The sequence below is a fragment of the Phyllobates terribilis genome, unplaced genomic scaffold (assembly GCF_046119375.1).
Source record: "Phyllobates terribilis strain yellow unplaced genomic scaffold, ASM4611937v1 Scaffold_2__4_contigs__length_985480577, whole genome shotgun sequence".
In the NCBI taxonomy this organism is placed as follows: domain Eukaryota; kingdom Metazoa; phylum Chordata; class Amphibia; order Anura; family Dendrobatidae; genus Phyllobates; species Phyllobates terribilis.
This window is the reverse complement of record NW_027362762.1, coordinates 249,075,103-249,219,281: the sequence shown is the minus strand read 5'-3', so window position 1 is coordinate 249,219,281 and position 144,179 is coordinate 249,075,103.

Genomic DNA, 144,179 nt, shown 5'->3' with positions numbered 1-144,179 from the left:
GTTGCAGTGTGTCGGTCAAGCTATTCACACCAGGTGTCTGTGAAGGATAGTATTAAAAAATAAGAGGACGGCTATTTAAAACTGTGGTTCTCTCTCAGACATAACACCTATAAGAGTGTTACAAAATTAGACATTTCTTCCATTTTCATTATGTTGCATTGTGTCGGTCAAGCTATTCACACCAGGTGTCTGTGAAGGATAGTATTAAAATATAGTAGGACGGCTATTTAAAACTGTGGTTCTCTCTCAGACATAACACCTTTAAGAGTGTTACAAAATCAGACATTTCTTCCTTTTTCATTCCGTTGTGTAACATCCCTGGTGGTGTGCTGGCATGGCTTACCACCTCCCACCATGCAAGACCGCCATCTTACCTATCAATCCAGGCTGCACACTTTGCTCCAGTACCTGCTGTGCCTCTTGTCTGATTGCTTAGGGCGGCGGCGTGGCTCCTGCCTGATTCTTATAGTTACTATGTGTGCACTCCTAATGCCTCCCCAGCCTATTGCTGTGAGTCACTGGAAACTTAAACCCCCTCCACCCAGTAGGGGGTGCCTGAGCAATACTTTCATTCAGTGTGTTCTGCGCAACTGAGTTGCCAGGTCCTGTCCTGTATCTTGTCTGTTTCCGCCCCTGTGGGCCGTAAACCCAGGCCTGTGTCGGTGACTTCTAGTCTGTCTCCCCCAGCCTGGGGGCTGAGTTCCCAGGCTCATTCCTGTATCTTTTTCCTGCTTCAGTTCCTGTCTGAACTGTGTCCTAGCCCGTTACCTGTTTCTATCTATGTCCAAATCTTCCCTTTTCCTGCAGTGTATGAACCTGCACCTAACTCCAACTCGTTGTCTCTGAACTTCTGTTTGTGAGTTTTGTGTACACTCGCTACTACATTGTAAGTACCTTGTGTGTATCTGGTTCTGCTTGTTCACCGCACCTCCGGTTTTGCTCTGCCCTGCTTGTTCACCGCACCTGCGGTTTCGCTCTGCTCTGCTTGTTCACCGCACCTGGGGTCTTGCTCTGCTCTGCTTGTCCACCGCACTTGCAGTTTCACTCCGCTCTGCTTGTCCATCGCACCGGCGGTTTCGCTCTGCTAGTTCACCGCACCTGCCGTTTCGCTCTGCTCAGCTTGTTCACCGCACCTGCGGATTTTGCTCTGCTTGTTTACCGCACCTGCGGGTTTTGCTCTGCTCTGCTTATCTACCGCATCTGCGGGTTTAGCTCTGCTCTGCTTGTCTACCGCATCTGCGGGTTTTGCTCTGCTCTGCTTGTCAACCGCATCTGCGGGTTTTGCTCTGCTCTGCTTGTCAACCGCATCTGCGGGTTTTGCTCTGCTCTGCTTGTCTACCAAATCTGCAGGTTTTGCTCTGCTCTGCTTGTCTACCGCATCTGCGGGTTTTGCTCTGCTCTGCTTGTCTACCGCATCTGCGGGTTTTGCTCTGCTCTGCTTGTCTACCGCACCTGCGGGTTTTGCTCAGCTCTGCTTGTCTACTGCATCTGCGTATTTTGCTCTGCTCTGCATGTTTACCGCATCTGTGGGTTTTGCTCTGCTCTACTTGTTTACTGCACCTGCGGGTTTTGCTTTGCTCTGCTTGTCTACCGCACCTGCGGGTTTTGCTCTGCTCTGCTTGTCTACCGCACCTGCGGGTTTTACTCTGCTCTGCTTGTCTACCGCACGTGCGGGTTTTGCCCTGCTCTGCTTGTTTACTGCACCTGCGGCTCCGTTCCTGTATCCCAGTCTGCACTGGCTTCTATCCTGCCTGTGTTCCTACCTGCCAGTACCCGCCTGTCTGCATGACAGCCGTGCCTGCCAATACCCATCTGTCTGCATACCAGCCAAGCCTGCCAGTACCCACCTGTCTGTATGCCAGCCTAACCTGCCTTTTCCTGCATTCCCCAGTGTGGGTCAAAGGCTGTGACCGGGGTCTGACCTGGAGTAACTCCTGGTCCCTCTGCTTGGCTCCTCCCTGGTTCACGGAGTTGACTGAGCCGCCGTGTGACCTTGGTCAGACAGAGTTGATACTTAGTTACGCCCCTCCAGGCACTCCTCGGTTCATGGTCCAGTGGGATCACTAATCATGCTCACGCCAGTCAGTCTGGGCATGTGCGTAACACGTTGCAGTGTGTCGGTCAAGCTATTCACACTAGGTGTCTGTGAAGGATAGAATTAGCAACTTACAGGCCTGCTATTTAAAACCGTGGTTCTCTGTCAGACGTATCACATATAACTGCAGTTCAAATCCAGCCGTTTGTAGTGAACGTGGAAAATTTTGTCCTCCATTTACAGATTGTTGCATTGTGTCAGTGTACACCATTTTACTGCTCCATTTGCTTGTTCGCAGAATACAGCCAGATTTTTTTTGTTTTATTCATATTATTGCATTGTGGAATCAGAGGAACTTTTTTCAATGATCAGATGCACGTGATCCATATGACTGCCATAATAATGCAGAAATTTTGTGGAGCGTGCCAAATATTCCACTCCTTTTAAAGTCAGCCACCTGTGTTTTGTTGAACCAATTGACACTTGGTTGCTGACAAATACCATACTATTAGGCAACTGCCTGAAACCATGTTTCAGTTGGCCGCTGACAAATAGCTTATCTGGGAACAATGTTGTCTGAGTATTATGCCACTTTTGCGGACTGACAAAAAAAAAAACATACAAAAAACAAGCTAAAATGGAAAAAATGTTAAGAAACATTCTTTCCAGGGTAATGACTTGTATATAAGGCCAAAGAAATAAAAAAATATAAAGTTATGGACTGTGGAAGACATTTATGCCACCAGAATGAACACTCATGTGTAGATGGTGATGATACCACCTAGCAGCAGCACCTGTTTCTATTGTAAATGCATCTGACAGCGTTATCGATAGGAAATAGAATAGATTTTAAATTCTTTTGGGCAGCACCAGTAGCACGCAGAAAAGGCAATAATACCTGGCTGGATAGGAGTAATACGCTATCCATACTGAAATACCTCACCTGTAAAAGAATTCCAAATAATACTGTTAATATTCTAGAACATATAATATATTTGAATTGTCCTTCCCATTATAGTGTGTTTCCTATATTGTTATTGCATATGCAACAACTTCAAGGGCTGCCAAAAAATTAGGACGCACTCCAATACACATTTGAAAAGACGTAAAAAAAAATAAAAATAAAAACACAATAGGATCTTTCTTTAGTATAAAAACCATACTCGCCAATGTAACCTCAACGCAATCACATTGTTGAGCTTCTGAACCTCCTCCTCTGGTTTGGCCTCCATCTCCAAAATGACCACATCAGTCACAAGCTCGAAGCACTGAAGCACTGCCTTGGCCAGGCGGCAACAGGCTGTGCTAAAGATAATATGCTTAATGCTTAGGTGACAAACAGCCCACCACTGCAGAGTTGTTGAAAGCTGTAACACAGTAGCCTGATCTGTGGCTCTCACCACTGAACATACAGCCAGGCATGGTTGTGTGTGGCAATGGACGGAACCTGGTGGCGGAGAATTGACGGTCAGAGTAGATACAGTTTCTCTCTATGACAGTCCTTTCACTGAGCTAAAGAATATAGTTGTGATGAAATACAACTCTCACCGAGAAGCAGTGTCAGTGAAAAACATTGGGCCCACCAGAGGATTTGATTTTGAATGCCCACCTTTTTCCCCCGCTCAAGAGCCCCATAGCAGCTGCAAAGTTTGCGCTATCATGAATTCTCCTGATGGCAGGGTTTTACGGGCCCACCATAGAATCCTTGCATGGGCCCGTAAAACCCTGCCCTGAAGCAGCCCTGGCTAAGAAAAGTGTGTGGGAAGGTTCCTGGACACTCTGTGGATGCTTTTTTACTGTGCCATCTATAAGATTTAAATCTTTGACCCCTTCACTGGCTCCCCATTGGCCAGAGACTTCAGTTCAAAACCGTAACCATGACATTCAAAGCCATCCACAACCTGTCTGCTCCATATATCTGTGACCTAGTCTCCCGGTACATACCAGCATGCAACCTCCGATCCTCAGAAGATCTCTACTCCTGTCTTCTCTCCTCTTCCCACAATCGCATACAAGATTTTTCCTGTGCATCCCTTCTACTCTTGAACTGTGTACCCCAACATATCAGACTCTCGCCTACTGTTGAAACCATTAAAAGGAAACTGAAGACTCTGCTCTTCTGACAAGCCTACAAGCTACAGTAACCCTTGCTCCACCATACCGCAGCACAACCAGCTGTACCCTCCCCTACTGTATCCTCTCTCATCCCTAATAGACTGTTTGTGTGCCCTCATGGGCAGGGTCCTCTCTGCTCTTGTACCAGTCAGTGACTTCTTTTCACATGTAAAGCGCAATGGAATAAATGGTGCTATAATAATGAACAATAACAATTATACTACTTGTATTCTGGGTCAATTGATGATATTCAACAATTACATTGGCGAATATTGCAAAAACGGCGATTGTAATCCGAAACGAATATTGAAATATTTGCTTGACTATAATCAAAAACACCCTTAAAAAAATTATGTGGGTGCTGCATCACGGTCTCCCTGGTGATATGGTGGTGGAGGATGAGGAGAAGGAGGAGGGCGACATAAGATAGAACAATTCCTGAAGGGTATAACCATGTCTGGGTGTCAAGGGGTGCATGTAAATAGACCCCCCAAAAATTAATCACTGGATTTGAGTTTATGTTTGATGCTATCATCTGGTTTTATAAGAGTCAGCCTGTCAGCATTTTCAGTTGACAGGCGGATGCGCCTATCAGTTTTATCAGCTATAATGCCCCCAGCAGCACTAAAAACTATCTCTGACAAAAAGTTAGCAACCAGGACCTCCAAGGCATAGGAAGACAGTTCATGCCACGTGTCCAGCTTGCATCTTCCAAAACTTTTCCCTCCTTGTCAGAGTACCCCTTGTATCAGGGCCTGGGCGCTGGGCGGGTCTGAGAAAACTGTCCCAGACCTTTGACACCATTCTAATGTATCTGCCGCATCTGGTTTGTGTCCTCCTCGCTTGTACTCCTTGGTTGTCCAATGAACTGTCTGACTGTGACCTCTGCCTCCAGCATTGTGAGATGGGATTTTTTTTTTGTTATAATTCTTCAGCAAGAGCCTCATCTTAATATCTCCCAAAATGAACTCCTTCATTTTCCTCCCTCTACTAACCTAAATATACCTGACTTTGCAATTTCCTTTAGGTGCTGCCACCATAGCTCCCTCTTGGAACGCCTGCTATCTTGGAGACATATTTGACACACAACTTTCCTTTATTCAACTTGGAAAATTACTCACTCGCTCATATCACCTGCACCTTATAAACTTCTCCAGAAGTTGACCTTTTCTGACCTTTGATACTGCAAAAACTCTTACTGTCACTCTTATTCATTAATGCAACTCTCTTCTAATCAGTCTCCATCTAAAAAAACTGTCTCCTCTCCAATCCCTTCTGAATGCAGCAGCCAGGGTCATATTTCTATCAAGCTTCTTCACCGATGCCTCTGCCCTGTGCCAGTCATTGCATGGGTTAGGTTAAACAAACACTACAGAATACAATACAAACTCATCTCTCTCACCCACCAAGCTGTCCACAGTTCTGCACCGGCCTATATCTCTTCCCTCATTTCTGTTTATCACCCCTCCTGTGCCCTCCATTCTGCAACTGATCTAAGACAGACACCCTCCTTAATCAGAACCTCACACCTCCATCTCCAAGAAATCTTTTGTGCCATGCCAGTTTTCTGTAATGCCCAAAATGAGTACAATGATGGTCATGGTAAAGGCAGGGAAACATAAAGTCGGCCTTGTGTGCCAGACTGCCAACAGCCAAGACTTCCCTGTTCTCACCAAAAGTATTACTGTCTAAGTTCTCTTCCTTCTCCTCCTCAATATCACTCAATCTGCACTGAGATGAGGCTGGGCTGGGTAGCATCACCTTGTACAGTTCCTTGCTCCGCCTGCAATGCCTCCTCTTTATTTGTGAGCAGCGAACATTTCAGTAGACAGAGAAGTGGGATTTTGACGCTAATTATGGTATCATTGCCGCTCACAATGTTGGTGGAGTCCTCAAAGTTTTGAAGGAGGGCACAGATGTCAAACATCCATGCCCACTTATCAGCTCTTATGTGCGGAGGCTGACCTGAATGCCGACGGATGTCTTGAAGCTGGTATTCAACAACTGCTCTCTGCTGCTCAAAATCATTCCAAACATCTACAACGTTGATTTCTAATGTGTAGTCACATCGCACACCAGCCATTGAGCTGGAAGCTGCAAATGCTGCTGAAGCCCTGCAAGGGTGAGGGAAGCTGTAGCTGAATTTCTGAAATGGGCACACACGCATCGTACTTTCACATGCAGATCTGGCAGATCCGTGTAGATTTTAAGAAACTGCAGAACCACTAAGTTGAGCACATGGGCCAGGCATGGTACATGTGGAGCTTTCCTAGCTTCAGAGGTGACACCAGCTTCTCTGATACAGCTTTCAACAACTCTGCAACAGTGTGTGGCTTGTCGTCTAAGCATACAGTCCTGCTTATTGTTATTGCCACACACAAAGTTTCAGCAAATAATCTGGAATATGTCCTGAAAAAAATGAATCAAGTGATGGAGATTGAGGCTGAAGAGGAGGAGGTGGTGCAGGAGCTGTAGAATGTAGGGGTAACCCTGATTGACCCAGGGCACGCAATCCTCTGCATTCGGAGGACGTGTTCCGTCCCATGGTTCCACTGGGTCTTGGCTTCCACAATATTAACCGAGTGGAATGCATCAGTGAGATGAACCGTCCCAGGCCACATTCACTTGTCCACGTGTTTGTGGTTAGGCGATCCTTCCCAGTAAGAGCACTGGGGAGGGCATGGGTAATTTTCTGGGACCTGCACTTGTGAAAGGCGGAAAAGATACCAGGAGAAATAGGGGTGGCTGGGGACCGAGTATGGACACCTAGCCGCCACAGGCATGAGGTTGTGAAAAGCTTCCACCTCCACGAGCCTAGAAGGCAACATTTCAAGTGTAATCAAGCAGTCCAATGTAGCAGATTAGTATTGTGGCCTGTCAGTGGATGGTTGGCTGCTTACTTGTGCTTGCATTCCAAGTAACAAAAAGCTAAGGAGATGGATGATCCAACCATCAGGAATAATTTGGTCGCTGTCTAGGAGACCGAGCACAATATTAACCCAGTGACATGCGTCCGTGAGATGTACCGTCCCTTGTCACATTCACTTGTCTACTTGTTTGTGATTAGGCAGTCCTTCCCACTTACGTGCCATGGAAAGGGCATTGGTCATTTTCTGGGACCCGCCCTTGTTTAAGGCAGATGCTCATCGTGGTTGTATCACTACATGTGAGTGCTGTAAAGTGCAATGCAACCTCCTTACCTTCCTCTTCCTTCACCTACTTAGATGAGCTACTCAACTGCATTCCTCTGGGTTCACACCAAGTGAGATCTACAACCTCATCATCATCCAATGTGTTATCCCATTCCTCGCCCTGAGAGTCACCCTCCTCCTCTTCTTGCCCTGAAAGCACATTAGAGTCTCCGTGAGTCTCAGGTTTCTGAGTTTCACAAGGATCACCTCCACCCCTGGGGGTTTACGTCTAGTGACGAGTGTCAGGAAGCTACTTCGTACTGCCCCGAATTCAACCTAAAAAAAATTTAGCCATCAGTGCAGATGCTTTTCTCTTCTTCACACTGTGAATCTTTGGAGTACACTTCTGATGCTCATGGCAAATAATGTGTGAACAGTTCTGCAGACCCATCCATCTGTGTTTCCCTACAGTCAGTTGGGCAGTTTGATAGTTGTGATGTGGGGGGAAGCAAGAGTATTTGGGGTGCCACCTTTGTGGACTGTACTGTGTGTGATGTTGAGGTGGAGGAAGAGGAGGAGAGGCCACTTGAAGCAGTGCTTGCCATCCACTGCTCTTTCTGGCCCTCATCAACAAGGTGTACCGCTGTGCAGCTGACAACGAAAGGGAGTGCAGTAGCCTGTCCAGTAACAGAAGTTTTCAGTTGTCTTTGGAAAGGATTTGACAGTATTGATTCACTAGTGCTTTCACTAACTTTACCACCTACCCCACGTTACCTTGAACACCAAGCCTATTCCTTCTTCCACCACGACCTCTCTTTTTACCATTCATGTTGCTCAAATAGTGTGGTAGGAGCATGCTTTTAGCAACAAAAATGTAGATTTTTTTACTCTGCACCAGCTCTGCACACAGCTGAATTTCAGCAGCACTAAATGACAAGGTGAGATATGGCTTGCTGTATCATGTTAGTAACAGAAGAATGTATTTTTTTTTACTGTGGATGAGGACTGTTTAACATAAAATATATGCTCCAAACAATTTCAAACTGAGATCTCCCCTACTGTATGACGTTGGTAACAGAAGAAAGTATTTTTTTAGTGTGGCTGAGGCCTGTATAACATAGAACATATGCTCCAAACAATTTCAAACTGAGATCTCCCCTACTGCATCATGTTAGTAACAGAAGAAAGTATTTTTTTAGTGTGGCTGAGGCCTGTATAACATAGAAGATATGCTCCCATGAATTTCAAACTGAGATCTCCTCTACTGTACCACGTTAGTAACAGAAGAAAGTATTTTTTTATTGTGGATGAGGCATGTATAACATAGAAGATAAACTCCAAACAATTTTAAACTGAAATCTCCCCTACTGTATCACATTAGTAAAAGAAGAAAGTATTTTTTTTTTACTGTGGAGGAGTACTGTATAACATATAATATATGCTCCAAACAATTTCAATCTGAGATCTCCCCTACTGTATCACGTTAGTAACAGAAGAAAGTATTTTTTTAGTGTGGCTATGGCCTGTATAACATAGAACATATACTCCAAACAATTTCAAACTGAGATCTCCCCTACTGTATCACGTTAGTAACAGAAGAAAGTATTTTTTAGTGTGGATGATGCCTGTATAACATAGAAGATATGCTCCTATGAATTTCAAACTGAGATCTCTTCTACTGTACCACGTTAGTAACAGAAGAAAGTATTTTTTATTGTGGATGAGGCCTCTATAACATAGAAGATATGCTCCAAATAATTTCAAACTGAGATCTCCACTACTTTATCACGTTAGTAACAGAAGAAAGTATTTTTTCACTGTGGATGGGGCCTGTATAACATACAAGATATGCTCCAAACAATTACAAACTGAGATCTCCCCTACTGTATCACGTTAGTAACAGAAGAAAGTATTTTTTTAGTATGGATGAGGCCTGGATAATATAGAAGATATGCTCCATGAAATTTCAAAAAGACATATAGCCTGCTGTATGATGTTAGCAACAGAAGAACGTTTTTTTATTGTGGATGAAGCCTGTATAACATAGAAGATATGCTCCAAGGAATTTCAAACTGATATTTAGCCTGCTGTATCATGTTAGTAACAGAAGAAAGTATTTTTTACCGTGGATGAGGCCTGTATACAATAGAATATATGCTCCAAGAAATTTCAAACTCAGATCTAGCCTGCTGTATCACGTTTGTCACAGAAAAAAATAGATTTTTTTATTCTGCATGAGTTCTGCATACAGCTTAATTTCACCGCCACAAAATTATAAACTGAGATATGGCGTGCTGCATCATGTTAGCAAATGAAAAAAATAGATTTTTAAAGGTGTACTCATGCATGGAGCACAATAGAAGCAGTGCACAACAGACTTCTATGAAATGTGCCCTGCTGTCTTTGTCTGGACCCCATTAATGGCACATGAAAAAAAAATCTGTGGTAAGGTCGATTTCACAGCCACGCAATATACTAGCTATCTTACCTATCTGACTTAGAAGCAACCACCTAGCTAGCTAGCTAAAATCTCTAATGAATCCAGGAGCAGCATCAGGAGTAGCCTCTTTGACCTGTTATAATCACAAAATGGTGCTAAAACAACCTGTCCGCTCTTTATATAGAGAGGAACATGTGATTTCAGCAGCCAATGGCACAATCCCTTGTTTCTGCACATTATGGATGGTTCCTGCGCCCTGATTGGCTAGCCACAATTTGCACACATAAAGTTAGGGAAAAAAAATTACAAGCATGCCGCTCCTTTGAGCTCCTCTGAGCTCTTCCCAACCCCTCCCCTCATCAAACACGTCTCCTCGCTCATCATACACCACCACTATACTAGCCCAAGTGCTAAAAATACATTAATGGCAACGCAATCATTTCCCGCACTTTTACCGAATTTTACCGATTTTAAGAAAAAATGCTCGTGTCTTCGATCACTAATCCGAATGTGCCATATTCATGCCGAATTTAAAATTTGCAATCATTTTTCAAACATATTCGCTCATCTCTAGTCACCAGCTCCCTGTCTGTTCAATAGGGCAGAGTGAGGTGCGCCTACACAGGTCTCTGATTCTACTTCCTATTCCAGATAGGGAGGAAAACCTGACATATTTGGGCAATATTAACATGGCAACCTTGTATTGCATATTTAATTACATCTTAAAGAGGCTGCCCATAAGGACTGGTAAATAGGATCATCATATAAATTATACAAAGGGGAAAGAGAGCTAGGCTCAGGATAGATGATACCGTCACAAATTGTAATTAATAGCATAGATTTATTAGAACAATTATATAAAACGATACAAAAATGGGGGTGAAAGTACATACGTGAAAAACTCACAATGAATTAAAATAGCACGCGCAATGGGAAAAAAGGCTCGATATAAAGCATAGTAACCATGGTATATATAACCTCTTAGGGTAAATTGGAATGAAAATATCTAGTGTATATATATGGAGACCACATAGAGAGTGTAAATCAATTATAATCATTCTCAAAGGGAAGTTATTGCTTCCATAGCAATTAACTGAGATAGCTGACCACGTGCGTGCCAACCCCTATTCCAGATAGAAGAGGTGACGTTTGGGGGCCAGAGTGGCATTGAGCGTGATCTGGATTCACTCATCAGACTGGACAACACAATTTGCATGCAGGTGGAACATGATTAAAGCCCTTTTTTGGATGTATATAGGTCCACCTATGAGGATATAAAGGGGTTGTAAGAACCCCATTTACATGTTTTTTAAAGTGATGGGAATATTTTATAAGCAAAAAAAACTGGTGGCAATCAACTTACTAAATAATTAGGAAAAAATGTAAGCCAAACAAAATATTGAAAGCATTGGCAAAAATAAATTGGGATGGAATGTAACAGTATTTATCTGCCTGTTAATTCTCATATATAAAGGCAATAGGTTCTCTCATTTCGAGCATAAAAGACAGGTGATTCTGATAGTGATCAGTTCAAGAATATGGCTGTATTATGGATCAAAGACCCTAAAACGTCAAATGACATGGACATCGTATATGCAAAATGATCCTGTCCATGTGTTCATTTCACAACATTATGAGAAATATAATGAAACAGTCTCATCCAATCTTCAGTCTAATAGGGTCCTTAGGTATTGTTCAACACTTTATATGGCTCCCATCCTTTATAAAGCCATGGTCAACTTCTATCCCTAATTTTACCCTATGGGCAGTCTACAGCTATCCCTCCATACATTTGCTCAATATTTTGCCTTTGTGCTTTTCCATTGCATTATGTATAAGATTTTTAATGGCTGCAACTAATTTTAATCTATCTAATATTAAAAACTATGTTTTAACCATTACAGTTTTGATGTATATAACATATTTGGCATTTTCCTGTATTTTAGTACATAATATGGTAAAATTAATGGTGACATTCAAAATTACAACTTCTTCCACAAAAAAACCCACACATCTATGTTGATAAGATAAAAAAGTTATGGCTCTTGTATGAAGGTGGGGAAACAAGAAAAGCTCAAAAATCAAAATTCTCTGGTTCTTAAAGGGTCAATGCACCCCTGAATGCTTTGGCCCACTGAAAACAATATTCAAGTGACAGAGGAAACAAACAAACTGAGTAGTATAAGATTTGTATCTTCATACACTCTTAATGGGCTCTTTTTAATTTATATACTAAGGGACCTTGATAAATGCTTAGGAAGCCTTTGCAGGTGTTTTTTGTTAATTATTCTAATTTACTGAGATAATGACTTTTGTGTTTTCATTGGCTGTAAGCCATAATCGTCAACATTAACAGAAATAAACACTTGAAATAGATCACTCTGTTTGTAATCACTCTATATAATTTATGAGTTTAACTTTTTATATTGAAGAACTGAAGTAAATTAACTTTTTGATGATATTCTAATTTAGTGAGATGCACCTGTATCATCTTCCTATGTATATTTAGAAATATTACAAATAGTAATTAAAGAAGCTCAGGACCCAGGGTGGCAAGATGACAATTTGTTATCATAAAAAAATCAAAACAGCATCTGATGCAGGTAATAAACCTTACTTTACAAAGCGAGTCTCCAATATTCAACAGCAAACTTGCCAAAGTGCTGGAGACTCCAGTAAACTGCTAATAGAGGGAGCCTATCAATGTTATCTTTCTTCCCTTCATCATCCAGTAGAAAAAGCCCATTTTATGTGCATGTTCTGTATGTGTTTGTGTGTAGTAAAGGGGGTGTATAAGTAGCAGCTGAGGGGTACACAGGTTCATTTTTAATATAAAACTTAAATAATAGAAGTGCTTGAAGGCTACTCCCATAAATGCTGCCCTTCCTTGTCAGCATAAAACCACCTAAAAAATGCTAATAGAGTGTACAGAAATGCACAGCGACCATTGTACATCATGATTTTGTTTGCTATTCTAACCTCAAATCGCCATAAAAATTTATAACAAAACCACAACAGAAAATGATGCCTAGAAACAGATGTTGCAATAATTATTGAAGATATATCAGAAAATGTCAAATTAAATTGTGGTGCATGTATGCGTTGAGGTCTTTGAGAGACAGAATGGAGCAACTAGGCCACTCTAGGACCCTGATATGCTGCTTACAGAGCCACTCCTTAGTTTCCCTGGCTGAGTGTTTCAGGTCATTGTCATGCTGGAACACCCAACCGCGACCCATCTTTGATGCTCTTACAGAAAAGGAGGTTGTTGGCCTTAATCTCGCAATACATGACCCCATCTATCCTCCCTTCAATACAGTGCAGTCTAGGGGCAGACACTGACAGTGTGGGGCCCCTGTGCAAGAAATGTATGTGGCCCCCCCTCCTTTTTTGGTGACAAAGCTATATACAGTGCCTACAAGTAGTATTCCACCCCCTGCAGATTTAGCTGGTTGACACATGCGGAATTAACTTGGCATTGTGACATTTGTACTGTAGATCAGCCTGGAAGTGGGAAATGCACTGCAGCAATTTTTTTTTTTTTTTTAAACGTTAAAAGTTAATTCAGAGTGTCATTTATTATTCAACCCCTCAAACCACAAGAATTCTGTTTGGTCCCCCTAAAGTATTAAGAAGTAGTTCAGGCACCAAGAATAATGAGCTTCACATGTGTGGATTAAAGATCTCTTTTGCCAGCCTTTTCTGACTATTTAAGACCCTCCCCAAACTTGTGAACAGCACTCAGACATGGTCAACATGGGAAAGACAAAGGAGCATTCCAAGGCCATCAGAGACAAGATCGTGGAGGGTCACAAGGCTAGCAAAGGGTACAAAACCCTTTCCAAGGAGTTGGGCCTACCTGTCTCCACTGTTGGGAGCATCATCCATAAGTGGAAGGCTTATGGAACTACTGTTAGCCTTCCACGGCCTGGACAGCCTTTGAAAGTGTCCTCCCGTGCCGAGGCCAGGCTTGTCTGAAGAGTCAAGGCTAACCCAAGGACAACAAGGAAGGAGCTCCGGGAAGATCTCATGGCAGTGGGGACATTGGTTTCAGTCAATACCATAAGTAACGTACTCCACCGCAATGGTCTCCGTTCCAGACGAGCCCGTAAGGTACCTTTACTTTCAAAGCGTCATGTCAAGGCTCGTCTACAGTTTGCTCATGATCACTTGGAGGACTCTGAGACAGACTGGTTCAAGGTTCTATGGTCTGATGAGACCAAGATCGAGATCTTTGTTGCCAACCACACACGTGAGTTTGGAGACTGGATGGCACTGCATACGACCCCAAGAATACCATCCCTACAGTCAAGCATGGTGGTGGCAGCATCATGCTGTGGGGCTGTTTCTCAGCCAAGGGGCCTGGCCATCTGGTCCGCATCCATGGGAAGATGGATAGCACGGCCTACCTGGAGATTTTGGCCAAGAACCTCCGCTCCTCCATCAAGGATCTTAAGATGGGTCGTAATTTCATATTCCAACAAGACAACGACCCAAAGCACACAGCCAAGAAAACCAAGGCCTGGTTCAAGAGGGAAAAAGTCAAGGTGTTGGAGTGGCCTAGTCAGTCTCCTGACCTTAACCTAATTGAAAACTTGTGGAAGGAGCTCAAGAATAAAGTCCACATGAGACACCCAAAGAACCTAGATAACTTGGAGAAGATCTGCATGGAGGAGTGGGCCAAGATAACTCCACAGACCTGTGCCGGCCTGATCAGGTCTTATAAAAGACGATTATTAGCTGTAATTGCAAACAAGGGTTATTCCACAACATATTAAACATAGGGGTTGTATAATAATTGACCCACACTTTTATGTTTAAAATTTAATAAAATTCAACTGAGCAACATAACTTTTTGGTTTGTAAGATTTATGCTTCTGTTCATAAAACCTACTCTCATTTGCAGTTTGAAGGCTCTAACTTATTTGCATCTTATCAAACCAGCTAAATCTGCAGGGGGTTGAATACTACTTGTAGGCACTGTATATGTAATATAACGTTTCATAGCGCCCTCTCTTGTCCTCTACATATCGGATTCTCTTGTTATTTTTGTTACTTATAGTTCCCTGTTCTTTATTACATACCGTCCTCTCTTGTTAAATATAAACTGCAATGACGGCTCATGGAGCATGGGAAAGCTTATTTTCTACTGGAGAAGGCTGGTCAGATGCTGCTCCATCAGCAGTCATTTTATATCTAACAAGAGAGGACAATGTTGTAAAGGGAGGGCGCTGTGCATAACAAAAATAACTTGAATACGTTATGTAGGGGACGGCGCTATATATAACAAGACATGATAGTACGTAATAATGGGACAGCACTGCACATGACAGAGGACACTATATAATAAGGGACGGTGCCATAAATAAAAAGAGAGGATGCTACGTAATAAGAGATGGTGTTATATATAATAAAGGTGGAAACTATGTAATTAAAGGGATATTCCCATCTCCAAGATCCTATCCCAATATGTAGTAGGTGTAGTAATATTAGCAAATATCTCCAATTAGAAATGTAGTATAGTTCTCCTAATTAGCCATGTCACTTGCCTCATGTGCAGGCATTGCAGTAGCTTAGGTATTCACGGTTATGACCACTAACAGCTGACTAACTCTCTTTCACTGTGCGTGTGGCCATAACCATGAATACCTAAGCTGCACATGGGATAAGAAATATAGCTAATTAGGAGAACTATACTACATTTCTAATTGAAGGTATTTTCTAATATTAATACACCTACTACATATTGGGAAAGGGTCTTGGAGAAGGGAATACCCCTTTAAGGACTGTGCAATATATAATAAGTGAGTATACACTAAGGGACGGCGCTATATATAGTAATGCTGCATTTCTGTATCTGTGGGCTGCTCGATTTTATATTGTACGTATATTGTATATATGCATTTGCATCCCTCACATTGCACCCCTGACTACAGATATGTACCTCACCGTTTAGATACAATCAGCCAGCATCATTAAAAATATAAAGTGGTAACCTCGCTTTGTCTCCCATTAACTATAATTTCCAGTGCCCAATAAATATATATAATCAGTCTCTTAGTCCCATCCCAACCCTCCACCAACCCCCTCTCATCGTCCCCAGTGTATTGCTCCCCCACTGTTTTGCTCCACCAGTATAGTGTAGGAAAACAAAAAAAATTCTCCAGCGAAGAATCAAATAAGTAAAACTTCAGTATTTATTTGAACATCTTAAAACAGTAGCGGTTCCTCCAGTGGTATCCTTATTAGTGTTGAGCGAGTATGTTCTGATAACCCTTTCGCCGAGTATGCTTGGGCGAGCACCGAGTAGTTACAGCTGCTTGGTGTTATGTTTAAATCACTCCCGCGTGCATGATTTGTGACTGTTTGACAGCTTTATTACATGTGAGGAATGCAAAAGAAACAATCATTCCTCACATGTAATAAAGCTGTCAAACAGTCGCAAATCATGCACGCGGGAGTGATTTAAACATAACACCGAGCAGCTGTAACTACTCGGTGCTCGCCCAAGCATACTCGGCAAAAGGGTTAACAGAACATACTCGCTTAACAATAATCCTTATCAATTTGAATTGCCAAATTTTTCTTCTTTCTCTGATGCCCTTGAAGTGACCTTTAAAACTTTTAGATCTTTCATACAGTGTCCCCGGACAGAGAAAAGTTTTCCCACAGGTGTGTCCAGTTCATTCTTAATTGTGTGTCTGTGTAAATTCATTCTCGTTAGCAGTTTTTGCATCGTTTCTCCAATATAACCTCTTTCCGGGCACCTTGTACATTGTATCATGTACACCACTTTGGAGGATGTACATGAAAAGACATCCATGATTTTGTAGTCCTGATTTGTGTTAGGTATTCAGACTGTATTTGATGGTAATATGTGGGTACAAGTTTTGCATTTTTTGTTTTTACATGGGAATGTGCCTGTCACTGATGGTGAAACTCATTGGGACTTATGCACAGACTGCAAGCAAGCCAAATTCAAATGATGTTTGATTTTGATGCGTGAGTCTGATGTGTGACTTTCTTCAAATATCAGATTCAGAATCACAATGACTTTTAGTCACCCTGAGCATTTTCATGGTTGAAGACAAGAAAAGCTATCTGACAGTATCACTTGACTGGATAGCTTAATGGCAAGACAACAGCCTCTGAAGCTGCAATGTTAAGAGTTCAAATCCTGATAGGAATGAGATATTTTTTTTAATTATGACTATTTAGCACACTAACTACAGGGGTGTTTTACTTTTAATATCTGACACTCTGATTGTCATCCTGATGTGTTAAGAGTTTCAGACATGCTGTCTATTTGCATGGCAAATTACATAGCCAAAGAAAATTGGGGGGCACTAATTTACTACATATCTATTTCCAATTGACTTTATATTTGCATAATTTCATAAAGAGGTCTAATGATAAAATGTCTTTATTGTAAATTTTTATTTCCATCCACCCAAGTACTGGCTGCAAACTCCCAATTTACTTTTGCTATGCAATTTACCATGCAAATAGACAGCGTGTCGGAAACTCTTAACACATCAGGATGGCAATCAGAGTGTCAGATATTAAAAGTAAAACACCCCTGTAGTCTGTGTGCTAAATATTCATAATTTAAAAAAAAACATCTTATCCCTATCAGGATTTGAACTCTTAACACTGTAGTTTCAGAGGCTGATGCCTTACCATTAAGCTATACAATCAAGTGATACTAGCTGGTAGCTTTTCTTGTCTTATGAGATAAACCATGAAGATACTCAAGATGACTGAAAGTCATTGTGATTCTGATTCTGATTTTTGAAAAAAGTCACACATCAGACTCACACATCAAAATCAAACATCATTTGAATTTGGCTTGCTTGCAGTCTGTGCATAAGTCCCAATGAGTTTTAGACAAGTTTGCACGGAAAATCATATATCGAAATAGAACTTTTAGGTTTCTTCATCTGAGTTTATAGCTCAGTTGTTAGTGCACTGGCTTTGAAACTTGGGTTCAAGTCCCATCAGTGAACAGTTACTTTTTTTTATTATTACAGTTGTAAAAGTCACTTGTCAGAATCACTCATCAAAATCACTTGTCAGAATCACTTATCAAAAACACATGTCAGAATCACTCCTCAAAATCACTCGTCAGTATCACTCATCAGAATTACTCATCAGAATCACTCATCAAAATCACTCGTCAAAATCACTTATCAAGATCAGTTCTCAGACAGGGCATTTTGTCTCAAACTGACATCATTCGGATGTTTGATTGTGATATCTTATCATGTCCTAAAATGGACCCTGTACTGTTGTCGTCCTCCCTTTGTCTGTAATTCAGGAGTCTACTTCTTCGTATTCTTGTAGCTCTGTGAGTCTGTTCATCTATTACCAGTGGATGGTATCCTTGTTGTAGGAATGTATTCCTCAGTGATAGTAGCTGCAGTTTTCTGTCCTTGCTGTCTAAATAGATTCGAATGTACCTCAGAGCTTAACTGTATATGATGGATTTTTTTGTGTGTCGTGGGTGAAAGCTGTTCCATCTAAGAGTCATGTGGGCTTATGGTAAATTGATGTTTGTATGGTGTTGTCTTTGATGTATATGGTCGTGTCCAGAAAATGTATTTGGAATTTTGAGAAGTTGAGAAGTTGAGGGTGAGCTTGATGGTTGGGTGGAACCTGTTGAAGTTATCGCGGAAGGTGAGCAGATCATCTTTTGAACCTGTCCAGATTATTAGCAGATCATCAATGTCTTATGAATTTGCATGCAATAAAAAGCAATTTAAAGGGGTATTCCCATCTCCAAGATCCTATCCCAATAAGTAGTAGGTGAAATGATAATAATATTAGCAAATACCTCCAATTAGAAATGTAGTATATTTTTTCTGATTTGCTATCTCTTTCCTCATGTTCAGGCATCGCAGGACCTTAGGTATCCAAGGTTATGTCCACTGATAAAGTTAGTTAGCTAGTTGCTAGTGGTTGTAACCATGGATACCTAAGGTCCTGCGATGCCTGCACATGAGGTGAGAAAGATAGCGAATCAAAAATACTATACAACATTTCTAATTGGAGGAATTTGCTAATATTATTATTATTACACCTATTACACATTGGGATAGGATCTTGGAGATGGGAATACCCCTTTAATGATTTAAAAATCATTCAATGTGATTTTCTGGCTTTTATTTTTAGATTCTGTCTCTCACAGTTAAAGTGTACCTACGATAAAAATTACAGACCTCTCCATTCTTTGTAGGTGGAAAATCTTGCAAAATCTTGCAAAATCGGCAGTGTATGAAATACTTATTTTCCCTACTGCATGTGCATGCATGTATGTATATGCATGTGTCTGTATGCATGTGCATGCATGTCTCTATATGTATGTGTCTGAATTCATGTCTCTGTATGTATGTGCATTAGTGTTGAGCCACCCCCGTAGTGTTCGAGTTCGGTTCGGTTCGTCGAACACCTTCGAACACCGTTAAAACCAATGGCAGGCAAACAAAAACACATAGAAACACATAGAAAACACCTTCAAAGGTGTCCAAAAGCTGACAAACTGCTCAGAAGACATAACTAACACATGGAAAAGTGACAAGTACATATAGTCATGTGAAAATAAAAGAGGTGGAGGAGTAAAAGGAGGGGGAGACACAGATATAGGCATGTCATGCCCTACTAAAATCCAAAAAGTGAGAAGCCGACACGGCCAGTCCGCTCCTGCCCGTGCCACCTCCGTGTCGCCGGGTTTGTGCCAGAGCGCGGTGAACCCTGACGGCCAGCCCCCCTCTCCCAATACTGGTGCCTGTCCGCTGGTGGGTCGAGCGAGCCCCCCTGTGGTGGAGGCAGCTCTAAGCTTTTTAATTTAAATTGTCTCTCTAATTTGAATGAATACACTTTAAATCCATTTACAAGGATCTATTGGAGGGCAAGTCTCATGCCATCAGCCGCGGTAATTCCAGCTCCAGTAGCGTCCACTAAAGCTGCTGCAGTTAAAAAGCTTTTATAAGGATCGAGCTCGGCTGTCCACCGCAAGGCATCCTACTGCCAGTCCCAGCCCCTATGCCTTGGGGTGCCTCCTGATGCTCTTCACTAAGTATCCCATGGTCCCGAAGCATTTCCTTTGAAAAAATTAAGTGTCTAAACTACAGGTGGTGCAGCTTGCTTAACAGCCGGGATAATCCGCTCACTAGCAGACACTGCTACTAGGCACAAAGTATTTCCTGGGCTAGATGCAGTTAAAAATTTGTAATTAGATACTCTCGTTGGATGCTGAGAAAGCATTCCATAGAGTCTCCTGGCACGCCATATATGATTCTCTTAAAAAGCTTGGGGTAGGGGTCTAGGGGACCCTTTTATAGCCAAAATCACGGCCCTGTATCGCAATACATCACCTAGGCTGAAGATAAATGGAACTGTAGCACCCTGAGGGCTCGGTTGCTACAGACGTATTGCACCTCACCCAGAGGTGTGATATCTCACTCTCAGGTAAGGATGGAGTGTGGATCAGGACCCGACACCTGCATGCATTACACCACATTGCCGTGGGGCAGGGTGACCAATATGCCCCTGAGATGGGCACGACAGTCCCTGTCCCTGGCTGGAGTGGGGGGAGGGAACACTGAGGAAGGGGAACCCTGTAGTGCAGGAGCAGGGAGGAAGCAGTTCCTGGGTGCATTGAGAAGGGAGTATAAAAGGTGGGCACCATCTTAGTTCAGTGCAGAGAAGTCTGAGCAGAAGTGGCAGGGAGCAGGGGCTCTGCATGAGCTCTGCTCCGGAGGCGGGCCTAGTAACAGAGGCCCAGGCCTGGAAGAGGGAGAAGGAAGGAAGAGGAGCGGAGAAGGCTCCAGGAACGAGGAATGAAGGGATCCCAGGGGTGCGGACGGGCGAGTCGCCACCGCACGCCCGAATCCACCTGCGTGGAGGGGTCAGGCCAAAGGGGGAGACCGGTCCCCGAACTAGTGGAGGCAGGAAACGACCCTCAGCTAGAAACCGGAGGCTCTGACATTTTATGTGGCGCAGCCCCTCGCTACACCCGCTAGGAAGGCACCACATAGGGTCAGGGAAACTGGCGCCAAGTTTACCAAGAGGAGGCCCGAGGCAGCCGGACAGAAGTGTTGGTAAGAAAGGCCAGACAAAGGACACACAAAGGGGGTCCTGTGAAGTGCTCCAAAGTTATCTGGGAGTTGTCTGAGCCCCTCACCTGGTGAGCACAGTACGACGTGGGCAGCCGTTACCTGCAGACGTGGTCTGGATAATAAGAACTGTGAGTAAAGGCCCTGAACTGCATCACTGACTCCGTGTCGTTACTGCTGCTGCCCTGCACCATCACCCCCATCCTCCGCATACACTGCCCTGAGGCTATACTCCTCCCGTGGGGAGTTATGCTACGCTCTGCTGCACCCACAACACCAGCCTCAGTGGTCTGCCCTGTAGCGGCGGTTCACTCTGACCGCAATCCACGGGTGGCGTAGTCGGACATTTAAACATGAAAACCACATAAATAGTTCCGCCACTGGTTTGACCGCCCTGAGCCACGGAACTGGGTCGCCGCCACGAAGACTACAACCACCAGCATCCACCAAAAAGGGTCCGGCTCCGGGTGTCCCAAGGCCCAGGGGGTGCGTCAGAACATTTTCATCACCTTTCACAATCACCAATGGGACAAGGCAGTGATGTCCTCTGTCCCCTCTCTTATACATCCTAGTGACGGAGCAACTGCTCTCATCAATTCGCCATAACCCCAATATTAGGTGGATTGAGGTGGGAGGCACCGAGTACAAGTGCTCTCTATTTGCTGATGATGTCCTAGTATATATCACTCAATCACATATATCCATCCATGCTGTTATGGCTGAAATAGATCACTTTGTTACATGGTAAAATTTTAAAATCAATGCAGCGAAGTCTGAGGCCCTCGATGTCTTCCTCCCCAAATCCATATAGGATTCCATCCAGTCCAACTTTCCCTTTGCCTGGCCCTCACAGGGTATCAAATACTTAGGAATTCCTATTCATAGAGACCTCTCCCATCTATGTTATCTTAATTTTGGGCCCTTTATTGAACAACTCCATACAGACCACGGTTGGCAAGTTAGAACTGTAAGATTCACTACGTGAACCACTGGTGTTTTGTGGAAAAGCACATGTACACTGCGTTCCAAATTATTATACAAAAAGTGTTTAGGAGTGATAAGGGAAGAATTTGTTTGTTTGTCAGTTAAACTCATTGATGGTGATGTGTGTCAGGGCTCTTTATATCACTGTAAGCAATTGCAGACACCTGTGCTAATTAGTTTGGCAGGTGTGTCCAATGAAAGGCAAGACTACTTAAGAAGGCTCTCTCACATTATTAAGCAGCCTACATTTTCTGCCAAAATGGGAAAGAAAAAGGATGTGTCGGCTGCTGAGAAGCAACAAATTGTGGAGTGTTTAGGTCAAGGCATGACTACAATCAACATTGTGCGATGATCAGGATGAAGTGTCTTGGCAATCAAGAAGTATGTAGCTGATTCACAGTACACACGTGTGCGTGCTGATAAGGGCAAATTGAGGACTCTTTCCTACAGGCAATTACGTCAGGTTGAAAGAGCAGCGGCAAAAAAGCCTTGTCATAGCAGCAGACAAGTTTTTGAAGCTGCTTGTGCCTCCAACGTCCCCCGAACAACAAGATGCAGGGTCCTTCAGAGGTTTGCAGCTGTGCATGCGCCATCCTGTCGACCTCCTCTATCCACTTCACACAAGCAGAAACGGCTCCAGTGGGCCAAACATTACATGAAGACTGATTTCAAAACTGTTTTGTTCACGGATGAGTGCCGTGCAGCGCTCGATGGTCCAGATGAATGGAGTGGAGGATGGCTGGTTGATGGACACCCCACGCAAACACGGCTACAGCGCCAACAAGGAGGAGGTGGAGTAATGTTTTGGGCTGGAATCATGGGGAGAGAGATTGTCGGCCCCTTTAGGATCCCTGAAGGCGCTAAAGATGAACTCCATAATGTATGTGGATTTTCTCAAACAGCACTTCCTGCCATGGTTCCAGAAGAAGAACCGTGTATTTCACAGCAAGATCATTTTTCTGCATGATAATGCACCATCTCATGCTGCACATAAAACATCTGCATCTCTGGCTGATATGGGCATAAAAGGGGACAAACTTATGCTGTAACCCCCATGCTCCCCTGACCTCTACCCCATTCAGAACCTTTGGAGCATCATTAAAAGGAGTGTCTATGATGGCGGGAGGCAGTTCACATCTAAGCAACAGCTCTGGGAGGGTATTCTGTCCTCATGCAAAACAATTGAAGCAGAAACCATCCAAAACCTGACAAATTCAATGGACGAGAGAGTTCAGAAGCTCCTTTCGAACAAGGGGTCCTATGTGAAAATGTAACATCACCTAGAATAAAGTTTTGAGTTGAAAACTGTTTGATTTCAGTTTCTAACAACCTGCTAATGCTTATAATTTCAAAAATGACCATTTTTTTGGTCTTTATTAAAATGAAAAGGTTGATCGAAAAGTTTGTGGTATCTAAGAGTGTGGCAACCCAGTAGTCATGATTACTTCGAATTCTGACAATATGAGGGTCATGCTGCAGGTAGTGCAGCAAGAAGGCACTTATGTGCCTTGCGCATCTCGGAGCCCCAAAATTATTTTCCGGGCTAGATGCAGCTAAAAATTATTTTTAATTTTAAATCTGGTGAAGCTTTAGTATAGATGGCCTAATAGGATCAGTGCTGCACAATGCTACAAAGCCCAAATTATTTTCCAGTCAAGATACAGATAAACATGATTAGTAATTTGAAAGATTAAAACGGTTGGTAGGGTGATTTTAACCAATCATCAAGCTTTTACTCTCCCCAGGATGACACAGGGGTAGAAAAGTCATTTCGGATCCATGATTTGTTCATCTTTATGAACGTGAGTCTGTCTACATTATCAGTGGAGAGCCGCGTGCGCTTATCTGTCAGCACACCACCAGCAGCGCTGAACACACGTTCAGACAGAACTGTGTCACTGGACCCTTGCTCTTTTTGGGCTTCCAATCTGGATAAATGGCCGGAGCTAGCCACTTACGCCTTGGAGATCTTGTCATGGCTGCGGGGCATGACAAGATCTCCAAGGCGTAAGTGGCTAGCTCCGGCCATTTATCCAGATTGGAAGCCCAAAAAGAGCAAGGGTCCAGTGACACAGTCGTGGCTTCAATGTTTACTTGGAGATACTCCTGTACCATCGTCTCTAGGCGTTGACTATGTGTCAGACTTCTTGTCTCTTGTGGCCTTGCAAAGGATGGGCTAAAAAAGTGGTGAAATGATTCCGCAAAATTGATGTTACCAGCAGATACTGTGGTTCTGTTACGGTTTGAGTGCTGAACACTTGACGGTCCCACGGTTGGCAAGTTGGAACTGTGAGATTCACTACGTGCACCACTGGTATTTTGTGGAAAAGCACATGTAAGATTCTGCAACAGTCTCTGCTGATACTCCTGCATGCGTGCATCCCTTTCTATTGCAGGAATAATTTCTGCAAATTTACTTTTGTACCGGGGATCTAACAGTGTGGCAACCCAGTAGTCAGGATTATTTCTAATTCTCACAATTCGAGGGTCATGTTGCAGGTAGTGCAGCAAGAAGGCACTCATGTGTATTGCGCATCCAGGAGCACCAAGTCCCTGTTGTGTTGGTGGCGAGGTAACAAACATGCTTCCTTCCTCTGTCCTCTCCCCCCAACCTCGCACAACAGAAATGTGATCAAGGTCTCCCTCATCTGATGAGTCTTCCATCAGTTCGTCCTCCACTTCTTCCTGGGCTCCTGCACCTTCCTCACTAGTTTGGCTGCTACCATGCGCCCTGGTAAAACCATCTCCCCCACCCTCACATGCCTGCCGCCTTGGTGCTGCCGACCGTCTGGACCTTGCAGATGTTAGCCCTTCCGCATACAACTCCTCCTCCTCTACTTCCTCCACCTCCTCTTGTGCCACCACCTGACTCCGAATTCTGTTTAACATGTGCTCCAGCATGTAAATCACCGGAATAGTCATGCTGATAATGGCATCATCAGCACTAAACATCTTCGTCGCCATTTCAAAACTGTGCAGAAGGGTGCATAGGTCCCTGATCTGAGACCACTCCTCCAGCGTGATTTGCCCCACCTCTGAATCTCGTTGGCCCAGGCTATACGTCAGAACGTATTGCACCAGGGCTTGTCGGTGCTGCCACAGTCGCTGCAACATGTGCAGAGTTGAATTCCACCGGGTAGGCACATCGCATTTTAGCCAGTGAAGTGGCAGGCCCAACGACTTCTGTAGAGATGTAAGTCGCTGAGCTGCGGGATGCGAACGGCGGAAGTGAGCACACAGCGACCGTGCCCTCTGCAGAAGGCCATCTAGTCTGGGATAGTGCGCTAAAAATTGCTGGACAACCAGGTTCAACACGTGAGCCATACAAGGCACGTGTGTGACATTGCCCCGGCGAAGGGCCGCACCCAGGTTTGCAGCATTGTCGCACACGGCCTTCCCTGGTTTCAGGTCCAGTGGAGACAACCATTCATGAAATTGGTTCTCCAGAGCTGACCACAACTCCTCAGCTGTGTGACTCACATTTCCCAGACATTTCAATGTAAAAACCGCCTGATGACGTTGAGCCCTACTGCCAGCATAGTAAGGAGGTGTGCAGGATCCCTTCTGCGCAGTTAGAAAGCTTGTGGCATGACCAGACAGGCTTTGGGTGCAGGTGGAAGACCGAGAGGAGGTTGAGGAGGCAGAAGCAGTGGAGGAACTTTGACATAAAGAGGATTGACGCACAACTCGTGGGGACGGCAAGACTTGGACAGCAGCCCCTTGTCCTGCTGTCACCATAGTTACCCAGTGCCCAGTCAGCGACATGTAACGCCCCTGTCCATGCCTACTCGTCCAAGTGTCTGTGGTGAAATGCACCCTGTCACACACAGAGTTTCTCAAAGAAGCGGTGATGTTGTGTGCGACATGCTGGTGGAGCGCAGGCACACCTTTCTTTGAGAAGTAGTGCCGACTGGGCATCTGGTACTGGAGCTTCCCACTGCAACTTATGCTTCATGTCCATGTGCCGGTTCATGCATGAAGTACTCAAACTATGTATTTTTTGGCCTCTACTTAGCTTTTGCTGACAAATGTTACAGATAACACGAGTTGGGTCATCTTTATCGATCTGAAAAAATGCCCAGGCTATGCAAGGCTTAGCACCCATGCGACCTGAAGAGCCACCACGACTTTTGGTGAGAGGCAGAGTTGTGTTTGAGGATGCAGTTGTTGACGTGCTTCCAGTACTACGTCTCTGTCCAGGAAGGCGCAACCTGACCTCGTCGTCACTAGCATCTTCCTCCACCTCCTCTGCTGACCTCATCTCTTGGCTGACTGTGGGTTGACAGTAAGTTGGATCTCCGACCTCATCATCATCACCCTGTGCGTTATCACACCCGTCGTCCTCAGAGCCAACCTGTTCCTGCCCTGACAAAAAACTAAAGTTGTCGCTCCAATCAGGTATTTGAGTCTTATCATCGTCTTCCTCATTGTCTCCACCAACAGGAGTTACAGTTTGGGAATGAGGGTCTACATTATGGTCAGAACCTTCTGCGTCTGGTCCTGGATCCGACTCATAAAGATTCTGGGCATCAGTGCAGATCATTTCCTCGTCTGGATTCACAGAAGCGCTGGAGTCGACCTCTGATTCCCAGGCTATAGTATGAGTAAACAGCTCTGCAGACTCAACCATCTACCTCATACTCAGACGAGCAGCTGGAGATTTGGGAGCTGTGAGGAAGCAAGTGCGATTTGGGTGACACCTTTGAGAACTGGAGTATTTGTGATGTTGAAGTTGATGTGGAGGAGAGCCCACTTAAAGGAGCACTTGATATCCGTTGAAGCACCTGCTGTTTTTGTGCCTCATCTGGAATTTGTAGCGATTGGCGTGGCCGTAAGAAAGGGATCTTATCACATTGTCCGCTAAAAGAAGTAGACATTTTAGTTTGGCTGGAAGATGGTCTTTCTTCTGCAGATGTTACTGTTGCTTTAACACCTACCCCACGGACACAACCTTTTTTCCCCTTCCCAACACGCCTATTCCCCTTTCCACCAGCAGCAGGCCTTTTTCCACTCATTTTGGTGGTTAACTAATTCACAACTCTGGAGTTGTTTGCACAAAAAAACAATGGATGGTAACCGAGCAGATCTGAGTGGCCAAACTGTGGTATTAGGCCAAAACTATTGGCTGGGTTAGATGCAGAAAAAAATTATTTTGAATTTGCAACCTGATGGAGGTCATTATAGATGGACTAATAGACCAAGTCCCACACACCGCTAGAAGCCCAACTATTTTTTCAGAGCTAGATGCAGAAAAAAATTATATTCAATTTGCAACCTGCTGGAGGTCAGTATAGAAGGACTAATAGAACAAGTCCCACACATTGCTAGAAGCCCAAATATTTTTTCAGAGCTAGATGCAGAAAAAAATTATTTTTAATTTGCAACCTGATGGAGGTCAGTATAGATGGACTAATAGACCAAGTCCCACACACCGCTAGAAGCCCAACTATTTTTTCAGAGCTAGATGCAGAAAAAAATTATATTCAATTTGCAACCTGCTGTAGGTCAGTATAGAAGGACTAATAGAACAAGTCCCACACACTGCTAGAAGCCCAAATATTTTTTCAGAGCTAAATGAAGAAAAAAATTATTTTTAATTTGCAACCTGATGGAGGTCAGTATAGATGGACTAATAGACCAAGTCCCACACACTGCTAGAAGCCCAAATATTTTTTCAGAACTAGATGCAGAAAAAAATTATTTTTAATTTGCAACCTGATGGAGGTCAGTATAGATGGACTAATAGACCAAGTCCCACACACCGCTAGAAGTCCAAATATTTTTTCAGAGCTAGATGCAGAAAAAAATTATTTTTAATTTGCAACCTGATGGAGGTCAGTATAGATGGACTAATAGACCAAGTCCCACACACCGCTAGAAGCCCAAATATTTTTTCAGAGCTAGATGCAGAAAAAAATTATTTTTAATTTGCAACCTGATGGAGGTCAGTATATATGGACTAATAGACCAAGTCCCACACACCGCTAGAAGCCCAACTATTTTTTCAGAGCTAGATGCAGAAAAAAATTATATTCAATTTGCAACCTGCTGGAGGTCAGTATAGAAGGACTAATAGAACAAGTCCCACACACTGCTAGAAGCCCAAATATTTTTTCAGAGCTAGATGCAGAAAAAAATTATTTTTAATTTGCAACCTGATTGAGGTCAGTATAGATGGACTAATAGACCAAGTCCCACACACCGCTAGAAGCCCAACTATTTTTTCAGAGCTAGATGCAGAAAAAAATTATATTCAATTTGCAACCTGCTGGAGGTCAGTATAGAAGGACTAATAGAACAAGTCCCACACACTGCTAGAAGCCCAAATATTTTTTCAGAGCTAAATGAAGAAAAAAATTATTTTTAATTTGCAACCTGATGGAGGTCAGTATAGATGGACTAATAGACCAAGTCCCACACACTGCTAGAAGCCCAAATATTTTTTCAGAGCTAGATGCAGAAAAAAATTATTTTTAATTTGCAACCTGATGGAGGTCAGTATAGATGGACTAATAGACCAAGTCCCACACACTGCTAGAAGCCCAAATATTTTTTCAGAGCTAGATGCAGAAAAAAATTATTTTTAATTTGCAACCTGATGGAGGTCAGTATAGATGGACTAATAGACCAAGTCCCACACACTGCTAGAAGCCCAAATATTTTTTCAGAGCTAGATGCAGAAAAAAATTATTTTTAATTTGCAACCTGATGGAGGTTAGTATAGATGGACTAATAGACCAAGTCCCACACACCGCTAGAAGCCCAACTATTTTTTCAGAGCTAGATGCAGAAAAAAATTATATTCAATTTGCAACCTGCTGGAGGTCAGTATAGAAGGACTAATAGAACAAGTCCCACACACTGCTAGAAGCCCAAATATTTTTTTCAGAGCTAAATGAAGAAAAAAATTATTTTTAATTTGCAACCTGATGGAGGTCAGTATAGATGGACTAATAGACCAAGTCCCACACACTGCTAGAAGCCCAAATATTTTTTCAGAGCTAGATGCAGAAAAAAATTATATTCAGTTTGCAACCTGATGGAGGTCAGTATAGATGGACTAATAGAATGATGCTATGCCCAAAAGATTTTACTTCACTAGGTGCAGTAAAAAAATTGGTATTCTATACACAGGTGTTATATCTTGCAACACAGATAGGCTACTCCACTGACTAACACACTCTGCAATAGGCCAAAAAGGATTAGCTTTGCTAGATTCAGCCAAATGCTGTGAAAAAAACTTGCACAGCACTGGCACAGACCTGCCTGGCAAAAACTGATAGGAACTCATGTAACCTAGTCCTGAAAAGGACTCCAATTACAATTAGCCTTTTCTCCCACAACCTATCTATTTAAGAGCACAGACCTCCCTGATAAAAGTGGTAGGAAATGCTGTAACCTAGTCCTTAAAAGGACTGCAATCACAACTATTCCCTACTCCCAAGCTATCTGTATATTTGTGCGAAAATTGGCTTGAAATTAACAAGGTATAGCGCACACAGCAACAGCGGTGCCGTCTAACACGCAGCTGCAGCAGTGAGAAAATGGTGGCGACGGGGAAAATGGCTTGGTCTTATAGGGCAAGGACATGTGACATACACTGCCAATGACACATGCCCTTGCTTGTGTGAAAAAAAGCACTTCGCTCCGTGTGTGCGCTGCTGATAGGCTGACAGATTGCACCTCCCCACTGCAAATGCGGGAAAGAGAAAAAAAAAATGGAGATCTTCATTGTTCCTGCAGAGATCCATCCCCTGCCCCTCCCCCCACCCCGCTGTACACTCAAACTGCGTATTAACATTAATTTTCATCATTACTGAGAAAAAATCCAGTTATGATTTTGGTGCACGAACAGTTATCGAACATAACCTCGAACAGCCGAATTTTTCTCAAATTGTTCGTGTTCGCCGAACGGCTCGAACACCGCCCAAAACAGCTCGAATTTGAGATTGGCGAACAGTTCGAGTAGAACAACGCTCATCTCTAATGTGCATGCTAGTCTATGTATGTATGTGCCTGTGAATGCATGCCTCTGTATGTACAAGTGCTTCCCACTAAATTAGAATATCATCTATAAGTCAATTTTTTATTCAGTTTTTCAGTGTTTCACAAAAGAGAAACTCATATATTATATAGAGTCATTGCAAACAGAGTGATCTATTTCAAGTGTTTATTTCTGTTATTGTTGATGATTATGGCTTACAATGAAAACACAAACGTCATTATCTCAGTAAATTAGAACACTTTATAACAACAGCTTGAAAAATGTTTTTAACCCCTTAGTAGCCCAAGGCATACTTATACTTATCTGTGCCCTGGGACTTAAGAGCCAGATACGTATTAGTACACCTTGGCGATTTCGCCCACACACAGGCTGTGTGGGCGAGATCGCCGCCGGATGTCAGCTGCTGATTGTCACAGCTGACACACAGGGCTATGTGTAGGGAGTGGTCCTGCACCGCTCACAGCACATTAACCCCCGAAATCAATTGCAGCATTCCAGTGGCAAGGGGAGGTAAGCTCGATACTTACCTCCTCTCTCACGTCCAGCGCCGTCTGAGTCCGGTCCTGGATGTTGTCATGGTGACTCAATATCATCATGGCAACATCCGGGTCACCAGGAAGCAGGAAGTTACTGTGGTCATGCGCAGTGTGCGACCAAAGTAACTTCTCCCTGTGAAGCACTGACAGGCTGCATAGCATAGGGAGCTGCAGCTCTCTATGCTATACAGCCAATCAGGCTGCAAAAAGTGAAAGTCCCATAGTTGGACAATGTGTAGAAGATCAAAAAATGTCAGAAAGTGAAAAAAAAAATGTAAAAATATATATAAAAAAAGAAAATAAATAAATAAAAATATATTTTGCCCATAAACAAATAATCTTATAAAAAAATCAAATCTAAAAAAGCACAATAAAAGTACACATATTTGGCATCTCCACTTTTGGAACGACCTAACCTATAAAACTGTCCCACTAGTTAACTCCTTTAGTGGACACAGTAAAAAAATAAAATAAAAAACGAAGCAAAAAACGATGCTTTATCATCATACCGCCAAACAAAAAATAGAATAAAACGTGATCAAAAAGACGAATGTAAATAAAAATGGTACTGCTGAAAACATCATCTTGTCCCTCAAAAAACAAGCTGCCATACAGCTCCAACTTCCAAAAAATAAAAAAGTTATAGCTCTCAGAATAAAGCGATGCAAAAACAATTTTTTTTCTATAAAATAGTTTTCATTGTGTAAAAGCGATAAAACATAAAAAAAAATAAGTGACCCGAAGAATCAAGCTGCCTTACCAATTTTTCCACAGGCATAAAAAAAAAAATTCCTGAATTGTTGTTTTTCGTTTATTCTGCATCTCAAGAATTGGAATAGAAAGCGATTAAAAAATGTCACATGCCCGAAAATGGTACCAATAAAAACGTCAACTTGTACCACAAAAAACAAGCCATCACATGACTCTGTCGTCCGAAATATGGAAAAATCATAGCTCTCAAAATATGGAGATGCAAAAACTAGTCTTTGTAAAAAAAAGCGTCTTTTAGTTTGTGACAGCTGTCAATCATAAAAACCTGATATGAATCTAGTATCGTTGTAATTGCACCGACCCGAAGAATAAAGTCATCTAATCACTTATACCACACGAGGAATGGCATAAAAAATAAACTCTAGGGTTATGGTTAGGGTTGTGCTAGGGTTAGGGTTAGGGTTGTGCTAGAGTTAGGGTTGTGATAGGTTTAGGGTTGTGCTAGGGTTAGGGTTATGCTAGAGTTAGGGTTGGGCTAGGGTTACGGTTGGTCTAGGGTTAGGGCTGGGCTAGGTTTAGGGTTGGGTTAGGGTTAAGGTTAGGCTAGGGTTTGGGCTAGGCTAGGGTTAGGGTTAGGGTAGGGCTAGGTTTAAGGTTGGGCTAGGGTTTAGGATGGGCTAGGGTTAGGGATGGGCTAGGATTAGGGTTGGGCTAGGGTTGTGGTTGGGCTAGGAATAGGGTTGGGTTAGGGTTAGGGTTGGGATAGGGTTTGGGTTGAGCTAGGGTTAGGGTTGAGCTAGGGTTAAGGTTGGGCTAGGGATGGGCTCGAGTATGCACTGAGTATAGCAAGTGCTCCAGTGACATGCTCGAGTCTCCGCCCCATATTTTTTACAGCTGTTATACAGCCCAAAAAAACTTGTGGGGTTTGCCTGGCATGCACTAGCAATCCCCGCATGTTTTTTAGGGGGTCTAATAACCTTCCATTGAGCACATGTGATATTTGGTGCATACCTGAGCACCCAATGCAAACTCAAGTAGCGAGCACTTGCACTCAAGACTAATGACAACTTATTTAATATGATGACCTAATGTTATCAAATTCTGTGTCGTACCTCTGGGTTCAAAATGTTCACTATATCCCTTGATAAAATACTTGAGGGGTGTAGTTTCCAAAATGGAGTCACTTTTGGGGGGTTTCCACTGGCACATCAGGGGCTCTCCAAACGCAGCATGGCATCAGCTAATTATTCAAGCAAATTTTGCATTCAAAAAGTCAAATGGCTCTCCTTCCCTTCCGAACCCTGCCGTGCACCCAAACAGTGGTTTTCCCTCACATATGGGGTATCGGCTTACTCAGGAGAACTTGCACAACAAATTGCATGGTGCAATTTCTCCTTTTATTCTTATGAAAATGCAAAATTGGAGGCTGAGAAACATTTTTGCTGGAAAAATGTGAAAATTTTATTTTTACAGTTCAATGTTATAAACTTCTGTGAAGCACCTGGGGGTTCAGGATGCTCACCACACATCTATATAAGTTCAATGAGGGGTCTAGTTTCCAAAATGGGGTCACTTGTGAGGGGTTTCTACTGTTTAGGCACATCAGGGGCTCCCCAAACGCAACATTGTGTCCGCTAACTATTTAAGCAAATTTTACATTCAAAAAGTCAAATGGCGCTCCTTCCCTTCCGAACCCTGCCGTGCGCTCAAACAGTGTTTTTTCCCCACATATGGGGTATGAGCGTGCTCAAGAGGAATTGCACAACAAATTTTGTGGTTCATTTTTTAATGATACCCTTGCAAAAATAAAAAAACTGACTGCCTTCTGGACATCTGTCAAGTCATCAATCTTCCTCATGATTGTGGAGCCTTCTGAAACAGAATAAGGGACCTTTTTAAACAGTTAGGAAGCCTTTTCAGGTGTTTTTTTGTTAATTATTCTAATTTACTTAGATAATGACTTTTGTGTTTTCATTGGCTGCAAGCCAGAATCATCAACATTAGCAGAAAAAAACACTTGAAATAGATCACTCTGTTTGTAATGACTCTCTATAATATATGAGTTTCACTTTTTGAATTAAAGAACTGAAATAAATTAACTTTTTGATGATATTCTAATTTAGTGAGAAGCACCTATATATGCTGCATGTATGCATGTACAGTGGGGCAAAAAGTATTTAGTCAGTCACCAATTGTGCAAGTTCTCCCACTTAAAAAGATGAGAGAGACCTGTAATTGACATCATAGGTAGACCTCAACTATGAGAGACAAAATGAGAAAACACATCTTGAAAATCACATTGCGTGATTTGGAATGAAATTTTTTAACATTTTGGTAAAAAATAAGTATTTGGTCAATTACAAAAGTTCATATCAATACTTTGTTATAAATTCTTTGCTGGCAATGACAGAGGTCAAAAGTTTACTGTAAGTCTTCACAAGGTTGTCACACACTGTTGCTGGTATGTTGGCCCATTCCCCAATGCAGATCTCCTCTAGAGCAGTGATGTTTTTGGGCTGTCGCTGGGCAACACGGACTTTCAACTTCCTCCAAAGGTTTTCTATAGGGTTTAGATCTGGAGACTGGCTAGGCCACTTCAGGAACTTGAAGTGCTTCTTAAGAAGCCACTCCTTCATTGCCCTGGCTGTGTGCTTTGGATTATTGTCAAGCTGGAAGACCCAGCCACATTTCATATTCCATGCCCTTGCTGATGGAAGGAGGTTTGCACTCAAAATCTCAAGATACATGCCACCATTCATTCTTTCATGTACATGGATCAGTCGTCCTGGTCCCTTGGCAGAGAAACAGCCCCAAAGCATGATGTTGCCACCCCCATGCTTCACAGTAGGTATGGTGTTCTTTGGATGCAACTCAGCATTCTTTATCCTCCAAACACGACAAGTTGTGTTTCTACCAAACAGTTCTACTTTGGTATCATCTGACCATATGACATTCTCCCAATACTCTTCTGGATTAGAGATGAGCGCTGTTCGACTCGAACTGTTTGCCAATCTCAAATTCGAGCTGTTTTGGGCGGTGTTCGAGCCGTTCGGCGAACACGAACAATTTGAAAAAAATTCGGCTGTTCGAGGTTATGTTCGATAACTATTCGTGCACCAAAATCATAACTGGATTTTTTCTCAGTAATGCTGAAAATTAATATTAATACGCAGTTTGAGTGTTCAGCGGGGCGGGGTGATTGGCAGGGGATGGATCTCTGCAGGAATAATGAAGATCTCCAATTTTTTTTTCTCTTTCCCGCATTTACAGTGGGGAGGTGCAATCTGTCAGCCTATCAGCAGAGCACAAACGGAGCGAACTGCTTTTTTTCACACAAGGAAGGGCATGTGTCATTGGCAGTGTATGTCACATGTCCTTGCCCTATAAGACCCAGCCATTTTCCCCGTCGCCACCATTTTCTCACTTCTGCAGCAGCGTGTTAGATGGCACCGTTGTTGCTGTGTGAGCTATACCTTGTTAATTTAAAGCCAATTTTTTGCACAAATCTACACATAGCTTGGGAGTAGGGAAGAGTTGTGATTGCAGTACTTTTAAGGTTACAGCATTTCCTATGACTTTTATCAGGCAGGTCTGTGCTCTTAAATAGATAGGTTGGGAGTAAAGACTAATTGTAATTGCAGTCCTTTTCAGGACTAAGTTACATCAGTTCCTATCAGTTTTTGCCAGGAAGGTCTGTGCCAGTGCTGTGCAAGTTTTTTTCACTGCATTTGGCTAAATCTAGCAAAGCTAATCCTTTTTGGCCTATTACAGAGTGTGTTAGTCAGTGGAGTAGCCTATCTGTGTTGCAAGCTACACCACCTGTGTATAGAATACCAATTTTTTTACTGCACCTAGTGAAGTAAAACCTTTTAGGCATAGCATTATTCTATTAGTCCATTTATACTGACCTCCATAAGGTTGCAAAGTGAATATAATTTTTTTCTGCATCTAGCTCTGAAAAAATATTTAGGCTTCTAGCAGTGTGTGGGATTTGTTCTATTAGTCCATCTATACTGACCTCCATCAGGTTGCAAATTGAATATATTTTTTTTCTGAATCTAGCTCTGAAAAAATATTTGGGCTTCTAGCAGTGTGTGCGACTTGTTCTATTAGTCCATCTATACTGACCTCCATCAGGTTGCAAATTGAATATAATTTTTTTCTGCCTCTATCCCAGCCAATAGTTTTGGCCTAATGCCACAGTTTGGCCACTCAGATCTGCTCGGTTCCCATCCATTGTTTTTTTTGTGCAAACAACTCCAAAGTTGTGAATTAGTTAACCACCAAAATGAGTGGAAAAAGGCCTGCTGCTGGTGGAAAGGGGAATAGGCATGTTGGGAAGGGGAAAAAAGGATGTGTCCGTGGGGTAGGTGTTAAAGCAACAGTAACATCTGCAGAAGAAAGACCATCTTGCAGCCAAACTAAAATGTCTTCTTCTTTTAGCGGACAATGTGATAAGATCCCTTTCTTACGGCCACGCCAATCGCTACAAATTCCAGATGAGGCACAAAAACAGCAGGTGCTTCAATGGATATCAAGTGCTTCTTTAAGTGGGCTCTCTCAACTTCAACATCACAAATACTCCAGTCCTCAAAGGTGTCACCCCAATCACACTTGCTTCCTCACAGCTCCCAAATCTCCAGCTGCCCGTCTGAGTATGAGGTAGAACAGATGGTTGAGTCTGCAGAGCTGTTTACTCATACTATTGCCTGGGAATCAGAGGTCGGCTCCAGTGCTTCTGTGAATCCAGACGAGGAAATGAACTGCACTGATGCCGAGAATCTTTATGAGTCGGATCCAGGACCAGACGCTGAAGGTTCTGACCATAATGTAGACCATCATTCCCAAACTGTAACTCATGTTGGTGGAGACAATGAGGAAGACGATGATGTGACTCAAATACCTGATTGGAGCGACAACTTTAGTTTTTTGTCAGGGCAGGAACAGGTTGGCTCTGAGCACGATGGGTGTGACAACGCACAGGGTGATGATGTCGAGGTTGGAGATCCCACTTACTGTCAACCCACAGTCAGCCAAGAGATGAGGTCAGCAGAGGAGGTGGAGGAGGATGCTAGTGACGACGAGGTCAGGTTGCACCTTCCTGGACAGAGACGTAGTACTGGAAGCACGTCAACAACTGCATCCTCAAACACAACTCTGCCTCTCACCACAAGACGTGGTGGCTCTTCAGGTCGCATGGGTGCTAAGCCTTGCATAGCCTGGGCATTTTTTCAGATCGATAAAGATCACCCAACTCATGATATCTGTAACATTTGTCAGCAAAAGCTAAGTAGAGGCCAAAAAATACATAGTTTGAGTACTTCATGCATGAACGGGCACATGGGCATGAAGCATAAGTTGCAGTGGGAAGCTCACTGTGCTACAATGCGGCCTAGCCGGCCTTGCCAACCACCGTCTGCCATATCTTGTGCTTCCACGGCCTCTTCATCCTCTGTGACTGGGGAAACAGCAGTCACACCAGTTTTGGGACGCAGACCTGCCACCTCTTTACCCGCAACAGCCAGCGTGATTGGCAGGTCATCATTTTCTTTGGAGGTGGTAACACCAGCTGCTGTTGAGCGCTGTCCGACATCGATAGCACCACCTTTGGATCAAGGCAACCTAACATGTCTGCCTGCATCTTCCTCACAGGCCGGCAGTTTGCCGGGGACACCCTTATCAACCCCGTCTAAGCACAATAGCCAGCCCTCGGTCCCTCAGATGTGGACAAGTAAAAGACCATTTCCTCCTAGCCATGAGAAAGCTAAGAAGTTGAATTTCACCATCTGCAAGCTCTTGGCTACAGAAATGCTGCCTTTCCACCTGGTGGACACAGAGGATTTTCGAGACCTTATGTCCGTCACAGTTCCCCAGTACCTGATGCCCAGTCGGCACTACTTCTCAAAGAAAGGTGTGCCTGCGCTCCACCAGCATGTAGCACACAACATCACCGCTTCTTTGAGAAACTCTGTGTTTGACAGGATGCATTTCACCACAGACACTTGGACGAGTAGGCATGGACAGGGGCGTTACATGTCGCTGACTGGGCACTGGGTAACTATGGTGACAGCAGGACAAGGGGTTGCTTCCCAAGTCTTGCCGTCCCCACGAGTTGTGCGTCAATCCTCTTTATCTCAAAGTTCATCCACTGCTTCTGCCTCCTCAACCTCCTCTCGGTCCTCCACCTGCACCCAAAGCCTGTCTGGTCATGCCACAAGCTTTCTAACTGCGCAGAAGGGATCCTGCACACCTCCTTACTATGCTGGCAGTAGGGCTCAACGTCATCAGGTGGTTTTTACTTTGAAATGTCTGGGAAATGTGAGTCACACAGCTGAGGAGTTGTGGTCAGCTCTGGAGAACCAATTTCATGAATGGTTGTCTCCACTGGACCTGAAACCAGGGAAGGCCGTGTGCGACAATGCTACAATCCTTGGTGCGGCCCTTCGCCGGGGCAATGTCACACACGTGCCTTGTATGGCTCACGTGTTGAACCTGGTTGTCCAGCAATTTTTAGCCCACTATCCGGGACTAGATGGCCTTCTGCAGAGGGCACGGTCGCTGTGTGCTCACTTCCGCCGTTCGCATCCCTCAGCTCAGCGACTTACATCTCTACAGAAGTCGTTGGGCCTGCCACTTCACCGGCTAAAATGCGATGTGCCTACCCGGTGGAATTCAACTCTGCACATGTTGCAGCGACTGTGGCAGCACCAACAAGCCCTGGTGCAATATGTTCTGACGTATAGACTGGGCCAACGAGATCCAGAGGTGGGGAAAATCACGCTGGAGGAGTGGTCTCAGATCAGGGACCTATGCACCCTTCTGCACAGTTTTGAAATGGCGAAGAAGATGTTTAGTGCTGACGATGCCATTATCAGCATGACTATTCCGGTGATTTACATGCTGGAGCACATGTTAAACAGAATTCGGAGTCAGGTGGTGGCACAAGAGGAGGTGGAGGAAGTAGAGGAGGAGGAGTTGTATGCGGAAGGGCTAACATCTGCAAGGTCTAGACCGTCGGCAGCACCAAGGCGGCAGGCATGTGAGGGTGGGGGAGATGGTTTTACCATGGCGCATGGTAGCAGTGAATCTAGTGAGGAAGGTGCAGGAGCCCAGGAAGAAGTGGAGGACGAACTGATGGAAGACTCATCAGATGAGGGAGACCTTGATCACATTTCTGTTGTGCGAGGTTGGGGGGAGAGGACAGAGGAAGGAAGCATGATTGTTACCTCACCACCAACACAACAGGGACTTGGTGCTCCTTGATGCCCAAGACACATGAGTGCCTTCTTGCTGCACTACCTGCAACATGACCCTCGAATTGTGAGAATTAGAAATAATCCTGACTACTGGGTTGCCACACTGTTAGATCCTCGGTACAAAAGTAAATTTGCAGAAATTATTCCTGCCATAGAAAGGGATGCACACATGCAGGAGTATCAGCAGAGACTGTTGCAGAATCTTACATGTGCTTTTCCACAAAACACCAGTGGTGCACGTAGTGAATATCACAGTTCCAACCTGCCAACCATGGGATCTTTGTGTGTTCAGCACTCAAACCATAACAGAAACACAGTATCTGCTGATAACATCAATTTTGCGGAATCATTTCACCACTTTTTTAGCCCATCCTTTGCAAGGCCACAGGAGACAAGAAGTCTGACACATAGTCAACGCCTAGAGACGATGGTACAGGAGTATCTCCAAGTAAACATTGAAGCCATGACTGTGTCACTGGACCCTTGCTCTTTTTGGGCTTCCAATCTGGATAAATGGCCAGAGCTAGCCACTTACGCCTTGGAGTTCTTGTCATGCCCCGCAGCCAGCGTTCTGTCTGAACGTGTGTTCAGCGCTGCTGGTTGGTGTGCTGACAGATAAGCGCACGCGGCTCTCCACTGATAATGTAGACAGACTCACGTTCATAAAGATGAACAAATCATGGATCCGAAACGACTTTTCTACCCCTGTGTCATCCTGGGGAGAGTAAAAGCTTGATGATTGGTTAAAATCACCCTACCAACAGTTTTAAGCTTTCAAATTACTAATCATGTTTATCTGTATCTTGGATGGAAAATAATTTGGGCTTTGTAACAGTGTGCGGCACTGATTCTAATAGGCCATCTATACTAAGCTCCACCAGATTTAAAATTACTTATCATGTTTATCTGTATCTTGGCTGGAAAATAATTTGGGTTTTGTAGCAGTGTGCAGCATTGATTCTATTAGGCCATCTATACTAAGCTCCACCAGATTTAAAATTAAAAATAATTTTTAGCTGCATCTAGCCCGGAAAATAATTTTGGGGCTCCGAGATACGCAAGACACATAAGTGCCTTCTTGCTGCACTACCTGCAGCATGACCCTCATATTGTCAGAATTCGAAGTAATCATGACTACTGGGTTGCCACACTCTTAGATCCCCCAAACTTTTCGATCAACCTTTTCATTTTAATAAAGACCAAAAAAATGGTCATTTTTGAAATTATAAGCATTAGCAGGTTGTTAGAAACTGAAATCAAACAGTTTTCAACTCAAAACTTTATTCTAGGTGATGTTGCATTTTCACATAGGACCCCTTGTTCGAATGGAGCTTCTGAACTCTCGTTCATTGAATTTGTCAGGTTTTGGATGGTTTCTGCTTCAATTGTTTTGCATGAGGACAGAATACCCTCCCAGAGCTGTTGCTTAGATGTGAACTGCCTCCCGCCATCATAGACACTCCTTTTAATGATGCTCCAAAGGTTCTGAATGGGGTAGAGGTCAGGGGAGCATGGGGGTCACACCATAAGTTTGTCCCCTTTTATGCCCATATCAGCCAGAGATGCAGATGTTTTATGTGCAGCATGAGATGGTGCATTATCATGCAAAAAAATGATCTTGCTGTGAAATACACGGTTCTTCTTCTTGAACCATGGCAGGAAGTGCTGTTTGAGAAAATCCACATACATTATGGAGTTCATCTTTAGCGCCTTCAGGGAACCTAAAGGGGCCGACAATCTCTCTCCCCATGTTTCCAGCCCAAAACATTACTCCACCTCCTCCTTGTTGGCGCTGTAGCCGTGTTTTGGTGGGGTGTCCATCAACCAGCCATCCTCCACTCCATCCATCTGGACCATCGAGCGCTGCACGGCACTCATCCGTGAACAAAACAGTTTTGAAATCAGTCTTCATGTAATGTTTGGCCCACTGGAGCCGTTTCTGCTTGTGTGAAGTGGATAGAGTAGGTCGACAGGATGGCGTATGCACAGCTGCAAACCTCTGAAGGACCCTGCATCTTGTTGTTCGGGGGACGTTGGAGGCACCATCAGCTTCAAAAACTTGTCTGCTGCTATGACAAGGCTTTTTTGCCGCTGCTCTTTCAACCTGACGTAATTGCCTGTAGGAAAGAGTCCTCAATTTGCCCTTATCAGCATGCACACGTGTGTACTGTGAATCAGCTACATACTTCTTGATTGCCAAGACACTTCATCCTGATCATCGCACAATGTTGATTGTAGTCATGCCTTGACCTAAACACTCCACAATTTGTTGCTTCTCAGCAGCCGACACATCCTTTTTCTTTCCCATTTTGGCAGAAAATGTAGGCTGCTTAATAATGTGAGACAGCCTTCTTAAGTAGTCTTGCGTTTCATTATACACACCTGCCAAACTAATTAGCACAGGTGTCTGCAATTGCTTACAGTGATATAAAGAGCCCTGACACACATCACCATCAATGAGTTTAACTGACAAACAAACAAATTCTTCCCTTATCACTCCTAAACACTTTTTGCATAATAATTTGGAACACAGTGTACATGTGCTTTTCCACAAAACACCAGTGGTTCACGTAGTGAATCTTACAGTTCTAACTTGCCAACCGTGGTCTGTATGGAGTTGTTCAATAAAGGGCCCAAAATTAAGATAACATAGATGGGAGAGGTCTCTATGAATAGGAATTCCTAAGTATTTGATACCCTGTGAGGGCCAGGCAAAGGGAAAGTTGGACTGGATGGAATCCTATATGGATTTGGGGAGGGAGACATCGAGGGCCTCAGACTTCGCTGCATTGATTTTAAAATTTGACCATGTAACAAAGTGATCTATTTCAGCCATAACAGCATGGATGGATATATGTAATTGAGTGATATATACTAGGACATCATCAGCAAATAGAGAGCACTTGTACTCGGTGCCTTCCACCTCAATCCACCTAATATTGGGGTTATGGCGAATTGATGAGAGCAGGTGCTCCGTCAATAGGATGCATAAGAGAGGGGACAGAGAACATCCCTGCCTTGTCCCATTGGTGATTGTGAAAGGTGATGAAAATGTTCTGACGCGCCCCCTGGGCCTTGGGACACCCGGAGCCGGACCCTTTTTGGTGGATGCTGGTGGTTGTAGTCTCCGTGGCGGCGACCCGGTTCCGTGGCTCAGGGCGGTCAAACCAGTGGCGGAACTATTTATGTGGTTTTGATGTTTAAATGTCCGACTACGCCACCTGTGGATTACGGTCAGAGTGAACCGCCGCTCCAGGGCAGACCGCTGAGGCTGGTTTTGTGGGTGCAGCAGAGCGTAGCATAACTCCCCACGGGAGGAGTATAGCCTCAGGGCAGTGTATGCGGAGGATGGGGGTGATGGTGCAGGGCAGCAGCAGTAACGACACGGAGTCAGTGATGCAGTCCAGGGCCTTTACTCACAGTTCTTATTATCCAGACGACGTCTGCAGGTAACGGCTGCCCACGTCGTACTGTGCTCACCAGGTGAGGGGCTCAGACAACTCCCAGATAACTTTGGAGCGCTTCACAGGACCCCCTTTGTGTGTCCTTTGTCTGGCCTTTCTTACCAACCCTTCTGTCCGGCTGCCTCGGGCCTCCTCTTGGTAAACTTGGCGCCAGTTTCCCTGACCCTATGTGGTGCCTTCCTAGCGGGTGTAGCGAGGGGCTGCGCCACATAAAATGTCACAGCCTCCTGTTTCTAACTGAGGGTCGTTTCCTGCCTCCACTAGTTTCGGGGACCGGTCTCCCCCTTTGGCCTGACCCCTCCACGCAGGTGGATTCGGGCGTGCGGTGGCGATTCGCCCGTCCGCACCCCTGGGATCCCTTTGTTCCTCGTTCCTGGAGCCTTCTCCGCTCCTCTTCCTTCCTTCTCCCTCTTCCAGGCCTGGGCCTCTGTTACTAGGCCCGCTTCCGGAGCAGAGCTCATGCAGAGCCCCTGCTCCCTGCCACTTCTGCTCAGACTTCTCTGCACTGAACTAAGATGGTGCCCACCTTTTATACTCCCTTCTCAATGCACCCAGGAACTGCTTCCTCCCTGCTCCTGCACTACAGGGTTCCCCTTCCTCAGTGTTCCCTCCCCCCACTCCAGCCAGGGACAGGGACTGTCGTGCCCATCTCAGGGGCATATTGGTCGCCCTGCCCCACGGCAATGTGGTGTAATGCATGCAGGTGTCGGGTCCTGATCCACACTACATCCTTACCTGAGAGTGAGATATCACACCTCTGGGTGAGGTGCAATACCTCTGTAGCAACCGAGCCCTCAGGGTGCTACAGTTCCATTTATCTTCAGCCTAGGTGACGTATTGCGATACAGGGCCATGATTTTGGCTATAAAAGGGTCCCCTAGACCCCTACCCCAAGCTTTTTAAGAGAATCATATATGGCGTGCCAGGAGACTCTATGGAATGCTTTCTCAGCATCCAACGAGAGTATCTAATTACAAATTTTTAACTGCATCTAGCCCAGTGTTGGTGTTGCGGGGAACGGTTGCCTGCCTTCTGTCTGCAGCCACCACACTGCTTCTTCCTGCCTGTTGGGGTACTCTGCCCCCCTCCCCCTGTGTCCTGCTGGCCTCACTCTGCATGTCCTCCTTCGACGTTGGGTCAGTTACTAGATCATCCACCACCTCCTCCTCTTCCACTTGCGCACCACGATCCTCCTCCTCACTTCCTGGCAATTGTGTCTCGTCATCGTCCTCCTCTTGTGACAGATTGCCAACGTCGACTTCCTGTGGCCGTGGCTGTTCAAATATTTGGGCATCGCAACATGGGATCTCCTCTTCCACCAATTCAAGCGCATCAGGCGAGGGGCCCAAATATGGAAATGGACCAGTGAACAGCTCTTCAGAGTGTCCAAGTGTGGGATCACTTGCTGTCTGACGACACTCGGCATGGTGGGAGTAAGGAGCATCAGGGTGAGGAGGAATATGCGGTCGAGACTCACGGCTACTAAGAGTTGACCGTGTGGAAGACAGACCGGAGGTGGTGGTGCCCAGGTAACTGGAAGTATTGTCTGCTATCCAATTTATAACCTGTTCACACTGATCAGTTCTCAATACTGGTGTTGTTCTGTGCTTCCCTAGTAATTCAGTCAAGAAGTGGGAGCGAGAAGATGTGGCTGTTGGTTGTGGCACATTTTCACCTTGGCCACGGCCCCGTCCTCTGCATGAACCATCACCAGAACGTCCACTTCCACGTCCCTTGCCACGCGCCATGCCGATTGTAAATGAAGTAAAATAGCTTACACTTGCACTATCAATGGAAAAAGGGTAATAAAGAGTAGATTAGAACTGTGGAAAAGGAAAACCACAGTTATTGTTTACTGGGGTATACCACACTTTTTTAAATAGAGATATTTGGGGCTGAACAGTGAACGACACACTCAAACTGCTTTTTTTTTTTTAGATACCAAAGGCCCAAAACTGTATAGTACAGCGATTTGACCCGTGGAACTGCGAAACCACACTGGGATGTCGGGCCTACACAAGACTATTTTCAACAGATATATTTTTGTGTCACAACAGTCAGGAGACACTACTGTTTTTCTTTACGGAAAAAACTACCAAAACCTGAATAATAGAGATTTTTTACCGTGGGATGGCAAAACCACAGTTATTGTTTACTAGGGTATACCACACTTTTTTAAATAGAGATATTTGCGGCTGAACAGTGAGCAACACACACAAACTGTTTTTTTTAGATACAAATGGCCCAAAACTGGATAATACAGAGGTTTGAACCGTGAAACTGCAAAGCCACACTTGTATTTCTCTGGCCTACACCAGACTATTTTCAACAGATATATTTGTGTCTGAACAATCAGGAGACACTATTTATTTTTTACGGCAAAAAATGCCAAAAGCAGGATAATAGAGATGTTTTACCGTGGAACAGCAAAACCACAGTTATAATTTACTGGTGTATACCAGACTTTTTTGAATATATATATATTTGCCGCTGAACAGTGAGCGACACACTCAAACTGTTTTTTTTAGATACAAATGGCCCAAAAGTGGATAATACAGAGGTTTGAACCGTGAAACTGCAAAGCCACACTTGTATTTCTCGGGCCTACACCAGACTATTTTCAACACATATATTTGTGTCTGAACAATCAGGAGACACTATTTATTTTTTACGGCAAAAAATGCCAAAAGCAGGATAATAGAAATGTTTTACCGTGGAACAGCAAAACCACAGTAATAATTTACTGGTGTATACCAGACTTTTTTGAATATATATATATTTGCGGCTGAACAGTGAGCGACACACTCAAACTGTTTTTTTTAGATACAAATGGCCCAAAAGTGGATAATACAGAGGTTTGAACCGTGGAACTGCAAAACCACACTTGTATTTCTCGGGCCTACACCAGACTATTTTCAACAGATATATTTGTGTCTGAACAATCAGGAGACACTATTTATTTTTTACGGCAAAAAATGCCAAAAGCAGTATAATAGTGATTTTTTACTGTGGAACAGCAAAAGCAAACTTCTGTCTCTCTGGCCTACACCAGACTATTTTCAACAGATATATTTGTGTCTGAAAAATCAGAGGCACACTTTTTTTTTGGGGGGGGGCATCAAAAGGTTAATAAGATGGGTATTTGTACATTGTGAAGGAGGAAAAAAAAAAGAGGATTTAGATAAAAAAAAAAGGATTTTTCCTGGCTCCCGGGACCTGGAGCTAAGTCCAGCAATTTCAGCAACAGGAGCAGCACACAGGACTGTAATGCAGCGTTTGCTGGTATAACCACTGCGTCTCCTATACAGCCTGCCTGCCTTCCTTATATACCTGGGATGGATATTAGTCCTGAGAAGGACTGTTTGTTTGATCTGGCAGCCTTTACAGACCTTACACTAACTACTTTGCAGGATATATCTCTCCCTAAATCAGCAGCGCTGTCCCTACACTGTCTGATCCGGAGCGATTGTGTCCAAGATGGCGGCGCCCGGTTTTAAATACTCGAGGTGACGCTGTGCGGCAAGCCAATCACTGTAATGCCCACAAACAACATGGCTGCGGCATTACAGTGACTGGCTGGCAATCCCTGCATGTTCATTGGCTCTGTAAAGAGCGCCAAACATGCAGGGCGGAGACCCGAGCTCCCGCCCGAGTAACCCGGAAATGCTCGGTGCTCGCCGAACATCCCGAGTAGCGTGATGCTCGGGCGAGTACCGAGCAGTGTCGAGCATGTTCGCTCAACACTAGATAGGATAGAATCCTAGAAGACCTCAGAGTGTTATATATATCTTTTTGAGACACTTGAATTACATGCAACTCACGGAAAATCGGATTTAAAAAGATTTTATCATTTCTATGGTATTATCCTAAGAATCTATTCTTACCTTGTTAATATGAATGCTGCATAGTATTACTCACTTTATCCAGACTATATGAGAACTGTACAGTACCATTTTTCCTATTCTGTAAACATTGACTCTGCACAGCACCACTCATCTTATCCTGCATACACAAGTACTGGGTAGTACCAGTTCTCTTATCTCATATGCATGAATATCTTATCTTGTTTATATGGACATTGAAGAGCACAATTTATTTTATACTGGATATATGTGCAAAGTTCAGTATCTTCTCTTATCTTATCATGTATACATGACCACTATACAGTTCTAGTTCTTTTATCTTTTTATAGTTGCTATCAAAATTATTCAACCTCATTGAAAATAGGTTTATTTGTAAAATTTACAAACTTTCTGCTATTTGCAATAAATAATTCAAACAAGAACAATTTTAAAAAGGTCAATGCAACTACTATAACAAAATTTTTATTCCAAATTTAAAATGAACACTTCTACTTATTTCTGCAGTCTCAGATTTATTCAACCCCTTTGTGATAAGTTTGTTTAGTACTTAATAAATAACCTTTTGGCTGTTATAACCTGATGCAAATTTGATGAATAGACAGACACCAGCCTCTGGCAGCATTACTGAAGAATCTTAGCCCATTTCTAATGGGTAATGGCTTATGGTTCACTCATTTTCTCTTGGATGCCTTAAATGCCTTCTTCAAAGCCAACTAAAAAATTTTAGTTTGTGATTTTTTGTGCTGCTACTGCAGACTCGTGAAGAAATTTGTCTGAAACCAAGTGATGGTAGATGTTCAGGTGTGTTTGGGATCATTACACTGTTGAAAGACCCATTGTCCAAGCTTTACCTTCCTCAAAGAAGGTATGTTTTCTCCTAGAAGTTTCTAATACTTGTAAATTCCATCTGTGAACAAGCTACTGCCGTATCTGCCCTGAGTATCATGATGGTGTGGAGTTAAATCTGTGGTTGCACTTGGGCAGCGCAAGTGTGGCTCAATTAAACCTTAGGACGAATGAGACTTACAGAGGAGAAAAAAAGTATTTAGTCAGCCACCAATTGTGCAAGTTCTTCTACTTGAAAAGATGAGAGAGGCCTGTAATTTACATCATAGGTAGAGCTCAACTATGAGAGACAAAATGAGAAAACAAATCCTGAAAATCAGGATTTTCAGGATTTGGAAATTTGAAAATAATTTTTTTTTAAATATTGGTGGAAAATAAGTACTTGGTCAATTACAAATAAGCAAGATTTCTGGCTCTCACCGACCTGTAACTTCTTCTTTAAGAGGCTCCTCTGTCCTCCACTCATTACCTGTAGTACTGGCACCTGTTTGAAATTGTTACCAGTATAAAAGACACCTGTCTGCAACCTCAAACAGTCACACTCCAAACTCCACTATGGTGAAGGCCAAAGAGCTGTCGAAGGACACCAGAAACAAAATTGTAGCCCTGCACCAGGCTTGGAATACTGAATCTGCAATAGGCAAGCAGCTTGGTGTGAAGAAATCAACTGTGGGAGCATTTAGAAAATGGAAGACATACAAGACGACTGATTATCTCCCTTGATTTGGGGCTTCACACAAGATCTCACCCTGTGGGGTCAAAATGATCTAAAAATTAGTGTACTTAAATCCCAGAACCCCACGGGGGGACCTAGTGAATGACCTGCAGAGAGCTGGGACCAACATTACACAGGCTACCATCAGTAACACAGGATTCAGATCTTGCAGTGAGCCATTACATGTCTGGACCCATCTGAACTTTGCTAGAGAGCATTTGGATGATCCAGAAGAGTATTGGAAGAATGTCATATGGTCAGATGAAACCAAAGTAGAACTTTTAGGTAGAAACACAACTCGTCGTGTTTGGAGGAGAACGAATGCTAAGTTGCATCCAAAGAACACCACACCTACTGCGAAGCATGGGGGTGGCAACATAATGTTTTGGGACTGTTTCTCTGCCAAGGAACCAGGATGACTGATCCGTGTACATGAAAGAATGAATGGGGCCATGTATCGTGAGATTTTGAGTGCAAACCTCCTTCCATCAGCAAGGGCATTGAAGATGAAACGTGGCTGGGTCTTTCAGCATGACAATGATCCAAAGCACTCCACCAGGGCAATGAAGGAGTGGCTTCGTAAAATTCATTTCAAGGTCCTGGAGTGCCCTAGCCAGTCTCCAAATCTAAACCCTATAGAAAACCTTTGGAGGGAGTTGAAAGTCCGTGTTGCCCAGCGATAACCCCAAAACATCACTGCTCTACAGGAGATCTGCATGGAGGAATGGGCCAACATACCAGTAACAGTGTGTGCCAACCTTGTGAAGACTTACAGAAAACGTTTGACCTCTGTCATTGCCAACAAAGGATATATAACAAGTATTGAGAATAACTTTTGTAATTGACCAAATGCTTATTTTCCAGCAAAATTTGAACAAAAATTTCTTTCCATATCACACAATGTGATTTTCAGGATTTGTTTTCTAATTTTGTTTTTTCATAGTTGAGGTCTATGATGTCAATTACAGGTCTCTTTCATCTTTTTAAGTGGGAGAAGTTGCTCAATTGGAGGCTGCCGAAACACTTTTTTCCCCACTGTATGTAATTTCAGGCATTTTGTATTGTTTCATACTGGCAGTTTCTTAGTTAATTGCAATTAGTTCTCAGTTGAAGCCTATGGGTGGGCTACTTCCTATTTAAACCTCCAGCAGTCAGTCCATAGCTGCCAGTTAATGCCTTGCTAGTCAGGTTCTTATTCATTATCCTTTTGAACCACTTTCTTGACAAACCAAGAAGAAGCAAAAAGGTACTCTACTATGCACTAAAGACACTTGTCATAAAAGGGTTGAATGAATCTAGGTCTGCAATAATCATTTTGTTTTGAATGTGGAGAAATCACTTTTTTATCAGTTATGCTGAGGTATTTAAATAGTTTTAGTTTGATTGGTTTATTGCAAAAAGGAGAATGTTTGAAAATGTTGCTACTAAATTTAATTTGCAATAGCTTTGATAGCAATTCTATATGAGCACTATACAGTTCCATTTCCCTTAATCTACATTCATATTGTCACTGTACAGCACCACTTTTTGTATTCTGTATTTTTTTTAAACTGTTTATTTTGAAAGATTTTCCTTTTTCTCATATAAATAACAACTTTATCACATGAATAGTTATAACAGAATTAAGCAAAACATTTTAGATGCTTCTTCTAGTGGTGAAGTCCTCAACACTACTATTCTTCCTAGAATTAGCTCAGACATCCTATGTATCATCTTAGGATGGGTAGGGTACGGGGAGGAGATAGGAAAAAAGTCAGGGAGGGGAAAAGACAGAGAAAGAAAGAAAGAAGGCAAGTATCATCAGTTGGTTATCTTGGTTACATAGTCATCCCATGGGGCCCAGATGCGATTGAACAAGTCAAGTTGATTATTAATACAGGTCGTAAGATTCTCCATATGTCTCGTTTCTTTAATCTTCATCCTGAGTAATACATTGACATTGGAGTGGCTATAACAGTGGATATAACAGGTGAGACAACTAAACAATGTCATTTATTTTGGGATCTTAAAGGGAATCAGTCCCCAAATTTGACCTATCTAAATTATTAATATGTGTATACAGATTACAGGCTGCTGAAAAAAGTCCTTTCTGTATGCCTGATATCCGATGCCTTGCTGTTGATAAATCATCTTTTATCACTTTATGTAAATGACTAGTGATCAGCGAGCACTAAAATGCTCGGGTACTCATTGCTCGGGTCAAGCAAATTGAAATACTCGAGTGCTCGGTCTGAGTAGTGAGCCCGATGTAAGTCTATGGGAAATAAGCATTTTTCCGCCACCCCCCCGGTGGTCTGTAGAGGGCCAAAATCGATGACAACAGTGCTCAAATGGATATGAATAGCGGTACCAGAGCGCCAATAACAGGGCAAAAATATTAAAAGGACTGATTTATTAATATACACACAACGCGTTTCGGTGGACACAGCCCTATTCTAGGGATAATCCATCATCCCCTATTCTAAGCAATGATCCTGATAACCATACAAAACAAGTGAATAGTTTTCAAAAACAGTTTTTTATGAATAAAAAACAACAAGCAATATATGAGACTCATAAAAAGAAGTTATCCATTAACAATAATTACAAGAAAAATACTGCATTTAATTCTAATTTGGAAAAAAATAATGACCTTATAATAGAGGGAATGTGTATGGAAATTACTCCTCCCTCCATACTGATTACTGATCCACCTATTTTATCCACACAAGCAGCAGATGTAGAATTTATTGCTAATCCGTCTACTATTTCCACACAAGTAGCAGATATTGATGAACTGAACTTCACATTACATATTAACACACAGGAGATATCCCATAGTGGATCTAATATCTCAGAGCTTTCTAGTGCAATACAGATTCCTATTGCTGGGGAGTCATCTGGTCAGATCCCGATAGCGGATACACTGAATATTTTTAATCAAGGGAGACCTTCTGATAAAACAAATGGTATAAACCACATAAAACCCCCTATAAACAGAATGACATCCTTGGAATTATCTCCGATTTTGAATGAAAATAGTATCTTGATAAATCCTCAAACACAGAATGCAGTTGCATCTCAAACTAATAAAACGAAAATTACACATTTTTTTCACGTGGTCCCCGGACGTTGTCCAAAACGAAAAAGAAATTTAGGGGATGTAGAGGGAGTGGAAAAACCCGAGGCCTCAATAACAAAAATAGTCCAAATGCCGAAATTGAGACACAATCCAAATATAAAGAAAATGAAATCTTGCCAATGAACCAGAATACAAATTCCCTGCAGATAGAAACCCCTATCGGTTGTGGGGGCATTTTTAATATTTCTAGCTATGTGCTATCTGAAGCTGAACGATCCTTGTTAGGTCGAGGATTATCTTTCTGTCCAGCTGTCCCATTTAATAATTTCACTTTGTTCTGTGATTTAAATGAATTTATAAGGAAATTGACACTAAAAAGACATTTTCTATTGGCAGATAAGAGAAAATCACATCCTATTAGTTCATGCTCAACAGTATCCCCCTCCATTCAAGAATCTAATATACCAGGCCCCCCATTACTGGACCCTTTCACTCATGTAAATGTGAAGGGGAAAAATAATTTTTATCCATTACATCACAAAGGTTCACACCTTGAAACTTTCCAACAATTAATTTTGAGGGACCTTAGGACATTCCCCCCAATTTCTAAAAAAGTGAATAACTTGAGCTACCAGGAGAAATGTGCATTAAAAACCCTTCAGGATAATAAAGAAATAATTATAAAGAGAGCAGATAAGGGAGGGGGGACTGTGATAATGAACAGAGGCTGGTACATCAAGGAGGGCCTCAGAATCTTAGACGACTCAAACTACTACGTGAAATTAGAAGCAGACCCATCTGTAACCATTTTTTTGGAGTACAAAGGACTTGTAGCAGGGGCCTCTACAGCTGGCTTCCTCAATAAAAAAGAAAAATCCTTTTTAGACATTAAAAAATTCAAAGTCCCTTATTTTTATTTTTTACCCAAAATTCATAAAGATAAATTTAATCCCCCTGGACGTCCTATTATTTCTGGTATTAATTCTATCACATCCAACTTATCCCACTATATTGATCTTTTTTTACAGAAGTACGTTTTATCCCTAGATTCTCATTTAAAGGATTCCACACATTTAATTAGACTATTGAGAGAATTACCCCCTCTTCCAGGCTGTCTTCTTATTACACTCGATATAAGCTCTCTTTATTCCAATATCACACATGTATTGGGTTTACAGGCAATTAAAAAATTCCTAGATGAGGACCCTAACTTACAAGATCCTCAAAAAAACTTTTTATTGAGGGGTATAACTTTCATTCTTGAGAACAATGTATTTTCTTTTGAGGGGGTGATGTATCGGCAGCTGAGGGGCTGCGCGATGGGGACGAGGTTTGCCCCCAGTTATGCAAATCTATATATGGGGGCATTCGAGTCTATCCACATCGCGCAATCCCTCGGCGCCGATAAATCCATCGTTATGTACCGCCGCTTTATAGACGATCTGTTTATTATATGGAGGGGAAATACTGTGGAGGCTGCCAAATTTATTGATGAATTAAACTCTAACGACTGGGGTCTTTCCTTTACCTCTACCATATCTGAGAGTAATATTCAATATCTTGACCTTCAGATAAATATAGACAATTCGGGTAAAATATCCACATCTACCCACTTTAAGGAAGTAGATGTAAATAGCTATCTTGAATTTGACAGTGGCCATCTACCCAGCTGGATTAGAAATATTCCATACGGTCAATATTGGCGTGTCAGAAAAAATTGTACACATGATTCGGATTTTTTTCTGGAATCTAAGGTTTTACAAAAACGTTTTAGAGCTAAGGGATACCCCCGGAAATTATTAGAGGATGCTTTCTCCAAAACTAGATCCCTATCACAGAACCTGTGTATCAACAAATCCAAGAATACCAGCCAAGAGCCATACAGCGATTTCAGTTTAAATCTGATTACTACCTATGGTAAACCTACGCAAGTGTTATCCAGTTTATTAAAAAAATACTGGTTCATTTTAAGTAATGATCCAATATTAACTGGTCATTTACCGGAATTTCCTCATGTCATATATCGGAGGAGTAAAAATCTAGGAAACTATATAGCCCCTAGCAATACAACAATTGGTAGAAGACCGAACCATTCAGTTCCTATTAGCAATAATGGATGTTATAAATGTAATGTCCCTAAATGCTTATGCTGTCAATCCATTGATAACGGAGCCAAAACATTCGTCTCTGCGGTCACTGGAGAGATATATCCCATTCGCTTTAGACTTACATGTCAGTCCTCATATGTGATCTATCTGCTCCAGTGCACCTGCGGCCTGCAATACATTGGCCGCACTATCCAGGAAATGCACTCCAGATTAAATAAACATCGCCAAAATATTAGAAACGGCTTTCCCCTACATAGTGTTTCTAATCATTTCTTAAAAGAACATCAAAAAAATCCTAATAACCTAAAACTAACTATCATTGATCACATAGTTGATACACACCCTGATAGACTAAATCGTCTCATTACACGTGAAAATTATTGGATTTTCAAAATGGGAACCTTGTCTCCTGAAGGTTTGAACCTTAATATAGAGAAGACAACTTTTTAAATAATTGTTTTCATATTTTAGCAAATTTATTATATATATCTTTTATATGGAGGAGGAGGGGGGAGGAGAGAGAGAAGGAGGGAAGAGGGGAAAGGAGAGAGGGAGGGGAGGAGGGAGGAGAGAGAGAGAAGGGAGAAAGAATTTAAAGAAAAAAAATGTTTTATTTTTTTATTTTTTTTTTTTTTATTATTATTATTTTTTTTTTTTTTTTTCTCTTTTTTTTCTCTTTCCTTTCTTCGTCTACTTTTCCTAATTATAATGATAGAAACTGATTGTAATTTTATACTTTATATTTATGCATTGTTTTATGTTGTATGTAAAAATTATTATTATTTTTTTATATAATCTAAAATATAGGGTGGTAGATGACAATATATCCTATGAAGTATTAAGATTATAGGATTCACAAGTTGTTGTTTTTTTACAGCGAATCCTTTTTATAAGAACCCTATATGCTTCATTAGGCATTATTTTATAACAATCCTTTTTACTCTATTGAGCATATATGAACTCAAGGGGTTAATATAGAGGTATTACTCTGTATCTGGCCCCGCCCCTTTTAAGTAATTGTATACCTAGTCAAATGTATATAAGGATCAATTGTTTGCTGCTTGTCACACCTGATGAAGGTGGCTGTGTCCACCGAAACGCGTTGTGTGTATATTAATAAATCAGTCCTTTTAATATTTTTGCCCTGTTATTGGCGCTCTGGTACCGCTATTCATATCCATTTATTGTCCCTTTCCCCCTGTTGGGGTGCGGTAGAGCTGCCTTTAACTTATTGTTCTTTCACCTGTGGGAGGAATTTAATTAGAATCACTACCCTGGTTTTCCAAGCTGCGCTGCCCTAACCCCTCCGGAACGCTGCCGGGGGTGTTGGTGAAGCTGGGCGTCCATCTCGGCGTTACATGCAACTAACCTGACCACGTGATCCACCACCGAGAGATCAGGATCTGTGAACGCCGCTGGAAATAGATGACAGCCACCAACAGAGCGGAGCTTGTGGAGCTTTACACTGGGGTTGTGCAGAGGTGCACAACTTCATAAGGTTAGTAGCCATCCTCACACCCCTCTAACAATTGCAATACTGAGTCACCCATTGCGCCTTGTTCTCTCCTCTCTTTACAACAGTGCTCAAATGACATCTTAACAGCATGGGAAATACCCCTGGAAGCATCTCTGACTCCCAAGTCACTGCTGTGAACAATGTTGTCAGAGGTATTATGACACTTTTACGGACTCACAATAAAACATACAAAAATAAAGCCAAAATGGATTTTCCTGGGAAAAATGTTAAGGAACATCCTTTCCAGGGTAATGACTTGTATATAAGGCAAATTAAATAACCAAAAGCAGACATGCTCCTTCACACCTTGGGCTATGTTCACTAGAGTTGAGCCACCCCCGTAGTGTTCGGGTTCGGTTCGTCGAACACCGGTGTGTTCGCCGAACTATTCGTCGAACTGTTCGTCGAACACCATCGAACACCGTTAAACCAATGGCAGGCTAAAAAAAACTTATAGAAACACATAGAAAACACCTTCAAAGGTGTCCAAAAGCTGACAAACTGCTCAGAAGACACAACTAACACATGGAAAAGTGACAAGTACATATAGTCATGCGAAAAGAAAAGAGGTGGAAGAGTAAAAGGAGGGGGAGGCACAGATATAGGCATGTCATGCCCTTCTAAAATCAAGAAAGGCTGGAGTAAAAATCTAAAATCAGCCTACCAACACCCAGATGTCGTGACAAGAAAATTAAAAAAATTAATATCTTTAGGTAGAATGGCGGTTCCATTCAGAAGACTTTCCTTACAAGACATAGTGGTATCCCCGTTGTGAGTTGTGCCAAAAACGGAACCCAATACATTCGGACTAATCCACCATTTGTCACATCCAAGGGGCAGGTCAGTAAACGACAACATCGACGCAGAACCAAGTACAGTAGTATATACTGTACATCCTTTGACAAGGCAATCAGTTTGATCAAGAAGTTGGGAAGGGCCACCCTAATGGCCAAAACAGACATTGATGCGGCGTTCTGGTTACTTACTACCTGTGCCTCCGAATAGTGTCCATCTATTGGGCTGCTTCTGGGAAGGAGCATAATATATAGATCGCTGTTTGCCCATGGGGTGGTCCAGATCCTGCTTACTATTTGAGGTGTTTAGTTGCTTCCTCGAATGGATTGTAATGGGCGTTTCTAAGGGGGCACATATTATCCATTACCTCGACAACTTCTTATGCCTGCGCCCAAAAGATTCGCCACAGTGTGAATACACGCGGTAGACCACCTGTGAGAAGGAGAGAGCTGGAGGGAGAGCGGACACCACAGAGCCGAGGGGTTAGATGGAGAACGGAAGAAGGAAAGAGAGCGAGGGAGGTAAGGGAGTACAGTGGAAGGCTGACCTGAGCTCCCCCACATTCTTGCTGGGCGGGGAACAGCCCTGGGAAGAAAAGCCGCTTGCGCATCCCTTTGAGGTTACTGGCGTGAGCGGGCAGAGGGACTACGCTGGAGTGCGAAGCCAGCACGTCCAGTCCGTTCCTGCCCGTGCGACCTCCGTGTCACCGGGTTTGTGCCAGAGCCACGGTGGACCCTGACGGACAGCCCCCATCTCCCATTACTGGTGGCTGTCTGCGGGTGGGTCGAGAACCCCCGCGGTGGAGGCAGGTCTAAGCTCTGTAATTTAAATTGGCTCTGTAATTTGAATGAGTACACTTTAAATCCTTTTACAATGAGCTATTGGAGGGTAAGTCTGATGCCAGCAGCCAAGGTTGCAGGAGGAGGAAGAGGCGGAGCCTGCCGTGTGCTGCTGTGTTTGGTGAGTAGAGAGAGCTCCTTGGAAGGGAGGTTTTGCCTTTACCATCTGGGACTTTTTGTCTGCCCCCTTCCCAGGAAAGGAGACTTGCTGTGGGATTGGCCTCCGGGGCTGGAGGAATACCATCGTGGCTGGGATGACCAGGTCCGGAAAAGGCAAGGGGTCCGGCATGAAGACCAGAGGGACCCCTGAGGCCACGGCCGCGGCAGCTCCTCCCCCCGGAGGTAGGCCGAGTACGTGCAGGGGTGCTGCAGCGGTGCCCCCCGATTGGGGCACCAAGGTGGCGAAGGAGTCCACTGTCATCTATGGCTCCCGCATCCATGCACACCTCTGCGAGTATGAGGATGCCTCTAGGAAGCTAAAATCCCTCTGGGGGGAGTTGAGGGTAGCTCAGGAGAGGTCCGACAGGGCCTCTAGCAGCAAGAAGCCTGAGCTATCTGCCGCGGTCAGGAGGATTAAGAAGGCCATCCAGGAGGTGGAGAACCGGCGGTGTACCCTCCTGGCCGGCAGCGGGCCATTCAGAGAAAAATTGGAGAACGACGACCGGTTCAGAGCCATGGCCGGTGGATCTCTGGAGGGGTCACGGAGCTCCAGCCAGGTGGTAGCGGTGGAGGATGAGGAGGAAGAGGACTGTGAGGATGAGGTTGCGCCCTGCCCGCCATCTGGTGGCCTGGTAAGTGATCTCCAGGCATCGCATAGCGGGATAGCCCCTCAGCAGATGGCTCTCCCGTCTAACTCTAGCCCTTCAGAGGGCAGCGGGAGCGAAGGGGAGGATGAGGATGGTGGTAGTACTAGTGAGGGGGGCTGCCTCGTCATGAAGCAGATCAGGCAGATTGAGTCCCCAGTACGTTTTAACCAGCTGATGTTCGAGGACGAGATCTGCGAGGACGAGGCAACCGGGAGGGGGATGAAGAGGAAAGCGAAGAGAGCTATGAAAAAAAAAACATCGGTAACACATAAATTTGTGTATGTCCCCCTTTCTGGGGCCCCCCGGTCCCATTGTGCGGCACCCGCCACCCACCCCGGCTCGGGCCCTGATGTGGGTCCGCAGCGAGGGGGCAGGGAGACTATAGGCCATGGCATGCAGAGCGCCGCCTGTTTGAAGTAATGAAGGTGGTATGTCGGATGTGTCTGACATGGAGCATGGCACGGAGGGCGGCCCGGCGGCGGGCAAAAACCATGGTGGTGCTCAGGCTGGGTCCCCTGTGAGAGAGGGGGCTGGCCTGGCACGTGGTGTGCCTGCTGGCATGTGGGGGGCGGCGAGCGTAACTGCCGCTGCCACCTGCACTGCTGGTGGCACACCGGCAGCCGGGGCCGCATCTCCGGCGGCGTGTGCTGGGAAAGTGTCTGGGTCCCTCACTCACGGATCCGTTAAATCTGGATCACTTTTGGGGACCCAGACACCCGGAAAGGCATCTGGCGGGGCAAAAATTGCGGGGCCTGAAGCTCCGGCAGAGCCGGTTCGTAAAAGGAAGGTGGTGGGGCCTGCTCCCCCGGCGGGGTCCGTGGTGAAGTCGGGGCCCCCGGCGCAGGGGCCCAGTAAGGGGTTGGCGCTGAGGGCTCTGCCGCCGGTGGACGCCGAGGGGGAGTGGCCTAGCCTGGGGCCGGCCGCCGGAGTTGCTGTGGCCAAGCTCTTTGTGGCTAAGGGAGTGACGGTGGGGGGTGCTGTGCCTCCGGGAATTGGTGCCGCTGGACCGGGGACCCCCGAGAGTAGACCCGGCTCCAGGCCGGCTTTGGGGGTTCCGTCGCGGCCATTTTCGGGGGGCGTGGCCTCCCTGGCGTCCCCCACCCATGTGGGAGTGGCCACGGAGGGCCGCACTGTGCTGCCGGGTGCAGGGGGTGTGGCTTCCCGGGCTTGGGCCGCCCATGTAGGAGTGGCCACAGTAAGCAGTACTGTGCTGCCGGGTGCTGGGGGCGTGGCTTCCCGAGCCGGGTCCGCCCATGTGGGCGTGGCCACGCCCGGGGGCGGCTTAGCGCCGGCGCCGGTGGCTGCTCCTGGAGCAACAGAGACCACAGCTGCGGCCAGTGCCAGTGTGGGGGCTGCTGCTGTGGCTGATGCGGGTGTCTGTGTGCCGGGATTCGCTGTGTCTGGGGGCTTACCTGCGGCAGGGGCTCCGGCACTGCGGGTATCCAGGAAAGCTGCAGCAGGGCTGGATGGTGCAGTGGGAGGAGCTACACCTGGCTCTCTTCCTGCCAGTAAAGCAGGAAGCTCCAGGTAAGCTGGGAGCAGTGGTGCTGCACTGCTTAAGTCCTGCAGCGTGGTGCTTGATATGCCAGCAGCATTAAAAGTGAACCCCCCGGCAGGGAAGACTCCACCAGCAGGCGGCAGTACCGGCAACACAAGTAATATGGACGGTGGTAGTGAAACTGTGCCCAGAAAGTGTACACAAAAAAAGAAAAACATTGACCCCGGTGCACATTGGAGTGGGAGCGGGGCGAGTGTGGTGATTGTGGACACAAATGGGGATGGTGTGGGTATGAATGTGTCTGTGGCTGGGGATGCAAATGGTGGGGAGTCTGCGGTAGGGTGCGTGAATGGAGTGTCTGTTGGTAGCGGGGAGCATGGGGGGGGGACTGGTCCATCTGCTCCCCCGGCCGTGAGCCCCCAGAGTTTTGCGGGGGTAGTGGCCGGGGCCTCGGGGTCCTCTCGGGGGGTTTCCTCGCCTCTGGACCTCAGGGACGGTGACTTGCGACGACGTTTTCTGGATGCCCTCAAGAAGGGAGAACGGACGATCACGGTAGAGGGAAGAGAGGTGGATCTGGCCTTTTGGCTGGACAGGCATGGCCAGGCTGCCTTCCAAGATAAAAGGGAGGGGGAAACAGTGTGGTCCCTCCCGACAGCCGGGCAGGGGGTGGCCAGGAGGAATGTGGTCCGTCTTCGGTGGAGGGGCAGTGAAGCGTGCCCGCCTAGAGCGAGGGTCGTGGAGCTCCTCCTGAAGATGAACTTCAGGGCAATTGACATCTTTGCCCTGATCCATCCTTTTGGTACCTCCATCTTTGACATCAGTTTTGTTCGGCCGGATGGCTTAGAGCTTTTCTGGACGAATTTTGAACTGGTGAAGGGGGAGCCCGGCTGGCGAGACTTTGCCGTACAGTTGGTGTCTCGCCAAAATGGCGTAAAGAGGGTGACCGTTCTAACAAATAACGAGTCACTCTCAGGGATCGATATTATGACGTGGCTTTCTCGTTATGGGGAAGTCACAGAGGTCCCAAAGAAGAACTGGGACAAGTTCGGCATTTGGTCAGGGGGCTGGACCTTCATGATGAAATTGAAGGTTTCAGGTGGTACTGTCACTCACATCCCCTCCTCGGCATTCCTGGGGAGGGACAGGATCCTGATCTTCTACCAGGGGCAGCCGAAGGTCTGCCCCAGGTGCGGTGACCCCCGCCACTTCAGCGCGGGCTGCAAGGTGCAGAAATGTGCCTTGTGTGGCGGGGTAGGTCACCTGGCCGCGGCCTGTGGTGACATTAGGTGTCACCTGTGTGGTGATCTAGGTCACCCGTATAGCCGCTGCCCACATTCCTTTTCCAACACCATCTCTGGTCAGGCAGAGGAGGGCCACGGGGGGGTCCCCAGTGGTTCATCTTCTGCTGGAACTGGAGGTGGGGGCGGGAGGGGAGTTGAGGGGTCAGGAAGGAAAGGCGAGGCGAATACACCTGCCCACCAGTGGCAACAGGTGAGGCGCCGAAGGGACAGGGGGCAGGATAAGCCCCAGGCGACTAGGGTGATGACTGTCCCCTCCCCGGAGTTTGCAGCCGGAGCCTCTGAGGCCCTTGGGGAAAAGGCGGTGAGCGAGGAGATCAGGAGGATGGAGAGGGAGGAGGCGGCTGCTTCCGATAACTCCTCCCAGTATGAAAGTCTGGATGAGGAGGTGGTGGAGCAGCCAAAAAAATCAGGTGACAAAAGTACCAGTAGTCGGAGGAAAAAGAACAGGAAAAGGGTAAAAAAACCTAAAGCCCCCCCCCCTGACCGCTACGGTGCCTATGGAAGGGCTCACCGGCTTCCCTCTGATCCCCCTCTCCAATCGGTTCCAAGCCCTCGATGACTCTGCTGTATCGGAGGTCGGGGGTAAGGAGCCGGAGACAACATCTGGGGTGCCTTCAGGGGGCGGCGGGGTCTGTTCCCCGGGGAACTCGGCTGCCCCTGGGGGGGGACTGCCCCGAGGTCCGGAGGCGAGGAAACCTGTGCTAGGAAGGAGGTGTCCGATGCTGGAGGGGCGGGCATGGACACCTCGGTATCCCTAAAGAGGAGGGGTGATTCGGGCTCCTCCTCAGAAGGCGAGAGGAAAAAGGGGGGTACGGGGAAAAAGAAGGCCATCTAACTCAATCACCCATGATGGCGGAACCTACTCCGTTGACTCTGGCGTCGATTAATGTCGCCAGTATAAAGTCAGATGCGGCCAGATTTACGGCCTTTGATTTTTTCACCCGAGTTGAGGCTGACATTTTATTTTTGCAGGAGACCAGACTAACGGACACGGGGGCCATTTATAAAGCAAAGAGGGAGTGGAGGTGTGGGCCCTCATACTGGTCTCTTGCGGCCGAGCCGTATAGCGGGGTAGCGGTCCTTTTTAAGGCCGCTTCGGTGGAATGCAGACGGGTGATTGAGGTAGTAATGGGGAGGTGCTTGGTTCTTGACATCTTCATTAGGGAACAGGAGCTCCGGCTCATTAATATCTACGGCCGGCAGTCTAAGTGGGACCGTAATTGTCTCTTCCTGAAGGTCAAGCCCTATCTTTTTACAAGCCGGCAGGTGGTCTTCGGTGGGGATTTTAACACTGTAACTAGATCCCGTGATAGGGGAGGCCCCAGAGACCGGCTGGCTTATGATAGCATAGCCCTGAATAGCATAGCAAGTGAAGCTCGCCTGGTGGATGTCCACATCCGGCACACCCCAGGTCACGGGGGTTTCACCTTTCATAGGGGTAGCAGTAGGTCTAGGATAGATAGGTTTTATTTAAAGGAGGAGGCCGTCTCTTCTGCAGTGTCCGCTGTTGAGGTGGAATTCTCCAATCACTGTTTCATTTTCTTTTCCTTGAATGTTGCAGAGACCCCCCGGATGGGGAGAGGCCTGTGGAAGCTGAATTCGTCCCTGTTGGAAGAAGCTGATGTAAGACAATCCTTTGAGGAATTTCTTCAGAGCCAGGTACCTCTCTTGGGTCTCTGTAGTACCAAGTCTGAGTGGTGGGAGATCTTCAAAAGAAGGGTTGCAAGGTTCTTCCGTCAGCTCTCGAGCCTTAGGGGCCTGAACAGGCACCGCCTGTATCGGGATCTGGGGAGGAAACTCGAGCAGCTCGTCTCGACTGGAGGGGACCATTAGGAAATCTCTAGGGTGAAGGCCTTGCTCAAGGGGTGCCAGTATGATAGGCACACATCCTTGGTTTTTGAGAGGGATTTCGGGAGGTACCGCTCGCCCGACCCTTACAGGAACTGCTGGATGTCAGTGAGTTGTAAGGTGGTAACAGGACTGATATTCACCCGTTGAAGCCAATTTTTTGGTAGAAAATTTGGGAAATTTGGGACATTTGGGTCATTTATATACTTATGTATATCATGTCTTTGCCTACTCTTTGTCCCTCTCTCCCGCTTTTTTAGGCTCCCCATTTGTGGTGGTCAATAATGGTCATGTTACATTTGATGTATATGGAATGGTTATTTACTGACCCCTTTGGATAATTGGATAATAAAATATATCTATCCGCTAAAGTTTTTTTTTTTTTTTTTTTTTTTTTTTCAGAAAATTTGGGTAACCATCTCCTTATTTTATAAGGAGCACTTTAAATGAATAATTTAGATATATAATGGCGTTTACACAAACTACTAATTGAGGTGCAAATATCTTGCGCCTCGATAATGCTATAGAATGACTAATATTTATGGATCTGACTATTGTATGTATTCCTGTTTTATTGATTAGATAAATATCAATTTACTACTCATGGTGATTTGACAAACTGTGCATACTCTCAGGTGCCCTACCTTGATCAAACTCAGCACTTATGCTTCCCTGATCATATGTAGGTGAAGAGTTTTTCATTCATTCATCTATTGTCCTCTCCATCTGATTGAGACAGCACTCCCTCTGTAAATAATATTGTAGACGTTTCTGATGAAGTGGCACATGCGCAAATGCATGGTCTATGTGCATGGTCTCCCTGACAACTCAGGATGCACATCACGCTGGCTGTATCCGCTCTGCTTATGCCGGCGTGACCACTTCCGGTTCAAACGTAGATACTTCCGCTCCGCGGTGTCCGGGGCTCCGGCGTCTCCCAGGACAACAGCTGTTTCTTAGGTAAATTATTGATTGCTTTAGGCTTTATATATATCGACACATGGTATAGGACTATACATGCCCCTGATGAAGCCACCTTGTGTGGCGACACGCGTTGGGCACTGAGGTCCCAGCTTCACCTTCCAGAGCGCATGTTGATTTAAGTATATTTATTTGGGTCATGTTGTGGGTCCAGATTGCCATACTATGCGGGGAGCTATTTTCTCTGCCTCTATAGTTATGGTGACTTACTAATTGCTTGCAGATATTTACTCTCAGGCACACTGTTGGTTTATTGGAACACTTACTGTTCGTATCCTGACTACTTCAACTATATATAGTTGCGTATTATATCATGTGGGGAGAGAGCCAGAAATCTTTTTTTATAAATAGTGTGCTATTTACCACTCTCCGTCTTGGATATCTGCAATAGAGGGCTTGTGCAATTGGTGTCCATCTCAGACACATTTTGTGTATATTTTTGGTTTGCTGGATAATCACCTATTATACTCTATATATGTGCAGTATACCATTGGCTCAGTATTTAGGTATGCAAACATAGTGTGCTATATACCATTTCTTATTCTAGTTGTGTGCAATATAGGGCTTGTGCAATTATTGACCACCACAGATACTCTATATAGCTTGTGCGCTCTTTGACTTTATCATGTGCACTTTTTTCATTGTACTCTTCAATACCATGGGAAGGGTTATTTGGTAGCTGGTTCCTTATATAGTGGTTCATTCCACTTTTTTAAAGGTGTTTTAAATTTGGTATGTCTTTTCCTTGTGTCTGATTATATTTCAATAAAATGAGTTGATGTACTTTATACCCAGGGTATTTATTATCATTTATTCACATATATTTTTCTTTTGTTTATCATTTTGGTGATCACTGCACTTATACACGCTCTTTTTCTGTCTATTTAGTTTATGTTATTTTGTGCGTGTGGCAGGTGGATCCCTATTATCGGATGGTGCCCTCCCTTTTCTTCTTTTGTTAGGACTGATAGACAGTACGGGGTCCCTGAACAGATCCAAATCAGGCATCCTGGAGGTGGTCAGATCCTTCTACTCGCACCTCTTGGGGGGGAGGGAACCTGATCGGGATGAGATGTCGGCTTTCCTGGCTGAAACCATCCCTGAGCCGGGGGATGACCCCTCTCTTCATGTTTTGGCGGAAGCAATCAGGGAAGAGGAAGTGAGATGGGCGATTGATGGGCTTCGGCCCAAAAAGTCGCCTGGTCCGGATGGCTTAACATCCGAGTTTTACAAGACTTTTAGGGACTCCTTGGTCCCCCTCTTGACTGAGGTGTTTAATGAGTGTCTCTCCTCGGACGCTCTGCCCAGTTCAATGAGGAAGTCAGCCCTGATTATTCTGTCAAAGGGTAAAGACTCGTCCCGTATTGAGAATTGGCGTCCCATAGCGCTACTCAATACGGACTGAAAGGTTCTGGCAAAGGTGCTTTTTAATCGGTTGGTGAAATTCGCACCCCGGCTCCTTTCGGGGGCCCGGCACTGCTCTGTTCCAGGCCGCAGCACATTTAGTGCTGTGCTCAGTGTCCGAGAGGCAGTGGAGCAGAGCAGGTCAGGTCACTGGAAGGGGTACTTGCTGTCCTTAGACCAGGCGAAAGCCTTTGACCGAGTTAACCACGAGTACCTCTGGTCCGTCCTTCTGAGGTACGGTCTGACAGGGAGGTTTGTTGATTGGTTGAGAGTTTTATACAATGGGGCTGAGACTTTTCCACTTGTGAACAGTTGGGTCGGACCCCCTTTTGAGGTGAAGTCTGGTGTCCGCCAGGGCTGTCCTCTGAGCCCACTGTTATACGTGTTTGTGATTGACCCCCTTCTAAGGAGGGTGGAGCGCGGACCGTTGGTGGGAGTCGGGATGGACCAGGCGGAGCCAGATGCCACTTTGAGGGTAGTGGCGTACGCCGACGACGTTTCCCTTTTTGTAACCTTGAGAGGGGAGGCAGATTGGGTCATATCTGAGGTTGAGCGCTACTCGGTGGCATCTGGGTCCATGATCAACCGGGATAATTGTGAAAGTCTCTGGCTGGGAGGGGGAGATCCTAGTTTTGATCTCCCGGACACTCTTCCAGGGCCTCAGGCCACAGCAAAAATACTAGGCATCAGTTTCGGCCCGGGGGACTACCCCCAGCAAAACTGGGAGGGCAGACTTAAGATTGCCACCCAGAAGGTGGATCAGTGGAAGGGCTGGTCCCTGACCCTGAGGGAAAGGGTTAGCCTGGCCAAAGGGTATTTGCTTCCTTTACTAATATACCTGGGCGGTGTCTGCATCTTGGCAGAGCCTCTTTGGACACGGGTCTACAGCCTGTTCTTTCAACTATTATGGGGGAATAGGCTGAACCTAATCAAGAGGGAGGTCACGTACCGCACGAGGAGACTAGGAGGGTTGGGTATGGTCAACCCAGTGGTGTTCCTAGTAAACACCTTTATTAAGGCAAACATCGCCAGCCTCTGGTTAGAGAGGGCTCCTCCGTGGGTATTCTCCTGTAGGGGGTGGTTTCAGCTTTTCTTCTAGGAATGGGAGACAGGAGGGCAGGTGAAGGACCTTCGTACGCCTCATGGGCATCTTCCGGCTTATGCTACCCTGGTTCTGAAGGTGATCCGTCGGTGGGGTCTGGGAGTGTGGGAGATCAGGACCTTGTCAAGGAGGTTACTTGACAATAGGGTCCTGTTGACCCACTTTCAGAAGCCCCTGGAGCTCAGGGATTGCCCAAGCCGGGATCTGGAGGTAGGGCTTGGGTTATTGAACTCTAAACGGATCCCCTTGAAGTTTTGGGACTTGGCTTGGCGCTTCTTCCATGGGAGACTGTGTGTGAGGGACAACCTGAAGTACAGGAAATCTGATGACCGGGATTGTCCCCGCGAGGAGTGTGGCGGCATGCTGGAGAGCATGGAGCACTTCCTGCTTCGGTGTCCCTTTAATACAGAGGTCTACAGTAGGGTGGGTGCTTCCATTGGCTGGCCCAGGCTGGCAGGCCTTTCCTATGCGGAGTGGGCCTATGGGGTATTCAGGTCCCTGGGTGGCCGAGATCGGGGCCCTGTTTTCTTAGTTAGCTTAGTGACTAGGTTTTACACGTGGAACGCACGGTGCTTAGTGTCCACCCAGCAGAAAGCCCTCCCCAGGGAAGAGGTGATTAGGAACATCCTGGGTGACCTGGCAAAAGGGCGCTCGCTGGAGTATGAGAGGCTGGGTGCAGGGAGGGCTTCCCTTCTATGGAGGGGGTTCTCATTCAATGTGCCCTAGAGAGAGTTAGGTTATGCATGTCTGTGATAGAGTGAGTTAGTCTCCTTCTATACTTTATATTTATTTGTAGGGTCAGGTAGTCGTGTAGGGTCAGGGAGGGACAGACAGGGACAGTCATCAGGGATAGGTAGTTTAGTATTAGGTTGGTAGTGAGGGTCAGTGAGGGACAGGTAGGGACAGGTAGGGAAAGATTGGTAGGGCGTTATGGTCAGGGTTTTTTTTTTTTTTTTATAGGGAGGGACAGGGTGTAGTCTCCAGTTTCCTGGTGGTGGGCTGCTCCCCTCACATTGTAGTTTTTTGTTTTGCGGTATCGGAATCGGAATCTAGGGCTTGCAAGCACTGAACTTGGGTCTGATTTTTGATTTATGGTTGGTTCTTTGTGGTTTGAAATTATCATGTTACTGCTAAGTGTTAAAACAGACTTTTTATGTTGTGTATTGTATGTATATGTGTATTGTATGTATATATATGTGTATTGCATGTGGGGGGGTGTAGTTTTAGGTTGAGTGGGGGTTTTCAGGTGGGGAGGGGGAAGGGGTGTTTTTGTTTTTGTAAAAAAAAAGAAAAATGGACATCCTGCGGGATGCGGGAAAAAGCACCCTTTTTGCGCGTAAAAGGCCATGAACTTTTGTGGGACCTTGTTGGTGTTAAGAGGCCACAGACTTTCGTGGGACCTTGGGTGTTAAAAAATGGTGGTGGGGAAAAAATAAAAAATAAATAAATAAAAAATAAAATAAAAAAAAATTGAAAAAAATTGAAAAAAAAAGGAGAAAAAAAAAAAGATTTTTTGTGTGTAGAGTGTTAGTTTTGGCCAGGTGGCCCATCTCTTATTTTTGGCGGTGGGCCAGTTATTTAATTTTCCTTTTTGGGGTTAGGTGTGAATGTGCAGGTATGAATGTTGCGGATGTTAGGGGTCTTGTGCGCTTTAGGGCGTGGCCTGGCTGGTAGGTACGGAAGGTCTTCCCTTGCTGGGGGGTCTTTTGGAAAGAACGAAGACATTTTGTGTCTTGTGTTTCGTGTCAAGTGTCATGTGTTAGTTTGTTGGACTCTATATAATTTTGGATTTGGGCTATGTCTTGCTGGGGTTTTTTGATTTTCTTGTATAATGTTTGTATTTATGGTTTATATTTGTGTTTTGCTTTTGTGTTTTTGTACTTTTATATAAAATAAAAAAAAGAGTTCCAGCTCCAGCAGCGTACACTAAAGCTGCTGCAGTTAAAAAGATTTTATATGGATCGAGCTCGGCGGTCCACCACAAGGCGTGCTACCGCCAGTCTCAGCCGCTTTGCCTTGGGGCACCTCCCCAATGCTCTTCACTGAGTGTCCCGGGGGCCAGAAGCATTTCCTTTGAAAAGATGAAGTGTCCAAACCACAGGTGGTGTAGCTTGCTTAATAGCTGGGATACTCCGCCGACTAGCAGACACTGCTACTAGGCCCAAAGTATTGCCAGGGCTTGATTCAGTTAAAAATTTGTTATTAGATCTACAGGCGGTGGCTAGTCCGCTGACTAGCAGACACTGAAGCTTTGGAGCGGACCTCTGATTCCTAGGCTATAGCATGAGTAAACAGCTCTTGAGACTCAACCATCTGTGTTACCCCAAGCCATAGTGTATGTAGTTTCTTACGGTTAAAAGGCGGGCGGGAGACCCCACCCACCTGGAATTGACGATGCCAACGTCATGTAAAACAGCAAGGGGACTCCAAAAAGAGTCTCCATTTTTTCCAAAAATTGTGACACAGACACCACTTAAGTGGCATCAATTGCCCCAGAGTTGCTTAAAACGGTTGGTGAGGTGATTTTACCAAATCCTCAAGCTTTTAGTCTCCCCAGGATGACACAGGGGCATCTTTATGAATGTGCGTCTGTCTACATTCTCAGTGGACAGCCGCGTGCGCTTATCTGTCAGCACACCACCAGCGTTCAGAGAGAACGCTGGCTGCAGGGCATGACAAGATCTCAAAGGCATGAGTGCCGAGCTCCGGCCATTTTTCCAGATTGGAAGCCCAAAATGAGCAAGGGTCCAGTGACACAGTCATGGCTTCGATGTTCACTTGGAGATACTCCTGTACCATCCTCTCTAGGCGTTGAATATGTGTCAGACTTCTTGTCTCCTGTGGCCTTGCAAAGGATGGTCTAAAAAGGTGGTGAAACGATTCCACAAAATTGATGTTACCAGCAGATACTTTGTTATTGTTAAGGTTTGAGTGATGAAGACTCGACAGTCCCACGGTTGGCAAGTTAGAACTGTGAGATTCACTATGTGCACCACTGGTGTTTTGTGGAAATGCTCTTGTAAGATTCTGCAACAGCCTCTGCTGATACTCCTGCATGCGTGAATCCGTTTCAATGGCAGGAATTATTTCGGCAAATTTACTTTTGTACCGGGGATCAAAGAGTGTGGCAACCCAGTAGTCGGGATTACTTCGAATTCTGACAATCCGAGGGTCATGTTGCAGGTAGTGCAGCAATAAGGCACTCATGTGTCTTGCGCATCCAGGAGGACCAAGTCCTTGTTGTGTTAGTAGCGAGGTAAGAATCATGCTTCCATCCTCTGCCCTCTCCACCCAACCTCGCACAACAGAAATGTGATCAAGGTCTCCCTCATCTGATGAGTCTTCCATAACCATCACCAGTTCGTCCTCCACTTTTTCCTCGGCTCCTGCACCTTCCTCAACAGTTTGGCTGCTACCATGCGCCCTGGTTAATCCCTCTCCCCCACCCTCCCATGCCTGCCGCCTTGGTTCTGCCGACTGTCTGAACCTTGGAGATGTTATCCCTTCCGCATACGACTCCTCCTCTACTTCTTCCACCTCCTCTTGTCCCACCACCTGACTCCGAATTCTGTTTAACTTGTGCTCCAGCATGTAAATCACCGGAATAGTCATGCTGATAATGGCATCGTCAGTAGAGTTGAGCGGTGTTCGACTCGAACTGTTCGCCAATCTCAAATTCGAGCTGCTTTGGGCGGTGTTCGAGCCGTTAGGCGAACACGAACGATTTGAAAAAAATTCGGCTGTTCGAGGTTATGTTCGATAACTGTTCGTGCACCAAAATCATAACTGGATTTTTTCTCAGTAATGCTGAAAATTAATGTTAATACGCAGTTTGAGTGTACAGCGGAGCAGGGGATGGATCTCTGCAGAAATAAAGAAGATCTCCATTTTTTTTTTCTCTTTCCCGCATTTACAGTGGGGAGGTGCAATCTGTCAGCCTATCAGCAGTGCACACACGGAGCAAAGTGCTTTTTTTCACACAAGCAAGGGCATGTGTCATTGGCAGTGTATGTCACATGTCCTTGCCCTTTAAGACCCAGCCATTTTCCCCGTAGCCACCATTTTCTCACTGCTGCAGCTGCGTGTTAGACGGCACAGCTGTTGCTGTTTGCGCTATACTTTGTTAATTTCAAGCCAATTTTTGCACAAATCTACAGATTGCTTGGGAGTAGGGAACAGATGTGATTGCAGTCCTTTTAAGGACTAGGTTACATCATTTCCTACGACTTTTATCAGGCAGGTCTGTGCTCTTAAATAGATAGGTTGGGAGTAAAGACTAATTGTAATTGCAGTCCTTTTCAGGACTAGGTTACATCAGTTCCTATCACTTTTTGCCAGGCAGGTCTGTGCCAGTGCTGTGCAAGTTTTTTTGACAGCATTTGGCTAAATCTAGCAAAGCAAATCCTTTTTGGCCTATTGCAGAATGTGTTAGTCAGTGGATTAGCCTATCTGTGTTGTAAGCTACACCAACTGTGTATAGAATACACATTTTTTTGCTGCACCTAGTGAAGTAAAACCTTTTGGGCATAGCATCATTCTATTAGTCCATCTATACTAACCTCCACCAGGTTGCAAATTCAATATCATTTTTTCTGCATCGAGCTCTGAAAAAATATTTCAGCTTGTAGCAGTGTGTGGGACTTGTTCTATTAGTCCATCTATACTAACCTACACCAGGTTGCAAATTCAATATAAGTTTTTTTCTGCATCGAGCTCTGAAAAAATATTTAGGCTTCTAGCAGTGTGTGTGACTTGTTCTATTAGTCCATCTATACTGACCTCCATCAGGTTGCAAATTCAATATAATTTTTTTCTGCATCTAGCTCTGAAAAAATATTTCGGCTCCTAGCAGTGTGTGGGACTTCTTCTATTAGTCCATCTATACTGACCTCCATGAGGTTGCAAATTCAATATAATTTTTTTCTGCATCTAGCTCTGAAAAAATATTTCGGCTTCTAGCAGTGTGTGGGACTTGTTCTATTAGTCCATCTATACTGACCTCCATCAGGTTGCAAATTCAATACAATTTTTTTCTGCATCTAGCTCTGAAAAAATATTTCGGCTTCTAGCAGTGTGTGGGACTTGTTCTATTAGTCCATCTATACTGACCTCCATGAGGTTGCAAATTCAAAATAATTTTTTTCTGCATCTAGCTCTGAAAAAATATTTCAGCTTGTACCAGTGTGTGGGACTTGTTCTATTAGTCCATCTATAATAACCTCCACAAGGTTGCAAATTCAATATAATTTTTTCCTGCATATAACACAGCCAAAACTTTTGGGCTAATACCACAGTTTGGCGACTCAGCTCTGCTCGGTTCCCATCCATTGTTTTTTGTGCAAACAACTCCAGAGTTGTGAATTAGTTAACCACCAAAATGAGTGGAAAAAGGCCTGCTGCTGGTGGAAAGGGGAATAGGTGTGATGGGAAGGGAAAAAAAGGTTGTGTCTGTGGGGTAGGTGTTAAAGCAACAGTAGCATCTGCAGAAGAAAGACCGTCTTCCAGCCAAACTAAGATGTCTACTTCTTTTAGCGGACAATGTGATAAGATCCCTTTCTTACAGCCATGCCAATCGCTACAAATTCCAGATGAGGCACCAAAACAGCAGGTGCTTTAACGGATATCAAGTGCTCCTTTAAGTGGGCTCTCCTCCATCTCAACTTCAACATCACAAATACTCCAGTCCTCAGAGGTGTCACCCCAATCGCACTTGCTTCCTCACAGCTCCCAAGTCTCCAGCTGCCCGTCTGTGTATGGGGTCGAACAGATGGTTGAGTCTGCAGAGCTGTTTACTCATACTATAGACTGGGAATCAGAGGTCGGCTCCAGAGCTTCTGTGAATCCAGACGAGGAAATGATCAGCACTGATGCCCAGAATCATTATGAGTCAGATCCAGGACCAGACGCAGAAGGTTCTGACAATAATGTAGACCCTCGTTCCCAAACTGTAACTCCTGTTGGTGGAGACAATGAGGAAGATGGTGATGAGACTCAAATACCTTATTGGAGCGACAACTTTAGTTTTTTGTCAGGGCAGGAACATGTTGGCTCTGAGGACGACGGGTGTGATAACACACAGGGTGATGATGATGATGTTGGGGATCCCACTTACTGTCAACCCACAGTCAGCCAAGAGATGAGGTCAGCAGAGGAGGTGGAGGAGGATGCTAGTGACGACGAGGTCAAGTTGCGCCTTCCTGGACAGAAACGTAGTACTGGAAGCACGTCAACAACTGCATCCTCAAACACAACTCTGCATCTGACCACAAGTCGTGGTGGCTCTTTAGGTCGCATGTATGCTAAGCCTTGCATAGCCTGGGCATTTTTTCAGATCGATAAAGATGACCCAACTCGTGTTATCTCTAACATTTGTCAGCAAAAGCTAAGTGGAGGCCAAAAAATCCATAGTTTGAGTACTTCATGCATGAACCGGCACATGGACATGAAGCATAAGTTGCATTGGAAAGCTCACAGTGCTACAATGTGGCCTAGACAGCCAGGCCAACCACCGTCTGCCCCATCTTGTGCATCCTCGGCCTCTTCATCCTCTGTGACTGGGGGGACAGCAGTCACACCTGTTTTGGGACGCAGACCTGCCACCTCTTTAACTGCAACAGCCAGCGTGATTGGCAGGTTATCATTTTCTTTGGAGGTGGAAACACTAGCTGGTGTTCAGCGCTGTCCGACATCGATAGCACCACCTTTGGATCAAGGCAACCTAACTTTTCCACCTGCATCTTCCTCACAGACCGGCAGTTTGCCGGGGACACCCTTCTCTACCCCTTCTAAGCACAACAGCCAGCCCTCGGTCCCTCAGATGTAGACAAGTAAAAGACCATTTCCTCCTAGCCATGAGAAAGCTAAGAGGTTGAATATCACCATCTGCAAGCTCTTGGCTACAGAAATGCTTCCTTTCCGCCTGGTGGACACAGAGGATATTCGAGACCTTATTTCCGTCGCAGTGCCCCAGTACCAGATGCCCAGTCGGCACTACTTCTCAAAGAAAGGTGTGCCTGCGCTACACCAGCATGTCGCACACAATATCACCGCTTCTTTGAGAAATTCTGTGCGTGACAGGGTGCATTTCACCACTGACAGTTGGACAAGTAGGCATGGACAGGGGCGTTACATGTCGCTGACTGGGCACTGGGTAACTATGGTGACAGCAGGTCATGGGGCTGCTGTCCAAGTCTTGCCGTCCCCACGAGTTGTGAGTCAATCCTCTTTATCTCAAAGTTCCTCCACTGATTCTGCCTCCTCAACCTCCTCTCGGTCCTCCACCTGCACCCAAAGCCTGTCTGGTCATGCCACAAGCTTTCTAACTGCGCAGAAGGGATCCTGCACACCTCCTTACTATGATGGCAGCAGGGCTCAACGTCATCAGGTGGTTTTTACTTTGAAATGTCTGGGAAATGTGAGTAACACAGCTGAGGAGTTGTGGTCAGCTCTGGAGAACCAGTTTCATGAATTGTTGTCTCCACTGAAACTGAAACCAGGGTAGGCCGTGTGCGACAATGCTGCAAACCTGGGTGCGGCCCTTCGCCGGGGCAATGTCACACACGTGCCTTGTATGGCTCACGTGTTGAACCTGGTTGTCCAACAATTTTTAGCCCACTATCCCGGACTAGATGGCCTTCTGCAGAGGGCACGGTCACTGTGTGCTCACTTCCACCGTTCGCATCCCGCAGCTCAGTGACTTACATCTCTACAGAAGTCGTTGGGCCTGCCACTTCACCGGCTAAAATGCGATGTGCCTACCCGGTGGAATTCAACTCTGCACATGTTGCAGCGACTGTGGCAGCACCGACAAGCCCTGTTGCAATACATTCTGACATATAGCCTGGACCAACGAGATCCAGAGGTGGGGCAAATCACGCTGGAGGAGTGGTATCAGATCAGGGACCTATGCACCCTTCTGCACAGTTTTGAAACGGCGACGAAGATGTTTAGTGCTGACGATGCCATTATCAGCATGACTATTCCGGTGATTTACATGCTGGAGCACATGTTAAACAGAATTCGGAGTCAGGTGGTGGCACAAGAGGAGGTGGAGGAAGTAGAGGAGGAGGAGTTGTACGCGGAAGGGCTAACATCTGCAAGGTCCAGACGGTCGGCAGCACCAAGGCGGCAGGCATGTGAGGGTGGGGGAGATTGTTTTACCAGGGTGCATGGTAGCAGCCAAACTAGTGAGGAAAGTGCTGGAGCCCAGGAAGAAGTGGAGGACGAACTGATGGAAGACTCATCAGATGAGGGAGACCTTGATCACATTTCTGTTGTGCGAGGTTGGGGGGAGAGGACAGAGAAAGGAAGCATGATTGTTACCTCACCACCAACACAACAGGGACTTCGTGCTCCTGGATGCGCAAGACACATGAGTGCCTTCATGCTGCACTACCATAACATGACCCTCGAATTGTGAGAATTAGAAATAATCCTGACTACTGGGTTGCCACACTGTTGGATCCCCGGTACAAAAGTAAATTTGCAGAAATTATTCCTGCCATAGAAAGGGATGCATGCATGCAGGAGTATCAGCAGAGACTCTTGCAGAATCTTACATGTGCTTTTCCACAAAACACCAGTGGTGCACGTAGTGAATCTCACAGTTCCAACTTGCCAACCGTGGGACCGTCAAGTGTTCTGCACTCAAACCGTAATAGAAACACAGTATCTGCTGGTAACATCAATTTTGCGGAATCATTTCACCACTTTTTTAGCCCATCTTTTGCAAGGCCACAGGAGACAAGAAGTCTGACACATAGTCAACGCCTAGAGACGTTGGTACAGGAGTATCTCCAAGTAAACATTGAAGCCATAACTGTGTCACTGGACCCTTCCTATTTTTGGGCTTCCAATCTGGATAAATGGCCGGAGCTAGCCACTTACGACTTGGAGATCTTGTCATGCCCTGCAGCCAGCGTTCTGTCTGAAAGTGTGTTCAGCGCTGCTGGTGGTGTTCTGACAGATAAGCGCACCTCCACTGATAATGTAGACAGACTCAGGTTCATAAAGATGAACAAATCATGGATTCGAAACGACTTTTCTAGCCCTGTGTCATCCTGTGGAGAGTAAAAGCTTGATGATTTGATAAAATTACCTCAAAAACCGTTTTAAGCTTTAAAATTACTAATAATGTTTATCTGTACCTTGGCTGGAAAATAATGTGGGCCTTGTAGCAGTGTGTAGTACTGATTCTTTTAGGCCATCTATACTAAGCTCCACCAGATTTAAAATTACTAATCATGATTATCTGTATCTTGGCTGGAAAATAATTTGGGTCTTGTAGCAGTGTGCAGTACTGATTGTATTAGGCCATCTATACTAAACTCCACTAGATTTAAAATTACTAATCATGTTTATCTGTATCTTGGCTGGAAAATAATTTGGGCTTTGTAGCAGTTTGCTGTACTGATTCTATTAGGCCATCTATATTAATCTCCACCAGATTTAAAATTAAAAATAATTTTTAGCTGCATCTTGCCCGGAAAATAATTTTGCGTCACCTAGATGCGCCAGACACATGAGTGCCTTCTTGCTGCACTACCTGCAACATGACCCTCAGATTGTCAGAATTCGAAGTAATCCTGACTACTGTGTTGCCACACTCTTAGATCCCCCACACTCTTCGATGATCCTTTTCATTTTAATTTTTGAAATTATATGCATTAGCAGGTTATTAGAAACTAAAATCAAACAGTTTTCAACTCAAAACTTTATTCTAGGTGATGTTACATTTGCACATAGGACCCCTTGTTTGAACGGAGCTTCTGAACTCTCTCATCCATTGAATTTGTCAGGTATTGGATGGTTTCTGCTTCAATTGTTTTTCATGAGGACAGAATACCCTCCCAGAGCTGTTGCTTAGATGTGAACTGCCTCCCGCCATCATAGACACTCCTTTTGATGATGCTCCAAAGGTTCTGAATGGTGTTGAGGTCAGGGGAGCATGGGGGTCACAGCATAAGTTTGTCCCCTTTTATGCCAATATCAGCCAGAGATGCAGATGTGTTATGTGCAGCATGAGACGGTGCATTATCATGCATGAAAATGATCTTGCTGCGGAATACACGGTTCTTCTTCTTGAACCATGGCAGGAAGTGCTCTTTGAGAAACTCCACATACATTATGGAGTTCATCTTAACCCCTTCTGGGATCCTAAAAGGGCCAACAATCTCTCTCCCATGATTCCAGCCCAAAACATTACTCCACCTCCTTCTTGTTGGCGCTGTAGCCGTGTTTGCGTGGTGTGTCCATCAACCAGCCATCCTCCACTCCATCCATCTGGACCATCGAGCGTTGCATGGCACTCATCGGTGAACAAAACAGTTTTGAAGTCAGTCTTCATGTATTGATTGGCCCACTGGAGCCGTTTCTGCTTGTGTGCAGTGGATAGAGGAGGTCGACAGGATGGCTTACGCACAGCTGCAAACCTCTGAAGGACTCTGCATCTTGTTGTTCGGGGGACGTTGGAGGCACCAGCAGCGTCAAAAACTTGTCTGCTGCTATGACAAGGCTTTTTTGCCGCTGCTCTTTCAACCTGACGTAATTGCCTAGAGGAAAGAGTCCTCAATTTGCCCTTATCAGCACGCACACGTGTGTACTGTGAATCAGCTACATACTTCTTGATTGTGCGATGATCAGGATGAAGTGTCTTGGCAATGTTGATTGTAGTCATGCCTTGACCTAAACACTCCACAATTTGTTGCTTCTCGGCAGCCGACACATCCTTTTTCTTTCCCATTTTGGCAGAATATGTAGGCTGCTTAATAATGTGGGACAGCCTTCTTAATTAGTCTTGACTTTCATTGGACACACCTGCCAAACTAATTAGCACAGGTGTCTGCAATTGCTTACAGTGATATAAAGGGTCCTGACACACATCACCATCAATGAGTTTAGCTGACAAACAAACAAATTCTTCCCTTATCACTCCTAAACACTTTTTGCATAATAATTTGGAACACAGTGTACATGTGCTTTTCAACAAAACACCAGTGGTTCACGTAGTGAATCTTACAGTTCTAACTTGCCAACCGTGGTCTGTATGGAGTTGTTCAATAAAGGGCCCAAAATTAAGATAACATAGACGGGAGAGGTCTCTATGAATACAAATTCCTTAGTATTTGATACCCTGTGAGGGCCAGGCAAAGGGAAAGTTGGACTGGATGGAATCCTGTATGGATTTAGGCATGGAGACATCAAGGGCCTCAGACTTCGCTGCATTGATTTTAAATTTTGACCATGTAACAAAGTGATCTATTTCAGCCATAACAGCAGGGATGGATATATGTGATTGAGTGATATATACTAGGACCTCATCAGCAAATCCAGAGCACTTGTAATCGGTGCCTCCCACCTCAATCCACCTAATATTGGTGTTATGGCGAATTGATGAGAGCAGGTGCTCCGTCACTAGGATGCATAAGAGAGGGGACAGAGGACATCCCTGCCTTGTCCCATTGGTGATTATGAAAGGTGATGAAAATGTTCCATTTATCTTCAGCCTAGGTGACGTATTGCGATACAGGGCCGTGATTTTGCCCATAAAAGGGTCCCCTAGAACCCTACCCCAAGCTTTGTAAGGGAATAATATATGGCGTGCCAGGAGACTCCATGGAGTGCTTTCTCAGCATCCAACGAGAGTATCTAATTACAAATTTTTAACTGCATCTAGCCTAGGAAATACTTTGTGAATAGTAGCAGTGTCTGCTAGTCAGCGGATTATCCCAGCTGTTAAGCAAGCTACACCACCTGTAGTTTGGACACTTAATTTTTTCAAATGAAATGATTCAGGCCCCTGGGACACACAGTGAAGAGCATCGGGGAGACACCCCAAGACATAGGGGCTGGGACTGGCGGTAGGACGCCTTGCGGTGGACCGCCGAGCTCGATCCTTATAAAAGCTTTTTAACTGCAGCAGCTTTAGTGGACGCTACTGGAGCTGGAATTATGCGGCTGCTGGCTTGACACTTGCCCTCCAATAGATCATGGTAAATGGATTTAAAGTGTATTCATTCAAATTAGAGAAGCAATTTAAATTAAATAGCTTAGACCTGCCTCCACCACAGGGGGGCTCGCTCGACCCACCAGCGGAAAGGCACCAGTATTGGAAGAGGGGAGCTGGCCGTCAGGGTCCACCGCAGTTCTGGCACAAACCCGGCGACACGGAGGTCGCACGGGCAGGAACGGACTGGCCGTGTCGGCTTCGCATTTTTTTGGTTTTAGAAGGGCATAACATGCCTATATCTGTGTCTCCCCCTCCTTTTACTCCTCCACCTCTTTTCTTTTCGCATGACTATATGTACTTGTCACTTTTCCATGTGTTAGTTGTGTCTTCTGAGCAGTTTGTCAGCTTTTGGACACCTTTAAAGGTGTTTTCTATGTGTTTCTATGTGTTTTTGTTTGCCTGCCATTGGTTTTAATGGTGTTTGAAGGTGTTCAACGAACAGTTCGACGAACAGTTTGGCGAACATACGGGTGTTCGACGAACCGAACCATACTCGAACACTACGGGGGTGGCTCAACACTAATTGTCAGCACTAAACATCTTCGTCGCCATTTCAAAACTGTGCAGAAGGGTGCATAGGTCCCTGATCTGAGACAACTCCTGCAGCGTGAGTTGCCCCACCTCTGGATCTCTTTGGCCCAGGCTATATGTCAGAACGTATTGCACCAGGGCTTGTCGGTGCTGCCACAGTCGCTGCAACATGTAAAGAGTTGTATTCCACCGTGTCGGCACATCGCATTTCAGCCGGTGAACTGGCAGGCCCAACGGCTCCTGTAGAGATGTAAGTCGTTGAGCTGCTGGATGCGAACGGCGGAAGTGAGCACACAGCGTCCTTGCCTTCTGCAGAAGGCCATCTAGTCCGGGATAGTGGGCTAAAAATTGATGGACAACCAGGTTCAACACGTTAGCCATACAAGGCACGTGTGTGACATTGCCCCGGCGAAGGGCCGCACCAAGGTTTACAGCATTGTCGCACACGGCCTTCCCTGGTTGCAGGTCCAGTGGAGACAACCATTCATGAAACTGGGTCTCCAGAGCTGACCACAACTCCTCAGCTGTGTGACTCACATTTCCCAGACATTTCAATGTAAACAACACCTGATGCCATTGAGCCCTGCTGCCAGCATAGTAAGGAGGTGTGCATGATTCCTTCTGCGCCATTAAAAAGCGGGTGTCATTACCAGACAGGCTTTGGGTGCAGGTGGAGGACCGAGAGGGGGTTGAGGAGGCAGAATCAGTGGAGGAACTTCGAGATAAAGAGGATTGACGCACAACTCGTGGGGACGGCAAGACTTGGACAGCAGCCCCTTGTCCTGCAGTCACCATAGTTACCCAGTTCCCAGTCAGCGACATGTAACGCCCCTGTCCATGCCTACTCGTCCAAGTGTCTGTGGTAAAATGCACCCTGTCACACACAGAGTTTCTCAAAGAAGCAGTGATGTTGTGTGCGACATGCTGGTGTAGCGCAGGCACATCTTTCTTTGAGAAGTAGTGCTGACTGGGCATCTGGTACTTGGGCACTGCGATGGACATAAGGTCTTGAAAATCCTCTGTGTTCACCAGACGGAAAGGCAGCATTTCTGTAGCCAACAGGTGCAGATGGTGAAATTCAACCTCTTTGCTTTGTCATGGCTAGGAGGAAATGGTCTTTTACTTGTCCACATCTGAGGGACCGAGGGCTGACTTTTGTGCTTAGACGGGGTTGAGTAAGGTGTCCCCAGCGAACTGCCGGTCTGTGAGGAAGATGCAGGCGGAAAAGTTAGGTTGCCTTGATCCAAAGGTGGTGCTCTTGATGTCGGAGAGTGCTCAACACCAGCTGGTGTTTCCAATTCAAATGAAATGATGACCTGCAAATCACACTGGCTGTTGAGGGTAAAGAGGTGGCAGGTCTGCGTCCAAAAACATGTGTGACTGCTATCCCCCAGTCACAGAGGATGAAGAGGCCGCGGATGCACAAGATGGGGCACACGGTGAATGGCCCGGCCCGTTTGGTCGCATTATAGCACAGTGAGCTTCCCACTTCTACTTTTAATTCATATCCATGTGATGGCTCATGCATGAAGTACTCAAACTATGGCTTTTTTGGCCTCTACTTAGCTTTTGGTGACAAATATTACAGATAACACAAGTTGGGTCATCCTTATCGATCTGAAAAAATGCCCAGGCTATGCAAGTCTTAGAGCCCATGCGACCTGAAGAGCCACCACGACTTGTGGTCAGAGGCAGAGTTGTGGTTGAGGATGCAGTTGTTGATGTGCTTCCAGTACTCCGTCTCTGTCCAGGAAGGCGCAACCTAACCTCGTCGTCAATAGCATCCTCCTCCACCTCCTCTGCTGACCTTATCGACTGGCTGACTGTGGGTTGACAGTAAGTGGGATCTCCAACCTCGTCATCATCACCCTGTGTGTTCTCACACCCGTCGTACTCAGAGCCAACCTCTTCCTGCCCTGACCGAAAAGTCAAGTTGTCGCTCCAATCAGGTATTTGAGTCTCATCATCGTCTTCATTATTGTCTCCACCAACAGGAGTAACAGTTTGGGAACAGGGTCTACATTATGCTCAGAACCTTCTTCATCTGGTCCTGGATCTGACTCAAAAAGATTCTGGGCATCAGTGCAGATCATTTCCTCGTCTGGATTAACAGAAGCTCTGGAGCAGACCTCCATTTCCCAGGCTATAGCATGAGTAAACAACTCTGCAGACTCAACCATCTGTTCTACCCCATTCTTAGATGAGCAGCTGGAGACTTGGGAGCTGTGAGGAAGCAAGTGCGATTGGGGTGACACCTCTGAGGACTGGAGTATTTGTGATGTTGAAGTTGAGGTGGAGGAGAGTAGTGTTGAGCCAACCCCGTAGTGTTCGGGTTCGGTTCGGTTTGTCGAACACCGGGATGTTCGAGGAACTGTTCGTCGAACACCTTAGAACACCGTCGAACACCGTTAAAACCAATGGCAGGCAAACAAAAACACATAGAAACACATAGAAAACACCTTCAAAGGTGTCCAAAAGCTGTCAAACTGCTCAGAAGACACTCTCTTTAAAAAAGCCGGCCGACAATTCAGCAGTGGCATACACCCGTACCCGACAATTTAGACAAGAAGGAATAGAGCATCACACATAGATTAGATAGATAGAAACATGTCAGTCACATATATTAGAAGTACAGTAACAGTGTTGGTTACTGTACTTGTCATTTAGTGTTAAAGGATTTATTTAAAAAAATATTAGTGTTTTCATGCACCGTCTCTTTAAAAAAGCCTGCCGGCAATTCAGCATCAGTACCCGACAATTTATAACAGAAAGAAGAGAGCATCACACATAGATTAGATAGATAAAAACATGTCAGTCACATATATAAGAAGTACAGGGTTAGTGTTGATTACTGTACTTGTCATTTAGTGTTAAAATAAAGGATTCAATAAAAAAAAATTGGAGTGGGGTTCCCCGTAATTTTAGCCTCTAGCGAAGGTTAAGCAGACGGCTGGGGCAGATGTTTAAAGCCTGCGAAGGGGGTAATCCCCACGGAGCTTCCCAGGCTACTAATATCAGCCCCCAGCTGAATACCTAGCCTTTACTAGCTATTAAAATGGGGGACGCCAAAAAAAATGATGTGGGGTCCCCCCTATTTTAATAGCTAGCAAAGGCTAGGCAGACAGCTGGAGGCTGATATTAATAGCCCAGGATGGGTGCCATGAATATTGGCCACCTCCCAGGCTAGAAACACCAGCCGTCAGCCGCCCCAGAAATGGCGCGTCCATAGGATGCGCCAATTCTGGCACTTAGCCTCGTTCTTCCCACTGCCCTGTAGCGGTGGCAGTGGGGTAATAGGGTTGGGGTTGATGTCAGCTTATAATGCCAGCTGAAATCAAGCCCAGGTTAGTAATGGAGAGTCGTCTATTAGACACCCCCATTACTAACCCCATAGTGAAAGTTACAAAAAAACACAAACACCCAGAATTTTCAATTTAATTGAAATAAACACACAATTCTTTATTGTTCTAAATTAAACCATACTTACAGTCACGCCCATTCCAGCTGAAGCCAACGATCTCCTGTAATAAAAGTAAAATAATAAAGCAACATCATACTTACCTTTCCATGGTTCCCACGACAGCTTCAGCTCTGCTACAATCACATGACAGGCTGGACCGCAGCAGAACGCTGCCATCCAGCTTGCCATGCGGCAGACACTGAGACGCACAGGCTTGCTTGCGCTCCTCAGTGTCTGGCTGTGACGGCATAAAGATTAGCCGAGGTCATGTCCAATGAACTCGGCTCACCTCATGCATGTCACTGACAACGTGGGAGAATTCTCCTGCGCATGCGGTGAGTGCAGGAGAATTTTCCCACGCTGTCAGTGACGTGCATGAGGTGAGCTCATGTCCAATGAACTCGGCTCAACTCATGCACGTCACTGACAGCGTGGGAAAATTCTCAGCGCTTGAGCAGGAGAATTCTCCCACGCTGGGAAGGCATTGAGATGACAGGCTGGATCACAGCTGAGCGCTGCCATCCAGCTTGTCATCCTTCAGAGACATTGAGGAGCGCAAGCCAGCCTGTGCTTCTCAGTGTCTGTGGCATGGCAAGCTGGATGGCAGCGTTCTGCTGCGGTCCAGCCTGTCATGTGAATGTAGCAGAGCTGAATCTGTCGTGGGAACCATGGAAAGGTAAGTATGATGTTGCTTTATTATTTTACTTTTATTGCAGGAGATCATTGGCTTCAGCTGGAATGGGTGTGATGGTAAGTATGGTTTAATTTAGAACAATAAAGAGTTGTGTCTTTATTTCAATTAAATGACTTTATTCTGGATGTTTGTGTTTTTTTGTAACTTTGACTAAGGGGTTAGTAATAGGGGTGTCTTATAGACGCCTCTCCATTACTAACCTGGGCTTGATGTCATCTGGCATTATAAGCTGACATCAACCCCAACCCATTTCTGGGGTGGCTGACGGCTGGTGTTTCTAGCCTGGGTGGGTGCCAATATTCATGGCACCCTTCCTGGGCTAATAATATCAGCCTCCAGCTGTCTGCCTAGCCTTTGCTAGCTATTAAAATAGGGGGGACCCCACGTCATTTTTTGGGGGGTCCCCCATTTTAATAGCTAGTAAAGGCTAGGTATTCAGCTGGGGGCTGATATTAGTAGCCGGGGAAGCTCCGTGGGTATTACCCCCTTCCCAGGCTTCAAACATCTGCCCCAGCCGTCTGCTTAACCTCCGCTAGAGACTAAAATTACGGGGAACCCCACGCCAATTTTTTTTTAATAAATCCTTTATTTTAACACTAAATGACAAGTACAGTAATCAACACTATCACTGTACTTCTTATATATGTGACTGACATGTTTCTATCTATCTAATCTATGTGTGATGCTCTATTCTTTCTTTTATAATTTGTCGGGTACCGATGCTGAATTGCCGGTCGGCTTTTTTAAAGAGACGGTGCATGAAAACACTAATATTTTTTTAAATAAATCCTTTACACTAAATGACAAGTACAGTAACCAATACTGTCACTGTACTTCTTATAAATGTGACTGACATGTTTCTATCTATCTAATCTATGTGTGATACTCTATTCTTTCTGTTCTATATTGTCGGGTACCGGTGTATGCCGCTGCTGAATTGCTGGCTTTTCATGTTTCACTGTGAGCACTGTTCCCATCGATTTGGGCAATCACTGTAATGCCACAACCACCATGGCTGTGGCACTACAGTGAGTGGCAGACAATCCCTGCATGATTGGTGCTCTAAATAGCGCCAAACAAGCAGGACACGCTTTTGGTGCTCGAACAGTTATCGAACACAACCTCGAACAGCCGAATTTTAAGCAAATCGTTCGCATTCGTCGAACGACTTGAACACCACCCAAAACAGCTCGAATTTGAGATTGGCGAACAGTTCTAGTCGAACACCGCTCATCTCTAGAGGAGAGCCCACTTGAAGGAGCACTTGATATCCGTTGAAGCACCTGCTGTTTTTGTGCCTCATCTGGAATTTGTAGCGATTGGTCTTTCTTCTGCAGATGTTACTGTTGCTTTAATACCTACCCCACAGACACAACCTTTTTTTCCCTTTCCAACACGCCTATCCCCCTTTCCACCAGCAGCAGGCCTTTTGCCACTCATTTTTGTGGTTAACTAATTGACAACTCAGTAGTTGTATGCACAAAAAACAATGGATGGAAACCGAGCAGAGCTGAGTGGTCAAACTGTGGTACTAGCCCAAAAGGATTGGCTGGGTAAGACGCAGTAAAACAATTTTATTAGATACACAGGTGGTGTAGCTTGGTACAGATGGGCTACTACAATGCGTAACAGACACTGCTACAGGCCCAAAAGGTTTTACTTGGCTAGATGCAGTAAAAAATTGTTATTAAATGCAAAGGTGGTGCAGCTTGGTACAGATGGGCTACTACAATGAGTAACAGACACTGCTACAGGCCCAAAAGTATTTACTAGGCTAGATGCAATAAAAAATTGTTATTAAATAGAAAGGTGGTGTAGCTTGGTACAAATGGGCTACTTCAATGAGTAGCAGATACTGCTAAAGGCCCAAAAGTAATTACTGGGCTAGATGCAGAAACAATTTGTTATTAAATACAAATGTGGTGTAGCTTGGTACAGATGGGCTACTCCACTGACTAAAAGACACTGCTACTATGCCCAAAAGTATTTACTGGGCTAGATGCAGTAAAAATTGTTATTAAATACAAAGGTGGTGTAGCTTGGTACATATGGGCTACTCCAATGATGAACAGACACTGCTAGTATGCCCAAAAGGTTTTACTTTTCAAGGTGCAGTAAAAAATTGTTATTAAATGCAAAGGTGGTGTAGCTTGGTACAGATGGGCTACTACAATGAGTAACAGACACTGCTACAGGCCCAAAAGTATTTACTGGGCTAGATGCAGTAAAAAAATGTTATTAAATACAAAGGTGGTGTAGCTTGGTACAGATGGGCTACTACAATGAGTAACAGACACTGCTACATGCCCAAAAGTAATTACTTGGCTAGATGCAGTAAAAAATTGTTATTAAATACAAAGGTGGTGTATCTTGGTACAGATGGGCTACTACAATGAGTAACAGACACTGCTACAGGCCCAAAAGTATTTAGTGGGCTAGATGCAGTAAAAAATTGTTATTAAATACAAAGGTGGTGTAGCTTGGTACAGATGGGCTACTCCACTGAATACCAGACACTGCTACTATATCCAAAAGGTTTTACTTGGCTAGATGCAGTAAAAAATTGTTATTAAATACAAAAGTGGTGTAGCTTGGGACAGATGGGCTTCTCCAATGAGTAACAGACACTGCTACTGTGCCCAAAAGGTTTAACTTGGCTAGGTGCAGTAAAAAATTGTTATTAAATACAAATGTGGTGTTGATTTGTACAGATGGGCTACTACAGTGAGTAATAGACACTGCTACAGGCCCAAAAGTATTTACTGGGCTAGATGCAGTAAAAAAATGTTATTAAATACAACGGTGGTGTAGCTTGGTACAAATGGGCTACTACAATGAGTAACAGACACTGCTACAAGCCCAAAAGAATTTAATGGGCTAGATACATTAAAAAATTGTTATTAAATGCAAAGGTGGTGTAGCTTGGTACAGTTGGGCTATTACAATGAGCAACAGACACTACTACATGCCCAAAAATATTTACTGAGCTAGATGCAGTAAAAAATTGTTATTAAATACAAAGGTGGTGCTGCTTGGTACAGATGGGCTACTATAATGAGTAACAGAAACTGCTACAGGCCCAAAAGTATTTACTGGGCTAGATGCAGTAAAAAAAGGTTATTAAATACAAAGGTGGTGTAGCTTGGTACAGATGGGCTACTCCAAAGAGTAATAGACACTGCTACAGGCCCAAAAGTATTTACTGGGCTAGATGCAGTAAAAAATTGTTATTAAATACAAAGGCGGTGTAGCTTGGTACAGATGGGCTACTCCAATGAGTAACAGACACTGCGACAGGTCCAAAAGGTTTTACTTGGCAAGATGCAGTTAAAAATTGTTACTAAATACAAAGGTGGTGTCGCTTGGTACAGATGGGCTACTACAATGATTAACAGACACTGCTACTATGCCCAAAAGGTTTTACTTGGCTAGATGGAGAAAAAAAATTGTTATTAAATACAAAGGTGGTGTAGCTTGGTACAGATGGGCTTCTCCAATGAGTAACAGACACTGCTACTATGCTCAAAAGGTTTTACTTGGCTAGGTGCAGTAAAAAATTGTTATTAACTACAAAGGTGATGTAACTTGGTACAGATGGGCTACTACAATGAGTAACAGACACTGCTACAGGCCCAAAAGTATTTACTGGGCTAGATGCAGTAAAAAATTGTTATTAAATACAAAGGTGGTGAAGCTTGGTACAGATGGGCTACTACATTGAGTAACAGACACTGTCACATGCCCAAAAGTATTTACTGGGCTAGATGCAGTAAAAAAATGTTATTAAATACAAATGTGGTGTAGCTAGGTACAGATGGGCTACTACAATGAGTAAAAGACACTGCTACAGGCCCAAAAGTATTAACTGGGCAAGATGCAGAAAAAAATTGTTAGGAAATACAAAGGTGGTGTAGCTTGGTACAGATGGGCTACTACAATGAGTAACAGACACTGCTACAGGCCCAAAAGTAATTACTGGGCTAGATGCAGTAAAAAATTGTTATTAAATACAAAGGCGGTGTAGCTTAGTACAGATGGGCTACTCCAATGAGTACCAGACACTGCTACAAGCACAAAAAAATTTAATGGGCTAGATGCAGTAAAAAATTGTTATTAAATACAAAGGTTTTGTAGCTCGGTACAAATGGGCTACTAAAGTGAGCAACAGACACTACTACAGGCCCAAAACTATTTACTGGGCTACATGCAGTAAAAAATTGTTATTAAATACAAAGGTGGTGTAGCTAGGTACAGATGGGCTACTACAATGAGTAACAGACACTGCTACAGGCCCAAAAGTATTTACTGGGCTAGATGCAGTTAAAAATTGTTATTAAATAAAAAGCTGGTGCAGCTTGGTACAGATGGGCTACTACAATGAGTAATAGACACAGCTACATGCCCAAAATATTTACTGGGCTAGATGCAGTAAAAAATTGTTATTAAATACAAAGGTGGTATAGCTAGGTACAGATGGGCTACTACAATGAGTAACAGACACTGCTACAGGCCCAAAAGTATTAACTGGGCTAGATGCAGTAAAAAAATGTTAGGAAATACAAAGGTGGTGCAGCTTGGTACAGATGGGCTACTACAATGAGTAACAGACACTGCTACAGGCCCAAAAGTAATTACTTGGCTAGATGCAGTAAAACATTGTTATTAAATACAAAGGCGGTGTAGCTTAGTACAGATGGGCTACTCCAATGAGTACCAGACACTGCTACAAGCACAAAAGAATTTAATTGGCTAGATGCAGTAAAAAATTGTTATTAAATACAAAGGTGGTGTAGCTCGGAACAGATGGGCTACTCCAATGAGCAACAGACACTACTACAGGCCCAAATCTATTTACTGGGCTAGATGCAGTAAAAAATTGTTATTAAATACAAAGGTGGTGCAGCTTGGTACAGATGGGCTACTACAATGAGAAACAGAAACTGCTACAGGCCCAAAATTATTTACTGGGCTAGATGCAGTAAAAAATTGTTATTAAATACAAAGGCGGTGTAACTTGGTACAGATGGGCTACTCCAATGAGAAACGGACACTGCTACTGGTCCAAAAAGGTTTTACTTGGCTAGATGCAAGTAAAAATTGTTATTATATACAAAGGTGGTGTAGCTTGGTACAGATGGGCTACTACAACGAATAACAGACACTGCTACTATGCACAAAAGGTTTTACTTGGCTAGATGCAGTAAAAAATTGTTATTAAATACAAAGGTGGTGTAGCTTGGTACAGATGGGATACTACAATGAATAACAGACACTGCTACTATGTCCAAAAGGTTTTACTGGGCTAGGTGCAGTAAAAAATTGTTATTAATTACAAAGGTGATGTAGCTTGGTACAGATGGGCTACTACAATAAGTAACAGACACTGCTACAGGCCCAAAAGTATTTGCTGGGCTAGATGCAGTAAAACATTGTTATTAAATACAAAGGTGGTGAAGCTTGGTACAGATGGGCTACTACAATGAGTAACAGACACTGCTACATGCCCAAAAGTATTTACTGGGCTAGATGCAGTAAAAAAATGTTATTAAATACAAATGTGGTGTAGCTAGGTACAGATGTGCTTCTACAATGAGTAACAGACACTGCTACAGGCCCAAAATTATTAAGTGGGCTAGATGCAGTAAAAAATTGTTAGGAAATACAAAGGTGGTGTAGCTTGGTACAGATGGGCTACTACAATGAGTAACAGACACTGCTACAGGCCCAAAAGTAATTACTGGGCTAGATGCAGTAAAAAATTGTTATTAAATACAAAGGCGGTGAAGCTTAGTACAGATGGGCTACTCCAATGAGTACCAGACACTGCTACAGGCCCAAAAGGTTTTACTTGGCTAGATGCAGTAAAAAATTTTTACTAAATAGAAAGGTGGTGTAGCTTGGTACAGATGGGCTACTCCAATGAGTAACAGACACTGCTACAGGCCCAAAAGTATTTACTTGACTAGATGCAGTAAAAAATTGTATTTAAATACAAATGTGCTGTAGCTTGGTACAGATGGGCTACTACATTGAGTAACAGACACAGCTACTATGCCCAAAAGGTTTTGCTTGGCTAGATGCAGTAAAAAATAGTTATTAAATACAAAGGTGGTGCAGCTTGGTACAGATGGGCTACTCCAATAAGTAACAGACACTGCTACTATGCCCAAAAGGTTTTACTTAGCTAAGAGCAGTAAAAAATTGTTATTAAATACAAAGGTGGTGTAGCTTGCTACAGATGGGCAACTACAATGAGTAACAGACACTGCTACAGGCCCAAAAGGATTTACTGCGCTAAATGCAGTAAAAAAATGTTATTAATTACAAAGGAGGTGTAGCTTGGTACTGATGGGCAACTACAATGAGTAACAGACACTGCTACAGGCCCAAAAGTATTTACTTGGCTAGATGCAGTAAAAAATTGTTATTAAATACAAAGTTGGTGATGCTTTGTACAGATGGGCTACTCCAATGAGTTACAGACACTACTACAGGCCCAAAAGGTTTTACTTGGCTAGATGCAGTAAAAAATTGTTACTAAATACAAAAGTGGTGTAGCTTGGTACTGATGGGCTACTACAATGAGTAACAGACACTGCTACTACACCCAAAAGGTTTTACTTGGCTAGGTGTAGTATAAAATTTGTATTACATACACAGGTGGTGTAGCTTGTAATTCAGATAGGCTTCTCCACTGACTAACACACACTGCTAGAGGCCCAAAAGGATTCGCTTAGCTATATTTAACCAAATGCTGTGAAAAACACTTGCACAGCACTGGTACAGACCTGCCTGGCAAAAAGTGCTAGGAACTGCTGAAGCCTAGCCCTCAAAAGGGCTGCAATTACAACTAGTTTCTACTCTCTAAACCTATCTGTCTATTTAAGAGCAAATTCGCTTGCAATTCACACAGTTACAAAGTATAGCGCCCACAGCAGCAGCGGTGCCATCTAACACGCAGCTGCAGCAGTGAGAAAATGGTGGCAACGGGGAAAATGGCTGGGTCTTATAGGGCAAGGACATGTGACATACACTGCCAATGACACATGCCCTTGATTGTGTGAAAAAAAAGCACTTCACTGCGTGTGTGCGCTGCTGATAGCCTGACAGACTGCACCTCCCCACTGTAAATGCGGGAATGAAAAAAAAAATGGAGATCGGCATTATTTCTGCAAAGATCCATTCCCTGCCCCTACCCCCGCCCACTCTACACTGAAACTGTCTATTAACATTGATTAACAGTATTACTGTGAAAAAATTCAGTTACGATTTTAGTGCACGAACAGTTATCGAACATAAACTCGAATAGCCGGATTTTTTGCAAATCGTTCGGGTTCGTCGAACGGCTTGAATACCGCCCAAAACAGCTCAAATTTGAGATTGGCGAACAGTTTGAGTCGAACACCGCTCATCTCTAATGTTCACACCTAGCGTTTTTTGAACTTTTGCAATGCTTTCAACAGTGAAAAATGCATTCACCAGGAAATGTCATTTTAACATTTTACTGTAACATACCTGGCGGCGTCCTTGCATAGTGGTCCATCTCCCACAGTGCAAGAGCTTGATCTCCAGTCCAGACTTCCACTTTGGCTTCTTTCCATGTTGTCTGCTTTGCTTTCCTCTTGCTGTTTAGGGCGACGCCCGCCAAACTTCCTGGTTCTTGTAGCTGCTGCAGACACACCCCTAATGCGTCCTCAGCCTATTGCTGTCTGTCACCTGGTATTTAACCCAGCTCCTGTCTGTAATCCATGCCTGAGCATTGTGTTCTGTCTGTTGGCTTCTGGTCGCTGACATGCCAGGTCCTGTCTATGTTTGCTACCTTACGGTATCAGTTCCCGTGTCAGAACTGTGTCCTGTCTGTGCACTCTAGCCAGCTGTCTCTCTACCTTCCTGGAGGCTGTATTTCCAGGCCTGTCTGAACACGCTCCTAGCCTGTTCGTCTCGCCCTCTGGGGCCGCATACCCAGCACTTGGCTTTACCTAGGCTCGTTCCTGCATTTTGTTGCCGTAACTGTTCTTGTCTGAACTGTCTCCTAACTTCTTACCTGCTTTGTCTTTATGTCCGTTTGTTCTCTTTGTCTGTAGTGTCTGAACCTGCACCTAACTCCTTTTCGTTGTCGCTGTACTTCCGTTTGTGAGTTGGAGCCCTCTCGCTACTTCTTTGCAAGTATCTAGTGTGTATCTGGTTCTGCCTTTCTTTCTGTTCCTTGTGAACAGAGCCCTGTCCCCTTTGCTTTGTCTTTGTTTACCTCTTTGGCGATTTATCTCAGCCCTGTCTACCGCGTCTGCGGTTTCGCTCTGCTCAGCCCTGTCCACCGCGTCTGCGGTTTCTGCTCTGCTCAGCCTTGACTACCGCGTCTGCGGTTTTGCTCTGCTCAGCCTTGTCTACCACGTTTGCGGTTCTGCTCTGCTCAGCCTTGTCTACCGTGTCTGCGGTTTCGCTCTGCTCTGCCTTGTCTACCGCGTCTGCGGTTTCGCTTTACTTTGTTTGATTACCGCATCTGCGGCTCTGATCGCGTCTCCCAGTCTGTACTGGACCCTACCCAGCATGCGGTTTAGCCTGCCTGTTCCTGTATTCCCCGGTGTGGGTCAACAGCCGTGTCCGGAGTCTGACCTGGAGTAGACCCTGGTCCCTCTGCTCGGTTCCTCCCTGGTGCACTGGCGTCGTATGCCGTCATGCAACCTTGGTCGGATCGAGCAGATACTTAGTTACGCCCCTCCAGGCACTCTCCGGTTCATGGCACAGTGGAACCACTAAACACGCACACGCCAGTCAGTCCGGGCGTGTGCATTACATTTACTACCTTATCTGGCCATGTGGTGTGTGAGACATTATCAGACACATCCTGTTTCATTTATGAAGGCGGAACTCTGAAAGCCACAAAAACTATTTTTATAGGGCCATCAGGCGGCCCTTACTATTCTTAAAGGACCAGCAGTCAGCTATGCTTTCTTGTTCCCATTATTATAGAGTGGGTCTTCTATGCTGTTATTGCGTATGCAGTGACTGCAAGGGCTGCCAAAAATTTGGACGCACCCCAATACTCCTTTGAAGAGACATAGAGGAGGGTCTCAGTAAAAAAAATGTTTCCATTATAAAGAAATGGGTCTCCTATAGTGATAATGCCCATGCAGTGGCTGCAAGGGCTGCCAAAATTTGGTAAAAACCCCAATATGAATTTAAAGACACATAGAGCTGGGCCACAGTAACAACATGCTCCCATTAGAAAGGAAAAGGTCTGCTATACAGTTATAGGGTATGCAGTGAGTCCAACGGTTGCGAAAATTTAGGAAATACCCCAATAACAGTTTAAAGACACATAGAGCTGGGACACAGTAATGACATGTTTCCATTTGAAAGGAGTGGGTCTCCCATACTATTTGCCTATGCAGTGAATGCCACAGCTGCCAAATTTTTGAGGAACTTCAATGTCCCTTGCAAGAGACGTATAGGTCGGAGGGCCTCCTGAAAACAATGTTCCCATTATTAGGAAGTTGGTCTCCCAAACTGTTTGCCTATGCAGTGAATGTAACGGCTGCCAAAAATTTGGAGGATCTCCAATGCCCCTTGCAAGAGACGTAGATATGGTGATATGGTAAAAATTGTGGTGATATGGTGTTGGAGGATAAGGATGAGGAGAAGGAGGAGGATAAGAGCAAATAGACAAAATCAGGAAGTTTATACCCTTGTCTGGGTGTGAAAACAGAGGTGCATGCGAATAGAGTTAGACCTCCCAAAAAAAGACACTGTATTTGTGTTTATGCTACGCTGCTATCATTCGGTGGTGTTGAGAAGTCTTTCCCAATCCAGCCTTTGTTCATTTTTAAAAGAGTCAGCCTGTCAGCATTTTCAGTTGACCGGCAGATGTGTCTATCTGTTATAATTCCACCAGCAGCACTAAAAACCCACTCTGACAAAATGTTAGTGGCAGGGCAGGCTAGGACCTCCAAGGCATAGAGAGTCAGTTCATGCCAGCTTGGATACCCAATAATTATAAGGCACAGAGGAATCACGGAGGACGTTGGTACGGTCGGCAAGGTACTCCCTCACCATCTTCTGAAACTTTTGCCTCCTTGTGAGAATACCCCTTCAGGGCCTGTGCAATGAGAGGGTCTGAGGAAATGGTACCAGAACTTTGACAGTGTTTCCCTGCCTCTGCTAGATTGTATTTTTGTCTCTCACGCCTGTACTCCTTGGTTGTCCAACAAACTGTGACCTCTGCCGCCAGCGTTTTCAGATGGGAATTTTTTTAATAATTCTGCAGCAAGGGCCTTCTCATACTGCCCCATTTTATTAGGCCTGTCCTGCGCAGGAATAAGAGGCAGAAAGTTCTCCTTGTAGTGTGGGTCTAGAAGTGTCACCAACTAGTAATGACTGTCACCCAAAATATGGACAATGTGAGGATCACGGGAAAGGCAGCGTAATAGAAACTCAGCCATGTGTGTTAGACTGCAAAGAGGCAAGACTTCCATGTGCTCTCCAAGAGTGTCCATACTCTCCTCCTCATTCTCCTCCTCTTCCTCCTCCTCCCTGTCCTCAGGCCATCCACGCTGATCAGACGGTTTGACAGTTGTGCAAGTAGTACCATCCATAGCACAGGAAACTAACTCCTGTTCTTCCTCCTCCTTCTTATTGTCACCCAATCCACGTTGGGATGAGATGAGGCTTGGCTGTGTGTAATCACCCTGTATGGTTCCTTGCTCCATCTCATCATGCTCCCCCTGCAATACATCCTCTTTAATTGTGAGCAGAGAGTGTTTCAGAAGAAAGAGGAGCGGGATGGTGAGGCTAATTATGGCGTCTTTGCCCCTCACCATCTTGTTGGACTCCTCAAAGTTTTGGAGTATGGTACAGATGTTTGACATCCAAGTCCACTCCTGAGGTCTTATGTTTGGAGTCTGACCTGAATACCAACGGCCGTGTTGATGCTGGTAGTCAACAACTGCTCTCTTCTGCTCACAAATCCTTCCCAACATCTGCAAGGTAGAGTTACAACGCGTGGGGACATTGCACACCAGACGGTGAGTTGGAAGCTGCAAACGCTGCTGAAGCATAGCAAGGGCGGCGGAAGCTGTAGCTGACTTTCTAAAATGGGCACACACGCGGCACACTTTGACAAGCAGATGCGACAGATCCGGGTAGGTTTTGAGAAACCGCTTAACAACAAGGTTAAGCACATGGGCCAGGCTTTGGGTACCTGTGTGAGCTCACTTCGCTTCAGAGCTGCAAACAGGTTTCGGCCATTGTCACACATGACCATACCTGACTGTAGATTCAGCGATGTCAGCCATAGATCTTCCTGCTCTTTCAAAGCTGTCCACAACTCTTCAGCAGTGTGCGATTTGTCACCTAAGCATACTAGCTTCAGCACAGCCTGATGCCGCTTGGCTAAGGCAGTGCTGCAGTGCTTCCAGCTTGCAACTGATGTGGTCATTGCGAAAATGGAGGCTGAAGAGGAGGAGGAGGTGCAGGAGCTGTAGAATGTTGGGGCAACCCTGATTGACCCAAGGCCCGCAATCCTCGGCATCGTGAGGACATTTTCCATCCCAAGGTTCGACTGGGTCCCGGCTTCCACTATATTTACCCAGGGTGCCGTCAGTTAGAAGTACCGTTTCTGCCCACTTGTCCCCGTGACTGTGTTTGGGTGAACTTTCCCAGTAACTGCATTGTTGAGGGCACAGCTATTGATGTGGGACACATGTTCATGTAATGCAGGGACGACACACAGGTAGAAATAGTGGCGGCAGGGGACAGAGTACCGAGGTACGGCCACCGCCATCAGGTTGCGGAAAGCTTCTCTTTCCACAAGCCTAAAAGGCAACATTTTGAGTGCAAGCAGTCGCAATATGTGTTAATTTAGTAGTGTGACCTGTGGTGCGTTGGCTGCGTAGTTGCGCTTGCATTCCAAGGACAGGGGTACTGACAAATGAATGCTGCGCTGGGACAAGGATGTGGACGTGCTTGCTGATGGTGCTAGTTGAGAGTATGCAATGACACGTGCAGGGCAGGAGGCATCTTCACATGCACCATGGACAAGGGATTGGCGTGCACTCACAACAGCAAAAGATGCAGTGGTGTAACCCACGGACACTTTCTTGACCCTGGGGTTCAGCCCACTTATTCGGGTGCTTTGCTGCCATGTTCCTAATCATGCTGGTGGTGGTAAGGCTGCTAGTTTTGCTTCCCCTGCTGATGTTGGCCTGGCAGGTGGTACGATTGGCCTTTTTGGGGTTTTCTGCAAAGTTTTTAAAAAACAACCAAACTCGAGAAGACCTAACAGATGTACTGACAGCTTCCATCGTGTTGGTTTTAGGGAGAATGCTTACCCACCTTGTGTCTGCAGCCACCACACTGCTTCTTCCTGCCTGTTGTGGTGCTACTCCTTCCTCCCCCTGTGTGCTGCTGTCCTCGCTCTTCATGTCCCCATGCCAGGTTGGGTCAGTTACTATATCATTCACCATCTTGTCTTCCACTTCCTCTACCTGGTCCTCCCCATGAGTTTCTGGCAATTGTGTCTCATCATCATCATCATCCACCTCTTGCGACAGTAATTGCACTTTCCCACCCTCGCCTTCGTGTGACCGTGGCTGCTCAAATATTTGGGCATATCTACACGGTTTCTCCTCTTGACTCGCTTGAAGCTGGTGGGGCAAGAGTTCCGAATTTACATATGGAAAAGTAAACAGCTCTTCTGAGTGTCCAAGTGTGGAATCAATTGTCTCCAGGCACTCGGCATGGTGGGAGGAAGGAGGATCACTGTGCGGAATATCCAGTCCATACTCATGTCTACTGAGACTTGACCATGTGGAAGACAGGGTGGTAGTGGTGGTGGCAAAGTCACTGGAAGCAATATATGCTATCCAACCAACAAACTTTTGACATTGCTCTGGGTTCAATATTGGTGTGCTGCGGTCCCCGAGCATTTAGGACAATAAGGTCGGGTGACAAGATGTGGGTGTTTGTTGTGGCAGAATTTCAGCTTGAACATGGCCTCTGCATGCACCATCACTATCACGTCCACTTCCCCGACCCTTGCCACGCACCTTGCTCTTTTTAAATGGAGAATAATATTTCCACATTCATGAGAAATGGCTGATTTTGGAACGCAGTTATATGTGATAGGTCTGACAGAGAACTACAATTTTAAATAGCAAGCCTGTAATTTACTAATACTTTTCTTCACAAAGACCTAGTGTGAATAGCTTGACCAACACACACTGCAAGAAAATGGAAGGCAGAAATGGCTGATTTTGGAACACAGTTATATGTGAGATACGTCTGACAGAGAACCACGGATTTAAATAGCAGGCCTGTTATTTAATAATACTATTTTTCAAAGAGATCTAGTGTGACTAGCTTGACCGACACACTGCAACAAAATGGAAGGCTGAAATGGCTGATTTTTTCTTTTACGAGTACCGAGCAGTGGCGAGCATGTACGTTCATCACTATAAATGACCTCTTCCAGGCTATGGGGATGATGTTACTTTAAAGATAACTTGGCTGGGGCAATGTCACAAACATGCCTTGTATGGCTCACGTGTTGAACCTGGTTGTCCAGCAATTTTTAGCCCACTATCCCGGACTAGATGGCCTTCTACAGAGGGCACGGTCGCTGTGTGCTCACTTCTGCCGTTCGCATCCCGCAGCTCAGCGACTTAGATCTCTACAGAAGTCGTTGGGCCTGCCACTTCACCGGCTAAAATGCGATGTGCCTACCCGGTGGAATTCAACTCTGCACATGTTGCAGCGACTGTGGCAGCACCGACAAGCCCTGGTGCAATACGTTCTGATGTATAGCCTGGGCCAACGACATCCAGAGGTGGGGCATATCACGCTGGAGGAGTGGTCTCAGATCAGGGACCTATGCACCCTTCTGCACAGTTTTGAAATGGCGACGAAGATGTTTAGTGCTGATGATGCCATTATCAGCATGACTATTCTGGTGATTTACATGCTGGAGCACATGTTAAACAGAATTCTTAGTCAGGTGGTGGCACAAGAGGAGGTGGAGGAAGTAGAGAATGAGGAGTTGTATGCGGTAGGGCTAACATCTACAAGGTCCAGACGGTCGGCAGCACCAAGGTGGCAGGCATGTGAGGGTGGGGGAGATGGATTTACCAGGGCGAATGGTAGCAGTCAAACTAGTGAGGAAGGTGCAGGAGCCCAGGAAGAAGTGGAGGACGAACTGATGGAAAACTCATCAGATGAGGGAGACCTAGATCACATTTCTGTTGTGTGAGGTTGGGGGGAGAGGGCAGAGGAAGGAAGCATGATTGTTTCCTCGGCACCAACACAACAGGGACTTCGTGCTCCTGGATGCGCAAGACACATGACTGCTTTCTTGCTGCACTACCTGCAACATGACCCTCGAATTGTGAGAATTAAAAATAATAATAACTACTGGGTTGCCACACTGTTAGATCCTCGGTACAAAAGTAAATTTGCAGAAATTATTCGTGCCATAGAAAGAGATGCACGCATGCAGGAGAATCAGCAAAGACGGTTGCAGAATCTTACATGTGCTTTTCCACAAAACTCTAGTGGTGCACGTAGTGAATCTCACAGTTCCAACTTGCCAACCATGGGACCGTCGAGTGTCCAGCACTCAAAACGTAACAGAAACACAGTATCTGTTGGTAGCATCAATTTTGCGGAATCATTTCACCACTTTTTTAGCCCATCCTTTGCAAGGCCACAGGAGACAAGAAGTCTGACACATAGTCAACGCCTAGAGACGATTTTACAGGAGTATCTCCAAGTAAACATTGTAGCCATGAATGTGTCACTGGACCCTTGCTCTTTTTGGGTTTACAATCTGGATAAATGGCCAGAGCTCGCCACCACTTACACCTAGGAGATCTCATCATGCCCCGCAGCCAGTGTTGTGTCTGAACGTGTGTTCAGCTCTGCTGGTGGTGTGCTGACAGATAAGCGCACGCGGCTCTCCACTGATAATGTAGACAAACTCACGTTCATAAAGATGAACAAATCATGGATTCAAAACGACTTTTCTACCCCTGTGTCATCCTGGGGAGAGTAAAAGCTTGATGATTTGTTAAAATCACCTCACCAACCGTTTTAAGCTTTCAAATTACTAATTATGTTTATCCATATCTTGGCTGGAAAATAATTTGGGCCTAGTAGCACTGTGCAGTACTGATTCTATTAGGGCATCTATACTAAACTCCACCAGATTTAAAATTACTAATCATGCTTATCAGTATCTTGGCTGGAAAATAATATGGGCCTTGTAGCAGTGTGCAGTACTGATTCTCTTAGGCCATCTATACTAAACTCCACCAGATTTAAAATTACTAATCATGTTTATCTGTATCTTGGCTGGAAAAAAATTTGGGCCTTGTATCAGTTTGCAGTACTGATTCTATTAGGCCATCTATACTAAACTCCACCAGATTTAAAATTACTAATCATGTTTATCTGTATCTTGGCTGGAAAATAATTTGGGCCTTGTAGCAGTTTGCAGTACTGATTCTATTAGGCCATCAATACTAAGCTCCACGAGCTTTCAAATTAATAATAATTTTTAGCTGCATCTAGCCTGGAAAATAATTTTGGAGCTCCTAGATGCGCAAGACACATGAGTGCCTTCTTGCTGCACTACCTGCAACATTACCCTCAGATTGTCAGAATTCGAAGTAATCATGACTACTGGGTTGTCACACTCTTAGATCCCCCAAACTTTTCGATCAACCTTTTCATTTTAATAAAGACCAAAAAAATGGTCATTTTTGAAATTATAAGCATTAGCAGGTTATTAGAAACTGAAATCAAACAGTTTTCCACTCAAAACTTTATTCTAGGTGATATTAATTTTGCACATGGGACCCCTTGTTCGAAAGGAGCTTCTGAATTCTCTCGTCCATTGAATTTGTCAGGTTTTGGATGGTTTATGCTTCAATTGTTTTGCCTGAGGACAGAATACCCTCCCAGATCTGTTGCTTAGATGTGAACTGCCTCCCGCCATCATAGACACTCCTTTTGATGATGCTCCAGAGGATCTCAATGGGGTTGAGGTCAGGGGAGCATGGGGGTCACAGCATAAGTTTGTCCCCTTTTATGCCAATATCAGCCAGAGATGCAGATGTGTTATGTGCAGCATGAGACGGTGCATTATAATGCATGAAAATGATCTTGCTGCGGAATACACGGTTCTTCTTCTTGAACCATGGCAGGAAGTGCTGTTTGAGAAACTCCACATACATTATGGAGTTCATCTTTACCCCTTCAGGGATCCTAAAGGGGCCGACAATCTCTCTCCCCATGATTCATTACTCCACCTCCTCCTTGGTGGCGCCGTAGCCATGTTTGCATGGGGTGTCCATCAACCAGCCATCCTCCACTCCATCCATCTGGACCATCAAGCATTGCACGGCACTCATCGGTGAACAAAACAGTTTTGAAGTCAGTCTTCATGTATTGTTTGGCCCACTGGAGCCATTTCTGCTTTTGTACAGTGGATAGAGGAGGTCGACAGGATGGCTTACGCACAGCTGCAAACCTCTGAAGGACCCTGCATCTTGTTGTTCGGGGGACGTTGGAGGCACCAGCAGCTGCAAAAACTTGTCTGCTGCTATGACAAGGCTTTTTTGCCGTTGCTCTTTGACCTGACTTAATTGCCTGTAGGAAAGAGTCCTCAATTTTCCCTTATCAGCACGCACACGTGTGTACTGTGAATCAGCTACATACTTCTTGATTGTGCGAGTATCAGGATGAAGTGTCTTTGCAATTTTGATCGTAGTCATGCCTTGACCTAAACACTCTACAATTTGTTGCTTTTCAGCAGCAAACACATCCTTTTTCTTTCCCATTTTGGCAGAAAATGTAGGCTGCTTAATAATATGGGACAGCCTTCTTTAGTAGTCTTGCCTTTCATTGGACACACCTGGCAAACTAATTAGCACAGGTGTCTGCAATTGCTTACAGTGATATAAAGAGCCCTGACACACATAACCATCAATGAGTTTAACTGACAAACAAAAAAATTCTTACCTTATCACTCCTAAACACTATTTGCATAATGATTTAGAACACAGTGTACATGTGCTTTTCCACAAAACACCAGTGGTCCACGTGGTGAATCTTACAGTTCTAACTTGCCAACCGTGGTCTGTATGGAGTTGGTCAATAAAGGGCCCAAAATTAAGATAACATAGACGGGAGACGTCTCTATGAATACGAATTCCTAAGTATTTGATACCCTGTGAGGGCCAGTCAAAGGGAAATTTGGACTGGATGGAATCCTGTATGGATTTGGGGAGGGAGACATCGAGGGCCTCAGACTTTGCTGCATTGATTTTAAAATTTGACCATGTAACAAAGTGATCTATTTCACCCATAACAGCAGGGATGGATATATGAGATTGAGTGATATATACTAGGATATCATCAGCAAATGCAAAGCACTTGTACTCGGTGCCTCCCACCTCAATCCACCTAATTTTGGAGTTATGGCGAATTGATGAGAGCAGGTGCTCCGTCACTAGGATGTATAAGAGAGGGGACAGAGGACATCCCTGCCTTGTCCCATTGGTGATTATGAAAGGTGATGAAAATGTTCAATTTATCTTCAGCCTAGGTGATGTATTGCGATACAGTGCCGTGATTTTGCCTATAAAAGGGTCCCCTAGATCCCTTCCCCAAGCATTTTAAGAGAATAATATATGGCGTGCCTGGAGACTCTATGGAATGCTTTCTCAGCATCCAACGAGAGTATCTAATTACAAATTTTTAACTGCATCTAGCCCAGGAAATCCTTTGTGCCTAGTAGCAGTGTCTGCTAGTCAGCGGATTATCCCAGCTGTTAAGCAAGCTACACCACCTGTAGTTTGGACACTTAATTTTTCAAAGGAAATGCTTTGGACCCCCGGGACACTCAGTAAAGAGCATCGGGGAGGCACCCCAAGGCACAGGGGCTGGGACAGACGGTAGGACGCCAAGCTCGATCCTTATAAAAGCTTTTTAACTGCACCAGCTATAGTGGACGCTACTGGAGCTGGAATTACCGCGGCTGCTGGCATGAGACTTGCCCTCCAATAGATCCTTGTAAAAGGATTTAAAGTGTACTCATTCAAATTAGAGAGACTATTTAAATTAAAAAGATTAGACCTGCCTCCACCGCAGGGGGGCTCGCTTGACCCACCAGCGGACAGGCTCCAGTATTGGGAGATGGGGGCTGGCCGTCAGTGTCCACCGCGGCTCGGGCACAAAGCCGGCGACACGGAGGTCGCATGGGCAGGAACGGATTGGCCTTTTCGGCTTCGCACTTTTTTGGTTTTAGAAGGGCATGGCATGCCTATATCTGTGTCTCCCCCTCCTTTTACTCCTCCACCTCTTTTCTTTTTCGCATGACTATATGTACTTGTCACTTTTCCATGTGTTAGTTGTGTCTTCTGAGTAGTTTGTCAGCTTTTGGACACCTTTGAAGGTGTTTTCTATGTGTTTCTATGTGTTTTTGCTCGCCTGCCATTGGTTTTAACGGTGTTCGATGGTGTTCGACGATCAGTTCGACGAACCGTTCGGCGAACATACGGGTGTTCGACGAACCGAACTCGAACACTACGGGGGTGGCTCAACACTATTTGTAGCTACTATGGTGTGTGGCCTATAGTCTGTATCTATTTTAGTCTCTTGTCTGAGGTCTGTATTTATTTTCTGCTTTGTATCTGTTTCGGGGTCCAGTTTTGAGTTTCTATATAACTTGTGGGGGTATAGGGATTACTGTTATTCTGTGGTCTGCATTTACTTCCTAAATCTTGTTTAGGATTTCTATTTATTCCAATTTCTGTTTTTAGGTTCAGACCAGGGTTTAGATTTTTTACAGGCATTTGTTTTGTTAGTATGTATACAGGAGTATAGTTTGGGTTAGGTCTAAGGTCTGTATATTTTAAAGGTCAGAGTCTTTATTTTTGTGTCTGGTATGAGATTTGTTTATATTTTTTGGTCTATATTTCTGTTGGACTTGGAATTCTGTAAATGTTTTTTCTAGTGACTAGCTTGAAATCTATTTACATTTTGGGGTAGTTTTTTCAGCTTTGGGGGCTGTATTTTTCGGGGATAGGATCTAGTATTTTGGCTCCTGAGAGCTGTTTTTTATAGCATTAGCGAGCTGAGTACAGTGTTCAGCTATTTCCAATAATCTCGTAGACAATGATTGGAGTTCAGATTGAGCATAGGTCAAGATTGAACCTTATGAAGCCAATTCTTTTGCTATAAAGCCCTATAGTCTAGATAGCTGGTGTCCCCAGTAGTTTAGCACCCAGTGATAAGTAGGTTATTTCATATCCTGTGGATAAGGAAAGTCTTTTGAGGGCATGCCCATTTAAGGATTTGAATGATGGGCACATAACGATTCACCTGAGTTAGCAAAAAGGCTAGGTACATTCATATGAGGTTCCCTTAATAAAAATACATCAACAGAGTGGCCTCTGTAAAATGCAGCAGCATATTGAAAAGTGTTATAACATAGGCCATGTGTAGCACTATTATCAGAGTATGTAATAATCAGTGCAAGAGAGAAACAAGCTAACCAGTGCAGTATGCAGCTTTGTGGCCAAAGGCCACATGAGCATTGAATACCATACTGCACATAAGAAAATTATTTCCATTTTGTGCAGTTTTTTGTTTATGTAATCCATGCATTCTAAGTAACTAGGAATTTATTGTACTAGTGTTTCAAGTGTAGGACTTCTTGTATTCTGTATAATTTATGTATTTTATTTCAAACCATGTGCTAGGTTAGTAGGGCTATCATTTGACCACAAAAGATGGTTAAAGGGTTTGACTGCTAGTATCAAGTGAGTGCTATTTTGTTAAAGATTTTTGTCTGAATCTGTGATAGAATCTCCACACTCCGATATGAACAGAGTCTAAAAGATATGTTTTATACATTTATGTTTTGTAGTGAAAATAACTGTACCAATCTTCCAACATGAAGTTGGAAACATCAAGAACTGTAGTTCCTGAGCAGAGATGAGAAATTTCTTGGAAGAAAATGACAAAAAAATGTCTATCAAATTGACAGCTAAAGACAACACAATTATGTATATAGTTATGATTTTTATTTCTATATTATTGCTAAATTATCCTTAACAATGTCAACATGCCATAATGAGAAATTTTTCATTCACTGCACTTAATTCAGTTGAATTGTTTCTAATTTAAAGAATAAACAAAACAAATCTATGATAAAAAATAAAAACAGTAACATTTTGATGAATTTTTATTCTTATTATTTTTATTTTCTAGAAACTAAAGTTTGGATAAAGTTCAGAAAGAAACTTGTTCTTTAATAAATTAAAAATAAGCAAATGTCCATTAACAGACAGAAGCTACCATATTCCCTGGTGTTAGATTTATTGGAGAACTTCCAGCCTTGAAGAATTATAGCATGCAACTCAGCTTTGGGAAGATTTATTTAAACACAAGAGAAAAGTTCTTTTTGCTTTGTAGAAAAATATTCAGGTAAACCTTAAAAACTGACCATGCATTTTCTAAGTACTGTTTATATGGCCAGTGGAAAGATTTATGTGAAAATTGTCTGCAAGAATAAAATAACAAAATTTAACATAAAAAATTAATTGAAAATAAAAAAATTCAAAATATATTTATCAATGATAAAAAAAATTTAAATAAACCATTACTGGAAAAACTTTTTTTTTAATAGTTATTTAATTGCCTAAAAGCTTTTTCATATACATAAAAAACACCATAATTAAGAAAATATTTCGGAATCAAAACACTTTTGTAGAGGCTATAAAGTACTGTAATGGCTTTGTTTAATTTAAATAAAATTCTGGAATTTAACAGCTGAACAAATCTGGACCATAGAAAACTTTTAAATGTGGGCAATGGCAGAAAGATGGATGAACTGGTGATTTTTTCCTCTTTCTTCCCTTGCCATGAAGGGTTTACCAATATAAAGTAGGTGGTTAACATCAAAATAATTACCACATAAATGCCAGTACCCAAGATTTTCCAACAGAACATTTTTCCAGACCATTGTCTTCCCTGGCTTATTTTCTTGCCAACATTCCTCCTGTTGTTATCTCTTCTAAAAGCATGTGACATACTCTCAGTTGTTCATGTGATTTAAAAGAAACCAAGATACAATCGATCAAGCCACCTTATTTGATTGTTCCAAGGCATGTTCTGTTATTTTCATGCTTGTTATATACATCAACACCTGTGTATACCACCATCGGTGGTGGTTGTTGTCAGCTGCGAGGAAGCCCTATAAATAGCAAGTCATGAAACTGGAGTTCCTCAAAGAAGAACTCCCATCAAAATGTTTATTCTCTTAATATTTTGCAGTCATATTATATAACACTGCGTACTTACAATTGCTCATTTTGCCTTTCTACCCCTGTTAATATTTTTTATTCCCCTTAGGAGAATGACATCACATGATTTAAAACTGACTAGCTGAATCCTTCTAAGCTCTAAGAAACAGGAAGTCTCTATTTCCTGCATGAGTCATTACTGCAAAGCCCCTAGCAGGGGAGAGGAGTTTAAAAGGGGGATGACTCATGCAGGAAAAAGTGACTTATTGTTTCTACATAGAGCTTAAAAGGATTCAGCTAGTCTGTTTTAATCATGTGATGTCATAAACCTAATGGAAAAATAAGAATTAACTGGGTAAAAACTGCCTGAACCAGAAAAATGTTAAAATATGTACTCCATACACTGAACATCAACATTAAAAAAAAGGGAAATTACCTCACATGGCTCTGTTGATGAAAAAGAAAAGTATTAGGGGTTTGTGTGCCCACTATGCATTTTTTAAGCATTTCCGCAGCAGCAATTCCGCTGCAGAGACGCTTAAAAAACGCTTGATAGAAGGTCTGTATGTTCCCCAATGATAATCCGCATGTGCTGTGCACATGCTGTGGAAATTTCCACTGCGGATTATCATTGCGGAAAAATCAGCAGCACTCCCAATTCTTTTGCGGAATTGCGGTGTTTCCGCCGACATTGACTTGCATTGAATCGCATTATACTCGCATCACTACATGTGCACATGGGGATATTCTGCGATTCATGTGCGGATGGTACCCGGGTTTGGAGAAGATGAAAAAAGAATTGAAAATAAAAAAAAAATATTATACCTTCTGATGGCCCCCGGTCTCCTTATCCAATGCGTCCGGTCTCCCCGGCAGCAAGCGATGGTCTAAAAGGACCTGCCATGACGTCATTTAGTCATGTGATGGGTCACGCGTCCGCTTACTTCGGCGGTCGCGTGACCCGTCGCATGACTAAATGACATCATGGCAGGTCCTTTTACACAACCGTGACACAACCTGTTGCATAGATTTATATAGTGTGACCAAATTATCAACCACTTTCCAAGTGATGCTAAAATCGCTTGGAAAGCGCTTGACAACCCACATGTGGAAATGCATGTGAAAAACGCTTCACTTACGCTTGTCCCTGGCAGGAAAAATGCATGTACAATCTGCATGCGTTTTTTCTGCCTGGGAGATGCAGAAACGCTCAGGAAAAATCCAGAGCATTTCTGCATAGTGGGCAATTAGCCTTAGGCCCACCACACACATTAGATGTCCCTGGACTCTTCCATACAAAGAGCCCAGTGATCCTGTGTTCTGTAAGATAAAGCTACTGCCAGACTCCTCAAGTGGCGGCTAATCTCACTGAGAACAAGTCCAACATGCTGGATCCTTCCATACTTCATCATTATTTGTCTGAGAAAAGTCATGAGACCATGAGGCCCAAGAAATATCAGTTTATTCCACCTTTATGGGTCCCATAAATTGGTGTGACAAAATAATATTTTTGATTTTACAAAGTTCTTTTTAAAAGCAGTAAAAAAAAAAAAACAACTTTACAAATTTGGTGTTGCAGTAATTATACTAGGGCCAGGGTCACATATTCGTATTAATCGGAGGAGTGATATCTGACTTTTTTAATGGATAGCACTCGAACCAATGTTATTCAATGGGATAGAACTGATGACCAATTTTTTTCACTGACATAATCTTGCTGGGAAATAATCCGAGCATGGTGCAATTTCACTATGAAATCGGAAAACACTCATTCAATCTTTGGGTGAGTGGAAAACATTGGACTTCCCTGGATGACATACAGTGGGGAAAAAAAGATTTAGTCAGCCACCAATTGTGCAAGTTCTCCCCATTAAAAAGATGAGAGAGGCCTGTAATTGATAACATAGGTAGACCTCAACTATGAGAGACAAAATAAGAAAACAAATCCTGAAAATCACATTGTCTGGTTTGGAAAGAATTTTTTTTCAAATTTTGGTGGAAAATAAGTAGTTGGTCAATTACAAAAGTTCATCTCAATACTTTGTTATATATCCTTTATTGACAATGACAGGGGTCAAACATTTTCTGTAAGTCTTCACAAGGTTGGTACAAACTGTTGCTGGTATGTTGGCCCATTCCTCAATGCAAATTTCCTCTAGAGCAGTGATGTCTTGGGGCTGTTGCTGGGCAACACAGACTTTCAACTCCCTCCAAAGGTTTTCTATAGGGTTTAGATCTGGAGACTGGCTAGGCCTCTCCAGGACCTTGAAATGCTTCTTATGAAGCCATTCCTTCATTGCCCTGGTGGTGTGCTTGGGATCATTGTCATAATGAAAGATGCAGTCACGTTTCCTCATCAATGCCCTTGCTGATGGAAGCAGGTTTGCACTCAAAATCTCACAATACATGGCCCCATTCATTCTTTCATGTACACGGATCAGTCGTCGTGGTCCTTTGGCAGAGAAACAGCCCCAAAGCATGATGTTGCCACCACCATGCTTCACAGTAGGAATGGTGTTCTTTGGAAGCAACTCAGCATTCTTTCTCCTCCAAACACGACATGTTGTGTTTCTATCAAACAGTTCTACTTTGGTTTCATATGACCATATAACATTCTCCCAGTACTCTTCTGGAACATCCAAATGCTCTCTAGCAAACTTGAAACGGGCCCGGACATGTAATGGCTTAAGTAGGGGGACACGTCTCGCACTTAAGATCTAAGACCCTGGCGGCATAGTGTGTTACTGATGGTAGCCTGTGTAAAGTTGGTCCCAGCTCTCTGCAGGTCATTCACTAGGTGCCCCCGTGTCGTTCTGGGATTATTGCTTACCATTCTTGATATCATTTTTACCCCAACTGGGTGAGATCTTTTGTGGAGCCACAGATCGAAAGAGATTGTCTTGAATGTCTTCCATTTTCTAATTATTGCTCCCACAGTTGATTTCTTCACACCAAGCTGCTTGCCTATTGCACATTCAGTTTTGACAGGTTGGTGCAGGGCTATAATTTTGTTTCTGTTGTCCTTCGTCTGCTCTTTGGTCTTCACCATAGTGGAGTTTTGAGTGTGACTGTTTGAGGTTGCGGACAGATGTCTGTTATACTGATAACAAATTCAAACAGGTGCCAGTACTACAGGTAATGAGTGGGGGGACACAGGAGCCTCTTAAAGAAGAAGTTACAGGTCTGTGAGAGACAGAAACTTTGCTTGACCAAACACTTATTTTTCACCAAAATTTAAAAAAAAATTCTTTCCAAATCAGACAATGTGATTTTCAGGATTTGTTTTTACATTTTGTCTCTCATAGTTGAGGTTTACCTATGATGTAAATTACAGGCCTCTCTCATATTTTTAAGTGGTAGAACTTGCACAATTTGTGGCTGAATAAATACTTTTTCTCCTCACTGTATGACTGCAGTCTGATTTGCGCGGACTCATGTAATGTAGAAGAATGATACATTTTGTCTTCAATCTTCTCTTAAGGCCAGGGTCACGGCCGTAAATTTTCTCATCCAAGAGAATCAGTTCACACTATGCTGACAGTCTGATCAAACTTGGATCAGAGTTTTATTTGAGAGTCATTAATTGTGATGAGCGAACGTGCTCGCCAGTGCTTGGCAATCGCCCCAGCATCACTGTGCTCAATGAGCTCGGCGAGTATTTCCGGGTTGCTCGGACAGGAACTCGGGTTCCCACCCAGCATGTTTGGCGCTCTTTAGAGACTAATGAACATGCAGGGATTGCCTGCCAAGCACTGTAATGCCATAGCCTTGTTGGTTGTGGGCATTACAGTGATTGGCTGGCCGCACAGCATCATCAGGTGTATATAAGACCGGTCGCCGCCATGCTCATCACAGTCTACTCCAGAACCAGGCAGAGTAAGGAGAGTTGCTGCTGCGTGAGGGAGAGATTTGATTCTTCATAGTTAGTATAGGTATTCCACAACATATATATACTGTATATGTATATATAACACTGAACTAACAGTCCTTGTGACCACATATCCAGCTGCATATATATTCAGTAGTGATTGCAGGAGTTAGGCAGTCAGGCAGTGTATGTGGCAGACTGCAGTGCATGATACAGCACAAGAGGGTCCATTGAACGCCCTGTTAGTATAAGTATTCCACAACATATATACAGTATATAGATATATAAATCTATCTATCTATATATAGTACATATATATATACACAGCATATGTACATATATATATATATATAGATATATATATATATATACAGTATATATATCCATCTGAACTAACAGTCCTTCTGAGGACTAATCCAGCTGCTTATATTCAGTGGTAATAGCAGGAATTAGGCAGGCAGGCAGTTTATGTGGCAGACTACAGTGCAAATAGTGCAAGAGGGCCCATTGAACTTTCCTGCTGCTGCTGTTCATACAGATATTTGTAGACATAGCCCCAGATATCAGGGGCCAGGAAAAAAAAATTTTTGTTCTTAATACTGGTTATTTGCTTAAAAAACAATCCAGAGTACACCATTTTTCTGCTCCATTTGCTTGTTCTCACTGCAGAATAAAGCCAGATCTGTTCCATATTTCAGAGATAAAAATCCAGAAATTTAACTGAACATGGAAAATATTGGCATCCTTTTCCTTCTGTTGCAGTGTGTCAGTCAAGCTATTCACACTAGGTACCTGTGATGGATGGTATTAGCAAATTACAGGCCTGCTATTTAAAACCGTGGTTCTCTGTCAGACATAACACCAATAAATGTGCTAAAAAATCAGACATTTCTTCGATTTTCATTCTGTTGCAGTGTGTCGGTCAAGCTATTCACACTAGGTGTCTGTGAAGGATAGTATTAGAAAATTACAGGCCTGCTATTTAAAACCGTGGTTCTCTGTCAGACATAACACCTATAAGAGTGTTCCAAAATCAGACATTTCATCCATTTTCATTCCGTTGCCGTGTGTCAGTTAAGCTATTCACACTAGGTGTCTGTGAAGGATAGTATTAGCAAATTACAGGCCTGCTATTTAAAACCGTGGTTATCTGTCAGACATAACACCTATAAATGTGTTCCAAAATCAGACATTTCTTCCATTTTCATTCTGTCGAAGTGTGTCGGTCAAGCTATTCACGCTAGGTGTCTTTGAAGGATAGTATTAGCAAATTACAGGCCTGCTATTTAAAACCGTGATTCTCTGTCAGACATAACACCTATAAGAGTGTTCCAAAATCAGACATTTCTTCCATTTTCATTCTGTTGCACAGTGTCGATCAAGCGATTCACACTAGGTGTCTGTGAAGGATAGAATCAGCAAATTACAGGCCTGCTATTTAAAATTGTGGTTCTCTGTCAGATGTATCACATATAACTGCATTCTAAAGTCAGCCATTTCTCGTGAACATGGAAAATATTGTCCTCCATTAAAAATGGGCAAGATGCGTGGCAAGCAACGGGGAAGTGGACATGATGGTGATGGTGCATGCAGAGGCTGAGAACGTGGCTGTGGGTAAGCTGAAATTGTGCCACAACAACACCCACATCTTATCGCTCGACCTTCCAGTCCCAATTACTAGGGGACCACAGAACACCATTATTGAACACAGAGCAGTGTCAAAAGTTTATTGGTTGTATAATAGATAGTGCTTCCAGTCACTTAGCCACCTCCACCACCACCCTGTCTTCCACACAGTCAATTCTCAGTAGCCGTGAGTCTGGACTGCATATTCCTCACCCGGATCCTTCTTCCTTTTACCATGCCGAGTTCCTGGAGACAACGGATCCCACACTTCGACACTCAGAAGAGCTGTTCACTTTTCCATTTGTAGATTCGGGCTTCTTGCCGGCCAAGTTCAAGCGAGTCAAGAGGAAAACGCGAAATATTGGAGCAGCAACGGTCACACGAAGGTGAAAGTTTGAAAGCGCAATTACTGTCGCAAGAGGTGGATGATGATGATGAGTCACAATTGCCAGAAAGTCAGGAGGAGGACCAGAGTGCGGAAGTGGAAGACGAGGTATAGTAACTGACCCAACCTGGCAGAGGGACATACAGAGCAAGGACAGCAGCACACGGGGGGGGGGAGGCATAGCACCACATTAGGCAGGAAGAAGCAGTGTGGTGGCAACAGACACAAGGCACGAAAGCATTCCTCGTAACGCCAACACAACGAAAGTTGCGGGTAAAGCTGTTAGGTCTCCCCGAGTCTAGTTATCTTTTAAAGACTCTGCAGACAACCCCAAAAAGGCCATTTGCACCACCTGCCAGGCCAGCATCAGCAGGGGTAGCAAAACTAGCAGCCTGGTCACCACCAGCATGATCAGGCACATGGCAGCAAAGCACCCGACTAAGTGGGCCAAACACCAGGGTCCAGAATTAGTGTCTCTGGGTGACAACACTGCTTGTTCCACTATTGTGTGTGCACGCCAATCCACTGTCCAAGGCCCATACCAAGATGCCTCCCGCCCTGCTCCTGTGAATATTTTATGCGACCACAACCGCGGGATCGAGGGCTGGCTGCAGTGCTGAAAGAGGGCAGAGTACAGAGAAACAAACAAACCTATAGACAGTGAGTGAGGTGCAGGCGGAGGTGTTTCGGTGGATTGAGAAACGTGTGGTGTGCTCAGAGAAACAAACACAGCTGGCATGTCCACTTCGCTTACAGCTGACGGGCTGTCACACAGCCTAACTGCAGCGGGTATACAGATGTTTCTGTCGGACACCTGTCTGACACAACTTGGCATGGTAACAGAGGAGAAGGAAGAAGAAGCAGAGGTGTTTGATGGGGCGGCTGATGGTTGTTTATTGAAAATCAATTTAGAGTTTATCATGTTTGTGTACCCGTTTGTCGAGAATAATATCTGCACCAAATTCTCAATTTAACTACAGTATAACTATAGAAATACATGGAGACCAAAACCTCTTCCACTACAGTCAACTTAATGGATGGAGACCCATTCAGGATTCCCCACATTTCCAACAATCAGCGGCAGACGCCAACAAAGTGTAATAAATTTCACTAAAGTAGAAATAGTGTAAATGAGACCCACATCTCTTCCAGTACAGAGAACCCAAGAGATAGAGACTTAACCAGGAGTGTTCACAGTACCCTAAATGAGGGCCTAACAAACACCACCAAAGTGGCATCAATTTCACTAGAGTATAAGTATTGAAAGGAGGTCTAAACCAATTCCACTACAGCCAGCCCAATAGATGGAGACACAATCAGGATTCCCCACATTTAAAAAAATTAGTGGCAGACACAAGCAAAGTGGCATCAATTTTACTAGTGTACAAATAGTGTAAATAAGACCTACACCTCTTCCAGTACAGCCAACCCAGGAGATGGAGACCTAACGAGGAGTGTTCACATTGCCCTAAATGTGGCGGAGAAATCACTGTACCACCAGGTTGAGGACATGAGCCATGCAAGGCACGTGTGCAATCTTGCCTCGGCCTAGGGCCGCAAACAGGTTTGCACCATTATCGCACACGGTCTTCCCTAGCTCTAGGTTCAGCAGAGAAAGACATTGCTCAAACTGAGCCTGGAGAGCTGCCCACAACTCTTCACATGTATGACTGCGATCTCCAAGGCATATTAATTTAAAGACTGCCTGATTACGGCGAGCCCTGACTGTGCAGTACGGAGGTAGTGTGTATTCGCTCCACACCCTTGGAGCGCATGTCTCGTTAAGGCCGAGATTGAGTGCGCAGGTGGAGGCCCTAGAGGAGGTGGAGGTTGCAGAACCAGCAGAGGAAGTGGGAAATTCAGAGGTTTCTTCTGCAAGCCTTGAGGATTCCAAGATTTGTGGAGCAGCCCCTTCCCTGCCTGCCCCCACAGCCACCAGAGTCACCTAGTGCCCAGTCAGCGAGATGTAACACCCTTGGCCACTCTTACTCGTCCAGGTGTCTGTGGTGAAATGCACCTTGGCACATGTAGAATTAGACAAGGAATGGGTGATGTTGTCTGCGACATGCTGTTTTAGCGCAGGAACAGCTTTCTTACAGAAGTAAAGGCAACTGGGCAACTGGTACTGGGAGACTGCGATGGCCATCAGTTTTTGGAAACTCTCTGTATCTGCCAGGCGGAAAGGCAGCATTTCCTTGGCCAACAGATTGGAGATGGTGGAGTTCAATCTCTTAGCTTTGTCAGACGTAGGATGAAACAATCTTTTACGTGATCACAACTGCGGGACCGAGGGCTGGCTAAGGTGCTGAGAGCGGGCGGAGTATGGTGAACTGGAAAAACTGGTGGAGCGTGAGTGAGGTGCAGATTTTACGGAGGATTGAGAAACATACGGTGTGCTTGGTGAAACAAATACAGCAGGTGTGTTCACTTCGTTTACAGCTGACGGGCTGTCACTCAGCCTGAGCGGGTAATCAACCGGAGTTTCTGTGATGGGAGAACTGTGTGACAATACTTGGCACAGTAACAGAAGAGGAAGAAGAAGCAGCGGATGCATTTGATGGGGGAGCTGATGGTTGTTGACGTGCGCTGGTCAAGCATTTCAGAGCAGTAAGATTCCCAGCGTAAAGAATGTTCTTTGAGCATATGAACATTCATGCATTTAGTAATCAAATTATTGCAGTTTTTCCCTCTACTGAGTTTTTTATCGCAAAGTTTGCAGATAACGTGAGTTGGCTCATCCTTTTCAGTGACAAAAAAGGCCCATGCTAAGCAAGCCTTGCTGCCCTTGAGAGCTGCAGACCCATGACCGCTGCTGGCCACAGACAGGTTTGTGGCTAAGGATGCAGTGCTCCTCATGCTTGCATCACTCCGTGTCAGTGCTGTAGGGCGGAAAGTAACCTCCTCGTCTTCCTCCTCCACCTCCTCAGATGAGCTACTCGGCTGCATAACTCTGAGTTCACACCAAGTAGAATCTTCAACCTCATCATCATTCAATGTGTTATCCCATTCCTCGCCCTCAGAGTGACCCCTCTCCTCTTGTAGCTATGACAGTACAGTACAGTCCGCATGAGCCTCAGGTATCTGAGTCTGATCGGGATCACCTCCCTCCCCTGGGGTTAACATCTGGTGACAAGGAACCTGCTTGGTTCCTACTTCGTCCTGCCCTGAATCCAAGCTAAAAACATTTTGGGCATCGGTGCAGATGCTTTCCTCCCCTTGACTCTGTGACTGTATGAAGTACACTTCTGATGGCCATGTTGTAGAATGTATGAAGAGTTGTACAGACTTGCCCATCGGTGGTTCGCTACTGTCAGTTGGACAGTTGGCCAGTTGTGACGGGGGGGAAGCATGGGTAATTGGGGAGCCACCTCTGTGGACTGTACTGCATGTGATGTTGAGGTGGAGGAAGAAGAGGAGAGGGCACTGGAAGCAGAACTTGCCATCCACTGGAGCACCTGCTCTTTCTGGGCCTTATCAACAAGGCGTATCGCTGTGTGGCTGCCAAAGGAAGGGAGTGCAGTAGGCCGTCCACTAACATAAGTTGTCAGTTGTCTTTGGATAGGACCTGTTTGTGTTGGTTCACTAGTGCTTTCACTAACCTTACCACTTACCCTACGCACACCTGGAACACCAAGCCCTTCCACCACGCCCTCTCTTTTTCCCACTCATGTTGGTCAGATACAGTGGTAGGAGCACGCAATTAACTAAAGAAAAATATTTTTTTTCCTGTGCAATAGCTCAGCACACACCTGAATTTCAGCGACACTAAATGACAAGGTAAGATGTGGCCTGCCGTATAACGTTACTAACAGACAAAATAAATTTGTTAGTATGAGGCCGATAAAACCAATGAGATATTCTACAAACAATTTCAAACTGAGATGTACCCTGCTGTATTACTTTAGGAACAGAAGAATTTTTTTTTTACTTTGGATGAGGCCAGTATGACATAGAATATATGCTTCAAAATATTTCAAACTCAGATCTAGCCAGCTGTATCACCTTACTCAGAGCAAAAAATATTTTTGGGTTACTCTGCATAAGCTCTGCGTCCAGCTGACTTTGACCGCCACTGACGTAGTAGCTGGCTTATAGCACTGTATGACTTTTGGCACAGGAAAAATATTTTTTGGACTGGGCCTAGTAAGAGAAGTGTTTTTTTTTTACTGTGAAACCAGGACAAATTCAATGCCACTAAATTAGGATCTGCCTTTTAGCAGACTGGATCAACTTTGCCACAGTAAAAAACCTTTCGTGAACTCTGCCTGCCAACCAAAAATATATATAGGTTTGACTGTGCATACAAGCTGAACTTGACCGCCACTGACGTAGTAGCTGGCTTATAGCTCTGTATGACTTTTGGCATAGGAAAAACTATTTTTTGGACTGGGTGTAGCAAGAGAAAAAAATAATTTGTTTACTCTGAAACCACCTGAAGTTCAACTCCACTAAAATAGTATCTGACACTAAAAAAACTTTAGTGCACACAGCTTTCAATATCACAATAGCAACAGAAAAAAACAGATTTTGTGCTCTGCAATAAGAAGCTCTGCAGACTGTGCAGAGCACAATGTCAACCCCACTAAATGAAAAGGTGCATTGCGCTTGCTTGATCACATTAGCAAATGCAAAAAAAGATTCAAGGTATACTGAGACATTGAGCTCTATACCAGCGGTGAACAGCACTATTGTATGGCATGGGCCCTCTGTTTCTATCAGAATCACAGTACTTGCACAAGAACACCAAAAATGTGCTGCACCAGCGGTTGCAGAGGTCAGAAATTATCTACACTATCTCTCATTACACAGGAGAACATTGAGCTGCGTCTGTCTCCAGCGCTGACATGAATATAATGGCGCTGAGGGAACATGGCTGCTTTTTATATAGAGAGGACATGTGATTTCTGCAGCCAATTGCAGAAGCCCTTATGTCTAGACAGTGTAGATGCTTCCTGCGCTATGATTGGCAGGCCGCGCTTTCCACAGTAAAAATTACCGCCCACAGGAAAAAAAAAAACACTGCGCCACTTATCTGACCTGTTCTAAGCTCTTCCCAGCCCCCACACTCACCTGGCACATGTCATCGCTCATCATACACTTGCACTATGCTAACAAAACTGTTCAAAACGCCGTGGATGCCCTGTATTCGCGGTCCAGCGCAAATTTGTCAAACTTTTCCGAATTTAAGAAAATTTGCCCGCCTTTGCGATCACGAATCCAAATGTGCCATATTCGTGCCGAATTTGAAACTTTCGAACATTTGCCGAACAAATTCGCTCAACACTAGTTTTTAGTGCCACTGGTGGAATTATAAACGATAAGCGCATCCGCCTGTCAGCTAAAAATGTTGACAGGCTGACTCTTATAAAAATGAAGAAGGGCTGTATTGGGCCAGACTTCTCAACACCACTGAATGATTGCAGCGTAACATAAACTCAAATGTAGTGTCTTTTTTGGGGGAGGTCTAACTCTATTCCCATTCACCTCTGTCTTCACACCCAGACATGGGTATACGCTTCCTGATTTGGTCTATTTTCTCTTGTTCTCCTCCTTCTCTACATCCTCATCCTCCACCACCATATTACCATCATATGTACCATATCAACATATCTACATCTCTTGCAAGGGACATTGGAGTTCCTCCAAATTTTTGGCAGCCGTTGCTTCACTGCATAGGCAAACAGTATGGGAGACACATTTCCTACTAATGGGAGCATTTTTTGCAGGAGACCCTCCAACCCTATGTCTCTTGCAAGGGGCATTGGACTTCCTCCAAATTTTTGGCAGCCATTGATTCACTTCATAGGCAAACAGTATGGGAGACACACTTCCTAATAATGGGAACATTGTTTTCAAGAGGCCCTCGGACCTCTACGTCTCTTGCAAGGGGCATTGGAGTTCCTCCAATGTTTTGGCAGCCGTTGATTCACTGCATAGGCAAACAGTATGTGAGACTCACTACTTAATAATAGGAACATTGTTTTCAGGAGGCCCTCGGACCTCTAAGTCTCTTGCAAGGAGCATTGGATTTCCTCCAAATTTTTGGCAGCTGTTGATTCACTGCATATTCAAACAGTATGTGGGACACACTTCCTAATAATGGGAGCATTATTTGAAGGAGGCCATCCGACTTCTACATCTTTTGCAAGGAGCATTGGAGTTCCTCCAAATTTTTGGCAGCCGTTGCTTCACTGCATAGGAAAATAGTATGGGAGACACACTTCCTAATAATGGGAACATTGTTTTCAGGAGGCCCTCCGACCTCTACATCTTTTGCAAGGGGCATTGGAGTTCCTCCAAATTTTTGGCAGCCGTTGCTTCACTGCATAGGCAAACAGTATTGGAAACACACTTCCTAATAATGGGAGCATGTTTTGCAGGAGGCCCTCCAACCTCTACGTCTCTTGCAAGGGGCAGTAGAGTTCCTCCAAATTTTTGGCAGCCGCTGCAGTCACTGCATACGCAATAACAGTATAGGAGACCCCCTTGTTAATAATGGGAACAACAAAGCATAGCTGACTGCTGGCCCTATAAAAAAAATCTTTGTGACTTTCAGAGTCCCTCCATTATAAATGAGACATGCTATGTCTGATGATATGTCACACACCACATGGCCAGAAGAGGATGTAAAATGATAAATTGACATTTTCTGGTGAATGCATTTGTCTTGGTTGAAAGCAATGCAAAGGTGCAGAAACACATAAAAACACTATGTGTAAACATAGCCCAAGGTGTGGAGGAGCATTTTTGTTTCTGGTTATTTATTTTGCCTTTATACAAGTCATTACCCTGGAAAGGATGTTACTTAGCATATTTCCCAGGAAAATCCATTTTGGTTTTGTTTTTGTATGCTTTATTGTGAGTCGATAAAAGTGACGTAATACATCTGACAACCTTGTTGACAGCAGTGACCTGGGAATCAGAAATGCTTCCAGGGGTCTTCCCCATGCTGTTGCCATGTCATTTGAGCACTGTTCCCATTGATTTGGGCAATTTTCAGGCCCTCTGCAGACTGTCGTGGGGAGGTGCTGGAAAAATGCTTGCGTTTCCCATAGACTTACATTGGGCCATAGACTTACATTGGGCTTGTTACTCGGTCCGAGCACTCTAGCATTCCAATTTGATCTACTTGAACAGCGAGTACCTGAGCATTTTAGTGCTTGCTAATTACTAGTCATTAACATAATCAACCCAATTATCTTGGTTGAGAGAATCTTTGTTCGTGTGACCCTGGCCTAATAGGTAGAAATATTTTACGAGGTCATTTTTACTGTTAATGATTATCGTAATAACTAAACCCCAAAAAGAATGTCAAAAGAGTATTTTATTTTTCAACAATTTACCTCATCTGGAATATTTAGCTTTTTTTTGCTTTTCAGTACAATGTATTATAAAGTGAATGGAGTCAATAAAAACAAAAATTTGCTTTGCCATAAGCAATTATATGGCTTTGTCTATTGAAAAAAAGTTATTGCTCTTAGAAGAAGGGAATATAAAGTGAGGGAGTGGTGGGTGCTGATTACTGCAGGGGGTATATTGTAATCTGAGGTAATTAGGAGATTAATTATTATACTAAAGGATAGATCACTGTAAAAGGGTATAACATTATATATGGGAGAATGATATTTCATTATACTAAGGAGGTTATTACTGCAAGAGGGTAAAGGATTATAAACATTTGAAGGACAATTTAATTTGCTGCATCTTTCCACTACATTATTAGAAAATAAGTGCAAATTATTGTTTTATCATTAATGGTGGCATGGGTGCATAAACAAACTTTTAACAGCTGGTCGGGGACCATGTGGTATGGTTGACTAGTTCATGAGGCTTGTCCCTCCAGTGGCTTTTCACCATTCTGCCTACATTGATAGACAGGCTTTTCCCTATACATCAGGGGTGCATAGGTCTTGGCCCGGGGTCCACATGTGGTCTGCAATGCCAAGCCATGTGAGCTATGTGGCCCCCCAACCATGCGGACAGAAAAGTTTTTGTCTGACAGGTTAACTACGGGTAGCAGCTACACACACAAAAGAGTAGTGGCAAACAGTTGAGGAGCAGGGACAGGCAAGTCCTAATTGTACACTATGTAGAAGTCTCTGGATGCTTCATATATGTGGAGAATGGGGTCTCGAGACCAGTTTTGCACTTCAGAAAAGTATATGAATTAGACAAGTGTCTCGCTCCACTGAAGTTTAATGGAGCTCTGAAACATTAGGCAGTAAGTTCAAAATCCATAACCTATTGTAGAGAGCCAAGTGCATGCATGACCTCTTCCTCTTTAAGGTACATTTTTTTACGAGGAAAAGGAAACAGATTTTGATGCAAAATCCACATTAAAAAATTGCTTCAAACTATTTTAATGAGCTGCCTATTCGTTTTACTGAGAAATATTCAAAATAATGTATAAAACACAACACTGTGCGCACCATAGGAGCTTTTCCCATTATAATCAGTCAGAAACTTATTCAAGGGTATTTGATATGGTTTTTGATGTAGATTAAAATCTATTTCAAAATCCTTAGAAAAAAAACTCTGAATGTACCATACGAGGGCTGACTATTGGAGGCAAGAGTCCTTTAAACAGAATTTCTTTGATACTTTGATATGCCATAAATGTCACAGAAGGTAAAACCCCTTTAAATTTTAGTGCTGCCCCTGGATTGGTTCATTATGGCATTGTGGACCTTTGACCAAAAAAGAATGTGCACATGCAGATATGGAAAGACTTCTCGTTCAATGGAAGCAAGAGGCCGCTGAGGACAAGTATCTTAGACTAGTGCACCCCGGTCAACATTTAAAAACATGTTTTATTCTGAAACTTCGCAGTGTTCGAAAATAATATTATTGGCAACAGTTCTATTTATTTGGGACAAGGTCCTGCCGATAGCAATAATTTTTAAAGCATATTTAAAGTCACCAAACCTGGCCTATGAATTCTCTGCTAATTTGTCTTGTGATTGCTAGTCTGTTTCAACAGGACTAATAATGAGATATTTCCGGTACTGGACTACACAGGAGGAGGATGATCCTTCGCATCATCCTCCTCCTCATGTTCAGCCTCCATCTCAGATATCACCACATCAGTTGCAAGCTGGAAGCACTGCAGTACTGCCTCAGCCAAGCGGCAACAGGCTGTGCTGAAACTTATAAGCTTAGGTGATAAACCTCACACTGCTTGTGAGTTGTGGACAGCTGTGAAAGAGCAGGCAGATCTGTGGCTGAGACCGCTGAACCTACATCCCGGCATGGTCGTGTGTGACAATGGCCGTAACCTGGTGGCGGCTCTGAGGCGAGGTGAGATCACACACGTACCATGCCTGGCTCATGTGCTTAACCTCGTGGTTCAGCGGTTTCTTAAATCGCACCCCGAGTTGCCAGATCTGCTCGTCAAAGTACGCCGCCTGTCAGCTCATTTTCAGAAGTCGGCTACAGCTTCCGCCACCCTTGCTGTGTTGCAGCAGCATTTGCAGCTTCCGGCACACCGACTGGTGTGTGATGTCCCCACACGTTGGAACTCTACCCTCCACATGTTGTAAAAGATTTGTGAGCAGAAGAGAGCAGTTGTGGAGCACCAGCTGCAACAAGGCCGACTCCACACATAAGACTTCAGGAGTGGACGTGGATGTCTGACATATGTAACATCCTGACAAATTTTGAGGAATCCACCAAGATGGTGAGTGGCGATGACGCCATCATTAGCGTCAGCATCCCACTTGTCTGTCTTTTGCAATGCTCTCTATAGAGACAGGAGGCATTGCAGCCAGAGAATGATGAGATGGATCAAGAAGCCGTAGCGGGCGATTACACACAGTCGAGACTCATCTCATCCCAATGTGCATTTGGGGACAATGAGGGAGAGGAGGAGGAGGAGGAGGAAGAACAGGAGCTGGTATCATGCGCTGTAGACGGTATTACTTGTACAACTGTCATACAATCGGTTCAGCGTGGGTGGCCTGAAGACAGGGGGGAGGAGGAGGAGGAGGAGGATGAGAGCATGTTCAGTCATCATCTTGGTGAGGACATGGAAGTCTTGCCTGTTACCAGTCTGGCACGCATGGCTGACTTTATGATACGCTGCCTTAACCGTGACCCTCGCGTTGTCAAAATGTTGGTGACAGTCATTACTGGTTGGTGACACTTTTAGACCCCTGCTACAAGGAGAAATTTCACTCTCTTAGTCCTGAGGTGGAGAGGTCTACCAAAATGTAGCCGTTACTACATACATGCGCTTGCATTCCAAGGAGCAGAAAGCTAAGGAGATGGATGGCCTCATGATCATGAATAATTTACTCGTTGTGTAGGAGGCCGACCACTGCTGCTGTATACCTTCTGAACTTTGTGTCGAAGCCTGATTGACCCAGGACCCGCAATCCTCTATGTCTGGAGGACGTGCTGCATCCCAGTGTCCAACTGTGTCCTGTCATCCACAATATTAACCCAGTGTGAAGGCATCAGTGAGATGGACAATCCCTGGCCACATTCACTTGTCCACGTGTTTGTGGTTAGGCTGTCCTTCCCACTAAATGGGCTGGGAAGGGCACATGTAATGTTTTGGTATGCGCGCTTGTGTATAAGGCGCACCGGTACAAATAGGGGCGGCTGGGGACCGAGTATGGACACCCGGCCGCCCCCTGGCGGCAGGGGACCAAGCGTGGACACACGGCCGCCGGGCGGCTGGGGACTGAGTTTGGGTACCAGGCCGCCGACGCAGCCATGATGTGGTGGCTGGGGACCAAGCGTGGACACCCGGCCGCCGGGCGGCTGGGGACTGAGTTTGGGTACCAGGCCGCCGACGCAGCCATGATGTGGTGGCCAGATTCGGCCTCCACATACCTAAAAGGCCCAATTTCAAGTGCAAGCAAGCAGTATGGTATTGCAGTCTGCAGGTGGGTGGGTGGTTGGCTGGATATTTGGTCTTGCATTGCAAGGAATGGGGGAGGTACAATTGATCTCTGCCCTGAACAAGGACTTGCATGGGGATAGCTGCAAGTCTGCTTCTTCTGATGCGGCAAGGATCACTTCTGATGGGCACACTTTAAGGCAGTGACCAGGGTGTCAGAGATGCTTCCAGGGGTCTTCCATATGCTGTTCCCATGTCTTTTCAGCACTGTATGCTTGTGTCAAACAGCACATGGCCAGATAAGATTGTAAAATGTTAAAATGACATTTCCCGCTGAATGCATATGTCACGGTTGAAAGCAATACAAAAGTACAAAAATGCATAAAAAATGCTACTTGTGAACATAGCCCAAGGTGTGGAGGAGTATTTTTGTTTTTGGAAATTTATTTTACCTTATACACAAGTCTTTACCCTGGAAAGGATGTTCCTTAACATATTTCACAGGAAAACAGTTTAAGTTTAGTTTTTGAACGTTTTATTATGAGCCTGTAAATGTGGCTTAATACCTCTGGCCATGTTGTTGACAGCAGTGATCTGGGGGTCAGAAATGCTTCCTGGGGCGATCCCCATGCTGTTTCCATGTCATTTGAGCACTGTCACTATCGTTTTGGGCACTTTTTAGGCTTTCTACAGACTGCCAGGGGTGCCGCCTCAAAAATGCTCGGGTCTCCCATAGACTAACATTGTGCTCGTTGCTCAGGTCGAGCACCTGAGTATCACGGTGAGCTCGGCCCGAGCTTCGAGCACCCAAGCATTTTAGTGCTCCCTCAAGACTAGTCCTAGACACTGGGGTTTCTCGGTCTCACAGGACAGGAACGGATTACATGCTCTATACAGTCACAGTAGAAGCAACTCCCCTCGGCGAGGCGGGCCTCCTGGCGAGACTTGACCATCTTAACTTGGTTTATTTACATAGACTCTGGAGGAGAAACCGGAGGAGATGCTGGTTGCTAGACTGGCCTTTGGAAGGTTGGTGCGAGGCGCAGGGATCTTCTCTCACGGGTCGCCTCCTTAGAACACTCCTGAAAACGGATGTCGATCCGTGTAGCTAATGACACCAGGTTGTCCAGAGAGGGAGGTATGTCACTACCGACTAGCTCATCCTTGATCCGTCTGGAAAGGCCCTCCCAAAAGGTGGACACCAGAGCCTCACTGTTCCAGGGAAGTTCAGATGCGAGGGTGCGGAAACGGACGGCATACTGTCCCACAGAGACTCCCTTGGCGGAGTCAGAGAAGAGAGAAGGCTGTCTAAGATTTTCATCCAGGCTCATTGAACACCTTCCACAAAGCCGCAAGGAAAGCCTGGAGGTCGGACACCAGAGGATCCCCTCTGTCCCACAGAGGGTTAAGCCATGCCAACGCCTCTCCGGTGAGATGAAACATGATGAATGCAACCTTGGCCCGGTCGAAGGCGAACTGGTGTGCCAGGAGCTCAAAGTGCAGCGTGCACTGATTTATAAAGCCCCGACAGAGGGCAGGGTCACCATCAAAACATGGAGGTGCAGATAGTCTGGGTCCTAAGCCAGATGCCACAGCCCCACTGGGTTAAGATGCCACCGGTATGGGTGCCGCTTGGTTAGAGGCAGACACAGTCTGGGTGGACAGCGCATCCACGCGGGAGTTGACTGTCTGCAGATAGGATATAGTATCCCGTTGGGATCTCTGGCGAGTGACCTCTTTGTACAGGTCTGAGAGCGAAGCAGCCTGGGAGCCACCGATTCCATGGCCTGTGCAAACTGCTACGGATCCGGGTGGTGGAACCTCTGTGCTGTGATACAAGGAGGGACCAGAGGGGCATAACTAAGTGCCTACCCAGACCGACCCTGGCCACATGGCGGCTTAGTCGACTCCGTGAACCAAGCAGGGACCGGGAAGGTGAACCAGGTGCCTCTCTGGGACCGACCTCGTGTGAGAGCAGGCGACTCCCACGGGACTGATGGCCGAACCCAACCGGCACAGCAGATGAGCATGGCTGGTAGACAGGCAGGAGATGCGGGTAGACAAGCAGGCGGGCACGGCAGATAGACAGGCAGGTGGGCACGGCTGATTGACAGGCAGGCGGGCATGGCTAATAGACCGGCTGGCGGGTACGGCTGATAGGCAGGCAGGCGGGTATGGCTGATAGACAGGGAGGCGGGCACAGCTGATAGACAGGCAGGCAGGCACAGCTGATAGACAGGCAGGCGGGCACGGGAACCTGACGGCTGGAGAGAGTGTTAGCACACAATCAACAACCTTGCACAGGTACCTTCATATTGGAGGAGGTGCCTTATATAAGGGCAGTTCTCCGGGCATTGGCTGGGGAATCTTTAGGACGGCGTGCGCGGCCCCTCTAAGAGCCATAGGTACAGTGCCCGGGGCACTGCGCGTGGTGCGTGCACCCCGGGCAGATGCAACAGGGGAGCCGGAGGATGTCGGACCGGGACTGCGGCGGTGAGGGTATTGGCGTCTCTGCTCAACAGCAGGCAGAGAAGCCGACGCTACATACAGCAGGCTAGATCTGAGTTTGAAATATCTTGAAGCATATATTCTCTGTTATAAAGGCCTCATCCACAGTAAAAAATAATTTCATCTATTCCTAACATTATACAGCAGGGGACATCACAGTTTGAAATTGTTTTTAGCATATCTCCTATGTTATACAGGCCTCATCCACACTAAAAAATTACTTTCTTCTGTTAGTAACATTTACAGCAAGCCATATCTTACTTTGTCATTTAGTGCCGCTGAAATTCAGGTATGTGCAGACCTGTTGCAGAGGAAAAAATCTAATTTTGTTTTGCTAATAGCGTGCTCCTACAACAGCATCTGAGCAACATGAGTGGGAAAAAGAGAGGTCATGGTGGAAGGGGGAATAGGCTGGGTGTTCAAGGTATACGTGGGGTAGGTGGTAATGTTAGTGAAAGCACTAGTGAACAAACACCGTCATATAATATCCAAAGATAACTGACAACTTCTGTTACTGGACGGGCTACACCACTCCCTTTCTTTGGCAGCCACACAGCAATACACCTTGTTGATAAGGGCCAGGTGCTCCAGTGAATGGCAAGCGCTGCTTCATGTGGCCTCTCCTCTTCTTCCTCCACCTCAACATCACACACAGTACAGTCCAGAGAGGTGATACCCCAATTACCTTTGCCCCCCCCCACGTCATAACTATCCAATGATTCCACCAATTCCACCGATTCCCAAAATTGTTTAGGCTGGATTTGGGTCAGGACGAAGTAGGGTCCGAGCAGGTACCTTATCCTCGTCACCCGACATTAACCACAGGGTAGGGAGGTGATCCTGATGAGATTCAGACACCAGAGGCTCATGAGGACTGTACTCTGCTGCAAGGCAACAAGAGGAGAAGGGTCACTCTGAGGGCAAAGAATGGGATAACACATTGGATGATGATGAGGTTGAAATCCTACTTGGTGTGAACCCAGAATCATGCAGCCGAGTAGCTCATCTGAGGAGGTAGAAGAGGAAGATAAGGAGGTTACGTTTCTCCCTATGGCACAGACACGGAGTGATGCAAGCACAAGGAGCACAGTTGCAGGTCAGCAGATTGCAAGGGGGGCAAGGGTTGCCTAGCCTGGGCTTTTTTTTTTCACCGGAAAGGATGAGCTGACTCACGTTATCTGCAAACTTTGCAAAAAAAAACTCAGTAGAGGGAAAAAGTGCAATAATTTGGCTACTACATGCATGAACCTTCACATGCGCAATCAACCTGCGTGAGACTGGTAATCTCAGTGCGATAAAATGCAGACCAGTGGACCTCAATAACTATCAGCCTCCCCGTCAAACACATCTGCTGCTTCTTCCTCCTCCTCTGTTACTGAGCCAAGTACTGTCATGCAGGTCTCTGACCGCAGAACCTCCTATTCTTTACCTGCTCCAGTCAGGCTGAGTAAGAGTCCGTCAGCTGTAACGGAAGCGGACATGCCTGTTGTTTTTGATCGATCTCAGAAAACGAGCACACCACAACTTTATCAATCCATCTTAACATCTCTGCCTGTATCTCACTAACAGTCCAGCAGTTTGTCTGGTTCACTATACTTTGGCCTCCCTCAGCACTGCAGCCAGCCTATGGTCCTGTAGTTTTGGTCATGTAAAAGATTGTTTCCTCCTACACATGACAAAGCTAAGAGATTGAAATCCACCATCTCCAATCTGTTGGCCACCGAAATGGTGGCATCAGACCCTAATTTTTGGAAATATGAACACTCCCGGTTGTGTCTCCATCTGCTGGGTTGGCTGTAGTGTAAGAGTTGTCGGTCCCCATTATACTAGTTCTACTGTACTCTAGTGAAATGAATTCTTTGGTGCAGATATTTTTGTCAAAGGGATTCACATGATATAATCAAAATTGGTTTTCTTATTACCTTGGTATATAAAGCAGGCTACATTTCATATTTTAATTCTTTTGTGCTGATATTGTTCTCCATACAGGGGTACACATTAGTTATGAGTGATTAGTGATGAATGAGCACTAAATGTGCTCAACTTAGTTATTCAGCGGTTTCTCAAAACCTACCCAGATCTACCAGAGCTGCTTGTGAAAGTACAACATGTGTGTGCCCATTTCAGAAAGTCAGCTACAGCTTCCGCCACCCTGGCAGTGCTTCAGCAGCGTTTGCAGCTTCCAGCTCACCAACCGGTGTGTGATGTGACCACATGTTGGAAATGAACGTTGCAGATGTTGGAAAGGATTTTTAAGCATCAGGGCAGTTTTTGAGTACCAGCTTCAACACGCCCGTTGGAATTCAGGTCAGCCTCCGCATAAAAGAGCTGATGAGTGGGCATGGATGTCTGACATCTGTGTTGTCCTCCAAAACTTTGAGGACTACACCAAGATGGTGAGTGGCAATGACGCCATAATGAGCATCATCATCCCGCTTCTCTGTCTACTGAAATGCTCTCTGCTCACAGTTAAAGAGGAGGCATTGCAGGCAGAGCAAGGAACTATACAGCTCAGCTCAGCCTCATCTCATCTTAATGTAAATTGGGTGATAATGAGGAGGAGGAGGATGAGGAGGAGAACATGGACAGTCATCCTCTTGCTGAGGACAGGGAAGTCTTGGCTGTCTTGTAAGTCTTGATACCCCTCTTTCAGTCTGTGGGAAAGCTGTATGAGTTTCACTTAATGATGACCTTCAGTAGCCTGAACCATGGATTTGCTTATGCACGTTATTTCTCAAAATGTATTGCATATCAAGCCATTTCCCAAATCTGTAGTCAAGAATTTCAAGGTGTAAAGAAAGATCTTTGTGTGTGACTAAGCACCACCGAGAAATGTGAGATGATGTTGGACGGGCTGCCATTGCTTATGGAACAAGCTTCATTAGAGGACTTCCTGGGAGAAATGACAGCCGGAGTAGATACGGTTTCCCTCTATGTCAGTCCTTTCACCGACCTAAAGATTATGGCTAAGGTGAAATACAACTGTCACCGAGTAGCAGGGTCAGACTGAAGAACATTGGACCCACCAGAGGATTTGATTCTGAGGGCCCACCTTTCTACCCCACTCAAGAGCCCCATAGCAGCACCATTCTCCTGCCTAAGAAAAGTCTGTGCGAAGGTTCCCGGAAACTGTATGGCTGCTTTTTTACTGAGGAGGAAAACCGGAGAACCTGGGGGAAACCCCCGCAAACACGGGGAGAACATACAAACAACTTGCAGATGTTGTCCTTGGTGGGAACCCAGGACCCCAATGCTGCAAGGCTGCAGTGCTAACCACTGAGCCACCGTGCTGCCCTATCTGTTCTCCCGGCTCTGATATCTAACATGCTGGAGAAACTTGCACCCACTGCCACTCAGTGTCTTCAGGTCCTTTGTGAGAAACTAATGTTTGGGCAGCCACTCAGTCTACCAAATAAAATTCCTGAGAAGGAAATTGTGGATGGCTTTGATTCTGGTATTGGGTGCACTGATAATACCATGGAGTGCCATAATTAACTGGAAATATTCCTGGCTGGTTCTAGACAAGCTCATTCCCACAGAAAAGTACAAGCAGCAAGCTAAGGAGATGGTGGCCTCTATAATCATAAAGGAGTAAGCTCCCTGTCTAGTACACCGACCACTGCTGATGTCTACCTTGAGCATTGTGTTGAAGCTTGCAAGGTGTCACGGGTTTACCGTGACAGAGAGTTGCCACTAGTGTTGAGCCACCCCCGTAGTGTTCGAGTTCGGTTCGGTTCGTCGAACACCCGTGTGTTCGCCGAACTGTTCGTCGAACTGTTCGTCGAACACCTTCGAACACCGTTAAAACCAATGGCAGGCAAACAAAAACACATAGAAAACAGCTTCAAAGGTGTCCAAAAGCTGACAAACTGCTCAGAAGACACAACTAACAATTGGAAAAGTGACAAGTACATATAGTCATGCGAAAAGAAAAGAGGTGGAGGAGTAAAAGGAGGGGGAGACACAGATATAGGCATGTCATGCCCTTCTAAAATCCAAAAAGTGAGAAGCCGACACGGCCAGTCCGTTCCTGCCCGTGCCACCTCTGTGTCGCCGGGTTTGTGCCAGAGCCGCGGTGGACCCTGACGGCCAGCCCCCCTATCCCAATACTGGTGCCTGTCCGCCGGTGGGTCGAGGCCCCCCACGGTGGGGGGGGGGGTAACATCTGCAGAAGAAAGACCATCTTCCAGCCAAACTAAGATGTCTACATTTTTTCATGGACAATGAGATACGATCCCATTCTTACGGACACGTCCATCACTACAAATTCTAAATGAGGCACAAAAACAGCAGGTGCTTCAACGGATATCAAGTGCTCCTTCAAGTGGGCTCTCCATCACCTCAATTTCAACATCACAAATACTCCAGTCCTCAGAGGTGTCACCCCAATCGCACTTGCTTCCTCACAGCTCCCAAGTCTCCAGCTGCCCGTCTGAGTATGGGGTAGCACACATGGTTGAGTCTGCACAGCTGTTTACTCATACTATAGCCTGGGAAACGGAGGTCTGCTCCAGAGCTTCTGTTAATCCAGATGAGGAAATGATCTGATCTGATGCCCAGAATCTTCATAAGTCGGATCCAGGACCAGATGAAGAAGGTTCTGAGCATAATGTAGACCCTTGTTCCCAAACTGTAACTCCTGTTGGTGGAGACAATGATGAAGACGATGATGAGACTCAAATACCTGATTGGAGCGACAACTTGACTCTTCGGTTAGGGCAGGAAGAGGTTGGCTCTGAGGACGACGGGTGTGATAACACACAGGGTGATGATGACGAGGTTGGAGATCCCACTTACTGTCAACCCACAGTCAGCCAGTCGATGAGGTCAGCAGAGGAGGTGGAGGAGGATGTGACTAGCCCTGGGGATGGGGATGACTGGGTACCCGGGCATTTGCCTGGCCTTGGGGATGTCGCGGTGGTCGGCTCCCTGGCCCGTATCCTGGGGTCTCTCTTTAAAAGGGTGGATAATTGTTAATTTTATAAGAGTTCATGATGCCACCTGTGGTATCTGGTGACAAGCACCAGCGCTGCAGCAGTCCACTGAGGCCGGTGATAAGGCAGCTCGATGGTATAGCTCCCCACAGGTGGACCTAGGTCTCAGGGCAGCGTATGCAGGGGGAATGCAGGACAGGCGAGACCCAGCTGGGTCAGAGCAAGAATGGGAACGGACACGGTAGTCACTTCAGTACCTTTTACTGGTGGAAATTCAGGCACATCCCGGAGCACTGTAGGGTGAAGGGTGCATATCAGGATCCTCCCCAATGAGCGGGTGTAGGGCCTCCTGTTTCTTGCCTCTGCGTAGTAAGTTTCTGACCTGCATGGAGCTAGGCCTAACTTTGTCTCTGTCCTGTGGTGGCTGACCTTGTGGTAGGGCCTTCTCTTGGAGTTCATGCTCCCAGTATGCGGGGCCTAAGCGTCTCCTGGCTCTTAGGCCCCGCATATCAGCACCTTAGCGATCCTGGGACTTGTAGTTCTCCAGGGATTCCGGTTATGGCTTACTGGGTCATAGAGATACCGGTAAGCTCGGATCCTGTGTCCGGTAAATGCTTCGGGTGAGCTGGTTAAGCTCCTCTGCCCCTTATGTACTAACTCGCCACTCGCCTTCGGCCTACTCGGGCCCTCACTAGGCTATACACACTAACGGCCGCTTGCCGCGCTTCACTGATCTTACGGCACCGGCACACCTTAAGCTCTATCGGGGCTCCCTGAATCTAGCAAGCAGGAGCCTCGTGCTCCACTGCTGAACTATTAACTGCGTTCTCTAGACTAGACTGAGCTCCACTGCAGACTGACCTCTCTTAGGCTTCTCTACTGCAGGAACTCTTCAGAGGAACTGAACTGCCTAGCTCCACCTTCCCTATTTATATCCCTAACGGGCTCCCTCTGCTGGTCTGAGGTGGAAGGTGGAGATGTGTGAATGTTTATGGGGGCCTCTTGTGGAGGATTCCATCAATGCACTCTTCTAGGATCTGTGATACCAAGCGCAGCGGGGCATCACAGATGCTATTGACGACGAGGTTAGGTTGCGCCTTCCTGAACAGAGACGGAGTACTGGAAGCACGTCAACAACTGCATCCTCAACCACAACACTGCCTCTGACCACAAGTCGTAGTGGCTCTTCAGGTCACATGGGCTCTAAGCCTTGAATAGCCTGGGCATTTATTCAGATCGATAAGGATGACCCAACTCGTGTTATCTGTAATATTTGTCAGCAAAAGCTAAGTAGAGGCCAAAAAATCCATAGTTTGAGTACTTCATGCATGTACCGTCACATGGATATGAAGCATAAGTTGCAGTGGGAAGCTCACTGTGCTACAATGCGGCCTAGCCGGCTGGGCCAACCACCGTCTGCCGCATCTTGTGCATCCGCAGCCTCTTCATCCTCTGTGACTGGGGGGACAGCAGTCACACATGTTTTTGGACGCAGACCTGCCACCTCTTTACCCGCAACAGCCAGTGTGATTGGCAGGTCGTCAGTTCATTGGGAAGTGGAAACACCTGCTAGTGTTGAGCGCTCTCCGACATCGAGAGCACCAACTTTGGATCAAGGCAACCTAACATTTACGCCTGCATCTTCCTCACAGACCGGCAGTTTGCCGGGGACACCCTACTCAACACCGTCTAAGCACAACAGCCAGCCCTCGGTCCCTCAGATGTGGAAAAGTAAAAGACCATTTCCTCCTAGCCATGAGAAAGCTAAGAGGTTGAATTTCACCATCTGCAAGCTGTTGGCTACAGAAATGCTGCCTTTCCACCTAGAGGACACAGAGGATTTTCAAGACCTTATGTCCGTCACAGTGCCCCAGTACCAGATGCCCAGTCGGCACTGCTTCTCAAAGAAAGGTGTGCCTGCGCTCCACTAGCATGTCGCACACAACATCACCGCTTCTTTGAGAAACTCTGTGTGTGACAACACAGCTGAGGAGTTGTGGTCAGCTCTGGAGACCCAGTTTCGTGAAAGGTTGTCTCCACTGGACCTGCAACCAGGGAAGGCCATGTGCGACAATGCTGCAAACCTGGGTGCGGCACTTCGCCGGGGCAATGTCACACACGTGCTGAGCCTGGTTGTCCAGCAATTTTTAGCCCACTATCCCGGACTAGATGGCTTTCTGCAGAGGGCACGGTCGCTGTGTGCTCACTTCCGCCGTTCGCATCCCGCAGTTCAACGACTTACATCTCTACAGAAGTCGTTGGGCCTGCCAGTTCACCGGCTGAAATGCGATGTGCCGACACGGTGGAATTCAACTCTGCACATGTTGCAGCGACTGTGGCAGCACCGACAAGCCCTGGTGCAATACGTTCTGACGTATAGCCTGGGCCAATGAGATCCAGAGGTGGGGCTAATCACGCTGCAGGAGTGGTCTCAGATCAGGGACCTATGAAGTTGACGCACCCCCTGGGCCATGGGGTACCCTGAGCCGGGCCGGTAGACGCTGGGGGTTGTAGTCACTGTGGCGGTGACCCAGTCCGTGACCCAGGGCGGTCAATCCAAGGGTAATTTGTATATATGGATTTTATAATGTCTGACTACGCCACCTGTGGAGTGTGGCCAAAGGGGCCGTCGCTGCGGAACAGTCCTCTGAAGCTGGTGGTTTTGCAGCAACGGTATTATTACTCACCACAGGAAGAGTGCAGCTTCAGGGCAGTGTGGGTGGATGATGGTGGTTGTAGTGCAGGGAGTCAGTAATGAACACAGAGTCCGTGTGATGCCTGTTATGTTCTGCTATCAGAGCTAAGGAAAGAGAGGAGATCTATCCCTACGATAGAACTCAGCTTAATCCCTACGATGTAACAGGGAACCTGATCCTGCGATCAGACCTGCTAAAGTCCTAAGCTAGTCTGTACGGAGACCTATAGATGTGGGGGAGGAATCCCTACAAGTACTAAGGACTGGGAGGAATATGGGACACCTCCTAACAGAAATAGTAGCAGACAGACGAACAAACAAAATATATAGAACATAGAGGTCAGTAGACCAAGCAAACTAACAGAGCAAGAAACAGAGCACAGGCTAGCTAGAAAGTAGATATACAATGAAGTCCAGCAAAGCCAGAAGGGCGGAGCAGGATTAAATAGGCCAACAAGGTCATGTGACCAGCAAAGGAAAAAAAACTAAGAGCAAGGTTCTAACAATGCCGTCTCAAGATATTACTCACAGTTGTTGTAGTCCAGATTACAGGTACCAGAGCAATCTCCCCCGTCGTGCTGTGCATACTCAGTGAGGGGCTCAGTCCACCCCCAGATAGCTCCGGAGTACTTAGCAGGACCCCCTTCTGTGTGTCCTTTCTCTGGCTTTCTCCCTGCACCTCACACCCAGTGACACTTCTATCCGGTATCCTCGGGCCTTGGCGGGTGACGTGTGTTCCGTCCCCTGGGTCCTATGTGGCTACCTTCTTAGTGAGACTGGTGTGGACTTTGGCCTGCAGTACATGAAATGCAGCAGCCTCCAGTTTCTAGTTGAGCCTTGCTGTTTCTCCGCTAGTTGAGGGACCGGTTCCCCTTTTCTGGCCTGACCCCTCTACCTCCTGGTAGAAGCGGGAGTACGGGTGGCCTTCTGCACGGCCCGTAGCCGTAGGGTCCCTTCGGTTCCTGGAGCCTTCCAGCTCCCACTCCTCTCTTCTCTCCTTCAGTCCTGGGCCTCCCAGGCTAGGCCCGCCTCCGGAGCAGAGCTCATGCCTAGTCTCTGCTCCTGTCACTTTTCCTCCTATGTCTGGCTTGCTCTTTCTAAGATGGCTTCCTATTTATACTCTCCTTGTCATGTGCTCCCCTAAGCTGCTCCCCTAAGCACCCACTACATAGGACCCTCAAACCAACTAGGGACCTGGGACTGTGCTCTCCCTTAGGAGCAATCTCGCCCTACCCCCACTGCGGGTATGTGTTGGATGCAGGAGTCAGGGTCCCGAGCCATACGCCTTCCTTACCTGAGGGTGAGATACCACACCTCTGGGTGAGATGCAGTAACTCTGTGGCGACTGAACCCTCAGGGGCGCCACACACCCTTCTGCACAGTTTTGAAATGGCGACGAAGATGTTTAGTGCTGACGACGATGCCATTATCAGCATGACTATTCCGGTGATTTACATGCTGGAGCACACATTAAACAGAATTCAGAGTCAGGTGGTGGGACAAGAGGAGGTGGAGGAAGTAGAGGAGGAGTCGTATGCGGAAGGGATAACATCTCCAAGGTCCAGACGGTTGGCAGCACCAAGGCGGCAGGCATGGGAGGGTGGGGGAGAGGGATTAACCAGTGCGCATGGTAGCAGCCAAACTGTTGAGGAAGGTGCAGGAGCCGAGGAAGAAGTGGAGGACGAACTGGCGATGGGCATGGAAGACTCATCAGATGAGGGAGACCTTGATCACATTTCTGTTGTGCGAGGTTGGAGGGAGAGGGCAGAAGAAGGAAGCATGATTCTTACCTCGCTACCAACACAACAAGGACTTGGTACTTCTGGATGCGCAAGACACATGAGTGCCTTCTTGCTGCACTACCTGCAACATGACCCCCGGATTGTCAGAATTCGAAGTAATCCCGACTACTGGGTTGCCACACTCTTAGATCCCCGGTACAAAAGTATATTTGCCGAAATAATTCCTGCCATAAAAAGGTATTGACGAATGCAGGAGTATCTGCAGACGCTGTTGCAGAATCTTACATGTGCTTTTCCACAAAACACCAGTGGTGCACGTAGTGAATCTCACAGTTCTAACTTGCCAACGGTGGGACTGTCGAGTCTTCATCACTCAAACAGTAACAGTAACACAGTATCTGCTGGTAACAGCAATTTTGTGGAATCGTTTCACCACTTTTTTAGACCATCCTTTGCAAGGCCACAGGAGACAAGAAGTCTGACACATAGTCAATGCCTAGAGAGCATGGTACAGGAGAATCTCCAAGTGAACATCGAAGCCATGACTGTGTCACTGGACCCTTGCTCATTTTGGTATTCCAATCTGGAATAATCGCCGGAGCTCGCCACTCACGTCTTGGAGATCTTGTCATGCCATGCAGCCAGCGTTCTCTCTGAACGTGTGTTCAGCGCTGCTGGTGGTGTGCTGACAGATAAGCGCACGCGGCTGTCCACTGAGAATGTAGACAGACTCACGTTCATAAAGATGAACAAATCATGGATTCGCAAGGACATGTCTACCCCTGTGTCATCCTTGGGAGACTAAAAGCTTGGGGATTTGGTAAAATCACCTCACCAACCATTTTAAGCAACAGTGGGGCAATTGATGCCACTTAACCCTAGAACGCATGACCATAAAAATCTACACTTTCACATACCTGGGGCCCTTTAGGCCCGTTTGCAAATAACATGGAATAACTCAAACTCAAATGACAAACAACTATATGCATGAAGAATACCTAGAGTTTCAAAATTCTAACTAAAGTAATCTTGCAGAAAATAGAAAACAATTAACTGGGCGGGCCTGCAAGGCCACAGGTATGTGTTCTAGGGTTAAGTGGTGTCTGTGCCACAATTTTGGGAGTCCCCTTGCTGTGTCTAACGTGACGTTGGCATCGTCAATTCCAGGTGGGTTGGGTCGCACCCCCCCGCTTTTAACTGTAAGAAACTACATACACTATGGCTTGGGGTAACACAGATGGTTGAGTCTGAAGAGTTGTTTACTCAGAGGTCTGCTCCAAATCTTCAGTGTCTGCTAGTCAGCGTAGAATTTTTAACTGCATCTAGCCTAGGCAATACTTTGGGCGTAGTAGCCCAGCTGCGAAGCAAGCTGCACCGCCTGTGTATCTAATAAGAATTTTTAAATGAATCTAGCCTAGGCAGACTGTGGGGACCCCCAACCAAACCCAGACGCTCAGCCCCCCTACTGCCCCCCTTTCATGGACAATACAATAATGTAACTCTTACAACTGGATGGGTGAGGATCGGTCACAGCTTTATTAACTCTTTATACTCATTCCATTAGAAAGGCAGTTTATTTCTAAAATAATTCAGCTTGTTGCAGCATGCCCTGGGTCCCCACTCCGGCAAGTTGGCCAACAAGTGTAACTCTCCAACATGTCCTTTCTATTTCCAGGCCACGGAGGATCCAGCGTACTCGTATGCAGGACTCTGACCCCCACCCATCACTCTTAACGCTTGTTCCACTCCGTCCTGGAGTCCTGACAGGAATATGTCCAGTCCAATATCTATTAAGTGAACACCGTCGGGCCGTATGAGGCCTGCTTTATCTCCTTCCAGTTGTCGGTGTCGTATCACTACACCACCTCTGTCTCTTCTAAATTTTGCCATCCGAATATTTATTACCCGCCTTGTCCATTCGATGGCCGTGATGTCTCGCGCACCTTGCCATACCGCTATCGGCACAATCTCTGACCATACTATAGCTAATTTTGTGAAAAATTCTCTGAAGCGCTCAGTGTCTAGTTTCATTATTGCCATTAGTTATGCGCTCTTGTGATGACCTAGGTTGTTTCCCCCGGCCTGTATAACTAAGATGACCGGACCTGTGCCTCTCTCCCTACCTTGATTACCTCCATTAGTACCTGTGGCCATAGCAGGCCTCTAATACCTCTCCAGTTGAAATATTTGTTATGAAACTCTAATTTCCTCCCGCCTGGGTGGACTTTCGCCCTTTTTGTGCCCAATATATATACGAGTGGCCTATCACTCACACTGTTGGCTTAGCGTCACCTGTAAAAGAAACAAACCACGTTAGGATAACAAGTCCGGTCTTATGTATCTCGCCAAACACGTGGATCGTCATCTCCCTATCCTCTGAACTTCCGTTTCTGACAGTCCTGCTCTTGCTGCTTCCGTGGCCGCACCTATGCGGAATGAGTGTGTCCCGTAATCTTTGAGGTGGTTCCCTGCCGATGTTATGCATTTATTAAATATAGCTTGGAACAGGTATCTTGATAATGGCGTTCCATCAATGTGTGATAGGAAGAAATTACTTTGTGATCTGATGGTTAGATATGTTTTTACTATTGTTACCCGACTCAGTGTACCGTTTGTGGGTTGTAGAAGTACCCAAGTACCCCTGCCCGCTGGAACCGTTTTCGATTGGTGTATGCGTAGACGTATTGCATTATTGGCTATGACTACGTCCTGGTGTAATAAGCCTCCACTGGTGGTAATTTTGGATTGAGGGACTAATTCGCTTATACATAGCGCCCCGAAGAAGGCGATCACAAATGCAGTAGACATTAGTGTTGCTTCACATTGTGAGTGTCATGTTAATGGTGTTAGGGATATGATGTGAGAAATCAGTTTTAGTGACACGGGACGGGACGTCTACATTCCTGACTTGGATGACCCATTTTCCACCCTTTTATGGATTGTCTGATGATGAATCTTTGTCACATCTCCCCAGTTCAGTAGTTGGAAGTGAAATGCTACTCCGGTCAGACACCGCTGCGCTGACGCTCCTGATATGCCCCTCATCATTAGCTGGTGGAGCAATTCTATGATGACTTGTGATCTGGCTTGTTCACATTGGTCAACCCGTCTGCCTGCTACTAGTCGTGTCCACTCTTCCCATGCCTTACCGTATGCTTGCCACGTTGACGGGGCAACTGACGCTCTGATTAATGGCATCAACTATTCGCCACTAGATCCCATAGGGAGGGTGGGCAACTGTTGACCGATGGGTGGGCGCTGTGGAAGAGCTCTGTGAAAATCTGCCAATTGAATTGTTATAAAGCGTTAGCAGTAGCTTTATACCCCTCAGCATAGTGGCTAGCGCGGACCGATACATTGTGTTTTAGGCACAGGAATGCTAGCCTGCGTAGTAGGCCTAGCACTGGGAGAGACGATGATGCCATCTTATTAATGCAGTGCGCTAGGCTGGTGTTTTGTGTTATGAAGCGTATATTTTTGTTAGCCAGGTGCTCGCCCCATATTTCTATTGCTACTACTATTGGGAAAAATTATTTTCAGGGCTAGATGCAGCTAAAAATTATTATTAATTTCAAAGCTGGTGGAGCTTGGTATAGATGACCTAATACAATGAGTCCCACGCACTGCCAGAAGCCCAAACATTTTTTCAGAGCTAGATGCAGATAAAAATTATTTTTAATTTGCAACCTGATGGAGGTCAGTATAGATGAACTAATAGACCCAGTCCCACACACTGCTAGAAGCCCAAATATTTTTTCAGAGCTAGATGCAGAAAAAAATTATATTCAATTTGCAGCCTGATGGAGGTCAGTATAGATGGACTAATAGAACAAGTCCCACTCACTGCTAGAAGCCCAAATATTTTTTCAGAGCTAGATGCAGAAAAAAATGATATTCAATTTGCAACCTGATGGAGGTCAGTATAGATGGACTAATAGACCAAGTCCCACACACTGCTAGAAGCCCAAATACTTTTTCAGAGCTAGATGCAGATAAAAATTATTTTTAATTTGCAACCTGATGGAGATCAGTATAGATGGACTAATAGACCAAGTCCCACACAATGCTAGAAGCCCAAATATTTTTTCAGAGCTAGATGCAGATAAAAATTATTTTTAATTTGCAACCTGATGGAGGTCAGTGTAGATGGACTAATAGAACAAGTCTCACACAATGCTAGAAGCCCAAATATTTTTTCAGAGCTAGATGCAGATAAAAATTATTTTTAATTTGCAACCTGATGGAGGTCAGTATAGATGGACTAATAGACCAAGTCCCACACACTGCTAGAAGCCCAAACATTTTTTCAGAAGTAGATGCAGAAAAAAATGATATTCAATTTGCAACCTGATGGAGGTCAGTATAGATGGACTAATAGAACAAGTCCCACACAATGCTAGAAGGCCAAATATTTTTTCAGAGCTAGATGCAGATAAAAAATATTTTTAATTTGCAACCTGATGGAGATCAGTATAGATGGACTAATAGAACAAGTCCCACACACTGCTAGAAGCCCAAACATTTTTTCAGAAGTAGATGCAGAAAAAAATGATATTCAATTTGCAACCTGATGGAGGTCAGTATAGATGGACTAATAGAACAAGTCCCACACACTGCTAGAAGGCCAAATATTTTTTCATAGGTGGATGCAGATAAAAATTATTTTTAATTTGCAGCCTGATGGAGGTCAGTATAGATGGACTAATAGAGAAAGTCCCACACACTGCTAGAAGGCCACATATTTTTTCAGAGCTAGATGCAGAAAAAAATTATATTCAGTTTGCAACCTGATGGAGGTCAGTATAGATGGACTAATAGAACAAGTCCCACACACAGCTAGAAGCCCAAATATTTTTTCAGAGCTAGATGCAGATAAAAATTATTTTTAATTTGCAACCTGATGGAGATCAGTATAGATGGACTAATAGACCAAGTCCCACACACTGCTAAAAGCCCAAACATTTTTTCAGAAGTAGATGCAGATAAAAATGATATTCAATTTGCAACCTGATGGAAGTCAGTATAGATGGACTAATAGAACAAGTGCCAGACACTGCTAGAAGGCCAAATATTTTTTCAGAGGTAGATGCAGATAAAAATTATTTTTAATTTGCAGCCTGATGAAGGTCAGTATAGATGGACTAATAGAGAAAGTCCCACACACTGCTAGAAGGCCAAATATTTTTTAAGAGCTAGATGCAGAAAAAAATTATATTCAGTTTGCAACCTGATGGAGGTCAGTATAGATGGACTAATAGAACAAGTCCCAATCACAGCTAAAAGGCCAAATATTTTTTCAGAGGTAGATGCAGATAAAAATTATTTTTAATTTGCAGCCTGATGGAGGTCAGTATAGATGGACTAATAGAGAAAGTCCCACACACTGCTAGAAGGCCAAATATTTTTTCAGAGCTAGATGCAGACAAAAAATTATTTTGAATTTGCAACGTGATGGAGGTCAGTATATATGGACTAATAGAACAAGTCCCACACACTGCTAGAAGGCCAAATATTTTTTAAGAGCTAGATGCAGAAAAAAATTATATTCAGTTTGCAACCTGATGGAGGTCAGTATAGATGGACTAATAGAACAAGTCCCACACACTGCTAGAAGCCCAAATATTTTTTCAGAGCTAGATGAAGAAAAAAATTATATTCAATTTGCAACCTGATGGAGGTCAGTATAGATGGACTAATAGAATGATGCTATGCCCAAAAGATTTTACTTCACTAGGTGCAGTAAAAAAATTGGTATTCTATACACAGGTGGTATGTCTTGCAACACAGATAGGCTACTCCACTGACTAACACACTCTGCAATAGGCCAAAAAGGATTAGCTTTGCTAGATTCAGCCAAATGCTGTGAAAAAATCTGGCACAGCACTGGCACAGACCTGCCTGGCAAAAACTGATAGGAACTGATGTAACCTAGTCCTGAAAAGGACTGCAACTACAATTAGTCTTTACTCCCACAATCTATCTATTTAAGAGCACAGACCTGCCTGATAAAAGTCGTAGGAAATGCTGTAACCTAGTCCTTAAAAGGACTGCAATCACAACTATTCCCTACTCCCAAGCTATCTGTAGATTTGTGCGAAAATTGGCTTGAAATTAAGAAGGTATAGCGCACACAGCAACAGCGGTGCCGTCTAACACGCAGCTGCAGCAGTGAGAAAATGGTGGCGACAGGGAAAATGGCTGGGTCTTATAGGGCAAGGACATGTGACATACACTGCCAATGACACATGCCCTTGCTTGTGTGAAAAAAAGCACTTCGCTCCGTGTGTGCGCTGCTGATAGGCTGACAGATTGCACCTCCCCACTGTAAATGCGGGAAAGAGAAAAAAAAATGGAGTTCTTCATTATTCCTGCAGAGATCCACCCCCTGCCCCTCCCCCCACCCCGCTGTACACTCAAACTGCGTATTAACATTAATTTTCATCATTACTGAGAAAAAATCCAGTTATGATTTTGGTGCACGAACAGTTATCGAACATAACCTCGAACAGCCGAATTTTTCTCAAATCGTTCGTGTTCGCCGAACGGCTCGAACACCGCCCAAAACAGCTCGAATTTGAGATTGGCGAACAGTTCGAGTAGAACAACGCTCATCTCTAGTTGCCACAAGACCACACCGTCTGATTCCTCCCACTCCTGCACTCATTAGAAGCAATTTTGCGTTCATATTAATCGGTGCAGGGGTTAATCTGCTCAGTTGTGAGCTCCTGGAAGCTTTCCTTCATTTAGGCTCTCAGCAGATTTGTAACTCTGTACCCCAACACATCCGACTCTTGCCTACCGTGGAAACCTTCAACATACCGCTGAATGACTAGCTGTGACCTGACCTACTTTATCCTTGTAGATTGTTTGTGCACCCTTGTGGGAAGGGTCCTCTATCCTCGTGTACCAGTAGGTGACCCCTTTTCACATGTGAAGCCCCACAGAATAAATGTCAATGTAATAATAATAATAATAATTATACTACTTGTACTCTGGGTCAATTGATTGCACTTTCCTGGTGTCTACCCCCAATTTGATGTGTTTTGGCAGCTTTTGGGCCAATTTGAAGGTGTTGTGCTTGTGTTTGTTTTTGCCCCCACTGAATCCTGTGGCGTTTGGTAATGTTTGATGAATATTTGAAGAATACAGTACATTGGCAACTATTGCAAATTCGGTGAACGTAATCCAAACCGAACAATTGAAACATTCGCTCATCTCTAGTGTTTGCCATGCTGTCATGTGCACAACAGTGCAGCAAGCACTGCCTCTGATCATTACTGCCGATCAGAGAGCTGGGGTCCCCACACTGTCAGGTGACAGCGTGAGCCCGCAGCTGTTGCCGGAGGTAAACAGTTTACCACCAGTCACAGGCATCAGCAGATGGGACAACTACACCCATCAGCCTATGCCTACCATTGTCAATAACAGCAAGAGAAGATGAAGCTGATGGGAGTATTCATCTGCTGGCACCTGCGATATGAATAAATAAATAATAAAAAAATGGAGTGGGTTCCCCTGTATTTTTGATAACCAGCCAAGAAATACTGACAGCTGCCGGCTGCAACTCTCAGCCATCAGCTTTAGCTAGACTGTTTATCAAGAATAGAGGGATCCCACACTGTTTTTTAAATTATTTAGATAAATAATTAAAAAAACGGCATATGGTCCCTTCCATTTTTGACCACCAGCAAAGTTGAAGCAGACAGGCTGGTAAGGGGCCATTGATATTGGCCCCCCCCAGCCTAAAACTAGCAGCCTGCAACCGCCCTAGAAAAGGCGCATCTATAAGATGCGCCAATTCTGGCACTTTGCCTGACTCTCCCCATTGCCTTGTGGGGTGGCAAGTGGGGTAATATTTTTGGGGTTGATGTCACATTTTCATTGTCTAGTGACATAAACCCCACGGGTTAGTAATGGAGAGTCATCTATAAAATGCCTCTCCATTAATAATCCTATAGTCAGATTATTATATATAGATAAACACCCAGAATTAAGTCTTTTATTTGAAATAAAACACACACAGTTTTACTTTTTTATTTAAAAATAACAAACACTGTTATACTTACCTAACACCTAAACCCCGGTGCCCATGTCTCCTGTAAGAAAACAAAAATAAAAAAACAACTATATCCCTCACCTGTCTGAAGTTCTGGCCCACGCAGTAATCCAAGTCTGGAATAAATAGTTTTCCACCGGGATGGTGCCAAGAAGCCACCGTCCCGGCTTAAAATCACTGAGGAATGAGCTGCTGTCCATGCTGCAAGCTCGGTCTCAGAGACTTGCGGTGACATCATAGAGTTCAGAGCAGAGGGAAAGTCAACCACTGGGGGCTGATATTACTAGCCAGGGAAGTAGCCATTATCCCAAAATGTTCCCTGGCTATTAATAACAGCTCACAGCTGTTTGATTAGCCTTCACTGGCTATATTACATTGGGACCTCAGATGAAAATTTAACATAGCGTCCCCTATAAAATCCAACCAGCAATGGCTAAACAGACAGCTGTGGGATTATATTAATAGCCGGGAAAGGGGCCATTCGGCCAAAGATGTTCCCTGGTTATTAATAACAGCTCACAGCTGTTTGCTTAGCGTTTACTGTCTAGATTACAGGGGGACATCAGAAAATTTTTTATATAGGGGCTTAAATAATTTAAAAAATGGCATGGGGACCCCTCTATTCTTGATAACCAGCATCTCTAAAGCTGACAGCTAGGGGTTGCAGCCCGCAGCTGTCAATTTTGCCTGGATGGTTATCAAAAATACAGGGAACCCACTCAATTTTTTTATTATTTATTTATAGCACAGGTGCTTGCAGATGAATACTCCCATCAGCCGCACCTGCTCTTGCTGTTATCAGGGACAGCTGGTGTAGGCTGATGGGTGTAGTAGTCCCATCTACCGACCCCTGTGATCAGAGGTAAACTTTTTACCTCCGGTCACTGCTGTGGGCTCATGCTGTCATCTGACTGCATTGGAACCGCAGCCCTTTGATCGGGGGTAATGATCTTACCGCCGATCAGAGGCAGTGTTTGCTGCGCTGTCATGCAGATGACAGCATGGCAAGCACCCAATGTTTGGGCCCCCATTCCTACTCTGTCATCTGACTAGTGGTATTAATCTCCAAATGACAGCGCCAGGAACACTCGGTGTTTGGGGTGTCGAACCTGAACAGTAACAAGGACTTCCTGGTGAAGTCTGTGTTCGGAGTCCATTCCTGAACTTTACTTTTCTTTTCGGGTTCGCCCATCTCTAGTCTTTACTGATCCCTAGACTACATGCAGCATAATTCATTGCCGGACAGTTTTTCACTTTGGATTTACTCTCTTTGCCTTCAGTCTTTTGCACATATGTACTTAAAAACATTTTTCGTGCCTTGTAAAAATTTATACATATTTACAAATTTGCTGTTCCTGTATCTTTCACAACTTGTGTAACTATTTTCTGTTGATGTCATTTGATTTTTTCATATTTTCTATGTACACATAACCTTCATAAAGACCCTTAGGTACTATAGGTCACATGTCCACATGGGCTCTGGTATTTTAATTGTTTTTTTTATATAGTTTATAATTTTAATAGGATTACTCATAATTTGTCTCATCTGTGTGTTCTATTGGCAGACAACAGTTATTTGTTTACCTTTACATGTTTTTATCAACTATTGGTTATTTATTATACTACCCATATATTTGTATTTGTGTTACATTGGATCTTGATATTTAAGGAGATGGTTTTGGCCTCTGCATATATTTTTATATAGATCATATACATATTTTAATGTGAGTTGTTCACTTTGATAATTTAATTAAGTATTTTAAATTCATGAATTTGGGGTGCTTTATAATATTATGGGCTGACTTTTTATTCACCACTCTTTTCTTATTTATTAACAATCCATTGGTTGAAAAAAGCAAGTCTGTTCCTGCTCCCTAAATAAAACAAATTTTTATTAAGCTTTGCAAAAAATATCTCTGTTTAACTCATTTTGAGAATCTCGAAAAAAGAGATATTTTTTCACTGCTAGATGAGAAGCCTTTGCGTCTTCATTTTCAAAACTGCTGTTTTTACTCCCTAAATAAAGGAATACTTTTTGGATGTTTTGTGAGAAAGCTTTCACTTCCACTACTTAATTTAACAATGAAAAAAGCTCCGGTAACTCCCCAAGCAGGAATAAATTTTTGAAAACCCCATGAGAGAAACCATGGGGTCTTCTGTTTACAATAGCAAGGCAGTCATCTGATACTTTTTTAACTGTTTATATAATTTAAGTACCCTAAAAAGTCTGATACTTCAGTGTGTTTTGAAATTGGCTGTTGGATGCTAACTGTTACGATCCGTTTTTCAGTATACAAAAAAACTTCAAGAGGATTTCAATACAGTACTAGTAGACCTTTGAGTGGCAGCTCAGTCATCCAATCTGGGGCAGGGGTGTGCTGAGTTGCCAGTATCATGATAGACAGCTCAGCCATCCAATCTGCCGGGGCCTGTTAGGTTTCCTACACGTGTCTCCTGTTCAGAATGATTCCCAGGCTATTTAGCTGGTTGTCTGCCTTTTCTCTCTGCCAGTTGTAGCTCTGCTCAGTTTTGTGTATGTTTTCTTTCTGCTTTGAGCTCTAGTAATTTGATTTTTGTTGACTGACCTTGTATTTGCCTTTGACCATCCATTTGCCTAGCCCATTTGTCTTAATCTGCTACCTTCTTGGAATTCTGATCCTGGACTGTGACCTGATTATGCCTTTGCCTCACTTCTCTGCTTATGGAATACCCTCCTGTCTTTTGACCTCAGATTCCATGGCTTCCCTACCTCACAGACTGTCCGTAAAGAGTGACTAGTGTCACAATAAACCTATTTTCAGATCAATTCAAGACTTCGTAGCATGGCAATTTGCAGCAAATTTATTCAACTAAAATTTATGAGAAAACTTCTTGAATGTGGCGAATTTGAATTTCAAATGGTTTGAACACCTCTAGTAGGTAGGTACACATATAGAGAGTATATGTGGTAGCAGAGCACAGTATAGATGACTGTATACTGTACAGTCATCAAATTGCAGTATTCAAACAGGTGGTCAAAAACTGACATGTCTACATTTTTAAAAACAATTTTTTCCTAATAAATTCAATATAACAAAACAACAAATGTTATATTGGTGCACAAATAACAATCACCATCTATAGTATAACAGGTCTCTGTATTAGTGTGGCATGTATAGATGTAAAATTTGACTAGTAAAACAAATATTAAAAAAAAAAATTTGTGATGTGCATGCTTTGTGATTTAAGCTGTCTGGCTTTGGGGAATTTTCTTTTGTATTTAAAAAACAATCCCTCTGTTCACAAAAAACTTTTGCATAAGAATTGCAAAAACTCAGTGTAGTCGCTTATAAACTGCTCAGAAGACACAACTAACACATAAAAAGTGACAAGTACATATAGTCATGCGAAAAGAAAAGAGGTGGAGGAGTAAAAGGAGGGGGAGACAAAGATATAGCCGTGTCATGCCCTTCTAAAACCAAAAAAGTGCGAAGCCGACACGGCCAGTCCGATCCTGCCCGTGCGACCTCCGTGTCGCCGAGTTTGTGCCAGAGCCGCGGTGGACCCTGACGGCCAGACCCCCTCTCCCAAAACTGGTGCCTGTCCGCTGGTGGATCGAGCGAGCCCCCCTGAGGTGGAAGCAGGTCAAATCTTTTTAATTTAAATTGTCTCTCTAATTTGAATGAGTACACTTTAAATCCTTTTACAAGGATCTCCAATAGATCCTTGTAAAAGGATTTAAAGTGTACTCATTCAAAGTCTCATGCCAGCAGCCGCGGTAATTCCAGCTCCATTAGCGTCCACTAAAGCATCTGCAGATAAAAAGCTTTTATAAGGATCGAGCTTGCCGGTCCACCAAAAGGCATCCTACTGCCAGTCCCAGCCCCTGTGCCTTGGGGTGCCTCCCCGATGCTCTTCACAGAGTGTCCCGGGGGCCCGAACCATTTCCTTTGAAAAAATTAAGTGTCCAAACTACAGGTGGTGTAGCTTGCTTAACAGCTGGGATAATCCGCTGACTAGCAGACACTGCTACTAGGCGCAAAGTATTTCCTGGGCTAGATGCAGTTAAAAATTTGTAATTAGATACTCTCGTTGGATGCTGAGAACGCATTCCATAGAGTCTCCTGGCACGCCATATATTATTCTCTTAAAAAGCTTGGGGTAGGGCTCTAGAGGACCCTTTTATAGGCAAAATCACGGCCCCGTATGGCAATACTTCACCTAGGCTGAAGATAAATGGAACAATTTCATCACCTTTCATAATCACCAATGGGACAAGGCAGGGATGTCCTCTGTCCCCTCTCTTATACATCCTAGTGATGGAGCACCTGCTCTCATCAATTTGCCTTAACCCCAATATTAGGTGGATTGAGGTGGGAGGCACCGAGTAAAATTGCTCTGCATTTGCTGATGATGTCCTATTATATATCACTCAGTCACATATATCCATCCCTGCTGTTATGGCTGAAATAGATCACTTTGTTACATGGTCAAATTTTAAAATCAATGCAGCGAAGTCTGAGGCCCTCGATGTCTCCCTCCCCAAATCCATACAGGATTCCATCCAGTCCAACTTTCACTTTGCCTGGCCCTCACAGGGTATCAAATACTTAGGAATTCATATTCATAGAGACCTCTCCCATCTATTTTATCTTAATTTTGATCCCTTTATTGAACAACTCCATACAGACCACGGTTGGCAAGTTAGAACTGTAAGATTCACTACGTGACCCACTGGTGTTTTGTGGAAAAGCACATTTACACTGTGTTCCAAATTATTAAGCAAAAAGTGTTTAGGAGTGATAAGGGAAGAATTTGTTTGTTTGTCAGTTAAACTCATTGATGGTGATGTGTGTCAGGGCTCTTTATATCACTGTAAGCAATTGCAGACACCTGTGCTAATTAGTTTGGCAGGTGTGTCCAATGAAAGGCAAGACTACTTATGAAGGCTGTCCCACATTATTAAGCAGCCTACATTTTCTGCCAAAATGGGAAAGAAAAAGAATGTGTCGGCTGCTGAGAAGCAACAAATTGTGGAGTGTTTAAGTCAAGGCATGACTACAATCAACATTGCC